The 142,095-nt window shown below is 28.0% G+C and overlaps 7 protein-coding genes and 3 non-coding genes across 12 annotated transcripts; 5 read left to right on the top strand and 5 right to left on the bottom strand.

Annotated features, from left to right (window-relative positions):
- Nucleotides 1-1,384: 1,384 nt before the first annotated feature.
- Nucleotides 1,385-24,805, bottom strand: LOC107444181 (dolichyl-diphosphooligosaccharide--protein glycosyltransferase subunit 1). Its single transcript, XM_087169091.1, has 10 exons — nt 24,486-24,805; nt 22,431-22,489; nt 20,592-20,910; nt 18,508-18,714; nt 16,640-16,832; nt 12,625-12,724; nt 9,215-9,353; nt 7,485-7,604; nt 5,770-6,015; nt 1,385-1,722 (listed from the first exon to the last, which is right to left on the bottom strand). Exons 1-10 carry the CDS (start codon nt 24,705-24,707, stop codon nt 1,540-1,542), a joined length of 1,788 nt encoding a protein of 595 aa, XP_087025217.1. The 5' UTR covers nt 24,708-24,805; the 3' UTR covers nt 1,385-1,539.
- A 195-nt stretch (nt 24,806-25,000) lies between these two features.
- Nucleotides 25,001-25,836, top strand: LOC147806277 (ADP-ribosylation factor-like protein 6). Its single transcript, XM_087169092.1, has one exon. The coding sequence runs from the start codon at nt 25,133-25,135 to the stop codon at nt 25,700-25,702; it is 570 nt and encodes a 189-aa protein (XP_087025218.1). The 5' UTR covers nt 25,001-25,132; the 3' UTR covers nt 25,703-25,836.
- Nucleotides 25,837-32,169: 6,333 nt separating this feature from the next.
- LOC147806276 (uncharacterized) lies at nt 32,170-32,919 on the top strand. Its single transcript, XM_087149615.1, has one exon. It carries the CDS (start codon nt 32,170-32,172, stop codon nt 32,917-32,919), a length of 750 nt encoding a protein of 249 aa, XP_087005741.1.
- An 8,062-nt stretch (nt 32,920-40,981) lies between these two features.
- LOC147806275 (U1 spliceosomal RNA) lies at nt 40,982-41,143 on the top strand. The gene has a single exon (XR_015428795.1). It is a non-coding gene; the product is annotated as a U1 spliceosomal RNA (small nuclear RNA).
- Nucleotides 41,144-44,613: 3,470 nt separating this feature from the next.
- LOC147806274 (THAP domain-containing protein 1-like) lies at nt 44,614-46,115 on the bottom strand. The gene is made up of 2 exons (XM_087169090.1): nt 46,013-46,115; nt 44,614-44,876 (listed from the first exon to the last, which is right to left on the bottom strand). Exons 1-2 carry the CDS (start codon nt 46,081-46,083, stop codon nt 44,705-44,707), a joined length of 243 nt encoding a protein of 80 aa, XP_087025216.1. The 5' UTR covers nt 46,084-46,115; the 3' UTR covers nt 44,614-44,704.
- A 2,733-nt stretch (nt 46,116-48,848) lies between these two features.
- LOC122269467 (U1 spliceosomal RNA) lies at nt 48,849-49,010 on the bottom strand. The gene has a single exon (XR_015428784.1). It is a non-coding gene; the product is annotated as a U1 spliceosomal RNA (small nuclear RNA).
- A 7,921-nt stretch (nt 49,011-56,931) lies between these two features.
- Nucleotides 56,932-57,094, bottom strand: LOC147806273 (U1 spliceosomal RNA). Its single transcript, XR_015428773.1, has one exon. It is a non-coding gene; the product is annotated as a U1 spliceosomal RNA (small nuclear RNA).
- Nucleotides 57,095-67,977: 10,883 nt separating this feature from the next.
- On the top strand, nt 67,978-77,215 carry LOC107444180 (uncharacterized). Its single transcript, XM_043042749.3, has 6 exons — nt 67,978-68,183; nt 72,674-72,726; nt 73,860-73,967; nt 75,757-75,795; nt 76,400-76,447; nt 76,818-77,215. Exons 1-6 carry the CDS (start codon nt 68,084-68,086, stop codon nt 76,857-76,859), a joined length of 390 nt encoding a protein of 129 aa, XP_042898683.2. The 5' UTR covers nt 67,978-68,083; the 3' UTR covers nt 76,860-77,215.
- Nucleotides 74,848-94,581, bottom strand: LOC107444173 (male-specific lethal 3). Of its 2 annotated transcripts, XM_087169086.1 has the most exons (12): nt 94,322-94,569; nt 91,450-91,532; nt 90,942-91,037; nt 89,757-89,895; nt 88,655-88,747; nt 86,623-86,765; nt 85,692-85,835; nt 84,755-85,035; nt 83,352-83,891; nt 80,614-80,698; nt 77,991-78,114; nt 74,848-75,113 (listed from the first exon to the last, which is right to left on the bottom strand). In XM_087169086.1, exons 1-11 carry the CDS (start codon nt 94,430-94,432, stop codon nt 78,030-78,032), a joined length of 1,800 nt encoding a protein of 599 aa, XP_087025212.1. In that variant the 5' UTR covers nt 94,433-94,569; the 3' UTR covers nt 74,848-75,113; nt 77,991-78,029. The 2 variants fall into 2 exon arrangements, with proteins under 2 accessions (XP_087025212.1, XP_087025211.1); XM_087169085.1 differs by lacking the exon at nt 74,848-75,113 and having other exon boundaries at nt 77,795-78,114; nt 94,322-94,581.
- A 39-nt stretch (nt 94,582-94,620) lies between these two features.
- Nucleotides 94,621-140,140, top strand: LOC107444172 (kinesin heavy chain). 2 transcript variants are annotated; one of them, XM_087169083.1, is made up of 26 exons: nt 94,621-95,185; nt 109,883-109,970; nt 111,668-111,741; nt 111,827-111,931; nt 113,926-113,974; nt 114,054-114,109; nt 115,097-115,184; nt 115,315-115,439; nt 115,588-115,692; nt 117,038-117,186; nt 118,405-118,553; nt 120,120-120,373; nt 121,903-122,109; nt 123,372-123,521; nt 125,413-125,508; nt 127,110-127,205; nt 128,069-128,186; nt 128,294-128,468; nt 128,675-128,776; nt 130,205-130,265; nt 131,778-131,957; nt 132,189-132,325; nt 133,693-133,772; nt 133,855-133,942; nt 134,870-134,917; nt 139,755-140,140. In XM_087169083.1, the coding sequence occupies exons 1-25, from the start codon at nt 95,042-95,044 to the stop codon at nt 134,910-134,912; spliced, it is 2,919 nt and encodes a 972-aa protein (XP_087025209.1). In that variant the 5' UTR covers nt 94,621-95,041; the 3' UTR covers nt 134,913-134,917; nt 139,755-140,140. The 2 variants fall into 2 exon arrangements, with proteins under 2 accessions (XP_087025209.1, XP_087025210.1); XM_087169084.1 differs by lacking the exons at nt 134,870-134,917; nt 139,755-140,140 and adding an exon at nt 134,702-134,735.
- Nucleotides 140,141-142,095: the final 1,955 nt, after the last annotated feature.

The following is a 142,095-nucleotide window of genomic DNA, read 5'->3' as shown; positions in this document are numbered from 1 at the left end:
AAATACAAAGCTAGCAGCCATTATTGGTGGATATCTATAAAAATATCTGGCATTAAATGCTTAAATTTATTAATTATTGCTCAGTACAAAAGGTGCTTGTTTTAAGGTATTTTACCTTTAAAAATAAAATTCTATTTATTAGATTTCCATTTGTAGAAAGTTAATTTAACAGAACAGTTACACAGTGTAATTCTATAGTTTAAAACCAAAGTACGATGGTTTAAAGATTATTTTTTGGGAAGAAAATTAACAAGTGGCACACTCCTAAAAATAATAAATCCTAATCTAATTGGTACACTTACCAAAAAGTATTTGCCATCTCTGCTCAATGTAAAGAAATATTTTTTTTAAAAAATCCATTAACATGCAGTTGAAGTGTGCCTAGAAATAAATTAAGTGGATGAAGGTTCTGAACAACATAGAGTTCTCACTCTGAGTGTTTTAAGTCATGGATTTCGGTATTGAATAAAATTTGTCATGATTTTAACTATTTTTTTAAAAAAAATCATGAAAAGTCATGGATTTAGGTTGCCGAAAAATCTAATTTTTAAAATGGAATTTATCCCCTCCCTCCTATTTCATGATGTTCCAAATATCTGAATTTGTAACAAAATCCCCACTCACAGTCATATTTGATTAAAATATAAAATGTTTTTATCATGTTCTTTAAAAATTATGGTGTTCTTTCAAAAAATGAAAGAAAAAACAATTTCTAGAGCAAATTACCTTTTAAACTTCTGTGATTTCTGTATTGTTTTTTTTATTATTATTATCAATTTAAAATTCTAGCTGAAGCAAGCCAGTCATTGGCAAATTTTTTTATTCTGAAACGAGAACAGACAAATATGGAGTATTTCTTTATTTCCTGATGAACAAGAAAAGTATCTTCAGAATGTAATTCTGCAGAAAAAATATTTGCTTTTGTATTTTTTTCAGCTATTTTATTGCTTAACTCTTCCTTGCTCTGTTTACATTTAAAAATCTATAATTATGAAGATGCAGAGTATAACAGTTATGGTTATACCTATCATTTCAACTAGTAAATGTTATTCTGTTTCTTTAAATTTATTGTTGTGTTTTTATCTGAGAAAATAGTAACTTCGTTAAGTCATGAATTCGAAAATCTAAATTGTAGCAGATACCTTGCAAATAACTTCTAGCACTCCAAAACTGTCAATTACCTTCATTAACTGAGATCTTCGAAATATAGTGACTTGGCTAAATAAATCACTGGCATATTTAATTACGACAAATAGTTAACATCTTTTGCCACAAATTTTTTTTACCTTCAAAAATATTATTTTGAATTGACTTTCACTAAGCTCTCAGATGATTTTTAGCAACTGTATGCATTTATGAACAATAGGAATTATAAGAATATGAATTACAAAGAAACAAAAAAACCTTTATTTATTTAGCTTTTGCACCCTTACAAAGATAATGACTCAAACACATTTCTTCTCATTTTGATCAACATGGAATGAATTTAAGTAAGGATAAAGAAGCAACCAAATGAAAATGTTCATGTGAGGCATTTGTTTACAATGTACACAAGATGGCATTCATCTTCTCAATAGTTTCTTCTTTCTTTTTAATGATAGCAGCATCAGAATCGAGGTACTGCTGTTTGCTGACTTTGTTAGCAACTAATTTTTCTACCAATACAGATTGTTGCTGAAGCTGGTCTTTGAAAGCTTTGTCACAGCGTTGGAGCTCACCAATCTAAAAATTATATAGTTATCATTATTTATATTCAATTATAACAGTCATAAGCAGGTACTTTTGTATTCTTAGAATTCTCATAAAACTCAATATAATTTTTAAAAAATATTTGTACAGAACCATATTTTTTTTACAGCAACAAATGTATAAATAAAAAAGTTGTTGCCCAGAGGTGGGATAAAGGTCATTCGTAAATTACATTTATTAAAGCTTAATCGTGAAAAGAGCTATACACGTATACACCCTTGAAATTTTATTCTGTCAAATTGAATTTGAAAAATTAATCAAAATTTGGAAAGCATCATTCAAGCACTAGACTTCTAAATTTGAAAGTACGAGGGTTGCTATTTATATTTCTGGCCTTGGCAACAGTAAGTGTTGCTAGGCGACCGCAGAAGATTTTAATCGAAAGTTTGATATTTTTAAACATAAATTCAGCAGTCGATTTACCATTATAGCTTCATTTGTGTTGTTGACAGTAAATTGAAAAGTTCTTCTCTTTCAAAAAATGGAATTAATCATGAACATTTTCGTGCCTTTATTTTTCATAACTTTCGACGTGGATTGTCAAGACAAGAGTGCTTCGATGAACTTAATTCTTTATTCAGCGATAAAGCGCCATCCTACAGCACTGTAAAAAATTGGTATAACGAATTTAATCGTGGTCGATGTTGGACCCAGGACGAATCCCGTGCAGGTCGTCCAGAATCCGTTGTTGTGCCAGAAAAGATTGATGCTCTGCGTGAACTGATAAAGCAAGATTGTCATGTGACATACCGTGAGATGGAGGCGTCTTTGGACATTAGTATGACTAGCATCAGTAAAATATTGCATGAACATTTGAGCATAAAAAAATTTGTTCGCGTTGGATCCCGCATAATCTGACAAACGCTCAAAAAAAGGCTCGTGTCGATTGGTGCAAGGAAATGTTGGAAAAATACGTTCAAGGTACATCAAAGGCTGTGTATAACATCTACACAGGTGACGAATCATGGATCTATGCATATGAGCCGGAAACAAAACAGCAATCAACTGTATGGGTCTTCCAAGACGAGGCAAAACCAACAAAAGTTGTTCGAGGAAGAAGCACGGCGAAACAAATGATTGCCTGTTTCTTCGGCATTAACGGTCATGTGGCAACAGTGGCGTTAGAGCAGCGCAGGACGGTCAATTCTGAATGGTACACGACCATTTGTTTGCCAGAAGGCATCGGAGAAATTCGAAAAAATCAGAAGAACAGGCGAATCATTTTTCATCATGACAATGCGAGCTCTCACACATCGACTCAAACAAAGGCATTTCTGACGGAGCGAAAGATCGAACTGATGGGTCATCCGCCATACAGCCCTGATTTGACACCCAATAACTTCTTTTTATTCCCACACATCAAAAATAAATTACGTGGACAACGATTTTCGACCCCCGAAGAAGCAGTTGATGCATTCAAAACGCATGTTTTGGAGTTACCTCAGTCGGACTGGAAAAAGTGCTTTGAAAATTGGTTCAAACGCATGCAAAAGAGTATTGATCATCATGGAGAATATTTTGAAAAACAATAAAACCAATTTCGATCCTACATGTTTGTTTTTTCATTATTAGGCCAGAAATATAAATAGCAACCCCCGTAACAGTTCTTTACATAAAAATTTACATTTTAGTTCATATCTCACTTTTTCTTAAAAGAGTGATACTTTTCTTTTCAAGTTAACAAATCAATTAAACAAGCTAGAATACTGAACACAGATGAAAATATACTATTGCATAAAATTACAGCATTCAACTTTCATGTTGAAAAATTCTTAGTATATTGAAGTCAAATGAATCGAGATTTCAAAAGGAAGTGTTATACAATTTTAAACGACGCATCAGAATGTTTAAACGAATTACATATAAAATATTTAAATCTTTTTTGTGGGAGGTAAATCTTGCAACGAAAATTTTAACTGCTTTCCAACTGACTAAAATGTTCAGATTTAAACTGAAGTTCTGTACCAAATGACAATATAAGTCACAATCACTTGCTGACTCCTACAAGAAAAATTTTACTTCATTTTAATACAGGGTTCCCATGGTCCTTAAAAACTGCTTAATTTTTATTTTGGAAAATAAGGGCCCTTAAAAGTACTTAATTTTGGTTCAAGGTTTTTAAAAGTCCTTAATTTTTTAGCATCACTACGGTTGATAGGAACATTTTTTAAAATAAAATGGAGTTCTCTTATCACTTAGAATTAGACCAAGCATGGAAGGTAAAGCATTTTAGAGACAAAAATTAATGTGTGTAAAGGGGGGGGGCAACAATCAAGGAGAAGAAAACATGCCCTTTCATTAATATATTCTGTCCTTTGCCTAGAATAATACTTTATGAGGAGAGTGAAGCATTCTAAAAGAGAAGAAAATAGTGTGAAACAAGGGGAATACTGCACATAAAAGACATAGTACTTTTTTTTTTTAAGGTACCTAAGCAGAAAACCCACACTAACCTTCAAAGTTGACAGAATTCAAGAAATTAAGCTCTACTGATAATGCATTTGCTTACAGGGCTGATTGTGCTCCGGATTTTTCCGGAGATCGAAGGTTAAGACGTTTAAAAAAATCATTGATCACAAAGGTTTCCGAAAGTCAAATTTTCAAAGGTGGAACTTAAAAACTCAGTTTATTTTATTTGTTTGTAAGGGAGAGCCAGATACTTTATAAGCTTATATTCAAGATTAATATTAATTTTTTTTATCTGTAAATAGTTATTATAATCATAAACTCAACAAAGAAAGACATATTTGTAAAGTTCAATTACTTTTCCAAGTCATTATTGGTATGTGTAAATGGTATAGGTATATGTAAAATTTTAAATATATTTTAAGTAAACTAAGAAGTATTGAGAAAAAGAAAAAAAACTTGTTTAAATTTTTTTTCAATTTAAATTTTTATTTTTTTTTATTTCTTGAGAAATTTTCCGGAATTTTGACTTGGGTTCACAATCACCCCTGGATTAAGTAAAACGCTAAGAAAAGAAGTATCAGAAGAAAAAAAATTTTGAACAAGAATCCATAACGAAAACTATTTCCTAAAATCTCAAATTAAATAAATTTGTATAATATTTCATTGTGTAATAAGTAAATTTATAGAAAGCATAACATTTTTTAAAATTCATGATTGTACTAAAAATTAAACAGATTTGTGAGAAACAGTGTTTGAAAAATCCCAGCCCACCTAGATTTTTCACTAAGAACCTGGGGTTTATTGGTAAAAATCAAGTGTTTTTTCAAAAATACTTAATTTTTTTTTCCTGGCTACTAAATAAGAAAGCATGATTTGCTTCTAACAAAAAAAGTTAAATATTAGGTAACTATTTATAATTTGTTTTCTTGCATTGTAAAGTTTTTTTTAAGTTCTAGATTGTTACACTATTATTTTTATTCTTAAGGATAAGCAAATTTGCCTGGTAATTCTTTGGCGACCCTGTTAATTAATGCAGTTATATCAGTGCTTACCATTATAATAAAATTGTTTTAGTTTTTTTTATTGATTGCTTTTTTTAGGAAGGTAAATAATTTGCACTGTCACTAGTGCCATATGTATATTCAATGATAAACAATCACACTATTTTTTAAAGTCCTTCATTTCTTCAAAAAAAAGTCCTTAAAAGTGCTTACTTTTTGCTCTGTTGAAAAAGTGGGAACCCTGTATAACTGAATTGCGAATTATCACTTATAGAATCCTCAACTACTTCTTAATATTAACCAACAGACAAAAAAAAAATTTCAAATCAAGAAAATAGTAGAATAAAAGTTTTAATAGTTATATTTTTTTAAGCAGACTAGAAAAGAGAAAGGGAATTAAATTTTTTGTTACATCAACAAATTTAAAAACCTGCAAGCACATCACCTTTGAAAAAATCTTCGATCACTGCCGAATCCATGCCCTTTGTTTTAGATGCAATGTCTCAAAAATTTAATTTGAGTCCACTTTGGAAAAACTGATTTTAAAAATATTTAACTTAAAATGCAACTAAGTGCTGACAGTTGTTGTATTTGAAGAAGAAAAAATTACCTTATCTGTGACATCAGATCCTTCCTGCTTAAGTCTTGTGTTAAGGTCATTAATGCCCTGAGTCTCTGTTTTATGGTCATTGTTCAACTTTTTAACAACATTCTGGTAGTTGTTAAGATCTTTACTGTGTTTGAATTTAGAGAGTGCCTCATCAAACTTGCTATAAATTTTCATTCTATTGTCACAGTGGTGATGAACAGCTTCAATAAAGCCAGACACTCGCAGTTTGCTTTCTTTTGATGGATCCTATTTTTTTTAAAAAATAATAAATGTGAAAGAAACGCAGTTCTGATAATAAAAAAACTATTTCAAATACACTGGCCAAGTAATAAATTTGGTAAAAAAATATGCTAATATATTAAAAAATTATTGCTTAAATTTATAAGTAAATAGTTACAGATAATAAACAAAGCCATAACAAACATAAAGTAAACAAAATTAAAAATCATTTAAGTGCTTAAAAGAGGAAAGAAATTTAATGTATACCTTGGTATAAAAGTCAACCCACTGTATAAGTTGAACTCTTATTTTTGATTACGAGAAACTAATCTCTGTTAAGTAGGAAATATAAACCGACTGCTGTTGGTTGGTTAATAATTATTTCTATATACATTATGCATCAAATAATACTAGACGCGTGGCAAAACTTGGATTCAAATGCTTTTGTAAAATATTTTAAATAAGGAATTTTGAATTTATTTGATAGGGGTAAAGCCTATCGAGCCGCACAACAACGTTGCAAATGTTAATGAATCCAAAACAAATGATATTCTAGAATCTTTAAATTTGTAATTTTATAGTATGATTTTAAAAGTTTTCATTGTGTTAGATTTTTTAAATGCTCTTGAATACATAATTTTTAACGTAACTTAAATATTGTTTTTTTAAAAAAAAACTTTATTTATAAAGAAAATAGTAATAATATGAGAAAAATACAAAATAAATTACGTATAACAAATTAAATATAGTTTCAGTTTAACTCTATCAATTCAAATTATAAACTATATATAACAAATTAAATATAGTTTATAATTTGAATTGATAGAGTTATTCATATCTCACTGTTTATAATACATTACTATTTATTATATTAAGGAAAGAAAAAACTTTATGGCTTAAAGGAAAAAAACTTAACTTTTGTTATGAATAAAAAGAAAAGAAAACTTTAATGAAATAAAAATGTACAGTAAAATTAAGTGTTTTACTGCTTGAAAAGAAAAACTTTAAAAAAAAACTTATCATTAAATTTAAACTTATCATGAATAAATTCAAAAGAAAAATATTGGAATGTATGCAGAAGATAAAAAATTAAAAAAACTTTATATACTAGAGCAAAATAATTCAGAATAAAATATACTAAAAAGAAAGTAGTACTTAAATAAACACAAAGGAGGAAACAAAAGCAAAACAATTTATAATATTCAAAAGTAGGATCTGCGTTCAGTTCAACAAATTAGAAAATAGATATCACAAGACACAATACCTGCATCTTTTAACTGATAATGGTAATTGCATATAGTACTGTAATAGATAACTGTCTTTCTAAATTGTTTATTTGGGCTTATTACAATATTTGTTTCAATATTTCTTAAATTTAATAAGCTGACAAAATAAAATGCTTGACAACTTTCAGAAAGAAAAAAATTTATATTAACTGTGAACTATTTGTAAAATAGTAAATCCAAAATAAAATAAAATTATAAACGACTTCTTACCCTTGTGATGCTGAAATCCAATCTGACATAGATAATGACGACAATAAACAGCAAATACAAAGCACTAACGACTAAAAATGGCTCTTGAAGCATCAAAATTTTCTGATATTCATAATGAACCTACATAAAAATAAGTTAGCATGATGATACATAATACTGATAGCAAAAAATACATACACAATTTTAAAAACTTCAACAAAATAATTTTTAAAAAATATTAAATCAAAAATGCACTTTTTTACATTGCTATTTTTCTGTCAGTAATTATAAAATGCTGCTAACACTAAGATATATAATCAATATATTTAAGTCTATTTTGACAGCTTCTTTAATAGAAAAGTGTTAATTCTTTAAAAACAAATCCATTTGTTTAGAAAAGAAAAATGGTAATTAGTCAGTAGTGGACAGAGAGACAGAATCACAAACTTCATTTAGTAAAATTTGCAGAAAAGTAGTAGGGAATAATGAAGATAGGCAGATTTTAAAAATATTGTCTTATCATAGTATTCCATAAAATGAATCTCATATTACCAATGAAACTCTTCAATAAAATTTAGAATAGGGAAAATATTCAGAAGTTCATAGTAGTTTCTTAAAAAATATTTTAGGAACAAGAGCTTAATTAAAAATTGACGCTTTAAAATAAATTGGGACCTTAAATAAAAAATTTTAGAATAATAAAACTTACTCTTAGTAAACCTGGAATATAATTCAAGAAAAGTGAAAAAATTGTTCCGATTTTTTTTGTATATTCCTTATATATAAAACATGTAAATGACTAAACATTTTAAATAAAATTTAAAATCATGACTGCAAGAGCCAATAAAAAAAATTTATTCTTGCTAACTTAGTGATAAATTATTTGAAGTGTGTCTGCAATGTTCAGTGAAATATTTGATATTTGTATAATATTTGATATTTGTATAATATTTGCAGTGAAATATTTGTCAAATGATATTGAGAACAATGAAATTTGCTCTTACATTAAAACCTAAGATCTTGGAAATTTGGAGACAAAAAAATTAAGAACAATATTTTTCTTTATGTATATATATTTCTTTTGAAACATAGAAAAATAATAAAGCATGAAGGGAAAAAATGGTATATTGACTATGCTTACGAACCAATTAAACCTTCATAAATAAAATATGAATTTTGTCAACATTTTAATCAAAATTTTTATATAATTGATGTAAAAACTTGCAGCATTATTTCTTGAATAACTATATATTCTACACCTTATTATATTCATTATTATATTTTTTGCTAATCGCAGAAGCAGTAATCAAGACGCATGGAAACATTTGATTCGGCTATGTCATAGACACAACAAAACAAAAAATTTTATTTTTTGAGGAAAAAAATAATTATTTAAAAAATTATTTTATTAATTATCAAATTAAATATTGAACATAGAAAATGAAAATAATAACGAAAAGTTAATGTTAAAAGGAAAATTAAAAACTAAAATTGAAGAATAAAATAAACTACTAATAGATTATTAATTTTTTTTTTTTTTTTTTTTTTTTTAAATAAAAGAAAAACATCAATATCTGACCAGATATCTAGTCATTTTAATACGAATTTTAAGTAAAGAATATTGTCCAAAATTTATGCATTTTAAAATTCAGTGGGAAAAACTGTTTAAAATCAAGACTTTAAATTTATTTCCTTTGTATCACTAGGGTTGATTGATTAATCATAAAATAAAAACTATATTCAGTTCTTACTTCAAAGTCTTGAATGTGATGTTCAACTAAATTATCTTTTTGCAACACAATCACTGGTCTCCCTACAGTGTCTAAATAGGTGAAATGTAATTCATCTGATAGACGTTTCACATTATAAGGCATCTTTAGCTGAATATTTCTACAAATAAAATAAATGCACTAAATTATTTTAAGACAGCAACAAACATCATTTCAAGTAAAATTCTAAAGTTAGGACATCAGAATCATTCATTTTTAAAAATACAGTTGTGAGATAATTCCATTAAGATACAAACTATGACTAATGTATAAAGAATTATGTTTTTCTAAGTAGTGTTAATTGCTTAAATTCTATCTCTAATTTAAAAAATAAAATATAATCTTAAGATGTTGCGTTTAAGAAAAAAGAACAATAAAAAAAAAAATCAAAAATTAGTTACTGTACAATTGTTGCATCGTGCTTCTGCTGCAAATTTTCTTCAAAAACTTGCATTAAAATTATCGGTCATCAGCCAAATAGATTGATTAAAAAAAATACTTTAAAAAAAAATTATTGGAATGATAATAAATTATAATGAAACTTTTCTGCAGTTATTTAGCAATTTTTCATACTTTCAGTAGTAATTTAATAAGTAATATGAAACAATTGATATTCTCCACAACTTCTCCAAGTTACAATTTCATTCCAAACTATAAATTTAGTTTTTAATTGTATTAAGATTACAAAACAAAATTTACAAAAATATCAGGAAGATTAATTTCAATTTATATGCCAGGTAAAAAAATGAAAACACTTGCACTTGAAAAAAATATGGGTTAAATATGGATTAAAAGATATTATAAATAAAGGGGAAATTTATAAAATATATATCAGCAAATAAGTGAACTAAAAAAACAAGAAATTGAGCTTTTATTTTAAGCTTTTTACAATTCCACACTCAAAACTAAAACCCTTAGTAGTTAGTTAATATTGGAATGTAACAATGATAAATTGCAATTATGATATTACTTTAGAAAGTTGTTCTTTTTTTCAAAATTCTTTTAGTTTGATGAATTATAATATATCTCAAAATTTTGATTTATCTAACAAAATATTTTAAAAAGATATTTAAATTGTGCATGTGAATATATATACTAGCAAAATAAATAAGTTCTACAAACAACTGTAGGTTCAAAAAAAATCCTTTGCCAAGAAGTTGGCCATGATCTCATTTACAAACAGCTTTGTTTCGGTTTCAAAAGTGCAAGATACCATGTGCAACAATTCTAGCATTGCTAATTACTGATGATAAAAACAATTTCTTTATAGGATTAAATATTATGATTTAAGTTAACAAAATAAGGGAAAAAATCACAATGGCATAACACGATCACAGTAAACATGTATTAACTAGCGAAAAATTAAAAGTATATTTTATAAGACATTAATACTTTTTTAAAAAATGTTCAATACGAGGCACAAAAATCATAATTTAAAAACTTACAATCAGGGTTTAATAATATGATTGATTTATATATATCAGGGGCCTAACCAGATTTTTCAACAAAAAATAAGTATCTTTTAAGTACTCTTTGAGCACTCTAAAAATATTTTTAATCACTTTCCAAAAAAAAAAAAAAAAAAAAAATTATAATTAGGATCTGTGCAGTAATGAAAATTATTTTTTTCTATCGTTTGAAGTTCTTAATTTATAAACATAAAATCAATAAAATTCAAAAACATTTACAAAAACTTTATATAATCATGATAAAATAAGTAGTTTCTGATAAATATTGCAAAAAAAATTGTGAAAAATCATGCAATTTTTGTAATTTAGAATGACAATCGACACGGCAAAGAAAAAATCTCTTTTTAAAAGATAGAAAATTAAGAAGATTTTACAAACCCGAATAAAAAAGCACCTTTAAGGGCTCTTAAAAAAGGTAAATCAAAAATAAGCACCTTTAAGCTTTTTTTAAAAATGCTATGCACCCTGTATATATATAAAGACTGCATTATTTGGAAAGAAAATACAAAATATAAATAAAATAGACAAAATCTTTCAATATCAAACAGAAAAACAAATCAGTTCTAATAAAAATAAAATCAAACATAACCTAAAAAAATCATTTATTAAATCATTTTCAGTGTTAAGTGTAGTAATTCAGTGTACGAGGCACATTAAACGCATTAAACATTAGGCACATTTTCTGCATTTTAAAATGAAACATAGATCGTCAAATTTTAGAAACAAAGGAAGCTCAATTAAAGACACTTAAGATAGGAAAGAAAACTATAATCCTAAATGAGTACTGGTTTTATTACCTTTAGTCACTTTATAAATATCATTTTTCATGGGATTTTGAGAATAGCATTTGGATGAATGAAACTAAAACTTACAGCTTAATATACTTAAGAAAGCTTTTCACTAACCTTAAATAGAATCAAGAGTTAGCCCTTAAATATTTTAACTCAAAACATTTTGGAGACTTTTCCATTACTTTTATTGTTATTAAATAAAAATTAGCTCTTTCATCAAAAAGAAGAATGTCACCTTATTGAGAAAACTATTGTTCTTTATCAAAAAATTTTACTCTAGTTAAATTAAATAAGTTTAACCTATTAGCTTTATTTACTTGTCAGAGTTATTATAAACTATATAATAATTCTAACAATTCTATTAGTTAATAACATTAACGTGATCATGAGTTAATGATCAAGTTAATTCAGAATTGCTCGAAATATGAAAAATAGTTTCTGAGACATATTTATTCTACTTTACTGGTACCAACTTTAAGAATGATAGATTCGGAGTCAAAGTAAGAAAAAAAAATATTTTTCTTTATTTCACAAGATGTGATGGAACTTTAATTTATCTTGCATTGGATATTACAAGATAATATCATCCTTCACTGTTCCAAAGCAAATATAAAAGTAAAATGTCAAAAGGTATTTCTAAACTACTATTGGTACAGAAATGATTTTCAGCGAATTTACAAGCACATTTTATGAAGCCTGGTAAAATTTATCAGAGAGCTAACTACAAAAATCTCGTAAGATTAGTTCATGGGAAAACATTTTTGAAACCTCCCAACATTAGTTCCAGCTTTATCTAAACTTCAAACTGATTGCTTCAATGCAATAAAAACCAGTTTCTTCTTACGTTAAGTACCAAGAAAGTTTCTGCTGTCATAACACTTTTCTTTTTTAGCACCTCTGAAAGCCAAATAACACTTTTATTTGAAAACAATCATGTTTTCAAAACATGATTGAAAACAATCATGTTTTAATTGAATTCTATATCCTTACCTCAAAATTATAATTATTAATTTTAAAAAAATGACTTATAAGCATTATGTCAAAGCTCATTCAATAAATAAATTTCAACTAGTCTTAAACTGTATTTTAAGAAAAGTTTTAAAAGAGACTTAAAATTTCTAAACCAACTTACTTGCTTCCTTCAGGTAAAATCACACGAACAGTAGATTTATCGACTATACTGTCATCAAACACATGATCAACAAAACGCAGCTTCAAAACATACTGATCACCTAAAGAAAAAATTATTAAGATCAAAATAGGAGTGATATATACTTAAATAGTCTTAATATAATCCTTTAATTATTCTAAGCTAAAACCTTTTATATTCAATCAACATCACTGAATAAAGAGTTGGTAAAATTACAATTCTAGTATATACTCTTATATAACTTTAAACATTTGTTTTAATTTAAATAGAAAATCTCAAGTAAGGTATAAGTAATATAATCAAAATAAATTATATTAATTAATAAAAATTTTAACAATAATTTCAGAATTAAATTAGGTGAAAGCAATTATATCTTTATACAATTTAATTCATTGTTGCTGAAAAATAAAAGTAGTTAGATTCCATGAGTAACAATGCAAAGATTCATACATTTGATTTTTAACCACCAATGTTAAATCGAAGTACAGTGTGGTAAAAAACAATGGACCACCCAGAATAACTTCTGATATAAACGTTGCATCTTTACATTCTAGGACTCAATGACTTGAGGAGGTTATCTCAAATATGCTAACTAATAAGTGCAGACTATATTTTAAGTTACAAAATCAGGCACAAAAATATACTTTCTCTGAATAAACATACCTTTTTTCAACGGATTCGAATTTCTGACTAACAAAATATAGGGGATAGCCGCAATCTGGGAAATATGATCCCAATAGTTTGGTCAGGAGAGTGCTCCAAAAATTGCACCCCTTAATGTTAATTTTACTTTTGCGTATTTCGCCATATTTCGAGAACTTTTTAAGCAAATTGAAACATTTTTGGACACAATTATAAAATTAGTTCAGCCAAAGATAATTTCATGCAAAAAATAACTTTCAGTAAATGCTTATTATTTTATTTAATAATGGTCAAATTTTAAGGTATACAAATTTTTATACCATTTAAAAGAATATAATTTTACAAGGCAAAATTCTATTCTTTAAAATGATGCAAAAAATTGTATACCTTACAATTCAAAAAAAAATTTTGTCCACTATTAAATAAAATAAATATTTACTAAAAGTTAATTTTTGCATTGGAATTATATTTTGATAAACAAATTTTATAATTAAGTGCAAAAAATGCTCAATTCGCTTAAAAAGTTCTCGAGATATAGCGAACCACGGAAAAAGTAAAATTAACATTAAGAAGTTTAATTTTTGGAGCGCTCTCCTAAGCAAACTATTGGGACCATATTTACCAGATCGCGGCTGTACCCTATATTTTGGAGGTCAGAATTCCAAATCCGTCAAAAATAAGGTTCACAAAAAGTATGTTTTTGTGCCTGATTTCGCAACTTAAAATAATATCTACACTTATTAATTAACATATTTGAGATCACGCCTTTAAGCCATTGAGTCCTAGAACATGAAGATCTGACCATTAGATAAAAAGTTATTCTGGGTGGTCCGTGTTTTTGACGCATTGTGCATGACAAAATTAAAATTTCTAAACTATATCTCAGAATGTTGAGAATAAATTTTGACATTAATTTTTTTAACTTCATAAATTTGATACTACAGACAAAAATCTAGTAATGCATGATTTTGCTTTTATTTCAAAAAGAAAGAAAGTCCTCCTGTAGTTTCACACAAATACTGATTGCCAATCAGAACCAAAAAAAAACGTCCCTTTCCAATTTAAAAGTTCTTATTACAAGAAATTCTTTATGAATTTGCTTCTAAAAAATAGTTATCCTGATGTTTAAGATAGAGGATTATTTTTATACCATAAAAGAGCAATGAGTGGGGGTAAGGAAGAGGATTAATCAATCACAGTAACCGAATTGAAGATTGCTGACAAAAGTGCAGATGTTTGTAAAGTCTAGAGCGAAGAGAGGGGTATAATTATAGTATAATTATACCCCTCTTACAGTCTGACTTTCGGTCTACATGTTGATTTAATAACAGTAGCTCTAACAGTTATTAATAGGACAAGAATGGCAGATATGAACTTGAACTTATTTATGCACATCAAAGCTTGATTTTGTAATTTTTAAAGTTATTTGTTTATATTCATATAACACCATTGCAATACTTCACTTTCAGAGTTAAAAAGCAGATTTTCTAGTTTATATTTTTGTCTTTGTCTCTCTAGCAAACAATTTTTAGGAGTATATTGCAAATTCTTAATAGTAATTTAATACATTCTTCATACTCTTAGAATTAACTGGTCTATTAGGCAATAAAATACCTAATAACCAGCAAGAATGACAAAGCACACATAAGCAATTTGATTGCCAAGTACTAAATAAAAATCACATAGAAATCTGTACTTAAATTTTTGACATGCTTGTAACTATGATCCCCATTCAAAAGTCTTGAAAATTTCTAGTAAAATTTTAATACCATAGTGCTGTGCTTTGTAAACACGTACAACATATTCTATTAATAAAAACACGTGCAGTCTGTTTTGTTTCTTTATCATTCAAAATTATTGACATTTCATCATAGACAATGTATAGCATAATTTAAAAACTCAGTGTCAATCATTTTAAGTAAAATTTAAAACAGAAAAATTAAAAAGTAAAAGAACACCTGAAACAAAATTTCCTTTCCATTCATAGATATATTTTCTGAAACGAAATATTTAGATTTTTAAACATACCTAGGAGAAAAATTGGAAAAACAAATAGGTCCTTTAACTCGATGATAACTACATTAGCACAGCAATTTTCAAATAAAAAGGTATAAGTAATATAAATCACATTGACTTAAGTATGGACATGTGAAAGTACATAGCTCTTCATTATAAAATTACTTAAGTTTAAAAAAAAAATTGCTTTAAGCCCAGTTGGGTTTTTCTAAAGAGTTTAATTAATAAAAAATAAGATATTTAACAATGCTCTATAACAAAATTACTGAACTTAATCAAAAAAAAAAAAAAAAAATAACTGGAAAACAGATTTTAAAAAAATTATGAAAAAAAATCAGCACTAATCTAAAATCAAAAGAAATTATTACAAGAAAGAAGCTTAAAAAAATATTTACAAATCTGGATACATGAACAATATTTACTATTGAGAAAGAGGAATGCATCAGCAAAACGTTTTTGAAATTTACACTTCTTTTAAAAACAAAAAATATATGATTTCTTTAACTTACAAATAGAACTGATAGTTAATATCCTAAGTTTTTTAACATACTATTTTATTTTTTAATGACAATTTACCATGTTCAAAAGCCCACAAAGCAGGGTAAAGTTTCTATTAGTTTTTATTGCTATTATTTAGTTTACTCTTTGCCCCCTTATTATAATCCCAACCATAGAGGACTCTTTGAACAATCACATTTACAACAGAAAAAATCTCTCAAAAATCAAATTTACAACAGAACCAAGTTCTTATGACAGTTATTATAAAACAATTATAAGTATTTAAACATTATAGAAGTAACAAAAACATTTATCTTTATTGAAATGTCGGGATAAGAGATTTTTGTCATTCAGTGTCTAGGTTTTGAAACCAAACTCATTTATTCATTCTTTCTTTTTATTCAAAATATTCAACAAAATTTTACAATAACTAAAAATATAAATATATACATATAGGTTTTTTCTTGTGTGTGTGTGTGTGTGCGCGCGCGCGTTTTCAAACTATGATACATTAATTTTTGTTAAAGAATTATAAAGAAACTTGTGTGATCATTAATAAAGTTTCAATATTAAATATGTTAGAATTAATGCTTCTATTAAATATTTTATTCTGTAAATAACATTCGTAATTTGTAAATAACATAAATGCTTTAAAACTCATGTTTCCAAAAATAAATCAAAACAGGGACAAAGATTTAGAAGAATTGAAAAATTTTCAAATGAACTGTAAACAGATTTTTTTATAAATAAATATATATATATATAAATTTAATCCAAAATTCATATGGTGTAAGACATTTACGAAATACTTTCTACGACAGTATTTTGTACAGACACTCACCACTATTAAATAAATATTCATAAGTAGGTACATAGTAGCCTAGAACATAATGAGTTTTCCAGCCACCAAACAATGGAAATCGTGGACGTAATTCCACTTCAGTTGAATCTTCTAAGACTTTAAGATGACTAGTAGAAATGTTTCCAATCTCATCACGATAATAAACATCACTAGCAGATGCTGGCAGAACAGTCTGTAAACAGAACAATGAAATTCACAAATCGTAAAATGAAAACAAATAAAGAACTGCAAAGACAGGGGTCGGGGGGAGGGAGATGCAAGCAAAATAGGCAAAAATTAAGAATTTTTTTATGAAAAAAAATTTAATTAGATTTTTTTTAAACTTAAATCAGAACCATTTATATAATTTAATTTTTTTTTTGATTTATCAATCAAAGCTTTGATAAAATTTATTAATTGTGCTTAATTAAAAAACAATATTACAACTAAAATATTTAGAAATTTTAACTAAAATTTTTATAATTTTCAGCATATTTATAATTATTATGAACTAGTTAATCGCTATATTAGATCCCAGGATTTTCATTGCTATATTAGAATACATGTCCTAGCCACCTTATTTGCAAAACCTTGATCATTTTTATTATGTAAGGTTCTTTGTATTCTGATTGTAATTGAGGGTTAGAAGAATTCTCCAGGTTCCGTTTTCTCTTACTGCACCAAAAAGTTTCCTTAATATTTTTCTCTTGAAAGTCCTCAGTTTCTCTTTGTTTGCTTTGTTGATTGTCCAGCATTCTCTGCCGTATAAAACTATTGGTCTCACTAGTGTCTTGTACAACTGTACATTCGTTTCACAACTTATGTATTTAGATTTGAACTAGTTTCTCAATCCATAATAACATTTGTTTGCCATGTTGATTTTATTCCTGATTTCAATTTTTATGTCATTATTATTTACTACTGAGCCTAAATATTTAAATTAAGCTACTTCCTCAAACTCATACTTTGGAATTTTCAGTGGTTGCAAATTTGTGATTCTGTTCATTATTGCCATGAATTAATTTTTTTCATTATTGACTGACAATCCTATGCTTTTAGCTGCAGCCTCCAGTACACAGAAAGCCTCTACTATAGCTGCTCTACTTCTTCCCATGATATCAATATCCTCTGCAAATGCTAGCAGTTGTACAGATTTAACAAAAATTATGCTCTGTGTTTGTATACCAGAGTCTCTAGAGCTATATTTATATTAAACAAATGACATGACAAGTACAGTTATAAGTTTTTTTTTAGATTAGTACACATATAATTTTGATAACCTAAGAGATTGTTTTTAATAACTGAGTGTTTTTAAATAATTAAAAAAATACCATAGCATATTTCTGTTTGTAATTAGTGCGCCAGAAAAAAATTTAGATAAAAGCAGGGCCCATGCTAAGCATTCGCCACCTCGACAAATGCAATAAAATCGTAAATTTATAAAATAAAATTTTGCTTTGGTGAATGATTTTTTTTGCTGTGGAAAGAAAAATATGTTCTATTCTCAAAATGAATTTTTCTAAGCAAATCAGTATTTTTTATTCGATTACAGTAATTTTCGGTAGATGTGCCTCACACCTAATTAGAATTGGATTAAAATAATATAATCCTGAAACAAAATTTGCATTTGGCGAGGACTTTTGAAAAATGGTGAATACTTTTGATATTTGGCTAATAATTTGAAATCCTTAGTGCAGGCGATGTAAGGGACACTGATGTACTAACTGTGTCAAAGGATTAACAGATGATCTTTAAAATCACAATTAGACCAATAAAATATCCATTAAAAATAATTTAAAAACAATAAAAATACAAATGCAAACAAGAAAAGAGAAAATGAGAGTTGAATTGAGTTTTGATATGTTTACCTTGAAGGACTTAACAGAGGCAATTCCACTTTGGTCACGTTGAAATTCATAACGAGAAAAGGGTCCTTTTAGAGTTGCTCCAGTGTGAGTAATATCAATTGTTTCTTCCACTGATATAACACCCCAATGTGAAACTTCGATAGCTCTATTTAAATTACTTACTGACAGGAAAGGACTGTTATTTTCACAATGAATAGTCAATTTGCTCTAAAAAATAATGAATGGTCTTTAAACTACATAAAGCTTTATACAATGAAATAAGCATTATGATAAATGTTATATTCACTTCAGACAGGTAATTTCATTATTTTTACTTCAAAAACACTACAACAAACACTTTTTTATTTTATGCATTTCCATTTAAAATATGTATCGCACATAAATTCATAAATAAAATAAAATAGATATGCTTTTAAAAATATAGTTAACAAGGCAGTCTTAAATATAAATAAAAAAAACTTAGATTTTAGCAGTGCTGTTTAAAAGAATGGTTTATAATAACTTTTTTTATATATATGTTTTTAAAGTAAAAATCTGATTTTTTCTTCTTTTATTGGATTATGAAAAAGTTTTTGTAAAATTTGATCATACAAACATTCATTTAAAGCATTTCTTTTAGAAGAATTACATGAAATCTGACAATGGCAACATTTTTATCTGACATATAACTGCATACACACTTTTCAATAAGGAAATAATAAATTTTAAAAAAAAAAGAAGAAATATACTAAAATAATGGTTTAAAAATTTTTAGAAATTTTAATACAAAATAACATTTTATAAGTTGAATTTTTAAAATATTACTTTACTTTTAACTGTTGTTCAACATAGTAAAGAGTTATAACAGGAGTTAATCCAGGCTTTTTGTAAAAGGTCCATTTTTGGGAAATTGCAAAAAATCTACTCATTGTTATGTGAATATGAGAAAATAAGGTCTTCCGCAGGAAGAAAAAAAAAACTATGTCTTAAGTTTAAGATGTAAAATTATGAATGAAAAATCATTGACTTTATTCTCATAAAAGAAAAGTCTTGTGAAATGCCTAGTTTTTGGAATAAACATTTTGTGAAGGGTCTGGCATTTGCAATAAAATATTACATGAAGGATATGAAACTGAAAGAATGAGAAATTTAACTAATTTAAGAAGAATCAAGCAAGGTAAGACCCAGAAACCTAAAAATTTGCCAAAATTCCCAGCAACAAAAATTAAGTAGCTTGGGAGCAAGCATTGCAAATAGTGCCAAGCTGAATTTTTTTTTTCTTTTTTATTTTTTTTTTTTTGAGTCACAGTATTACATATAAGAGAGTAAGGCTAAATTGACAATTCTCTACATTATAACCAACTATAACTTATTCATGTGGATTTCTACTAGTATATAGCTTTTTACGCAATACATAAAATTCATATTACAATAAAAGAAATTTTTTCTCTGTATATTTTCGTATTCATTTGCTTTTTGCAAACACATATTTTTATTCCATCAAGCTTAATTTTATAAAAAAATTAGTGCAGCTTTACACCTTAGATCTTAGGTTCATAGATATATTTTAAATCGTGATGACAATGATGATGCCGCAGCTCAACACAGAAAATGCTGCTACTATCATAATAACTAAGTATTTTGTCTTTTTTTAAAACTTTCAACTATTTTGCTACATTTTGCTTTCAGAAAAAAATGGTCCCGACTTAACTTTGTTTACTGAAGTATTATTCAAGCATACCTTAAAATATAAAATACAGAAAGTTTATATTTAGTTTTAAGAAAATATAATTTCGAACATTTTGATACAATACATGACATACCTAAAAATGATATTAAAGTCACTTATATACAAAACTCACTAATCGGTAAATTCTCAAGATAGATCTTACCTGACTTAAAAAAAAATCCTTAAGTTTTACAGCGCATTAAAGTATTTGTTAAAAATTAATAAACAATTACAAGAAACGCTAATAATAAGAACGAGTTTGAAGCTTGACATAAACAAAATATATCAACATGTAATACATTAGTAAGGAAAGACGTTAAAAAAAATTCTCTTTTAATAAGAAAAATTATCAAAAGTATAAGGCACAAACACTTACTACACTAAATGGAGCAATATTATCATAAGAACCAAAAGTGATGAGATTATCACTGTGAGCTAAAGGCTTCAATTTTGTGAAAGATTCAACAGAACTTGATGGAAGAGTCACAACAGTTGTTTGAGTTTTAGTGAGGTAAGGACTGTAATAATAATGGCTACCATGATACATAATCAGTTGCTTATCAGACTGGGAAATGCTAGAAGGGTAAGGGACTAAGTAATGGGTGAGAACTTTCTCAAGGCGAACTACAGTAGACTTTCCTGGCTGCAGAGGGTTCTTGAAATGAATCTTGATGAGATCTTTGTCCTTATGAGGGCTAAAAGAATAACAAATTTAATTTTAAAAAAAAAGTAACTTTGAAAAACAATAATTTGGAAGACATTTTAACAGGATATACAAATAAAATGATAGTTGTCGACAAAAAAACATTATCTAAGAATGAAATTGTACTAGTATTTAAAATCATTAACAGCAAAATAACAGATAACTAAAGTTAAAGAAACAATATGTTACAAAAGCTCTAAGCCAAAAAGCAGAGCTTATTCTAGGCAGAAAAAAGGGCAGGGAGCAGAGCAAAAGTTTAAAAAAAGGGCATTATTATTCTAAAAAGGCAATAATTTCACGTTCTATTAAAAAGCATTGTCAATCAGTAAAAGAATTTTTTTTTTTAACTTAACTGAGAGTAGCAAAGCAATCATTAATTACTTATTTTCATTTATAAATTAACATATATATCAAGTTAATGAGCTAATTAGCTTAGTAATTTATTTAAAATGCATGCATATATTAATAAAATAATAAATGTATGTTCTTAAGTGTCTGTAGTTATGATTAAATAATTAAAATGATTAATAATAATTATGATTTAATGATAGTGGAAGTAACTGCAAATTTTCAAAGACAAGTGCAACAATGGGTTGTGATGGTTATTTTTCCTTTCCCATATAAATCTATGTATTGACAGCAATGACAAGCTAAATAAAGAGTTAAAAATAACAGTTCATGAAATCCATTGTAGAGTTTGGGGGAAAAGTAAAGAAGGGTCGGGGGAAAAAGTAAAGAAGGGTTCAGGAAAGAAAGGGCAAAAAGGGTATGGAGTCTATTACATTAGGGCACTAATTTACTTCAGGGGCAACAGGGTGAATTCTTTTGACTAAAAGGGCAGCAGGGTGCTGCGCCCTGTTTACCCTGCCTAGAATGAGCTCTGCAAAAAGCTACAGAAACATTAAATACAGATAAAATTTGATTATTAAATAAAATTTTCTTTTAATGAAATTCCTGGTAGCAGAAACTCTGCAGTTTCGCAGCATGAGCTGCAGATTATGGAAAGATTTTATTTCAATAGTCATCTGCAAGTTAAGCCTTTTTATAATTTTTTTTTTACCATCTGATTTCTTTAATATGCTTAATTTTCAAAACTGTGCCTTTTCTTTTTCGTTTTGACAATTGTCAAAAATCATGAAATTTTGAATCATGTAAAACGAATGACGTTTCCATACGTTTTATAGACTGACAATACGCCGAAATAGATTGGGGTTGAATTAATTGTGAAAACGTTGAATAGAACAATGTGAACCATGTCTTTTTGCATAATTCGTAGCGAAAATCAACATTGTAAAGGAAAAATCTCATTTCGAAAAGGGGGAAATTAAGCACTTTTTAAAAACACCCAATGAAAAAAAGCATCTTAAAGGGCTTTTAAAAAACGAAAATAAGAACCTTTAAGCACTTTTTAAAAACGCTATGCATCCTGGAGGAGCTGCAATGACACTTAATTTTTCTTTACAAAATAAAGAAGTTTTTAATGAATTTTAAGGACTGTACAATTTAATTTACCTCTGTTGACGTGATACTTCTTCCGTCTTCAGTAGAACTTTACCTTCTTCGTGGATTTGCTAAAATAAGCAACAAGAAATATTATATAAAGGAACTGAAATTTTATGTAAAAAGTTGTACTTAGTTATTAATGACTATTGAACAGCAAAACAGAAAAATAAGAAATTCTAGTAAAAATGAATAAGTTCTTGTAATTGCTAAATAATTGTTACAAATTACCTAAAAATGTTATTTGAATATCATGATTCAATTTTTCATATTTCTTTATTATACATAAAACTGGGTTTTTCAATTTATTAAAAGAAAATATTTTGAAAAAAAGATTAAAAAATTAAGAAGAGTCTGTTATATTAACTGAAAGCAAGAGACAAGACTATAAAAAAATATCTGTAATGTTTACACAAAGAAAATAATGAAAATGGAATAAAATAACTTGGAAAATTCCTTAAGAATATAAGACTAAAAAAGCAACCTTAAACTTCTAAGAAATCAAAACAAAACAAAAATTATAAATTATTTTGGGGAATCAAGATTCAACGAAGAAAAAAAATCTCAATTTCTTATATTAAAGTGTAGGAAATTTAAATTTTTTCGTGATATTATAATTATTTGTTTGATATAAATAAAACCTAAATTTCTAAGGAAAAAAAAGCAGAGGTGAAAAATCCAACATCTAATTATTTTCAATCCTAACAATTAAAAAAAGCAAAGCAAACCAAAGTGCACTCACAAGCTCAATGTCCCAGAACTTTCAGAATTATTATTTATTTGATAACCTTTATAATGCAAAGCTCGAAACTTAAGACTTAAGAGTTATTTTAAATTTGCGTTTTAATCATTTTACTTACCTGCCTGTAGACCAGCATTTAAATGTTTTAAATTGCTTTTATAAAAAAATTATTTTGAAATATGAAAACATACAATTAAGTATATTTTATTTGCAGAAGAAAAGAAATAATCATATCTTAAATTATAAAAACCATTAGAATCAATAAAAAAATTTATGAATTTTGATTTTCTTAAGAAATAGTAACCTCTTATAGAATTAATTTTTTGCAGCCTGTGATAATGGTTCTTGCTCAGTTCATTGCTTACATGTGCAAATTTTACGTCATTTATGGAGTATTGTAGTATATATAAATGTGTTATATAGATCTTGCACTGTATATAGACATATTTTCTAAAAATTCAGACTATCACAGCACTTAAATTTAACAGAGCAAACTTACTGAACGGAAAATAACACTTAGCATAGCAGACTGAAAAACTTCTTAAATAATGCATCACTAATTTTAGAGTTTTAATTCTTCTTAAATTATCAGAAAACTAAAAGCATACATTTCCTACAGTAAAAAATCTTTAAGATTTAATCCTTATTTATTTTTAAAAAAATATTTAGTTTAGAAAAATAAGCAATAAAGTTAGCTGATTACAGAAGTTCTAAGCAAAAAATTTACTTTTTCTGAGTAAATAAACAAAAACAAAAAAGGTTGGAATTTTAAAAAAAAAAATTTCAAAAGTTTATTAGAAAATTATAATAGTTAACAAAAAATAAATAATACAATTCAAAATTATTTAACAAGAGAAGCATATTTCTAACAAACTCTGTAGTATAAGATTAATATGAATTTACAGAATAAACAGTTAAAACTTAATTATTCGGGATACGGAAATATCCCTCTGAATTTAAACCAAAGAAGCAATAAACTAGTGCATTGATTGTATGGTTTAAATTCTTATCTTATACAAAAAAAAATATTTGAATCATTTTTCTTTCTGCAACAGATTCACGTTTTTGCATTAATTTACTACAATAATCTATAGTTAAAGAAACTTATTGATAACAGATTATAAATCAAAACCTTATTTTATTTTAATTATTCTAGGGCAATACGTAGACATCACAAAGTAAATAAAACTGATAAAAGATAAACTTAGCGTTTACACGTAAACAAAGTTATTCCACTGTTCACATATATGCATTATTTTTAAAAAAACTGATCAAGACAATAAATTCTATTATATGATATAAATTAAAGAAATCTAATGACTTACAGATGCTCCAAAAAATGCTAAATGGGGTTTTGTATCTGGTTCTAGAGCATATAAAAATGTAGATACCGGCGACTTTCCGGTGTTTTCAATCGTTAATTTCATCAGCACCTTCACTAATTGAGATGCAATATCTATATTACGATCTAATTTTGCATTGACTAGTTCTCCATATCCACTACTAACAAAGCTCAAACAAACAACTAAAATAAGTGAAAAATACATGATTTCGAAAATTAAAAGGGTTTTACAACCACGCGTCGTCTTGACATCAGACAAGAACCGAACTCCCAAAGTTGTGATGACGACAAATAAAAATTGTTGCCAACTACCTAAATGTAATTTAAAACTAATAAAATTTTATCTATAGTTAAATCAATAGACTTAATATCTTGGGTTAGAATACTATTATTAGATTATTTGAGTAGAATACTATTATTTAACGCGTCTTTTACAAAAAGCAAACGAAATTAGGACAAATTAAAATTTTAAAAATATGCCTCTAAACTCTGCAAAGCTGTCTGGTTTGTTTATATTTACTTTGCTAACAAGTTTTGGTTCGTGTCAGTTATTAAGATTCTCATAATTTAACATCAGTACTAAGTAAAGTAAGGGAAACACGTTTATTATACATTTGAATAATTATTGAAATGGGATTATTTGATAAGTTGGCATACTTTTTGGGCATCAAACGTCGAGAAGCCAACGTACTTATTGTTGGATTGGACAACAGCGGCAAAACGACGATTATAAATCATTTTAAACCCGAAGAGCAGAAATCAATGGAAATCGTTCCGACTGTTGGATTTAACGTTGATCGTTTTCGAATGAAAAACTTAAGTTTCACAGCTTTTGATATGTCTGGGCAAGGCCGATACAGAAACCTTTGGGAACACTATTATCCAGACGCACAAGGTATAATCTTCGTTATTGATAGCAGTGATGCTCTTAGAATGGTTGTAGCCAAAGATGAACTAGAAATGATGCTGGAACACAAGGATATTAAAAATAAAACCACACCGATTTTATTTTTTGCAAACAAAATGGATCTTCGTGAGGCATTGTCAAGTGTTAAAGTCAGCCAAGCATTGGGACTAGATCGCTTGAAAAATAAACCTTGGCACATATGTGCTAGCAATGCACTTACTGGTGAAGGATTGTCAGAAGGAGTAGAATGGCTTAGTGATCAACTTCGCACCTTAGTTCAAAATAAAAACTGATTGCATCAGTGTTATAATATGTTAACTATTCACCACACTAATGTTAATCAGCTTTGTTGTAAAAAAACTAAATGATAATGTTTCCATCCAACTTGCCTATATTTTTTAAAAACACTCACAATCAGTGCTACTTAGCATCAATTTTAAGAAATATACTATTTTAAATAGTTTATTTCAGCAATGATGATTATTTATCTTATTTTGATGTGATAAAAATAATCATTATAATGAATTTGCGAGATAAAAATAACCGATTACATTTATAGTTAGAGCATGCTTTTTATAATTGTAGCTTAAAATATGTACTTATGTTTGCATAACTATTAAATGGCCTTATTTTCTAAGAAAGTCAAGACTATTTTATACCTTAAGAGATAGGCTGTACTTTGTGCTATGTAGAATAAAGTAAATTAAAAAAAAAAAGCATCATGAATGAAACACAAATGAATTCCCAGGAATGGACATATTATAGTTTCATTTCCATACACAAAAACCTTTCTCAGTGCCTAAATACCAAATGAAATTATTTTGCTTTATTTAATACATATCACAATAAAAAAAAATATTTTAAAAATTCCTTGTATTCTGAATAAATTAGTTTTTGGTGACATTGTAATTATTTTCGTGATGATATGAATACTAAACTATTTGAAATTTATTTTATAATTTTGATTAAAAATAATTATAATTGTGAAATAGTAGGATTTTTTTTCCCAACTCTATCTGCTACTTGGTCTAAGGCAAAAAATAATTTATAACATTTTTTGCCAAATAATCATCAGCTTTAAAATATATTTTAATTGACAAAATAATAAATTATTTTTGTTTTATATTTTACCAATTAATGAACTTATAACAAGAATTCTTTATGGTGATATATTTTTTGTGACTTATTTATTAAGTGCTGAAATCTTATCTTAAAATTAGTGTGATTGTCCAGTTCAGGATTTTGAGAAATTTTTTTGATATGAATAACCAATTATATATTTATAAGTCAATTCATTTTAATTAACTTATATTTAGAATTCTTTGTTCTAAATAAATTTGAGCATTAAACTGATTTTTATGAGGATGAAAAATACTTAATTTTATGATTTAGAATTCATATTATAAATTTAAATGGAGTTGCTAATAATTGTTATGTATTTTCAGTGATACTTATTTCTTAAAAACCAAAGTATTATTTTCAAATTTATGTGATTGTCTAGTCATAAGAAAGTGCAATTTTCATGTTGTAATCAGTTACTGTTCGGAGTAATTAGATTTAGTCATTGTAGATTTATAGTAAAATACTTTGTAAAAAATATTACTTTTTTTTTCTATTTTCTGAGCATTATTTTTCTTTTAATTGGTCAGTAAGCTTAAGTAGAATTAAATATTAGATCAGTAAAATGTTTTTGTAAAAATTAAGTAGCATTTAAATTTATTTTAAATTTTACCATTTGAGTGTTGTGATCTATATTTGTATTTATCTATTTTCATTTTATATTTATTTTACATAATATTATTTATTTAATGTACTAAAAGCAATTTATATAAATCCTGTTTTGTAAAAACCCAATTTAAACTATATCAAAAGCATTGTCTTTTGTTTCTGAGATACTTAAATATAAATTTAACTAACTACTTAAAAAACTTATCACTAAGTAAAAATGTTATGTTCTCATTGTTGATGTAATATAGTTATGCATAAATTGTTTTATTTATATGTATTAATTTTTTCTTTTGTGGAAAAATCTTGATTAGAAACATTTATTTTTCTTATTTTAGCATAATTCATCACAAAAATGACAAATCAATCCTGATAAATAATATTTTTATTAAACTCCAAAGAATAGTTTTTTAGTTGAAGAGAGCAGCTAAAAAAGGATCATTGTTGACCTGCCGACTCCCATGCTGTTTTGAATTATCTTATAGTTCATATTCCCATATTCAAGTTAATACGTACAAATAACATTTCATACTTCATATGATAAAATGAAGAATTTTATTTTATCTTAAAAATTAAGGCATAGTTTTATTTACTAAATTAATTTTGCGTTTTTTTATATGTATTGAAGAACATTAAATTTTCAAATATCTATTTGCTATATTTTAATTTGTTCTTCATTATGTATTTAATAATAAAAGATCAGTGGTTGTTTCTAAGTTTAGCTTGAATTATCTGTTACTTTATTTAAATCAATTTGAGTTTCTGATGTCTTGAGATAAAATAATGAAACTTTAATTATCTTAATTTATAAAACAATAGAAATACTCTAAAAAATGGTGCTAAGGGTGTGTATAATTTTTTTTAAACTTTTAAGCATAATTTATTTACTGTGATCTGTTATACTTTTTTAACTTTTTACCAATTTATCTTCTGGTGCAAACAGATGGCACTGCTTTTGAAGAACACATTTTTTTCCAATTTACTCTTAAACATGACATGGTAATTAAAAATAACTATAAATATGTCACAATATCACGACAGTGTGTTTTCTGTTATGCAGAGTTTAGATGTTTAAAGATTCTTCAATTCAAAATTGTGGGATATTTTTTATTTCTTGTACTAGTATTAATTTCCAGTTGAATTTCACGGTAAGATCTCAATTATTTTCCACGAGTATTCTATTAGGCTAAAATTCAAGAAAATTGGGATAAATGTACGAAGAATTATAATTATTTAATGATTATTATTCCCTTTAAGTTGTTCTGAAGCCAGAGTCTACCTCCCTTCTAACAGAGAATTATGTAATTCTTAATACCTTAGTCGATTCCTTCTTAAGCACTAATTAATATTTTAAAATAGTTTTTGTTTCATTTCATTAATTACAATGTATTTAGTGAATAAATTGCTAATATTTATTTATGTATTTAATGAATAAAATTAACTTTTAAATACTAATATGTAGAAACTTAGTTATTATGTATTAATTTGTTTAAGTTTTAACTTTATTAAATTTTATGAAAGTTTGCTATTGAATTGAATTTACCTTAAAATTTGGCAACTAAGTTCCAAAAAAGGCATATCAATGATTGTTGTAGAACAAAAGCCATTTCAAAATACTCTTAGTGACTTACAGGAAATTATTTTTCATGTAGCTCTCCATTAACTAATATGAGAGACAGGGGAAGTATAATCTGACTCCAGGACACTCTCAAACAGATATTGTTGTTTTAAATAAAGTCTTAATATTTAAAACTACATGTTTTTATTAATGCAAGAAATAATAATTGAATTGAATTTATCAAACACATATCAGATTATTTAATTTTCTTTGCCACAATACTTAGTTTAAAGTTTCAGTGTTCCAGATATGCAGGATATATACAAACCTTGTATGTAGAAAATTTCCCTTTATCCTGCAAAGTTTTTTATTATTACTCATTATAAAAATATAAAAAAAAAAACAGACAAAATTTCCATTTTCTACTCCACTGTCAATTTTAAAAAATTTGGATACAACAACGGAAAATTATGTCAACAACTAATTTTATACCCTTAAAACTCTTATATTTAAAGAAATATATGCTGATATATATAATAATCGCTGTAAAATTTAATAATAATTAAAACACTTTTTAAAAAATGGTAATTTTTAAACAAATCTTATCAAAATTAGGTGCAAACAGAAAGGTTGAAACTACTTACTAAACACAATAAATTGCTTGCAGAATGTTTTTTAATTCAGATTATGTGTTAACTGCAAGTTTTTAATTTTATTAAGTCTGGAGTGTTCATTTTAAAAATATTTTTCATATTAGTGCTTTATTTAAATATTATATGTTATGTGTGTTTATATGCATCCACATACTAGTCATAATGTATATGTAACATTGTTATTTTATATTTTGGTATATTTTTATATAACAAGGTATTGCACACTTGCTAAATCTTTAACTCTAGTATTTTATACACCTTGTTAGCTTTGAGTGGAATTCTTTTTTCGCTTCGTGTGCACACACAATATGCAGATCTAGTATATTCATATTGAATGCAAAATATCCAAATAAAATTAATTAAAAAATTGTATTATTTACCTAAATGTAATTTTGAAAAGTTCAATTTCTTAAAAGTGTGACACTTAAAAAGATTTTAGTTACAGGATTTATCATACATTTGTATAATGTATAATAATTGAACTGTTTTATATATTTATTTACTTAAAACTTTAAAAGCATCAATTTTACATTATTGACAAAAAAATGTATTTAATCATGGAAATAAATTCTGTGCTGTTTTTAGTTTAACAAATCAAAAATGACACATACGTACGTCTGAAACTGTCTTCATGTAAACTTAATAATTTTTTTACATTTTGAGATATATTTTGTAAAATGTATAGCATCAATCCGTCCATTGTTCTGAAATTTCTCTGCAAAAATTAAATATTTTGCATTGATGTTAAATAATATATTTCATAAAAACATAAATTGCTTTTATGGCAGATGGTTTAACACTATACTTATGTGATTATGTAAAAGAAAAGATGGCCAATAGACTATCCCACGAATATAAAACTTGTTGGTTTAACTAGAATTTTATTTTCCTTAACCTTTTCATAAAATGTGATATGAAAATCAAAGCTTTACTCGTACATAAAATTTGTATGAAAAATTATTGATCACTCTTTGTTTGCATTATGTTTATTTTCTGTTTTCTCATAGAATTATACTATTTGTTTTATTTAAATGCATACATCTATTATATTTTAGATACTTTTGTTGATCATAAACTTGTTGGCAAGGAACATAGATTTCTTTACACTTATATTACAAATTTTATTTCTCATAACTTTTATTAAGATAAGTACTAATCTTTTAATTATTAATTTTGGCTTGCTTTCATTATGTATTACTTAAAAAAAAGGTTTTATAGCTAAAACTTATTTTATATATAAAAAAAAAAGAGAGACTAATGTAATTCATAGTGCAGAAATGTTTTCGTACTTACTAAAAGTCATTAATTACTGATCTATTGTATTTTACTTTCTTATAGAATTAAATTTTTAAAAGTGAAGTTTGCCATAATTATTTCTTTTTAAAGTGCACTTTCTGTTTTATTTACATAAAAATTAAGATGAAGTTAAGAGAATTTTGAATTATTTCATACCATTTGAGTCTTATTTACTTGTGTTCTTTATGAAGTTTAATGAAGATGTGTTTAAAGAAGTGTTATTTTTTTCTTCTCCACGACCTGAAGATAATTTTGATATCAGCATTTCTAATAGTGTACAGGGAAAGGAGTGCTAGTGTAGACAAATGTGATATTTCTGTAATCTTCATTCAAAGTTCCTTTTTAAATTTTGCCAAATTGAAAAAGTGTGTTACACTTTTATACGTAGTTGCATGGCAAAACACTTGATTGTTAATTAATACATTAAAAAACAAGGTTTTCGTGGTGAGAAAGTATATTATTAACTTTTTTCTGTCATTTTAAATTATTTTTGTTCGTTTTTAATAATAAAAATTATTATGAATGACAATGCTTAACACATATTTCAATAGTTAAGTTTGGTTTACCTTTAATTAACCAATAATAATCATAATTAAATAAATGACTTCACCGGGTTAAATTTGACAAGAGATGGATAAATACCAAATTTTTGGGGATCAGTTTACAAAACTGATACTGAAACAACTAATCAATTAGAAGAGTTTTTTACTTTAAGAATCAGATAATTATCTTAATTTAGATCTTAAATAAAAGAGAAGGTGAAAAATTAATCAATAAAACTTTATTGCTTTTATTCCAGCTAAACGTTTAGATTAAATTTATAATACTACTGCAGGTAGGTGAAACAATCTTGCTTTTAATGATAGATGAATACAACTTGATATACATCACACAACATGTATAAAGCTGCAGTATCCTCACTACCGAGTCAAACTCCCAAACAACAACTGCCCCCTGACGCAGTTGTGAGATTAGACTATGCTACTTCAACTTCCACTTCCGAACTTTGAACTGAAGTGAACTGTAGTTTTGCTAAAATATAAACATTCACGCACAAGTTCGTTCACGAGATGTTGTTCATCTGATTTTTTTCTCACTCGCGATCGTCAGCGAGATATGTTTTTTTATTTCATGTAACCTTTAATTATTTTATTTTAATTACATTAAAATGTAATATTTTGGAATAACTATTATTTCATTTCTGCTGCATTAAAGACAGGATTGGACTTCGTGTTCGGGTCTGAACCTGTAGTGGTGACCCTTGAAAAAAAATTTTTAAGCATGCAGTAGCGACAGAAGATCTCGTTACATCCTTTATTTAATTGAAATCTTTCACGTGTAGAAACTTTCAATGAACTGACACGGTTCTTAAACTACCAAATAAATCTTCATTTCGTGCACGAATGGATAATTTAGCATGCCTGATATTCTCCGCCTGATGATTGGTTGATCCATCGCCAAAAGCCTCTCCAATACAAGGTAAGACCTTATATTTGTCCATTTTCTTATCAGTTATTTGAGCTTTACCATGCCGAACAACGATACTCAGCAAACGCAGGTTAGCAGAGTAGGGTTAAAATTACCTCCCTTTTGGGACAAACACGCCGTACTTTGGTTCGCTAATATAGAAGCACAGTTTATGGTATCCGGCATAACTCAACATGATACGAAGTTTTATTGCGTGGTATCGGCCCTAGCCTCCGACATCTTGAGTTATGTTAGCGATATCGTGCTCTCACCGCCAGCCACGGAGAAGTATTCAGCCCTCAAATCGCGGTTGATTAATGAATTTTCGGACTCCGAACAAAGACGAATAAAAGCGGTACTTTCGGAATTGACCTTAGGAGAGGACAAACCTTCACATTTATTGCGGAAAATGAAACAACTAGCAGACAAAATTCTTAGCGAGGATGTGCTAAAAACGCTCTGGCTTCAGCGTTTGCCCAATCAAGTGCAGGCGATACTTTCAGTCTCTGACGATAATACAGAAAAGCTCGCAGTAATGGCGGACAAAATTCATGAAACCACAGGCGGTAATGTCGACGCAGTACGTTGCTCAAATCCATCTTCTGAGATGAGTGAATTGCGAACACAAATAGCGGAACTTACTAAACAAGTTGAACGCCTTTCCCGAAATCGCGAACGCAACAATTCTTTTCGCCAGCGTAATCGCTCACAAACACCCAAAAAGTATGATCAGTGTTGGTATCATTTTAAATTCGGAGATGCAGCGAAACGCTGTAAGTCCCCTTGCAAGTTTAAAAAACAGGAAAACTAGAGAAGAAATCACATACTCTGGCGCAATGTGATTTCAAACCCGATAATAAAAGTCGCCTTTTTGTATCTGACCCTGTTTCAAAATTAACATATCTAGTGGATAGCGGTAGCGATGTTTGTGTTTTACCGTACAAGCGACACGCTTTTAAAATTAGCAGCGAAAATAACATAACATTATATTCCGCGAATGGTACAACAATCAAAACATATGGCGTTAAAATGGTAACACTAAGTTTAAATTTACGTCGTAAATTTCAGTGGACATTTATTCTTGCTGACATAAGTAAGCCTATTATCGGGGCAGATTTTTTGCGACATTACGGTTTGTTGATAGACCTTAAACATGGCTGTCTTAAAGATCCGCTGACCAATCTTGTCAGCACGGGCACTAAGTCCGCGGATGACACACCTCAAGTAACTTTAATTGCAAATGACGCTACTTATCGGGATATTTTGAACAAATACAGTGACGTGATACGCCCCTATCCTAAAATCAGAGAGGTAAAACATAATACCGTTCACAGGATCTTAACTCGCGGACAACCAGTTTTTGCGCGACCGCGTAGATTACATCCAGCGAAATTAGCGGCAGCCAAACGCGAATTCGAATATATGTTAGAACATGGTATATGCCGCCCTAGCACATCAAATTGGTCTAGTCCTTTACACCTAGTGCCTAAAGACAACGGAAATGATTTCCGACCGACTGGAGATTACAGAGCATTAAACCGGATCACAATTCCGGATAGATATCCTTTGCCCCATTTACAAGACTTTTCCAGTCAATTACACGGTAAAGTTATTTTTTCGAAAGTAGATTTAGTTCGCGCATATCACCAGATACCAGTACACCCAGACGATATTTCCAAAACTGCAATAACGACCCCATTCGGTTTATACGAGTTTTTATTCACGCCGTTTGGATTGTCCAATGCGGCGCAAACATTTCAAAGATTCATTAATGAAGTTTTGCAAGGTTTTGATTTTGTTTTTGTTTATTTGGATGATATCCTTATAGCAAGCAGTACAGAGAAAGAACATAAAAATCACATCGAAATGGTTTTGAAAAGACTCGCGGATTACGGTATTCGCATAAATTTAAACAAATGTGTCTTGGGTGTCCCGGAATTATCCTTTTTAGGTTATTTAGTAAATAAAGATGGAATTAGGCCACAACCGGAACGCGTTGAACCAATTTTAAAATGTGCATTGCCTCAAACCACAAAGGAATTACAACGTTTCCTTGGTTTATTAAATTATTATCGTAGAAACATTAAAAGTGCTGCCCATATTCAAGCCCCTCTTAACGACATGCTTAAAGGCAAGAAAAGTAAGGGAAAAAATTATCTCGAGTGGAACGAATCTCAAACTTTAGCATTTGAGTCATGTAAAAAACAGATTGCAGAGGCCACCATTTTAACTCATCCTGACCCGGAAGCTCATTTAACCCTTTTCACGGACGCTAGCGACTCAGCTGTAGGAGCTTCACTTAATCAAATTACGAATGCTAACAATGAACAAAATATCAAACCTTTGGCATTTTTCTCGTCAAAATTATCACCGGCACAGCAAAAATGGTCTACTTTTGATCGCGAACTTTATGCGATTTACGCAGCCATTCGTCATTTTAAACATATGCTTGAAGGCCGTCAGTTCACGATTTTCACGGATCATAGGCCACTCACATACGCTTTTCTCCAAAAATCGGATAAGTGTTCCCCACGACAATTACGACATTTGGACTATATCGGTCAATTCAGTACTGATATTCGGTTCGTTAAAGGTTCTGAAAATATACCAGCCGATATGCTATCGAGGTTAGATGCTTTAGAACTTTCAGATATTTTAGATTATGCAGCCGTTGCACAGGCCCAAAGTACAGATTCCGAATTACAGGACCTCAGAAAATCAAACACGGGTTTGAAATTTCAAAAAATGATAGTACCAGGTACTAATGTCCAACTCTTCTGCGATACTTCTACCCAAAACGTTCGTCCATATCTTCCGCTTGAATTTAGAAAAAGCATTTTTGACGCATTACATAATCTCGCTCACCCAGGCATAAAAGCCACTGTGAAACTTCTCACGTCGCGATTCGTATGGCTAGACATAAAGAAAGATATCACAAAGTGGACACGAACGTGTATACCATGTCAGAAAGCTAAGATAAACCGTCATACAAACAGCCCAGTTCAGACTATAAAGGTCCCTGACAAAAGATTCGAACATATACATATAGATATTGTAGGACCCCTCCCACCTTCTCGCGGTTATTCGTATTGTTTGACAATGATTGACCGTTTCACTCGTTGGGTTGAGGCTCGTCCAATTTCAGACATTTCGGCCGAAACAGTAGCTAGTGCGTTATACGAAAGTTGGATCGCACGATTTGGCATTCCTAAAATAGTGACAACAGATCAGGGTAAACAATTTGAATGTCAACTATTTAAATCATTAATGACATTATTAGGCATTAAACACATCCATACGACGGCATATCACCCCATTTCTAATGGCTTGATTGAAAATTGGCACCGTACGTTGAAAGCCTCATTAAAAGCTCATCTAACTGATCGTTGGACAGAGGTCTTACCCACAGTATTATTGGGAATGCGTACTGCATTCCGGGAATCCATAAAGGCTACAACAGCTGAACTGGTTTACGGAACTGCCTTGAAGTTGCCGGGAGAATTTCTAATTCCAACACCAAAGGATTTCAATGCCAGTGAATTTGTGCAACGCCTGAAAGAAAACATGGCAAAATTGTCCCCTTCTCCAACCAAGAATCATGACACCAAGAGCCGAACATTCATCTCGACCGACCTCAAATCGTGCAAGCAAGTTTTCATCCGGCACGATGCTGTTCAACCGCCACTTAAGCCAGCTTACGATGGACCCTTCGAGGTACTGGAAAGAACAGACAAGGTATATAAAGTTCAAGTCGGCAACAAATCCAAGTTTGTGACCATAGACAGACTAAAGCCAGCCTACATCTTGAACATTCCAGAGTCAGAACCAGAGCCTGTGACCTACCATCCTAGCCCACCTCCGGAAGTTACTGAGCCAACAACAACAAATGTTGAACAAGCAGAGGACAAGGCTAAGCATACACGATCAGGACGTAAAGTACGTTTCCCTGCACGATTCAAGTAACGTTACACTAGGAGGGGGGTACTGCAGTATCCTCACTACCGAGTCAAACTCCCAAACAACAACTGCCCCCTGACGCAGTTGTGAGATTAGACTATGCTACTTCAACTTCCACTTCCGAACTTTGAACTGAAGTGAACTGTAGTTTTGCTAAAATATAAACATTCACGCACAAGTTCGTTCACGAGATGTTGTTCATCTGATTTTTTTCTCACTCGCGATCGTCAGCGAGATATGTTTTTTTATTTCATGTAACCTTTAATTATTTTATTTTAATTACATTAAAATGTAATATTTTGGAATAACTATTATTTCATTTCTGCTGCATTAAAGACAGGATTGGACTTCGTGTTCGGGTCTGAACCTGTAAAGCTTTCATTTTGAAATGAGGCTATCTGAGATTTAGACAATAAAATAATGGTAGACTAACAAAACAAGGGTCTCTGAAAATTTTTGACACACTCTTTTTCAATTTCTTGTGTTGATTTTGAATCATATCATATAAAGCAATGACGAGAATTTGTTATATTGTGCATGCAGTTTTCTATTTTAATCTACATATATCCTGCCCTTCGCTCACCAACTACCATCACAATTCTTCTAGTTAGGTTTCATTGAATTTCAATCTGCACGATTCGTGACACCGAGCTCCAGGCGTATGCCATAGTTTAATCAATTGATGAACGGCAGTTTATGCTTTTTTTCGTCCGCGCAGTGAACAGTAATTTGAATCCTTGATTTCGAAAGTTCTGAAATTATCTCATTAACTGATCTGATAAATAGTTTGTTTATTTCTTTTTTTAACCATACTGAATCCGTTAAGTCGAATTAGGGTCATAATTTATTAATTCTCCACCTCAAAAATATATGAATGGCGATTTTTTTTTAGTTGATATTCTGTAATTAAGTAGAATATTAAACTTTCATTCCTTAATTTTAAATTACTAAAGTTAATGAACTAAAAGAAACCACTACCTTTTCAAAAAATAAAATTGTTCCCCGGATTACAAACGATTGACAATATAAGTTTAACTAGAGAATTTCATGTGTCGTCTTGAAATAGGCATTTTCAATAAGGATTACTATCCGATATCACATTCACAGTGGTCGTAGTGTTCGATAAAAAATTTTAATGTAGCTAATTAACTTTAAAATCACAAAAAAGCAAAAAAAAAATTTTCAAGAAAACTAAACATTTAGAGTTAAAATTTCTTTTTAATTTTAAAACATTGTTAATGAAATTTTGTCATTTTCATCTAAAAATTAAGTGTAAAATAAGATAATTTTCCTTACAAATAAGTTTTCAAACAACTTTCCTAACACAATTTTAATTTCTATAGAACGAAATGACCACTGCATGCATTCATATTTATTCCAAAATTACCAGACTGATTACAATATTTAAATATTGGACAGATAGGATGAAATTTTGAAAACTTAGTTTGAGAAAAATATCGCGTACTCTTACTTATGCTAATAAAATAACGCCTACTTTCACACTTGTTAAGAAAAATAACGTCTACTTTTTACTTTCATTTAATGTAACTTTGGAATATCATAACATTAACAAATAAATGCTTTGTTTTTATTATTGCAATTATTAGTGCAATATTCCAATGTTAACATGTCTACTTTACAGTGTATGTAAGTATCATAAGTATCAACAAATAAATGCTTTGCTTTTATTTGCTTATGTTAAAATATTCCAATGTTAACATGTCCACGTTACAGTGTATGTAAGAATTAATCCGAAGAAATATAATATTTCATTTTCCTGAAGTCAGCAAAATCTTCAAGATAAAAGATTTTAAATGCTTACATTTTATTTATTACTGATCAATTTATTTTACACTGCAAAACAGCAAAAGTAAAAACAGGAAAAATTTCAGCAAGTACCATTTCGCCTCGGGTAAAATAGCTGGTAATTCACATTTTGCCTCAGTAAAACAACAGCTCAGTAACGCTCAATAACGCTATTGAATAGCGTTATTGTAACGAAAATTTCTAGTTACGGGTTGATTTGATTCAGTTACACATGTCTTTATATTTAGTTGATAAATTTAACTACATGAGATTGAATGATAGCCATTGATGAATTTTCATACGTACATACAGTACGGTACATAGTGCAAAAAAAAAAAAAAAAAAATGTGACTAAAAAATGCTTTAGGAAGAAAAGAAAAATAATAATAATACTCAGAAATTGAAATGCACTTTATACATTATACAGATAAATCAGTGACAAAATCTTTCTCCTTTAGCTAAATAAGTTATCGAACGCCCTTCCAAAACTAAAAAACTGGCAGCAAAATTTCTAATCAGATTTTTGAAAACTCACTGTTTTACCCTTCCAATTATTTAAAAAAAAAAAAAATCTGTTAGATAATCTATGTGAGGAATTTCTGTTCTCAGAGAACTTAATTGGAAGAGTAAAACAGTGAGTTTGCAAATATCCGTATAGAAATTTTACGACCACTTTTTCAGTTTTAAGAGTCAACGAATTAATAAGTTTATGAAGCCTTCTTGGCACAGAATCTACGAGAGACTTGCAAGGGTCTAAAGTTGAAATATTTTTTAACTTTGTTTTTCAGTATTCCTGACAAACTTTCTATGGGACTGAAATCAGTTGATGGAGTGCAGACTCCTTTAAAATTTTTGTTCCATGGTCATCCAGCCATTTTGTGATTTGTCGTGAAACAGCCGTCAGGGTAAAGTGTTTCAAGCGTGGGAAAGAAATCTTGTTAACTTTTCACACCTATCACCATTTTTCTAAGCATGATAATCTATGCTTATTATTTACTGAAAAAATGACACATCGTTCTGATTCGGGTTTAAGTCCTTTTTAAACATTTTTCCACATGAAAATTGTAACTCTGTTCATTCCATACATTTCCACCAGTTTTCGATCGCCATGATTAATACCCACGATTATCTATCTCTTTCCTCACAGGACATAATTCTTCACTTAAATCTAGTTTTTAAAATGAAATACATTTTTAAAGAAAAAAAAGTTATACAATAGCTTAGTTCCATTATAATATACACTCCTCAAAAGTGAAATTGCAACACCAAGAAATAATGCACGTAGCGTCATGCAAATTTCAGGAGCGATAGTAGTGAGATGGATATGCAAATGATTAAAAAAACAGACTAATAAAATCATTATAAAGCAATTTATTCAATATCTAATGTGTCCACCTCGGGCAGCTATACAGGCCTCAATCCGGCGAGGCATGCTATCAATGACTCCATTGATGGTTGCCTGAGGTAACCTTTGCCAAGCCACATCCACTGCTGTGCGCAGATCATCGATGGTTTGCGCCATTGGTCCTTTGTTCATACCACGTCCAATGAGATCCCATAGGTGTTCTATGGGATTCAGATCTGGAGAGGCTGCCGGCCAGGGAAGGATGTCAGATCCAGTCAGGCTGTTAAGACTTCGCCGTGCGACATGCGGCCTGGCATCGCTTGCTGGAATACCGTGTTGGGTGCGCCATGCAACAAGGGCAGAACAACGGGATACACAACTTGTGTGACGTAGCGGTCCACTGTCAAACTGCCGTGAATGTGTACCAGGGGCGTTCTGCGATCAAACATTATGCCACCTCAAACCATGATGCCCGGTGTAGGACCGTTGTGACTCTCGGCGTAATGGGCTGGTTCGTAGCGTTCTCCGGGTCGCCGCCGTACCCGTCGACGGCCGTCATTTCTCCACAGACAGAAACGAGATTCATCCGTGAACTATACCCGATGCCATTGGATGGTCCAGGTACGATGACACCACGACAGGCGTCTAGCCCTGTGTAAAGCGGTCAACGGTACCCCTGTTGCTGGTACCCGTGTACGTAACTGTACTTCATGCAATCTGTTGCGTATGGTTTGGGTGGACACAGATCCACCTGCTCCTGAAGGCAACCGGCTTCGGATGGCACGTGCCGTGGAGAAAGGGTCTCAAATAGTCAACTGGCGAATACGCCGGTCTGTGCACTCTGACGTGCACCTGTGCGCACCATTTCCTCTTCGGCGTGCACGTACACCTTCCTGAATTCATCGTGTGACGCAACGTTGGGTGGTACTCACGTTGTGCCCAACACGAGTTGCTATTGCGCGCAGCGACAAACCAAGTTCATGGAGTTCGATAATACGGTCACGTTCCCCGGTCGTTAACTGATGGTATTGAGCCAGGGCCGCCTCGAAAGAAGGAGGAAGATTGAGCTCGCCGACGTCTCAGAGGCATTTTCTACGCTTTTTCGAAGGTCGCAAATGCTACGCAAAACCTCAGATGACGTTTATGAGAAGGGAAAGTTGCTGGCCTTTATAGCCCGAATATGCGTACCACGTGATCAGATGCGTGCGCAAATTTAATCATTCGCATATCCATCTCACTACTATCGCTCCTGAAATTTGCATGACGCTACGTGCATTATTTTTTGATCATTCACTTTTGAGGAGTGTATTTTATAAGCAAAATAAAAAAGTGATAAAAATAATAAAAATACGAAACTTTGAAAGTGTTTTCTTTTTTTGCTTTGTACTGTATATACAAGACAGAATATAAATCGTAATTTTTTTTTCCAATGCCCAACTTCAAGATGAATAAATTTTTAATTGTTCCCCGCCCTCAGGTAACAGGAGACCAAATTATTATGAATTCTGTTAGCCTGGTCCTTTTCGCCTTGGAAAAACTTTACTGAAACTGTTATCTCATCAGTAAAGAGTAGTTATACAGGTTATATTTTTAGCCTCTTATATTTAATTTTCTTTGTTTTAAATATTACAACACTTTTAATAAATTTAAAGTAGTTTGCCAACGTAATAGTTCCCAATATTTATAATAAATATATAAATTTGTTCATCTACCAGTCATATATTAAGTTAATTGTTATCTAGTTTTCATGAATTTCGAAACAATCATACTTACCTGGCACTGGGGATGCCTTGATCAACAAGGAGGCTCCCCCGAGCAGAGACCTCTCATTGCACTGCGAGGGGTTGACGCTCGCCACATTCACAAATTGTGATTGCTTGGGGTGCATAATTTTTGGTAGTTGGGACTGCGTTCGCGCCGTCCCTATATTGTAGAAAGAGGAGAACGTCACATTATCGAAGATTGAATAATCAATTTACTCAACGTTTACTCTGATTATTCTTTGACACAGTTTTTATGCTGTTGAAAACTTTAAGATATTAAATTTTTGGAAACTTAAGATAGAATTTTCGGTAGATCACATCACATTGAGTAAGGTTTATCATTATTATACGTTACGGAAAGTAGGCGTTACTTTTGAACCTGTAAAACCGTTCAGGCCTTTATAAATTAAATAAACAAGTGAAGTATGAAGTTGGCTACTAGGTTGCCAGACACATGCAGAAGCTGTGTTGATTGATAGTTCTGCTATTGGTATAATTAACGGAGGTCCTATGAAATTAATTTTTTTATACTAACTATAAGTCACCAAACATCTCGAATATTTGCTTATACCATAGCCTACATCACGAAATCTTTTCATGAAGATTAATTGAGCAGGTTAACATGGGGAAGCAGGGACATGAAGAAATTAATCTGTCTCTAAGACTGCCAAAGCTTTATAAAATTAATATAGTCGTTATCCTTCCCCTTGACTCTTAAACATGAGTACCATTCTTCCAAAAACTGTTCGATATAATTAAAAAAAATAGTGCGTGGAGTCCCTCCGCGTGGAAGAAGTTAAACTTCGCAACCTGCAACGTTAATTGTAGAAGAATCAGCAGTCGTTGAAGGATCACTAGTTCTATTCAACGACTCTTTTTTCTGTTCCGCTTGCTTCCGTGCTCTGTAATCACGGTAATATTGTGCATTTTTCCCTCATCAACCACTTGAACCTGTGGAAGTGCTTGTGGTTGCCTCATCGTCTCGCCCTGGAAAATGTATTTATATTAATAATGTATGTGAATGCGTCATAATGTAATTTCAGAAGTGAAACAATCAATTGATATTCACAAGAGACGTACCTTGACATAACCTTAAATCCGTCGCATTGTCCGTGGGATTGTTTCCACTCATTTTTGACAATTGTTATCCACTAAATTTGAAAATAAAAAAATAGTGCGTGGAGTACCTCCGCGCAGAAGAAGTTAAACTTCGCAACCTGCGACGTTAATTGTAGAAGAATCAGCAGTCGTAGAAGGATCACTAGTTCTATTCAACGACTCTTTTTCCTGCTCCACTCGTTCCCCGTTCTCTGTAATCACGGTAATATTGTGCATTTTTCCCTCTTGAACCAGTGGAAGTGCTTGTGGTTGCCTCATCGTCTCGCCCTGGAAAATGTATTTGTATTAATAATATATGTGAATGCGTCATAATCTAATTTCAGAAGAGAAAACCTAACAATCAATTGATATTCACAAGAGACGTACCTCTACATAACCTTAAATCCGTCGCATTGTCCGTGGGATTGTTTTCACTCATTTTTTACAATTGTTATCCACTAAATTTGAAAATAAAAAATACTACCCTATTAAATTATATGTGTATCAAAACAAACTAAAAAAAATATTTATAGAAAAACAATACTTTTATGACTTTTATAATTTTTATGCTAGTGAGAACCAAAACAATATGGAAATGAATGAGGGAAAACTGGATCCTACCACGTGATTTCCCGGCCAATAAAGATGCAGCGTTAAACGGTTAACGCAACCATGTTGGAAGTCGCATAAGTATAACTTCAAAAATACTACCATATTAAATTATATGTGTATCAAAACTAACTAAAAAAATATTTATAGAAAAACAATACTTTTATGACTTTTATTATTTTTGTGTTAGTGAGAACCAAAACAATATGGAAATGAATGAGGGAAAACTGGATCCTACCACGTGATTTCCTGGCCAATAAAAATGTAGCGTTAAACGTTTAACGCAACCTTGTTGGAAGTCGCATAAGAAGTAAAACTTCAAAAATTTGCCTTAAATTACATTACCATGTTAAAATGCTATTATTTGAAGGCATCCATAAGGTATTGTGATGCCATAATAGGTATTACATATTACCTATCCTTTAAAATAATTTTAATCTCAGTTAATTCTTTTTAATCATTATTAATCTAATTTAAATAAATTTAACCAATTATTTAATTTTTATTGCATTTTGTAAAAAGTAAATATAAATATTGTATTATAATCTTAACAATCAATAACGGTTAACTTTTAATTCAATACAAATGTTATAACTCTTTAATTCACTGTCACGACTAAAAGGAAAATCAAACTCTATTTAACTCTTTATTTTGTCTACGATAGGTACTCTGACCGCCACAAAGTCTGCGACAGTCTGGTCCTCCTATGGAAACAAGAAGAGGGCATTTTAGGGAGGGTAGTTTCGATGATAGCTTGTATGGGAAGTATACCAGATTGGCTGACTCTTAGAGTAGGAATAGGGGTAGAGAGCGCAAGCCCATTCAACTGCCACTTGCAAAGCCGCTCCAAAGTAAATCAGCTGACTTTACCCAATCTCGCCAAACGAGTTTTCATAAGTGGAAAGCAATCGCTACTTTGGCGCAAGATAATCGATCACCTCAGGTGGTTTCCAATTTGGATTTGTTCCTTTGGAATCTGAAGATGATGAAATTTTCGGGAGAGCTTAACCGGCGATTGATTGTCTGAGTTTATTTGCCGTATGATTGTTAATTCATAAAGTTGCTCAAAATATTTATTATAGAAAAATTGTACTTTTTAAAAAATTATAATGAAATAATGCATTGATACACATACACACTTTAACAATTCTTTAGGCTCTAAGAAGAAAGAATTCAATTTAATCTTAAAAAGTAATTGTAAATTTCCTCAAAATATCAATTGTCAACCGAATATTTTTATTATCTTATCATCGTAATGTTTAAAAAAGTATGCGATGTACGATTGTCAACTTAATGAAGTTGCCCAATATAAATGAATTCAATAAATTATATTTTTTAAAAATCGATTATCATAAAAATAATGCATAAAATTTTTTTTAATCAATTTTTTAGACGTCACATGAAAAATTATTTTCAACTAGTTTTACTGAATAGAATGTGAATTGTAGTAAATATGCACATTTTTACAAAAGAGATCTTCCTCAAATGAAGAGATACTTTATGCTATCAGAAGAAAGAATACTTTTATGCTATCCATAATTGAGTGATTCTAATTTTCTATCCAAATTTTCTTAAAATATCAATTATATATCTACTTAAATCTTTTTTAATGCAATATTTAAAAGAAGAAAGAAAACTATGTAAGGAAAGTTTGCAGTCATTTGGGTCATTGAGATTTATTCATTTATAAAATGTATTCCAAAGTTTGAAAAGATTATATTGGTTTACGAAAAGAAACTTTGATAATTATGTTAATATAAATGTGCATCTTTCAGAAATATATACCAATAATTTTGAGTATCAAACACTAGAGTTGGTTAATTCTAGTGCACCAGTGAGGTTATTAGTATGGAGTAGCAAATTTCATTTGATTTAGAGTATAAATTTAGCCATTTTGGGTATGTTTGGAGCAATAATTTCACACCACTTAGAACTGTAATGAAACATGTTTTTTTAATGCAACATAAAACAGTTAAAAGATAACTATCAAAGCCAATTTTTCAATACAAATTATTTTTTTATAATGTAGGAACTGCATCTTTTGTCAACCAAGTGCCTCCAAATTTTTGACGGTCGAAACAATCCTCAGTAAAATGTTTTGAGCAAACTTTTGAGTATTTAGAAGGAGTAAAATCATCTCTTCGAATTTTAGTCAACCACAGTTTTTTTCTTTCAGCATCCGTTGGAAAACTGGAAACCAAACAATTAAGTTTCAGCGGATAAATATTTTTTTATCAAAAAAATAAGTAAAAAAATAAAATAAAACTAACTATGTATATAAAAATATGAGCAAAGAAAAAAATAATAAAATATAAAAGAAAACTTGAATAAAAAATTACATAGCATAAAGAGAGTTCATCTTGAAATAGTTTACATTAGAAAAAGTAACTATGAAAATAACAATTCACTATGACATTTTTGTACTATAAATGCATTTGCTAAAATGTAAGATTATATGTAACTGTAATAATTAACTTGTAGATTTACATACGCAGAAAAAAATTAATTTAACATTAATTTTATCATTATTTAAAAATGAACATAAAATTGTTTGATGCATGACATAGTTTTATATTTCACGTATAGACATTAAAAAAGATTTTTAAATTATTTTGTAATAATTCAATGATGTTATTTTGGACACAGAAATTAGCTTTTAATGGCATAATATCATAGATTTTAAAAATGTATGCCTAATAATTAAAAATCTTTGCAATAGAATAAATACTATTCCAGTTAAAGATTAGAAAAATACCAAGCAAGAATTACCAGTGTTTATAATACATAATGGGACTAAATGAGATGTAAATTAATTATCAATGTGAAAATATCATATCGTATATAATACTGCGAAAATTCAATCAATTTGTATAAAACGAATTCCATTAATAACGTAATTTATTCATTTCACTAACATGCAAAACAAAACAGCTTGAAATTTCCTTTCAAAAATAAAATCAAAAATAAAATCATAAACTTATCAAAATTTAAAACAAAGAATAAATAAATTTATACCACCATAAAATAATAAAGAATTAATTATCTCTGTACATAATTATGAACAAAATAAGTCTACGCATTCTATTTAAAAAGTTTGTTTACATGTCATTTGGCAAGAAAAAAAATTCGCCAAGTGAAAAAAGAAGAAAAAAAAAATTGAGCCAGATAGTATTAGCATATTATAATAATGCATTCTAGATTTTTAAATAGTGTTTAAATGCTTAAAAAATTAACATTTCTAAGTAAAATAAGTGAACAACGCGTGTACGATGGACAGTTATTAAAACATCATCGTAAAAGTAATGAATAATAATGCGAAATCATACCTGTGAAATGTTATAGGACCTCCGGTGACTTGCCTCTCATTACATCCATAAGCACAACAAGATAAAACCATCTTTAATTCAAATCATTCAACGAGATAGCTGACGTCCATTTAAATAACATTAGAATGCGACCGCGAAGAAAACTCGCTTGCCGTAAGTCACGTGATTTTACTTTGGTGCGGGTTGAATAGGGTTGCTCGCTCTCTACCCCAATTACTCCTCTAAGGGCTGACTAAGCCACCAGTAGGAGACTTATTTAATCTGATTCAATAACTTTTTCAAGATTCGCATGGATATTTCTTTCTTACTTCAAAATGATTCTCTCTACTCAATCGGTTGTTATTTTTTAAATACAAAGGAAAAAAAGTGTACAAATTCTGACATTAAGGGTAGTACAGGTTTTCTTAATTTTACGATATTTACTATGAATGCTCATTGATTGTTAGATGGTTTAATTTCTAAACTTGCACATTTTTTAAAGCAGTTAATTTCTTTTATTATTTGAGTTTTCTGGAAAAAGTGAAGTGTTTAAACTTATTAACTCTGATTTTAAAAGGAGATAAAACTTTTGATGAAAATAGAAATAGTTCACGTTATCTGTGCCGTAAAATTACAAAATATCTTTCTTTTTATTACTTATTTTTTACCTTCTTTTTAAACTGAAAGCAAGTTACCGCATATAGGATGAAATCGAAAACTATCAACGATGATTTTTATCTGCACCTATCAAACCATCTGAAATTATTAAGTTTTTTTTGTTGCGTAAATTACGTTTTCTTACTTGTATTTTAATGTAGCATGTATAGTTTTTCTCACTAATTATTAAAAAAAATAATTCTAACAGTTTTTTATTAGCAAATTTATTTTTTTAATTTTTTTTCTTAATAACCAATTTATTATGTATGATAAATTTATAGAGTTATTTTATAGAGTTATTTATTAATAAAACATTGAGCTTGCTTTAAACAATTTTATACAGTTTCCATGCATATCCTATTTATCAATCATTACATAGAAATAACAATTTTAATTAGTCATTGAGTCAAAATTTTAATCGCGGTTACCCCAAAATTTGATATCATAATTTTTACATTTTTTGTTGTTTTTTGAAAAGTATATATTACACAAAACAACAGCCCAAAACGATTTTTTTTATTTAATTTATTTTACAAGATGTTTACAATTAAATTTTAAAGCTCTTTTTAATTGAAAAATAAATATCTAAGGGTAGAGTAAATGGATTTTAAAAAATTGTATCTCATTTTACGCGGAAGTTCTTGAAGTTTTTGATAAAATAGTTGTAAATAAAATATATTCTTCTAGTTCCAAGTTTGAACTCAAAACATTTTATTAATAAATTATAAATAATTAATTATTCATAATATTATTCACCTAAAATTATAAATTTATTATTTAATATAATGTTTGTTATTTTGTGAAACTTTAGTTGAGGTTCTTAAATTCCCTCCAAATCAACTGATACAGCGCGATTGAGCGATCAGCGGAGTGGAGTAGCAGAGCACGCCTCGGTGCAGCGTTTCGCGAAAAAAACTATAACCTTTTATGGAATTGCGATCCATTTTTTTTAAAGCCATTTTGTTCAGAATCAAATTGACTTTAAAATGGGCTTTGTTTGAACTTTGTACGACATTAACAACATATTTGTTTTTCATTTTACAACTTAATTTTGCAATAAAAATTAAGCTTTTTAAACATTTGTTTTAATATAATTATTTTATCAAAAACTTCAATTATTTCCGCGTAAAATGAGATACATTTTTTTAAAATCCATTCATTCTATCCTTAGATATTTATTTTTTAATTAGAAAAAGTTTTGAAATTTAATTGTTAATATCTTGTAAAATAAATTAAATAAAAAAAAAATCGTTTTGGACTATTGTTTTGTATAATATATGCTTTTTAAAAAACGACAAAAAATGTAAAAATTATGATATCAAATTTTGGGTGCTACCGCTATTAAAATTTTGACTCTTTTAAGAAAGAGAAAATCGAACGATCTTTCAGGATTGCGAATACTTATTTCTCTTCACTCTAGAGCTTACTCAATAGACCGAAGAAAGAGGTCTCATTTTCTCGCGCCAAAACCAGTCTTAAAGAGGGACCCGCACCCCTACTAGAAATAATCATACCTAGTTACCATAGTCCCCGCCACCCCTCCAGACGAATGTCTGTCAGAGTACCTAACGTAGACAAACAGTACCAAAGTCTTCCAAATACTTAACTCTTTATTCCAGTTTCTTTACTACCTGACCACAACAATGCTTCAGTTACAGTGTTATATTAATTATCACGGTCTTTTTTTCAATTAAGCTATAGCCAAATTATTTCGAATTCAATATTAATTACTCGGGGGTGGCTTTATTTTTTACTATTTCACTTTTCGATAAACCGCCAATTATGGATCTCTTCCTATGATCCTAACTGCACATTAGGAAAAATTCAATCACTTTTGATTTTAAATTCTCAGTTTACATCCCCAGTTCGACCGTATTCGAAATTTATTAGAAAAATATTTCATCATGTTCGAGAATGCTTAATCTCTTTCTAAGTTCTTTTGTTTATTTATTAAAATGACAAAAATTTGTACCTCTTGTAGAAAAAAGAAATTCTGATCGTTTCAAGCACAATATTAATCGAATCGAAATTATGCTGCTCACGATTAAAAAAAAATTTGTAGGTGTTACTTTTCATTAGTATATTCAATATTCGGGGTAACTATAACAGATTTAGAGTTAAGAAATTTTTCACGGAGCGGTGAGTGAATTGAATAAATATTCAACATTGGATAATGTGAAGTTCTCCTTTTTTCTACAATATAGGGACAGCGCGAACGCAGTCCCAACTACCAAAAATTATGCACCCCAAGCAATCACAATTTGTGAATGTGGCGAGCGTCAACCCCTCGCAGTGCAATGAGAGGTCTCTGCTCGGGGGAGCCTCCTTGTTGATCAAGGCATCCCCAGTGCCAGGTAAGTATGATTGTTTCGAAATTCATGAAAACTAGATAACAATTAACTTAATATATGACTGGTAGATAAACAAATTTATATATTTATTATAAATATTGAGAACTATTACGTTGGCAAACTACTTTAAATTTATTAAAAGTGCTGTAATATTTAAAACAAAGAAAATTAAATATAAGAGGCTAAAAATATAACCTGTATAACTACTCTTTACTGATGAGATAACAGTTTCAGTAAAGTTTTTCCAAGTCGAAAAAGACCAGGATTACAGAATTCGTATTAATTGATATCTTGAGGCCGGGAAGTAATTGGTAGACGTGACTAATTGGTAGACGGATCATAAGTAAGAGTTCCCTAAGCGTCAGGCTAACCATGGGAGGGTTCCTCTTCATGCAAAGGAAATGCGGGTTAGTTCTATCAAAAAGTAATCCACGAAAGTAAATTTCTCCCAATTCTCTTTACATTTTCAACAGTAACAAACTAAGGACTTCATATCTTCACATAGTGTTCATTTTAAATGACTTACCCAAGTAGCACCTAATGTTAGCTAACATCAGAAAGTCGGTAAAATGTAACGTTATATTGCACAACTTCTAATATTAGAAAGATACAAGAGGTCGCTGTTTGCTCTGCATTATATAATATTCGATTCCATGCAAACTAATATTATCGAGCGTACGCCGTAATATTACTTTGCATTAGTTTTAACGCTATATAATATTAGATTTTGTATTTTCTGATATTATATTTCGTTGCTCTTTATTTTTGGAATAAACGAGAGGAGGATTCAATAGTTTCATAATGTCATTCCATGCATTATTTACTTAGCAATACAGAAATACTAAACAAAATTATTTTAGAGATTTCTGCTACCATCCATTTTCCTCCCTCTTACTCCAAAGTATATCTTATGTTCAGCTGATTTTTTTTAATATTTCAAATTTATTTAAGAAATAATACTATATCGCAACTTTTATTGGTATTTTTTTCTTTTCTTCACACAATGGGTTTTCTGACGAATTTTATATCATTAATAATTTTCAAGTCTTTAATTTAAAAAAAATTTTTTTTTTTTTAAATGAGCATATTTTTCAAAATTTCAATTGAATTTGTTAGTTTGTAATACATATATATTTAAAATGTGTAACTTAAGCCATTTGTAATTTCATAACTATCATTCATTATTTATATTCTGAAATTGCAATTTAAGAAAACCACACTACATATTTGCTAAGTTAAATTTTACATTTGAATTGAGTTGAAAATTTACATAAACTTTTTTTCTACTATATAACTAAGTCATTCATTTCCAAAAATATTAAAATAAAATTATATCTCGAATTTTTTAATTGTTATTTTTTGTAATAACTGAGACAATAAAGAAAATTAAAAATATTCAAATTACTTACTTGCATAAATTATTTCACTTCTATCACTGAAATTAAATTGAGAAATACTTACGTAACTTTATCCTTTTAGAATCTGAAATTTTACTTACAAAACACTAGAAACAAAACCTAAAGGCACCTGTAGAAATATTTTCAGGGAGGGGAAACAAAAAATTGCAATTATTTTTGGCAATGTAAAAATAATTTTACATTGGGATATAAGAAATTTTTAACGATTCAATAATTAGTTAAAGGTACTATGTACTTTTATTTACTTAAAATTTAGATAACATTTAAATGTCAAAACCAAAAAAAAGTAGTAAATATTGAATTTTATCAGAATTAAATTTGCACAAACATTTAATTGTATACAAGAATAAGACGAAAAAACTTAGCATACTTTTTTTCTATAAGTTGCCTTTTGTATTGATCCAAATTTGATTACCATCAGTTACTTTTTAAAAACCTTGTTATCACAAAATGTTTACTTAAAATCAATCATCGTTTGTATTTCGCTGATAAGAGTTTATGCATTATGAATATAGTAAAAACAAACATAACATTATAGGTAAACGTCTTGAATGGGACTGATGCAATTGTGCATGTTTTCACAAAGAATATACAGGACCTTTAAGATGAAAGTTTAAGCAATATTCTTTTCTAAATTGATTAGGTATTTTTATCATAAATGTTATTCAGTCAAAAGAACTTTTTACGATTATATTTATTTTACAATTATGTTATTTTAAACATGATAAAAAAAAAAGCATAAACTTTTTGTCTCAAATTTCAAATGAATAATCATGTGAAAATTTCCAAAATTAAAATAAGCACAATATTGATAATGAAAATCATCACGAGTTTGAGTTATACATTAAAATCAGCGTTAAAAAAAAATTGCTTCCGATATCATACCGAAAGATTAAAAATAACCAAATTTTAAATATATTCAACTGTTTTCATGATACTTAAGCACTATCGACTGAAAATATTTTTTAACGTCATACTTTATAAAATTTTATCAATGTAAAGATTATACCTGACAAATCAAATTTTTTAAAATGCTGAAGTTTGTTGTTGTTGACAAAGTTGTAAAAGAAATTACAGGCTACAGAAATTAAGAAAAAAATTCATAATAAACATAACTATTTCGCAGCATAATAATTCTATTTAAAAACAAAACACACTGATTTCATCCAATTGTAAATGCCATACATTACCTTCATTCTTTAAAAGTAACGTCGATAACCTTTTGGTAAAACAAAAGTTAAAAATACTTAATTATTAAATAAAATAATTTTTCTTCATGACTTTAAACTGTTTGATACAGTTTGAGTTCACTCTTCCGATTGTTAGTCTTTATTTACTTGAAAATATACTTCCAAGTTATCATTAAATGCTTTTATGAAAAATTCAGCAACAGATAATAATGTATGCACCACAAAAAACAGGGATGAACTTCACAAGTTTCCCTCTTTCTTCAAACTTCAACATGACAACATCTTTCTTCAACATGAGGACTCTCCGCCACAGCAGATTTAAAGTGGTCCTTGCTGAATATCACACTCGTTAAATCATTCGCAGTAAGGATCGAGCTTAGAATTCCATCAGAGTGTGCAATTTCCATTTGTAGTGTCCAACAGTTTCTTGATAGTAGATTTCCTTGAAGATGAAAAGCTATATTGAAATTTAAAAGGAAAATAAATTAGATTTTACAATGAAAAAAATTAGAACTATTAAATAATGAATATTTATTTGAAACTTTAATTATCTAATTTGAAAATGTTTTTTAGAAATTGTATATTCCTTCACAACGAAATTCAATGGGTAAATTCTGGTATCGATACCAGCGTCAAAAAAATTTCTTTAGTGTCACACAAAAAATAACACAGTCGGAAGGAGATTAACTAAAAGAATTTAGCTCATAAGCTCTCCCAAGCAAGCTATCACATATTTAAAAAAAAATTTAAATTGCAAATTTAAATAACTACTTGAAATAACTAACCTGAAAATAACTACTTGCTATGAGGCAAGTCAATAAAAAGAGTGCCGAAAAGTATTAAATAAACAATTGCTTATTTTCAAAATCTTTAATGTATATAAGTACATCAATGTAAAAAAATACTATGAGAATTCAAAATCATCAATTTATAGTTGAAAAAAACCATGCAGAAGGAGAGTTCTTTAACAATTCACATATTTCTAAGTTGTAATATATATATTATATATATTTTGCCCCTCCCCCAAAATATTTTTACATAACGTTCTTTAAAAGTCAGTATGCATAACTAAATTTTGTCACATTTATTTTTTTATTGTTTAATTAAATTAGATTATTAGTCTCAGATTATTTCTAATAGAAATTTATTTAAAAACTTCATTAAACAATAATTACTTATTAGACTAATTATTATTATTATAATAATTATTTAATAAAGATTTATTAAACTAAAAGAAACATCACAGAAAGGGACAAACTCGAAAGGTATAACTCCGGGCAGCACTCACGGAAATGCTCACGGTTTCGGCACCGCTTGGCATTCTTGGCGGAAATTTTAAGTCAAACCTGCTCTGTCGCCAAATTGCTTTTGCGTAGCGTTTGTAAACAAGGGATAGAATTTTTTTCACTATTTTATTACAATTTTTTTCATTGTTTTTGTGTTTTCATAAGATCATGTAACTCACATATTAAAACACAAAATTCTATTTGCAATATTTAGTAATAATTTTAATTAAATCTTTCAAATTTAGTTTTAATCTGAACTTCTAAGCTGGAATTTAATTTTAAAATTTTATGACTGTGAAGGGCATTGACCTGATGACGTATTCTGATACATTGATTGTATTGACTTGTTTGGAGTTTTCTCAGAAGTGTTTTTTATTTTCAATTTCTTAGTTAAAAAAAATTAATAATTAAATAGATAAATGAAATATTATTTTTACTGATTTGACTTAAATTTTAATAAAATCATTTTATCGCGTTTAAAGTTATAGTTTTTTTTTTTTTTTTAATTAAACTCCAAATTTATAATTGAAATGCGTGCAATGGAAACTAGTGTTATACTTGCGAACAATTTTTTTTCGAGTTTAAGTGTTGTTAATTATGATAAAAGTTGACAATGTAATTTTCTCTATAAATCAACTATAGATATTTTTTAAGATGCAAGCAATCACGGTGGATAAAACAAATCAATTAGGTTAAAAATAGCATAAATGCTAAAGAACAAATAAAAGCAAAAGTTCTCTTAGAGCCCTGAAATATAAATTATATTTTACTTTTATGTATACTTAAGTTCAGATTGGTCTAATCAAACTGAAGAAACAGAGAAACTCTTATGTCAAGGAATTGTAACTAATTTTATTATACATGTTTATTTAAGTTTTTAAAACTATTTACAAAAACATCTGAAATATATTTCATATTAACAAAATAGTTCACTATTGCATTCTAAGGATAAATTATTTTTAATTGTATAATTTGCTTTTGTAGATCTATTTCCTAAGATATTCCCCAATTAATTATTATTTGTGTAGAAATATCGATTTTTCTGTGAAGTATTTCTTATTATTTATTTTGAATCTACCATTCATTTTTTTTCTTATACTATTATATAATATCTTATTTAGTAATGTTATAAGAAATGGCAAAATTTTTAGTCGTATAATTGTAAAATAAAACTTGGTTCTTGTACTTCATCACTTTTGAAATTGCATTTGAGTAAAATAATGTTAAAGTAAATTTGATCGGATTAAAATTAAATAAAACTTTTTTTCTGAATTTTTATAATTTTTGAAACTTTCAAAATATTGAAGTAGTGTCATTAAAATCTTCATCTTATTGAAAATGAATAAAGTAATAAGATTAAAGTAAAGTGCTGCGTATGAGAATGAAATAAACATTTTTTTTGAAACTTTTATTGCTTTTGAAACTGCAAACGAATGACTAAAATGATAAGGTTAAATTAAAGCACTTTAAATGTATTAATTGCTTTCTCAGGTCTATTTTTTCAGATCTATCTTAATTTATTATTTGCGTAAAAATATCGATTCCTTTGTGAAAAATTTCTTATATATATTTCCTATTGAAAATTATCACCTTTTTCTGATTAAATGTTTTATTTGAGAAAAAACGATTTAATAAAATCTCCTCCATCTGATAAAGCAAACAAGTGAGGCAATTTTTTTTAACTGTATAAAGTTCTTCTTTAACTCATTTCTCAAATCTATTATAGTTCATTATTAGCGTAACAATATGTATTTCATTGTGAAGAATTTTCATTATGTATTTGGAATAAAAGAATTAATTTTTTTTCCTAATTGCGTATCTGAAATGCTGAATTTAGCGATAAAAGTAATTTTTGCAATGTACTGCAATAAAAATACCTTATATAAAATTTTCTTACATTTGAATTGGAAACTGAACGCAATATGCCTTAGTATATAGTGAGCACACAAGCCTTTATATATATAGCATAGTAAAGAATGGTAAACTGTCTTAGCAAGTAAAATAAAATAAATTTAAAAAAAAAAACAATAGATTTTACACTTTCAAGAACAATAATAAAAAATAAAAAAAGAAGTTGAAAAGTAAAATATTTACAAGAATCTATTTTTAAATAAAATTCTGAGACATAAACATTAAATTAAGTATGAATTTTTCATTCAAAACGAAAACCGCTTATAAAAAATACAAGAGCGGTGTGAAGATAGAAGTGAATAAGAAAGAAATTTTTAACTAGAATAGAACCATCATTTTCCTACTCAATCAACGTAATAGGGTTGCACGCTGTAGCAAGATGTGACGCATAGATCGGTTGGGTTACCATATTCTTAATTTTGCGGTTTTCAAAGAGCTTATTCTCGACCGCGCCAAGCGGTGCCGAAACCGTGAGCATTTCCGTGAGTGCCTCCGGCACTACATCTACATATTTTTTTTTTTTTTTTAAAAATTGCAAGTTTAAAATCTATTTGGCACTCTGGCAATTGTAGTTGGCGTGACAGATTACGATACTGAAATATCCCCAAGAAATTTAAATAAAAATGTTTAATGTAATGTTTTACAATATTTTAGACATGCAATTTTAATACGGTAACAATATTGTTTGTATTGAACGTTTAACATTCAAGAATGTAATGGTTTTAACTGAGCTAAGAGTAGCAGATCATTAATTTGCTAATTGTTTTAACTTGGCTAATTTGTTTACAGACAATTATTTTTATATCCTTTCATTGTGGCAGAAAAACTTCGTCACAGTCGAATTACTTAGCAAACGTTGTTTTACAGGCATATTCTGAGCTGCTAGACAATAAGTTAACAGAGAAGTCAACTACTACGTGAGAACAAGAATGTCAAATATGATCTTAATTCATAATATTTACTGATTTTATTCGGTACACGATTTTTAACAAAAGCAAAAACATTACTTACAATACTTCTTTAACGTTTCATGTAACTATCATTGAAATTTATAAAGTTTACAAATAATTACTAAATTATAAATACCTTAAGTAGTTGAAAAGAAAGCTGCCAAGCTCGAACAATATGGGGTCGTATATAAGCGTGACGAAGTTACTACTCAGCAGTTGAAAAAGATTTTCGTGTTCTATCATTCACGAACAGAATTTACTTCTACAAATATTTTATTGCGTTTTCTTGCATAAAATTGCATTGGCTAATAATGATATTTTGAATAATATTTAATTTATTGCTTTCTTTTTTAATAAATGTTTATTTATTAATAATATACTCTTACATAAAAAAAGTGGTGCTGGGCATAAAGTAATGAAATAGGTGATAATTTTAAAAGTTCGAATGTTAGATTGAACACTATTTAATGTTATATAATATTAGCTCTAATAATAGAAGATAGGATTCAGGAGTCTAGCACGGCAGTATTATATTGTAGTTTTATAACGTTAGATAATATCATTTTGCTACCTGAGTAAGTTTAATTGTTTCTCCATGTAATGAATCAAGCAACTTTGCTATTTTTTACACTATTTATCGTTAAATATTTTACTTACATAGTAATAAGATATCGTGTATAATAGAACAAGATTTTTCTACTTATATTATCTACTAGTGAACATTGAGAGGAAAATTTTTGCAATTTTACCCCACTTAGGAAGGATATTCTTGAATTCCAAGTATGATTCAAGAGCTGTTACAAATTTTTCTTTGTTCTGAAACAGTAAAAACAATGACGAAAAAGCCATCACCATCTCAGCAATTAATTTCAACGAAATAAGGACAGTAGCTGCATACTTCTGCAGCCACGCAACATACTCTAAACATCAGTAACATATAGATAGCTTTCATCTTCATCATGCAATTCAAGAAGAATTTTAATTTTGTATTATTTATTACCTTATGCGTAATTTCACAATCATACTTTTTTTTAAATTGCTTACAAGTATAAAACAGCCCTTTTCTTCTTATACCTCGCTTATTAAAGTAAAGTTACGATCGAATTTAAAAGAACCTAAAATAGCGACTACTTAGAACCGTTATTCTTGTATCAGAATTATTCTTATCTTAGTTTACCAGGGATCAGCGCGAACGCAGTCCCCGACTACCAAAAATTGTGCGCCCCAACCAACCGCAATTTGCGGAAGTGGCAGTCGTCAGCCTACCGTAGTGCAATGGTAGGCCTCCAACCAGGAGAGCTCCCTCCTTGATCAGAGCTACTCCGACGCCAAGTAAGTATGCATTTCCAAGATTTTGAATAATAATGATAAAATATTATCAAAAGATTTGCTGGTAACTAATGTTATTTTAAAATTAATTAATCTAAATAAGTTGAAATAAAATTTTATTTCAGCTAATATCATTTAATAATGGATATTTTTTGTTACTAATTATCACTTTTTGGTGGAAATAAATTTTATAGGAGGTGATTTCAATCAATTTTTCAAGTATTTGTTTGTTTTAATATTTTCAATATTGTTTTAGAGAGCCTCATTCCCTACTCGCTGCGCTCACTCATTGGATACTTATTTACTTTAGATTTGTATGTTTGATGAAACTTACTAAACTACTTACTACTTAGTTGTTTTCTTGTTGTCACAGTCAGTCGTTTTTAAGGGCCCCGAAAAGTCAAAAGTCTCAATAAGAAATTTAAATTTTTTTTTATCTAACTAATTTGTTAAAAAAGAAAAAAAAAAAAAAAAAGAGAGAGAGATGAAATATTAGAAGAAAAAACTAGTTCAACCATACGTCTCATCGATTATAACATTATGCAGATGATGGAATAATACGTTCATTCTGTAAAACAAGAACAGAAGAGGTGATATGAAGAAACAGAAAGAACTCAACGCGCTATACAGTTTTGGGAAATGGGAGTTTTGAATGCAATTTAATAATCGTAATTTTAGTAGAAGCAATTTAGCTACTAACGTTAAGCTGTTATGCTTCATAAATTTTGGTGATAGCTTTCGTTACAAAATCAAAGCATAAGTAAAAACCTCAACGTTCTGTACAAAGTTGCACATTCAGACAAAAAATAAACTAAATTAAAAAATTCTGTAGTTTCACAAACGCAACTAATTTTAGACTTAAAATCCATGCATCCGAATTAGTTAAATGCAAATATTTGTATAAATGCAACAAAAAATAATTGCCCAGTGCTATCGACTGACAAATTTGCTTCGAGCTTAGGTAACACTCCCATATATACAGTTTTTAAAAATTTTAGAAACGAAACACTGGAGAAACGTGCACAGCTTCATGAGTCTGTTTACCGAGCAGCAGGAGTCATGGGGCACTGAATTACCGATTCGTATATCACCGATTGACGAACAAGAACACGGTATTTATCGTCAAGGCTGTCGGACCCGAACCCTCTAGAAAATCATATTTCATTATATCCTTTTCTTAAAGAAGTCACAAAGGGACGTTTTTCTTAAATTAATCCAATTTTCAGAATTTTAGCAACCTAGAATTTGTTAAATTTCAGGAAAAGGAAATTTTATACACTTCGTAAGCCCTATTCCATTCCGAATAACGCTCCTCAAGGAAAGTCCACAGTAGGCGTTACTTTTCAAAGTACAACAATAATATAGTTATAGTTTATGATAGAATACAGTTTTTTTGCCTCTTTGGCAACGCAAGTTGGTAGCTTTGCAGATATGTATCATGTTTTGTATCATGGATCAGCTCAGTTAAGTTAATTTCTGTATGTTTATATAAATATTTTATTAAATAGTTTTATTTTCAAATTTTTTGCTCACCCTACCAAAATTTTGCTTTAAGACAATTTTCAATTGCACTTCTCACACTTCTTATATTATGCAAAGCTTAATATATCAGTTGGAAAAAAGATTCGTTATTTGCAAAAAATAAAACAATATCTTATAGCATTTTAAATAACTATCAATGTTAAATGCAAACTTAGCTTAAAACACTAAATAGTATTGGAATAAAACATATTTAACGCCTTTATATCCTACTTAATAAAGGGTAAAAACATAGAGTAACGCCTATATATTCTAAAGAATTTTATATGTATAAAAACAAAACAAAATCCATCTATCAATTGGATAATACTTACTACGCAGGTTCTGTACTCACTCATTTAGTGCTTCGTAAAGCATTTAACTTTTATTAAATAAATATTTTTGAATCTTTGACAAATGAACATATCTACCACTTTATAAATGTTATTTAAATAAGTGAGTATATAAATTAAAACAACTTATAATAAGTTTGTTGGTCCGCTGTCATGCAGGCGCTCAAACAGACCCATTTTCAATAGTATGATTGCTTTCTGCTTGTGTGGCGAATTTGACTAACATTTTAATATGAGGATTTTTAATATTGAAACTTGTCACGTATTTTCTGTGACCAAAACGATACATAATTAACTGTCCTTCAGATGGTTTAATATCGATCTCAGGTAGCTGTACAGTTTCTTTTTCGAATCATATTTATTACTTTCAGATTCATTACTTGAAATATTCTTGATAATAAGTTTATTAATACACTCATTTACTCTTTACTTTATTGTAGTAAATTAATCGGTATTGGATTTAACTTCATTATTAATATCTATTTCCTTTGCATTAGTATCTATTCAACTAGTTTTATATCTTGGGCCAAACTCTCAAGCTTAATTATAGTTAAGCTAATATTAAATATAAGCTATAGCTTATATTTAATTTTTCCTAATCAGTTTAAATAATTTCACCACTAACACCTTTATCTAAAACCTCCTTAATCTGATTAAATATTTTCATAAATGACGTTCGGCAAACTGTACGCTAAGCTTTTAATATATCCATATAACAAGAAAACAAAAATAAAATAATTATAATATAAATATATCACACTAGACTATCAATAAAAGTTTCCTGGAAAGTTTGCCACTTGTTAAAAAAACAACTATAATTAGAAAACGAAAGTATCAACTAATCGTTGAAACGGTTTTTTCCCAAATTCTTAAAAAAATGATAATCTATACTTAAAGACAATAATAAATTGGTTAGAGAAAGATTTTCTTACCTGCAGTCCGGTGCAGTCAGCAAAATGTACTAATATACCATCATTTCTCATGAAAAAAACCTACATTATCCCAGAAAAAATTCTCGTGCCGGAATGGCCGGAATACTGCAACAATGCATGAATGGAAACAGTCAATAAAAAATAAAAACGTAACCGCTTTTTAAAAACAAAAGTGAAACTTATTCTTCGAGCGTCTCAACAGCGAGTTAGCGCCATCTGTTGATATACAGACATAATTACAGATTATATTTTTGTCCATTATTTATGACTGTAATATCGACAACATTTTTTAATTTATCTATTGAGGTTTTTCATCTTAGTTTTAAATTCGGGATCCCAGGTTCTATGATATATCTTCCTGCACCAATTTCACTGTTTAATTAATTCCTTTATTTTTGGTGGAAATTTAAGGTATTTCGTTAGGTGAGTTTTTGTGCTAGTGGATTCTGAATGAGCTTTGTTGACGTCTTCTTGCATCTTTAAAATTTCTTGATGATTCGGAAGGTAGTATTCAGTATTCTCTTCTGAATTTTTTAATGGCTTAGATGTTTTCATAAAGCACCCAATTAGTTTTATTGATTTCGTCATAGATCCTCTCTACGTTGATTCCAACGATATTGTATACAGGATGATGGTCTAAAGATAGGTCATGAATTTCGCTTGCTGCAATCGGTATCTTGAGATTGGTTATTGTTAGGTCTAGAATGTCTGGTATACAGTTATCATGTGTGGGAAAGTAAATTGGTTCGAGAGGGTGCTATTAATTCACAAGACCAAGGACAAATTTATTCATAAGATTTTTAAGATGTTTACCATTATGAGCAGGGCCGTCTTAATAGCAAGCAGGGCCCCCGGGCACAGAAATGTTTTGGGCCCCTATTACATTTCATACTGCTTAAAATAGAACTAAAAAACTTCACATGCATAAAATTAAGCATTTTTAAGATATGCAATAATTTTAAACACATTTTTATAGCCCCAAATACTCAATGCACATAAAATAAAGCATTTTTAAACTAGGCATAATTTTTCTTAAAAAAATGAGATGCTAACAAGTCCTCAAATAGTAAGTAATTTTCAAAACGAAGAAGCTAATTAAAATAAGTAAATTAAAAAGCATTTCGTAACCGTTGCTGAACAGCCGACCCAATTTTTGGGTTTACGACTACCAATGTTCAATTCCGCAGCCTTGTAATTTTGAACCAATCCAGAAGACAAGGAAACTCCTGGATCCTAGAGGTATGACTTGTTATGGGAACATGGAGGACTTTGTGACTCGACAGACTTAACGTGCATCAGTCACCATTTACTACACGGGGAGTTTTCGGTCGGTGGAGATCGAACCCACGATCATGGGCTACATAGGCCCAGTGCCCTACCAACCAGGCTATCCCGGTCAAGGGTTAAACAATTTTTTCATTTTTCAATACAACCGTCATTGAACAGCTTACCCAATTTTTGGGTTTACGACTTCTAATATTCAACTCTGTAGCCTTTTACTTTTGAACTCAATAAAGAAAACAAAGGAGCTCTTTTATCAAGTATCAGGAGAAATTTTGCATTCGTGGAGTACTTTTTCAGTGGAACTAACCCGAATTTACATTACACGGAGATGAAGACCACGAGAGCCTCCCACGTTTAGTTTGAAGGCAAAGGGACTCTAACCCATGATCCGTCTGCCACTGAGGATATTTCACGTCAGCATTGTGGTTTGTGCAAGCCGGATGCAGATTCGTATCAACCAGCCATCATTGAATTCGAACCCGGTTCATCTCATTGGAAGGCGAACGCTCTTTCCCCTGAGCCATCACGGCTAGGGTATAGCAATTAAAAAAATTCAAAAGGTATGAATTTTTTCGTCAAACTATTAAAAAGTCAGTTATTATAACATTAATATTTAAACATCTTTCAATGCATAGCAGACATAACCAGTTTAAAAGTTGCTGTCGTATGATTCGAAACACTTTCAATTACTACTTTAATTAACTATAAATACTAAACAGAGTTGGTTGTCAAGCATATTTAGTTGTTGTTGTAGTTCATTTACGTCACACTGGCGCTGCACTGTAGGCTCATGGCGACGGTCTGGGAAACATCCCTGAGGATGATCCGAAGACATGCCATCACAATTTTGATCCTCTGATGAGGAGATGGCACCCCCGCTTCGGTAGCCCAATGACCTGCACGCGAAGTCGAGCACTTTACGGTAGAACAGTTTAACGAGGACCCATACCGCACATCCTCGGCCCCTACGCAGACTGATCCAAGTAGTTACCCACCCTCACACTGACCGTAGCCAGTGATGCTTGACTTCAGTGATCTCAAGCATATTCAGAGACATTATCACTTAGGGAGTTGAGCACCTAAAAACTTCATTTTAACGAAGAAAAAGAGATTTCGGCTGACTTTTTATTTTTCCTAATGATAAACTATTCAAACTATTGGTGTTTGCATGGTAATCAATCACTATTCTTAGAAAAAAAATGCGCACTTTTTACACTAGTATATATCTCAGAAAGCATGCAACCTTACGGCTACCTTCTGTCAGAATTTTCTTCTTATTGTCGAACGAAAGTGTTTGCACTAAAAAACTTTTTTTAATAAGACAAAAATATTGCAGTTTTTAAACCTTTCATCCTAAAAGGATTACAAATTATTTTTTAGGACTTTTTTTTTAAATAAGTGTTGTCACTTAAGTAAAATGGTCACTTAGGTCCATAATGACGGTTTAGCTGACGTCACACTAACGATAGGATCAAACTGCATTGCTCATTAAAATTTCATGGCAAGGTGGATTTTAGCTGAGCACTTTGTGAAAAGAAACCTTATAATTACCTAGGTTTAAGAGTAGTTTCACCTTCAGACTAGCTTTAGTAAAGGATTTTTTTCACGCTTGAAAACTCTAAGTCAACCTCGATTTAAGGTTTTTATATAGAAGGTTGTTTTCAAAGGTTTTGGATTAGAGTAATGTGCGTAGAATAGAGCAGATTGTCACAGATCTCGTTTTAAGGTTAGAAGATTTACACGTTAGCCGCATAACCAACCTTTTTAGGTTTACATTAAAAGGTTTTTACTGAGTGAAAATAAACCATATTTTGCTATTTGGGATTTATTTAAAAAAATTATATAATGCAAAGTTGTTTATTCTTAGTTGTTTTTTTTTATAAAAAAGTAAGATTCTCAGGGGCCCCCTGAGTGCCTGGGGCCCCTGGGCACTGCCCGGGTGTGCCCATGCGTAAAGACGGTACTGATTATGAGTACTCCTATTACACCCCATATACTGTCCAGTATATACTGTACACGTGCTTTGCCTTGAAGTCTCCTATTACTATTGAATCATAACTGGCAGGGAAGAGTAGCTTAATTCCTGTTAGTGGATATGACTTGCGATATTCTATAGGCCCGTTATTTTGATGGTTTTACTGTCATAAATTAAGAGAATGGAAATTTGTTCGTATCCGTCTGTTGTTATGCTGCTTTATTCGTTAGTGATGAGCTGCTGAGCAGTGCTGGATTACCCATTAAGCCAAACTAAGACATGACCGTGGGCCCCCTTAAAATGGATTTTTTGAAAATAAATTTTAAAAATTTAAGAAAAACCATGCAAAGAAGCATCATGTTTCAAAAACGATTAGACATGCTAAGTTTGATGTTTATCGAATCAGATGTTCTCCGTGAAATTAATTTTGATAACCTTATAGATGAGTTTATTGATCGCAGGAGCAGAAAAAATTATTTTTGAATACCAATTTTATAGAAGCGTTGATTTTGTTAAATGTTAATAAGTTTCACATTTTTCCAGAATGTTATACTTATTTTTTTGTTCTAATTTAACAAAATAAAGTGAAATTTAATTTATTATTATTTATTTTTATTTTAAATATGATTTCTTAAGTGAAAAGATATACAAATACTTTTATATTTGAATAAATGAAAAATATACGAGAAAAAAAAATTTTAATCTAAGGGCCCCAAAAATTTCAATGGCCTAGGGCCCCGCGTATGCTTAATCCGGCACTGCTGCTGAGATTATTTTTGAATAATTACTATAGTAGAGCCACCCCACCTACTCATGAAGGAGCTAGAACAGAGTGGCATTGCATATGAACTTTTAAATCATTTGTAAGCAGTGGTGTGGGAAATAAGTTTAAATTAATAAAAAATAATACATTAAAACATAAACAGCTACTACTAGAATAAATTTTTACAAAAAGCGTGGAAAGTTGGCTGCCCTGATAAACATGTCAATCTAAAATCTTATATCAGTGGTTTAGTAATACTAAATTGATAGCTGCGATTATGTCCTCATAGATCTCTGCTTTTTAAATATTTAATTAATCAAATATTATAAAAATAATTTAATGCCTGCAAGTGACATCATTGTGGGTAAATCATGGCTTTCGTGGATTTAGAAGCCAATGATGTTCGCTTACAGGTATCCAATGAAATTTGGTTTGAAGCACATGGTAGGGCGCTTGGAGCTAATTACGTATTCGTCTTTTCGAATTGAATTCTTTTTACTCGTTTCTTGAAAAATTGAGTTTTCTTTTCTCATTTTAAAGCACAAGTATTAATTTTTATGAAGAAAAGGAAAGAAGGGTATACCTATAGCATATCTGACGATTTTTCGATTTCTGATTAAGTATCTTTGTTGTGGTATCGCAATAACGTTAGAATCTACAGTTGTAAGCAAGAATTATTTTAGCCTCACAAATATTTAATATGTTTTTTTTTCTTTTAAGATTACCTTCTAGGTTCAGATTCGGACTGGCCAATATGCAGACCGGGCAAATGCCCGGTGGGCCAGTCTGCCCCGAGGGCCGGTTGAGCCGAACCAGCAGGGCAAAAAAAATTTTCGTACATTGCATGAATTTCAAATAATATTGCGCAAATAATAATAATATTAAATAACATAGATATGATATATGTAGTAATAATATTGTTTTAATATACAGGGTGATTCAGACCATGCGTGCCACCCATTTTTTTAGAAAATGGAGCAAATAATCGATTTGAAATAAAAAATCTAATAACTAAATCGACCCCAAGGAATTCAATAGTGATATTGTTAATTCCCGGAAGTACCGGAATTTGAACAAATTTTGATTTTTTAAATGGAAACCTATATCTTATTTGGCATCATTGGAGAGGGTTTTCGAAAAACAGCAACTTTTACTTGAAATTATTTTCTATATCTCTTACTTCTCTCAAGATAATAGATACGAAAAAATTCTGATTATTTACTTCAATTTATAATTTTTACCAAAAATAATTAACTTAAATTATCAAAATCGCTTCAATTTTTATAAAACATAGAAAGAAAAGCACATATGTGTTTTAATGAAGGTATTATGACGAAAAAAAATTTTTTTTTTAATGAATATGTCAAAATCTATTTAATATGTATTTTTTCTTTTCTATTATTGAAAATAGTAGGAGATATTAAAAAATATTTTAGGTAAAAGTTATTTCTTTTCAAAAACTCTCTCCAATGATGCCAAATTAGATATAGGTTTCTATTTAAAACATCAAAGTTGTGTTCAAATTCCGGTACTTCCGGCTACTTGCGTGAATTAACAATATCCCTATTGAATTCCTTGGGGTCGATTTAGTTAATAGATTTTTTTTTTTTTTTTAAATCGATTTTTATTCGCTCCATTCTCGAAAAAAAATGGGTGGCACGCTTGGTCTGAATCACCCTGTATTTTATAACTTAATATTAAATTAGTTCCTGGAAATACTGTTAGATGTCGTTGTTGACACATGATAAAATCAAATAATCTCTGTCCGACTGTGAGTCTTTAGTGCTGTGTAAGATTCTCTTTCTTTATTATTTCCAGTATTGCACAAACGTGAACTTTTACTTTATCCAGTAGAATTTTCTACAGTGTATGTCTCTTCACTAGACTTTTAATATAATGTATTATTTGTTTTTGTGTGCTTTTTAAATTCCATTTGTCCTTTTCCAATAGATTCCATTTTTTAGCCTTTTGGATTTCTATTACTATATAAGAAAAGAAGGCGTCAAATTTGATTAACACTCTGAGCAGCTTTTAAATCAAAGTTAAAGTTCCCATTGGTCTTGAGTTTGGTGGCTGAGTAATGGATAAAAACAAGTCAAAATTTAACGAACTCAATTTTAATGCCAATATAGTCAATAATAACCCAAATACTCAATAATAACGTCAAATTTTAACAAACTCTTGCTAAACTTTGACGAAACAGCTATAGGTGAAAATTTGCGGATTGAACTAAGAAATTTAGCTTTACATTGGGAAAAACTGAAAAATTCAGACTTAGAAGATTATAAAATAATCAGAGAAGATCATTCATATGAAGATAATAACGACTTTACTTTGGAAACAGAAGAAGAAGTAAGTCTAAAAAGTGAGACACGCAATGCGTACAAAAATTGTGTTATTTGTTGCTACAAATTATTACAGAGATTCAATTTGTTGACCACCTCTTACAATTTAATTGATCTAGCATTAAAATATTTACTAACATTGTCAATAAGTCAGGCGGCTTGTGAAAGATCATTCTCCACATTAAAAGCAATAAAAAATCGAATGAGGTGTACTTTATCTTCGGATAATTTGAATGCTCTCATGGTAATGGCAATAGAAAAAGATCTATTAATGAAATTAGATAGCGGCGACACAATCGATAAAGTGGCAGAAAATAGTGAGCTTCTTCAAAAGTCATTAAATTAAATTTTAATTTAATGACTTTTGAAGAAGCATTAAGTCTATTTTTAAAAAAAAATGTTTAGATAAATCATTCATGTATGTGTAGTATAATAAATATTTTTACTCTCTCTTCATCTTTCTCCTTCTTTTTGATTTAATTTTAATTTAATGACTTTTGAAGAAGCATTAAATCTATTTTTAAAAAAATGTTTATGTAAATCATTCATGTATGTGTAGTATAATAAATATTTTTACTAACTCTACATCTTTCACCTTCTTTTTGATTTTATCAACCTATGTTTCCTCATAAGAGCCATGTATTTCAAACTGAAATATATTCTATAAAGGATTATTAAGCAATTTTTATCTACTTTCTTACCTCAATAAATTAACTTACGTTCATGAGAATTTATAAGTAAAAAATGCCTAAAAATAAAAATGATACATTAGGAAACGCGTACGCTTCGCGCACGCGGTGTTTATGTGAAGTAGAGGGCCGATTTTAGTTCCCAGTCCGGGCCTGCCTAGGTCTATGTAAAAGTGAGATCAGAGTTCCTTCCTGACGGGGCATGTACTTCGCAGTACAGTGCAACTGCTTCTACAATACGAAGAACAAATCTTATTTTAAATGACTTAATCATATAAAAGCAAACTAAAGCAGAAAGAACTCATCGAGGTTTTTTTTCCTTCTGAATTGATGTCATGACTTCTTTTTAAAATTATGTATACTATACAACAGTAGTGGTAAAATGATTTTAAAAAACTTCTTTAAACCAAATAAGAAAATATTTTCTAAAGTGTGTAATTTAACTTTAACACTTTAAATATAAAAAGAAAATGAAGTTAAAGTGTCCATTAGTTTAACAAATTAGAAATCGTAACAAAAAGGTTCAATAACGCTTTTCTAAATTAACACTTTGGGAAAAGTGAGAATATTTTTTTCAACTACTGCTGCTGAATAACCAAATAAAATTTTAAAAGATTATTCCGTTTTGATCATAGATATGAGAATTAAAGAATTTTTTGAAAAAAACTAATTTGCAATTTGAGTGGCAAAGTAGCTATATGAACCAGTAAATTAAAAAAGTTCGCATCGAAAATTCCAATTTTCAGGTCTTATGGATAATGGTAGAATACTTTATTTTTTTATTCATTTCACAGGTTAACCGAAATTTTTCAGGTTCATCGGACTTACTTTTTAAACTTTCCAAAATATTAATTAACGGCACTTTGGAAAGGACCGTCAGTGTCGGAAACTTTTTGTTCTCCGAACATAATGAAATAGAAAAGCATTGTTGAAAATTCTATGGTGAAATGGTTCGGTGACATAGATTTGTTTTACGACAGTCCAAATGTAATAAAAAGTGTCGTTCTAAATAAAATTACCATCCCAATGGTCGAGTGCTTATAAGAGCAAATGCGAAATAGATTTGTGAGCCCATTTAAATCTTTTCTATTTCGAACACACATCGTTAATCTTGTGTCCGCGATTGTTACTGGTTACAGTTATGAATAACTTCATGTTTCTTATAATTTGTTTGTGGTTTATGAAGGGGAAAGCGTACGAAGATGAAGTTGAAGAAGATGAGCTTATAACAGCTTTATGTGGTGATATTTTTTTATTCTTATTTTTAAAATTTTATTAATAATAGCTATATGCATCAATTGTTATTTAGAGAAGAAATTGAAAGTCTTCCATTCAGTTTCAGAATAATTTTTAATAATAAAAGTTTTTTTTTTCTTCTTTTTTTTTGAGAAAATTTATAATGTTTTCCTTTTTTTGAAAACTTACATCTATCAAATAATTTTTCCTCGCAAAAATGTAAAATATCTTCCCATTTGCTGTATGTAGCAAAGTCAGAGTTGAGCAATGTGCAGCGCATAGGAATCTTCGAACTTCTTGGGGTTTCCCTTCTTCGAACTATCATGGCGTTTTCTAAGAAATCATGCTTTTCACATTTTCTCTTCAAAAACAATAAACGCGATTTACAGTTTGTTATATTATATAATTTTGAATCGAATTCTTAAAGGTGAAATATAAGTTTTTTTTATATATATATAAATCTATTTTTGAATTTCTTTTTATAAACATAAAAAATATTTTTTTAACGTAAATTAGAAGTTTTGAAGCTTGTAAAAAATAAAATAAAAATACCAAGAAATATTAAGTTATGTTAGAAATTATGTTACTGAATTAGTTCATCTTTGACCTCAAATAAAAAATTTCTAACTCATGAATATTTAAGATTTTGAATGGATAAGAATGAATTTTAGGTACAGTAACGGTAAATAGATAGTAATAGAAGATCCGCTATCTTTAATTTTGTGGCACTTCAGGAAGGGGCTAGGTAACTCCTTGCGCCTGCAAAATAACAGCGTTATTCCGGCCTTATATCTGCATTACTGCTATGGGGCCGGATTGTAATGTCAATAAGGAACTGCATGGTTTCAATGATTTCCTTATTCATGAATAAATATAAAATTTATGAAGAAATGAGATCTAATTTATATTTAAATATTAAAATTTGAAAATTGATATGAGAAGAATAGCATCCATATAATATTAAACATACATATATAAATATATATATTTTAAAATAAAATTTTTTTTTTTGAAAATTGTAGACATTTTAAGATGAATTTAAAAATATATATACAGTGAAACCCCGATTTTACGTTTTCGGTCGGACTAGCGATAAAAAACGCTCGAAGCGGAATAACGTAAAATCGGGATTACGAAAAATCTATGCATATTTTTAAAAATTGACACCTACCAGTTAAATTAATGGAAAAGAATAGTAATCTTCACTTCCTCTTTGTTTTTAGCTACAATTTCATCTACAACTCGTTCAATACTAAAAATTTTTTGCAAATTTACTTCTTGATTTACATTTGCAAGTAAAAATTGTGTTAGAATTTTTATGCTTTGTAGTTTTTATTGTTGTTCCCCACCCCCCTATTGACAAATGGAACAGAAAGAATGCAAGAATTGCTCCATGCAGCTGAAAAGCAAGTTTTTCTTGCTCAAAAAACTAGAAAAAAGTTTGTGTGAGAGTTGTAGAATAAAAAAAAATTAATTTGATCTGTTGGTAGAAAAACGTATCAAACGGGATTTTCATAAAAGGGGTAACGCAAAATCCGGGATTTTTTAACATTATCGGGATAGGCAATTTTCACGGATCAGCAGAAAATGACGCAAGAAGCGGGATAACGTACGAAACGGACAACGTACAATCAGGGTTCCACTGTATATATAGTTATCCTCTGTAATCCTGCTTTATGATCGTAAAATTTTAGCTTTCAAGGATATCTTAACAGTTAAAAAAAAAAAAAAAAAAAGAAGTTAAATTGTAATTTAATTAAATCGTTATTAATTATCGTTATTTTTAAACAATAATATTCTTACATTTTTTCTGTTATCCTTTTCTGGAGAATCATTTCCCGAAATATAATCCTATAAAATGTAGCATTTACTTCCTTAAAAATAAATAAATATTTAATAAATAGATGTATATTTCATTCATTCCTCATCCTAATGTTTCAATACAAATCATTTAGAAATTCGTAATTCAAACTACAAATAAATTAAAACTAATCAAAAAATTGAATAGTAGCTTAATTGTAATTCTGAAATAATTTGACTTTTAAGTACGTAGAGAAATTCTTGCATTTTTGATTGAATGAAAATGTTGAATTCAAATTTAAAGAACATCAGTTTCGCACAATTGTGTGTGCTCACTTATTAAATATTTTTAACACTATGAATGATGTGCAGTGAATATTTTATTTAACTCTTTAATGGGCCCTTTATTTCTATTATAGGCAAATTTAAGTAATTTTGGAATTGAAATTGTTTTAAGAACAGTAATTGATATTAAAAAAAAACTCATTTAGTTTATAAAAATGCCATTTTTTTGGTGGTAAATATATTTAACATGACCTATTAGGAACTTACTGACTTTTATTTTTCTTTATTTATAAAATAAATTCCTTAAATGCTACAAACTTCAAAAGGAATTATGTATTTTATAACTTTTATACCTTTTTTAAAAGTGACAAATGGTTACCAATTTTATTCAAACTCACTTCAAGAATGTTGAAGTTATTGAAAAATGGAAGCCTAAATTAAAAGTGGTAAAACGTGGTGGTAAGTATACTTACCACGGCCTTCAAAAGGGTTAATTGCATCATCACCACTTTTAATGCTTCGATCAAATCAGTCGATCGACTCAATTTCCCGATTCATATTTCATATGAATTTTATTTTCAATAGAAAAGTCACATTGCTGTAATATATTTCTTATTGCAGTTTTGAGAAGTTTGTCATGTAACAGTTAGTATTAATTATTTTATCAATACTTTAAATCAGTGCCGTAGCGAGCTTAACTCGCGCCCGGGGCACAATACCTTTTTAGCGCCCCCCTACCCCCCATTCGAAAACCATCTAATATTATAAGTAAAATATACTCGCAAAGTAATAAATAAATAAAGTAAAATAAATAAAGTCATAGGCTCAAGCTAGGCATTAAATTTGAGACAAAAAATGTAGTTGAGAAAGCAAGACTAGATTTTGAAATGTATATGATCATCTAGAATTAGTTCAAAAGATACCTATTATTTATTTTACATATTTATAAAGAAATATTTTAAAAACACGCAGTTTTAAAACAGTAAAAAGTAAATATTTATTATCTCTAAGAAGATACATATATTTAATAATATGATTATAATACATTAATAAAACTAATTCTCAGGTACACAACAAATACGGCGTTTGTGTCCCTTCCTAGAAACAGCAAAACGCTGTATTTGTTGTGTGTCTGAGAAGTATCTATATTAAAAAATAGACAATCTTTTAGTTGTTATTTTCGGGATACTTTTTTCCGTGACTGTACATATAAGTACATTAGAGTGCTATTGTTATCGTTTTAAAATAACAAGCGTAAGCTACATTGCGTTCATTATAGAAAGTTAGACAGTGTGCAAAGTGTTTGTACACTGTACAAACACTTTGCGCACTGATAATTTTACTTTGTACACTGCAAATATTTGGAGATAATATATGTAACCACACAGCGTAGATGCCATAAGGAAGTGCTGACAGACACAGGTCGAGTCAGCCCAGTGGAAAAGACGTGTCATTTCTATTATGAATATATTATTACAGTTTGATTAGTGTTCCTTTTTATTTACGAATTAACATTTATTATATTTCACCGGCACTAAATTTAAAATATATTTTCCAGTAATAAATTATAATAAAAATAAAAATTATCCAAAATTTTTTTTTTGTTTTGCTGACCATTTGGCGCCCCTTTGTGTGTAGCGCCCGGGGCATGATGCCCCCCTTGCTCCCCCCTCGCTACGCCACTGCTTTAAATATTCCTTTCAGAAAATTGAAACTACAATAAAATTCTTAAAGAATAATACATTTTACTTAGGGAACACTCCAACTGAATGATCGTTCAACTTAAATTACACCAGTCAAATTCTTAAAATGTATTTAATATGAATTTCTATTTTTATGAAAAAGTGACAAAATATTGTCGATGTAGCGTTTGAAAGTATTTTGTATTAAAATGAGTTTATTTTAAAAACATCACAAGTTTATTGTCATCATTAATTCTACACTAAATCGTTTAATTATAACAAAAAGAGAAGGAAAGAATATCTCCTCTTAAGATGAAAATCAATTAAACTTTTCAGTTTGTTCTCGAATAATGATAGAACAGTTTGGAGCTGGCTCCAGGAGCCCCGTGTCGGAGATAAACCCATTTTATAAAGTTCTTAGAAGAAATAAGGGTATAAGAAATTCAACTTTTTCAACTCGGTGCGTACGCCAACTACGAACCAAAGCAAGCTCCACTAGCTCCGCATTACAGAAATTGCACAAAGAAAGAAAAATAAATGAAAATGGTTGAAAAAAATAGGAGGAGGGGGATCATTTTAATGCACTGAAAATCACTTTGTCAGTAACAACATTATCATTAAGGTTGTAGTTACTGACACATTTAAAAGATTGCATTTGATATTTTGATTTACCATTGTAGATTTTGGAAAACCTTTTAAAATTGTCTAATTATATTCTATCATTTTAGCAGAGAACACCATAAGTGATGTTTCACAGTGTGGAAGCCTTCTACCGGTAGCAGTAAGTATAATGAGAGTATAACATGGTTCCATGTCTTAAAAAAGCTTTTTAAACCTTACATAATTTTTACATCAGAAACAAATGCATTGCAATATCGATTTGATTTTACATTTTTTAGAAATAATAGCAAATATGAATTTAAAAGAAGACATTTTTTGAAAAAATAAATATTAAAATTGTATCTCATGTTTTTTATTTATTTATTTATTAAATCCAGCATTACGGCGATTTTTGTGAAATACTATAGACATATGCTACCATACTCTGAAATCCAGGTTCTAAAATTTAGCGATTGTGTGTGCGTTTACAAATCTAGCCCATTACAATTATTTTAAGTAATTGGCGAATCAGCGAATTCTTAAACGAAACCTATCGAATGGAAAGAATTTCCTAGAACACTTTTTCTCAGCAAAAACTAAAAAGTACTCCTTCGCAGTTAAAGTTCATTCCAGGCCGTGAAAAACATCAGCAATAAAGCAAATCAAAATCTCTTGAACAATTTAAAAATAATTAAATCTCTTACAGTTAAAAAAGAAAAAGTTGTTTCAGAGTTGTTATTGACGCTAATTCTTCTATCTAGCCGGCTTGAAAAATGTAGTTTTTAAAATTTCATTTTATTATTTTCTTCTTTTTAATTTTATGGCAGTTAGTTAGATTAAGTCAGAAGTTGAGAAGAAATTTTAATTCCAATATTTAGGAAAAATTTGTGATTTGTCCTTTCATGTGGCAAAAAGTTTCAGTTGAAATTTCAGCCCTTTAGTTAGTTTAGTTACTATTTGGACATAAATTCTGCCAGTTAATGTCAAGGAATGATTGAATCTTGTTGTGACTCCAGACACAAAACTTCGATTGAAATTTGAGTACTCTAGCTAGTCGGGTAATGATTAAAATTTCGATTGATGATAAATCATGCTAGTAGCAGTTAGAAAACGATTGAAACTTGTATATTGTCATCAGACACATAGTAGCTGCAGACGAGATTAGAGTACTATGGATAGTTGCAAAAATTTCGGAATTTCAATTGCATCCTCTCTCACACACACACGAATGTAGAAATAATCATTATCATGAATAATTGCAATGACGCTTTGTTTTTTCTTTTTAAATACAAAACACAAAATTTTTACCTCCAGGGACAAGAAATCGTCTATGGCTGTTGCAGAAATGCAACAGACAACTTTAGAGAAAACATGATGGGAGCAGCTGAAATGTTCTGTGACAGAGACGATATTAGAGATTCAGTAAGTGGATTTATTAAGATTAAAAATTTATACCTATTTACAGTTAAAAAAAATTATAATAAACTCAATAATTTTTTGTATATTTAAAAGTACATCGCATCTCAAAAATTCGCCGATTTTCAAACAATTAAGGCCAAAGAAAGTTATTTTGTTTAAAAAAGTGCCCAGTCGTAATTCACGCATATATGAATTTGCTTAGAAATATAGAAATGCCTTAAAGCGCTTAACATCAGTAATCACGATAACATAATAAATTCTAAACTTATGTTTTTAAAATTATATTGCAATTCAATGTGTATCACTTTTAAAATTTTTTAAAGTACAGGGTTATTCATAATTCTCTCCGGGGTTACGAAGCGTTATAGTAAAAAAAAGAAGACGAATATGGCAACAAAAAAAAAAATTTAATTATTCCAAAAGTATTTTTTATTCCAAATTTTAATTTAAGCAGTTGCCGGTAGATGGCAGTAACATGTACCACTGAAGCCAGTTGTAGTAAAATGGCGTTTACAGGAGGAGGGAATTATGGATAACCCTGCAATTCGTAACTCCGAAAATTTAACTCGGATAATAGCAATATAGCATAGGTAAGAGTAATAAGCTATTAGCTCCAACAAATTTTTATTGTTGTAAAGTTATTTTTGAGTTTTAAAGTATGCTATTACATATATAATAATATAAAAGAAGTAAAAGATGCTTAATTATCTATTTTAAGGCTGAGACTTGACCTTTAAATACAATAGAGGAATTGAGATTCCCTTCTGGAAGTTCGAGCTTTAAGATTGCATTTTAAACCAGAATGCCGCAGAAATTATTAGTACGAAATTAATTACTTCTTTCTGATTTATTTGAGTTTGCACAAATGTAGTAAAAAATTAGGTGGGCACAAATAATATGAAACTTTAATGTTTATTAAAATATCACAACCAGAGTTTCAAATGAATGTGGAAACATTACTAATTCTAACCTATTTACAAATTTTCAAAATGACCACTTTTGGCTTTGATGCAAAGCTTGAGTTTGTAATTTTCTGTCATATAGCTTGCCAGTAACCTACTGATATTTTGTCCTATTTCTTGTATAAACATTTCTTTAATGCTGTTGAAGTCAGTAAGAGGTTTGGCACAACCTTGTCTCCAAGATAGACTAAATAGAAAAATAAATCTGTTTAAGTCTAAGGTAAGTCTTCTGTTAAGAATAAGGTAGCTATAAAACCGACAGAAAAATGACTCTTGAAACGTTGTTGAGTGTCTTACACCACTCTGGAGCCGAATCCAGTTCAAAAATTGTATTTTTTGTTTTGTTTCGAAAGAACTATGACAACTTCAAAATAACTTCCAAAATAAACTTCGATAAAAATATTTGGTTTTAATTTTTTATTTTGAACAAATATTTTTTCGAAAAGTCAGGTTTTAACATTTGATTAATCAAGAACTATAAACAAGACTAAATAACTTTTATGTCCAAGAGAAACTATATTAGAGTAACGACATTTGCACATACTGTCAAATGTTTAGGTAAATCAGATGCAAATTGTAGGAATTATTAAATATTCTAGTTGGAAATATACTGTTTTAAGTTTGCAAAGTATAAGTTTATTCAATTCATAATAAATACCTTTAGGATAATTTTTTCTGATATTCCTATTTTTCAGTTGTGTAGAATTTAAAAATAAGTTTGGTGAAAACTTTACAGCAATATTCCTCCTTAATTAAAGGAATATATACATATATTTTAATTTAAACTCAATTTATGTATTTAGAAGTAATTTAGAATTCATGTCTTTCAGTTGTTTTTATGCTGGGAGAAAGACTTAGCTCATCTTTATGTAAGTATTACATAATACCCATATCCTTTTAATTATGTACTTTTCTCAAAATACAATAAATATCACTAAAGTTTCTTTAAAAATAAAACGATTTTTATAAATATGAAATGATCTTAATCATTTATTTAATTTAAAAACTATGTTTACCTTTTAATGTGTTTGTTTATTTTTTCAGTTTTTAATTAAACAGCAATAAATTATATTATTTTGACTCTCAATTACAAAACTGAATATGATATACAGAATAACATTCTGAAATTAATATTTAAATTAATTTCAGAATATCCAGTTATGTATTGATAGATTACACTGAATACATTTGTCTTTAAGAGTCATTTGATTATAATATCATTCAGAACTAAAATAATTTCAAGCATTATATAAAATTTTTGGACACTTTAAAATTCATTTAATTTAAATATCATTTAGCACTGAAACATTAATTTCAGTAGCAGTTAAATAATGATAACATTTTATTCAACTGAAAATTTTGTTCATTCAATTTAAGTATTATTCAGTACTGAAATAATTATTTCCAACAATATATGAATATTAAAACATTTCGTAAACTTGAAGATTATGTTCATTTATTTATTTTTTACAGGATACTTCGCAAAATGAAATTGAATTAGAAAAGCTGAATAGTTTTCAGGTAAAATATATTTGTTGATATTACATCTGATCATAAACCATTGCTGGTACTAAGATCACGTTATATTTTCAACAACTGGGTTAAGTAAAAACTAAGTAATAAGAATAATTTTTTTTTATATTGTATTGACTGAAAAAAAATCAAAAACAAGTTATTTCATATAATGAATCTATCACTGAAAATTAAATTTTAAATCTGTAACATCTGTTTCTGTGACATAATTTTTTTTAAGCAAACAGGCAGCATTTCAATAACCTCCCAAATGTAAATTTCAATTACATATGCAAACTTTGCAGATGCAACTACAATTTCTTAAATATATTTTATAATTTTTTTAAATGTAATTTTTTAATTTCTTTTTCTCTTTCAGATTTGCCTACAAAAGATCTTTGATAAACTTTTTGATGTATGAGAATCTAACATATTTGCAATTATAATTTTTTTAATAATTGATCAAATCATACAAGTCTGTGAAGATGTACTACATTTCTAAGAAATCATGTTTTAATGATTAATAAGTTACGCAACTGAGTGCTTGCAACGGCTGATGTTTTTCCTGATGAAAAGAAAAGTTTATTTTTCTCTTGTTATTCAGTTGAAAAGTGGTGTATAGAAGAGAAAATTGTATGCAAACTTGAGTAAAAGCAATTTATGTTAATATTAAATAAAATGTGATATAGAAATTTTATATTAAAATGCATGAAAATGTTTATCATAAAAGTATTTGCCAAAATGTAATGAATTATTTTTAATAAAAAAATAAATAAATAAAGAGTTACAAATATTATGTTCATTAAAGATTTTTAGATAGGAATTTATAATTACAGGTTGGAGGTAGACTTTAAGAATGAATCTTTTTAGAATGAATTTTAAAAAATGGATATTAATCAGAAACACGTTTAACTTAATGCTTACATTAAACAAAATAAATTGTATCACAAATGCGTTATGTTAATGTATACATCAAGCAGCTTGTTCCCATCAGAAAGACCAGTTGAAGCTTTGCCTTATATTTCTTGTGCCTGTGATATTTCTGAGCTGAAGTGTTCAAAGGTGAGGAGCCAAAAAAGATTAAAACAATCTGTTTCTTACTCCTGGAGTCATGTTTATTTCCTAATCTATATACCACATGGCAGTAAAAGACTATTTGTAATGTATTTAGATATGAAAGTTAGTTTATTTTAAGCAATCATCAAACTTGGAAGTTTAAAATTAACCCAAAAATTAAAAATGAATACATAAATTGTACACACACTTAGTACAATTTTCTTGAATAAAAAAATAGTTATTATTTACGTCCGTTTTTTCAAAATTATGAGAAAATTAACGGTTTAATAACATGGAAGCTTTTATATGATTGTATATCTATTTATTCAACATTTTTATTTATTTATTTTTTTTTTTACAATTTATTAGCTTAATATTAATTTACAAAATTTAAGACAGAATTTAAACATGGATTTATGGTGGATGTTTTTAAGATGAGTTAAAAGTGAAAATTGAATAGAAACAAAATATATCACATAACTGATTAATTACATACATGACATATAAACAAATGTTTTTGATGCCATAGTTTAGACTAAGCACTTTTATCAAGATCTTCATCACAGGAATCAATATACGCAGATGGCAAAAACAGTTCATTCTTTTTTTCTACCAGAAACCTGAAATAAAATTAAAATGTTTTAAAAAAATAATGAACAAATACTACCAAAAATATAAAGTAGAATTATTTAATGAAGCATAAAAAATATTATCATTAAATTCTAAATGGAATTGACATTTTCTTTAACCTGTAACATGCTTGATAAAAAAACAGTGAAAGTAAAATTAAAAATATCTAAAAACAGACAAATTTATTAAATTCCAAGTGAAGCTCTTCTTTCCTACCTAAGGTACTGTTTACATAACATAAGAAACATAACCATTATATAACATAAAAAAATATTAAAGCACTGATGCATATCACCATTTTCCACGTTGTTTTCGTCTAATTTTAAAAACATGTTAGAAATAATTTGAATAAATAGGGTATAGTAGAACCTCAATTGACTGTTTCTCATGGGATCATTCATTGTGTAAAATAGATAAGGGAAAACGGTCTATGCGGGTCAATGCAAAATATTAAGTAATGACATGAAAATTTATTAGTATACAATCAGTGCAAAAATTTTTAACTGAAAACATTATTTACAGAATGCAAAATTACTTACGAAGCAAAAGAAATAAGATTAAACAAATTTATTTAAAATATTTGAAAATTTTGATGTGAATACTTTTTTTCTCACTGCAAACAGTAAGTTTTTGGCATTACTAATAAATTGTTGTTTATTTTCTGTAAGTTCGAGTGATTACAGAATATTGCTCGTTGTTTCAAAGCCTTTAGAAAATGGCACTGATTGTGGTCACGTTTCACCATCGTTATCATTATTACTTTACATTCCAGCTTTTGCAATCATTTCTTGAACTAACAACACCACAAGTTTCAACATTTTCATCAACTGATACATAAAGATCAAACGTGTTGCTTGAGGCATTTACCTTAAACTGTTGTAAACTGTAATAAATCCTCATTGTCTTCTTCACTGGGAATTGTGGTTTTTTCTCCTCAAATGAAATTTTGATATTTTTAAATGATAGTTGAAATTCTAAACAGTAGATGCAAGAATGAGCTGGCTTAAAAAAGTGATCTAAAAGGTATTATTAACATTTCAGGAATAGCATTTGTGATGGGACCATTAACACAAAATGAAACAGGAAAATGATGGATTGCGGCACAACTGTATATATTCAAAGTTTTGGAAAAGTTGAATGAGTTTTTAACAATATTAAAAATGGGGAATGGGTCAAAATTAGTAGGGAATCAATGAGTTTATTAACTAAAGCTAACTATTAATTAAGTTACAAAATCAGACACAAAAAATGAAATTTCACTTCACTTTACCCTCTTTTAAAATACAGCTCCTAACGTTAATTTTTTAGAGATTTTTTTAAGTAAACAGAAAAATTTTAGTATTCAAAAATAAAACTAATATAACTTTAAAAAATTATTATTTTATTTAATAACGATAGCAAAAAAATTGACTTTTTAGACATAGTCATTTTTACATTTTCAATTACACAATTTTAAATCACAAAATCCAAAATTTGAATAAATTGGTAGTTTGAGAGTTACAAAATTTTAAAAAAGCTAGAATTAAATTAAAATTTCTATTTCTCCAGAACTACACCACTGACTTTCTTCAAATTTTCTTATTCGGTTGCTAAAATTTATCATCAGTATAATTTCAACATAAAGTTTAAAATAACGTAATAAAAATTTATATACAGTACAATTCATAAGCTTTTAACAAATATTACAGAAATAATAAGGAATATTTATGAAAAGTATTTTTTCCATCGTTGGATAAATAAGCTTTAGAATTATATGCAAAAAGCTTTTGATTGACATAAAATGTTCATGAGAGAGGGCAAAATATGCAAAAAGTCCAATTGACATTACGGGTCAAACTTTTGATTGCTTAAATGCCTAAACAGATCTGACTATATTTTTCATATTGCTATGTCTCATTTTGATAATTAAAAATTCCAATAGGTTTAGAAAAAATAGGTTTATTCAAATATGGTACCTTTTTTGTGACCTATATTTAATGTCAATTAGTTAGCATTTTTAAAACCTTTCAAACCATTAAAATTAAATCAAAAGGAAAAAATCTCATATTTAGAAAAAACGTAATAAAAGATTTTTCAGCTCACTATACATCTATTATTTAAACTCCAAAAATCACCAGGATTAATAAGATTTAAAAAAAATAGATTCAAATTATAAAATAAAATAGATAAGTATTAATATTTAATTTTTTGCTAGAAATGAATGGTTTTATTTAGAGGTGAAGCTTTTTTTGGCTTATTATTTGAAATCGAACCAACAGTTGAAAACAAACATTGTCTTAGAACATATGCATTAAACTATTTTGATATATTACTATTCACTCAGAAATCAAAGTTTATAACTAAAACAAATTTAGCACACAAATAATTATAACCCATTAATTTAAACTTACTAATCTATATACTAATATTATTCTTTAATCAAGACAATTTAATGAAAGAAAATAGCTAAAATATTTCACAAAGCAAAGTATGAAAATGGGAATGCTTACAACAGAAAACTTTCAAGGATGTCTAATAATATAATCATCTTCTTTTTAGACACATTCATCTTAGACAGTAATTCAGGCAGTTTAACTAAAAAAAAAAAAGTTAGCATAAATTTTTTTTTAAATTGAGATTCAATAAAATGCAATGCGTTAGACAGAAAATAAATAAATAATAATAATAAAAAAAAACAATTCTCAAATAGATTTGTTAAAACTATTTTTCAAGCATCAAAAATTTCAATCAGCAAATACAAATATTTTTAATTGCAAAAAAAAAAAAAAAAAAAAAAAAATTAAAAATTACAGGCAGCGAAAAAAGATTTAAAAAAAAATAGGTTCAGATAATTTTAAACATTAAAAAAAATGGTAAAAAACAGGAGATAGCTTGTTTTCAATGAGTACAAAAAAAAAAAAAAATTCCTAATGAAAAAAATTATACATTTTGGGCAATGGAGTAAAAATATATAGTATTTTAAGTTGTAAAATTTCTTTTAATACTTTTAACACACATTTTTAAAATTTTTTAACATATATAACTAATAAAAAAAAGTACATTATTTTGCATTTGGTGAAGAAATTTTTAGTTTATTACAAAAATTACTACTTGATTGCAAATTTTTTCTCTCTCCATAAATACTAAATGAAATTTTATGCAATAACTGTGAAATTTAATTAATGTAATATTATAGTGCAAAAGATAAACAATTTATTTTCCTTTAATTATTATAGCACCACCTATCGTTCACCACTTTACTATAGTTCAATGTTGCTGATACAAACAGGGCTATTTTGCAGAACAACAGTTTCACTATAGAGCCTTCCTCTCACAAGGGCAAATATGCACAATTTACTCAGAATTTTTTATTTTCAAAATAATACAATTCAGTTCATAAAGCAAATATGTTTGGAAATATTAATTAAAAAATATAATTTAAATTTAATAATTACAGGCAGAGTTAGAAGTGTGTTGTGGCATGAATTTTTATACAGATATCATTGATGTTTTTTATTATTTTATTTTAATAACATCAGCAAATTTCTCAAAATACTACAAAATGCACGAATATTATGTAAAATGTCAGATTTTTTTCAATTTTTTAATTTACATTTCAACAGAAATTTAAATTTTAACAGAAACTTCAAAATTAATAATGTATAACTGATAAAATATAAAAGACAATCAAATGACATGAAAATAGTTCAATGAAGCCCCAAAGCCTGCTAAGTCAGAAGACCTCTCTATCCAAATGATTATAAATTAATAAGAATAGCATGCTTTTATCCCTAAATACAAAAGTTAAATTCAGTTAGCCACTAAAAACATGTGGAAATGCTAGCAAATAAATATTTGATGAATGAGGAAACATTAACAAGAATTGTTTAACCCCTTAACTGCCGAGTGAAATTAACGTGATTCACTCCCCAGTGCCACCGTTTTTTGCTCAAGTGCACTTTCTTACACGGTGTTTGGAGTGGGGAAAATTATGCACGCTTTGCAATTTAAAAACAGTTTAATTTTACAAGAAAAAGGAAAGAAAGAAAATACAAAATTTAAATTAAATAATAAAAATACAATATAAAAGATGTTAAAACTTAGCTGTTGTATGATAAATTCTGAAACATGGTTGGACACATAAACTAACATCACATTCATCGCACTGATAGCGGGATTCACGACGAATTTTTTTTTCTTGAACAAACAGCACATTTTCGTGATGCATTTTTCTTTGAAGACGTTGATGGAAAGAATAAAAAGCACCAAATACATACGGGAGACGAAAGCGAAAAAAGAATAAACCCGACCTTACTGAAATAAATGCACACAAGTGATTAATACGATATCACTTTTCCATAACGTCCTTTTCCCCCTCCTCCTAAATTAGCAATACATTCGCAAAGCGAACACTTTCAAGGCCATTTTACTGCATTCTGAAGAAGGGGGTGTAGTTCTATTTATAGCAGCGCAATGCAAAGCATCGTACTTCGGGAAATCGTATATATATGCCTGCGGCAGTTAACGCATCGTCTGGCCGAGACATATATATACGCCCGCGGGAGTTAAGGGGTTAACTGAATAAAATATTTTGCGCTGAAATTTTGTTTATTTGAATAAAATTATACGTTGTTTAAATTAAAATAAACAAACCTTTCAACTTTTAAATACACATTAATTTTATTATATGTATTATGCCCATGTCTTTCAAAATATACATTCATATGCAGGAAAAATTTTGCAATTTCTTGCAAGGCTTTTTTTTTTTTGTAACAAACATGCAATTCTAATTATAGATAATAAAAATTTTAACATACGAAATATTACTCTTAAGATGGTAATAATGGTTTTCGGTAACTTTTGGAAAATAGTGTAGGTAAAAACATTTAATATATCCACATATAATAACAGACAAGAAATTTGTCATTACCAAACAGTCTGAGCAGATGTTGGGGAGCATAAATGAGAGAAGGTGCAGCTTATTACTCTTAAGATGGTAATAATGGTTTTTGGTAACTTTTGGAAAATAGTGTAGGTAAAAACATTTAATATATCCACATATAATAACAGACAAGAAATTTGTCATTACCAAACAGTCTGAGCAGATGTTGGGGAGCATAAATGAGAGAAGGTGCAGCTTATTACTCTTAAGATGGTAATAATGGTTTTTGGTAACTTTTGGAAAATAGTGTAGGTAAAAACATTTAATATATCCACATATAATAACAGACAAGAAATTTGTCATTACCAAACAGTCTGAGCAGATGTTGGGGACCATAAATGAGAGAAGGTGCAGCGGGAATGCTTTCATACAAATGCTGAGGTACTAATCGCCATGTGAGAGTCTCTTGTAAGAGTGCTTCATTCTTTTTAAGATGAAACTGATGAGACATGTTTCGGTCTGAAAATGCGGAATGACTCGATGAATTGGATGAACTGATGCAATTAGGTACAAGAGGAAAAGTCTGTAACACTTTGCTAGATTGTATATTTGAAGTAGAAGCTGTAGGCACTGGTTTTTCTTCTACAGTATGGGATGAATGGGCATGGTGACTTGGGCTAGGCAAGGGTGGTGGAGACATACTTTGTTGCCTACACTTCCGTGTTATTCGAGGTTGGGTTGGTGTTTCGACTGTAGTAGTAGGATTGGGGCTTGCAGATCTGAGGCGCTTGATGTCGGGTGGAGGTGTGCCGACAGGGCTCTTTGGTGGAGGTTCTTCTTTGGGCGGTTGAAGTTTTTGTTTTTCTGTTGACCTTAAGATTCTTGTAGGAGTAATATTTGCTTTTTCTATACATAAATAAAAATATACATAAATGAGTGCTTTCACAGACAATAGAAATATAGGATGTTTCTTAATAACTGCCCTTTATATATTTATAAAATATTTGTCAAAAAATATGCACTGCAAATTAGAAGTCTCGAATTAGCAATTAAGCGAGGAAGCAATAAAAATTGATGAATCGCTAAAGAGAAAGTCAGTTTTAAAAACACCAAAACCAGTTTAATTACCTGTTAAATCATTTTTCAACGTTTTCTCAAGTAAACAAACAAGTTTTGACGTTATTAGTCTAGCCTATCTCAATAGTATGTAATATTTGTTTAATATTGCTATGTTATGTTGCAAAAACTATACAAATTTTTTTTTGTGCTGAAATATTAATTTACAGCCACTCATTTGAGAGGCTTATTTTGTACAAGAGAATTTTTTTCACTATTTTGTGAAAAAAATTCTCCTAAACACACCTAAAAAACTAGGAAATTAAAATTAAATTCTGAAAAAAAAATGTTTTTACTTAAAAAAAGTATGTTTTTGTCTAATGTTATAACTTACAATATTGTGTTTAAAAATTTTGCATTTTTAAGGTCAGCTTAAAAAAAAATTTCTGTTCATTAAAAGATGCTAAAATATGAACAAATAACTTTTTAGAATACTTGTGACGAATACATAACAGTATAATAAAAAATTTAGAATAAAAATATTTAATTTATATTTCAACTTACTACGTATATAGCATTTTTTTTTTTTAACAAAAAAAGAAATTAATGCAAATTATTTAAAAATTTTTTAAACAAATATAAATTGTAAAACATCTTATTAATATTTACAGATTTGTATCAAATTGGCAAAATTAATTAAATAAAAAACTTACTCTGTTTTCTTTTAGGTGTTTTCTTAGCTTTATGAGATTTTTCTAAACTTTCAGATTTCTTGTTCATGTCACCATTTGTGGAACTCTCCTTTTTACTCGGAGATTCAGTCTTAGTGGACTGACTTCGAAGGCTTTTTCTGCTTCTAGAGCTTGCTAAAACATGTTCAAGTTCTGCTTTGATAACAGGGGTGTTACTAATATTTTTAAAATTGTCTTTATTTACTTCATTTTCTAACTTTTCAACCTTTACAACAACATTTTCCATATTTTCACGAGGCTCCCTGTAAAATAATAAAAAAAAATTTATAAGAGCATACATACAGAAAAAAAAGAGAAAATAGTTTTAGAAGTTAAAATATCAGAAAGAGCAAACTAAATGACAAAGAAATTATTCTGAACACTTAACATGCTTGGATTTAAGAAAAAGAAATTAACAAGTATAATAATTTTAGAAGTACAACATACTTGTAAAAATAGACTTACTAACACCATTTTTTTTAAACAATTGTTTTTGATTTTATTTACAAATTTTGTTTTTACTTTATAACTTTGTTACAGTCAGTGAAGTGCAATGCACTTAATTTAATGCACCTATTAAAAAAGTATTTTCTTTAATAAAAGTATTTTCTTTTCTAATTTAATGCACCTATTAAAAAAGTATATAAATTTAAAAAAATCATGAATCAAGAATATGAATCAGAAATCAATATCTGATTTAAGAGATAATTAAAAACACATTATATTTTATCCGTAGTTTGCATAACATGTTCTTGATACAATAATTTGTTTGAATTACAATAATATTAAGAAAAAAAATCTTTGCCTAACTATTTTTTAAAAATAGGTTTTTGTTTAATATATTTAGCAAGGTTGATAAAAATTTTATATTAAGTAGATAAATGCATTCACGATATTAAAAAAATATAAAACACTTAACCATTTGAACATTGATGTCATTGGGGAACAGGTTGTTGCTGTTGTATAGTGTTGCTTCTTTTCTTGTCTGTACAAAAGAATATGAGGCAAAGTAAAGTCAAAGTAAATGCGGATACCATCCATGGCTTCTTTACAAAGACTTAATCTAAAAAATAAATAAATATTTTTCAAAGATTACCATTTAACAAAATTAAATATTTTCAAGAATGCATGAATAGCATTATCAATCGATAATATAGTTGCAACATTTTATTAAATTGTAGCACCTTTAACAAAATACTTCCTTCTAAAGTTGCTATAATTTTGCAAACAAAATATCAGAGGAAAATTTTTTTTATGAATAAATAACAACATACAATATTAAAACCATAACTGCCAACACTTCAAGGTAAAAAAGACAAAATTTTTTTACATTAATGACATTAACATGTTAGGAAGAAAAAGAATTATGTAAACAAGTTTTTTCAGAACACATTTTCAATAATTATATATTATTTTACTATAGCAATCATGTGTGTGCATATATAGATATATATAATATCATACAAATATAAAAAATATGTGTAGCATGGTAAGTTTCTTTTCTTGCAAATCTCAGTGAAAAATTTCTCTCAACAGAATATTTTGAAATGAAAAAAACAATTTTTTCTAAGGAACTTCAAAATTTTTAATGAAAATTGGTTCAGGCAAAAAGGTATTTTAGAAAACAAATCTTACTTTCAGTAACACTTATATATAATACAACTTTACAACTTATTAAAACATGTTTAGAGAATTCAACTGTTATTTATATACAAATGTTTTAGGCGTCATTTTGAATAAAAATTTTTTCCCTTAATAAAAATTACATATTTTTACTAATTGACATCAAGTGGTGCCTAACAGAAGATATATAGAAAGAAAAGTTCATTATAATAATAATAGGTACTTACTTATTATTTACATCTAATGGCATTGCTTTTGTGCCATTCTTTGAGTTTTTAGGTGGTGAGGCACAGATTAATTTGGCTGCTAAATGCTTAACATATGCTTCTAAAATAGCAATAATATTTGGTCTACAGGGTAATTTCACCAACTAAAAAAAAACGAAATAATATTGAAATACATACTTCAAGTCTTGTAAAATATATGTGTTTTTAATTTGAGAAAGTAATGAGTTTTCATTTTTCGATTTACATAAACATAAATAAATTTAGTTAGACTTAAGAATTGTAATTTATAACCAAATTGTATTATCATATTTTCCAGAGAACAAAAATTTCATTTATGTATTTAAATGCTAGAAAAAATGAAAAGTTATTTCAAATTCCAAAAATATACATTATATTTTTCAAAAATAAAAATGACAAAAAGTAATTATCCTTATATTTCAACACCTGCAAAAAGCAATGTTATTAGCGTCAACTTTCAATGCACATAAGGGAGTGTTCCAAAGAAATATCGAACCCTTGTTTAGATTTTATGGTATGTAGAGATTTTTTGCAACTTTAGAGGTTACATGAGTTTTGAAGAGTAAAAATTAATCTTTAATCTAATTTGTTTCATCGTTAATCCATTATCTTTAATCTGTTTTGAATTTAATAAGATAATTATTTTATGGTTATAACCTTAAGCCTTAGAAAGAACAACTTTGAAGAGTATTTAAAAACATTTTGAAAATTTAGCTCTTTTTTTGGAGACTTATAAAATTGTCGAAAACTTATGCTCTGAGAGTTTTTAAATTCTTCCTGCTTCTTCTAGACAGAATTAGATATAGGATGAAGTATTGAACAATGAAATTTGATAGTATTAAAGAATTAATAGGTAAAAAATAAAATTTTTGGAAAAATTTAGACCATATATGCCTTTAATAAATAAATGTGCTAAATTTAAAATAATATCTTCAACTCAATGTCAAATAATCAATTTGATCTGAAGAAGTGAAAAATTTTTTATAAGTTAAGCATATTAGTTTTTAAGAAATTACATCATTAAATTTAGAAAAAAAAATAAAAGGAAAGAAGAAGAAGGAATAGTGTTTCAAGAAAATTCTATTTTCGCTTGAAGCCATCAAACCTAATAGAAAGAACTTCCAAAGCTTATTGAAAAACTTTTTCTGAGTGCTTTTGTTGTTTTGTGAGAAATGAATAATATAAGATATCACTACATTATTAGAATAGAAGATGTAATAAAACTTAAATATAATAGTTAATCTCAGGATTGAGGAAATTGTTATATATTAAATAGATTTTTTATAAAACACAGATGAAAAAGATCAAAAATTTGCTTAATTTTCTGTAATGATCATTTTGATAATCGCAAATGTTTTGCGGATATAAGCCAAAGATAAAAAAACAACCCCCACATGTTAATTAATAACTTTTCTTTTTAATAATGAATAATTTTGTTTTTAACATTTAATTTGAAAAAAAAAACTTAATTATTTACAGTATAGATTTTTTCTTCTTCAAGATTTGACATAAATTGTTGGGGGATGTAAACAGTTCTGCATTATACATAACTTGTTCAAAGAATATTAATTGATACAATTAATGTGTAACAATATTAAACTAATTTAAGAAAAACAATTTAAAATTATCACATCATCCCATCCAAACCATATCTACAAATGAATTTTTTAGTTTTTAAACATGATAAGCTATGCAGCAAAATTATTACTAACATCAGGTCACATCATCCTATCCAAACCATCTACAAGTGAATTTTTTAGTTTTTAAACATGATAAGCTATGCAGCAATAGATTTATTATTATTATTATAATTTTTTTTTTGGTTTTGAATAAAAAAAGGAAAAAAATTCTAACATTAAAAAGGAAGAAAGAAAAGGTTATACAAATGTTTAAGATTATTCACAAAGGTTATACAAACGTTGGATAACGTTGTATAAAAGGTTATACAAACGTTTAAGATTATTCACAAAGGATAAATTGATACAATCAGGTATTGAACTAAACTGCCTTTTACCTTATCTTTTTGAGTTATATATACAAAATCTTCATCTAGCAGTCGTTTCAATACATCTGGAATGTTAATTATGACTTCTTTTTCATATTCTTCCTGCAAAGAATTAAGAAAATTTTTAACATCAAAGGAAAAGGAAGCGATTAAAAAAAATATACAAGGAATAAACAGTTAAAAAAAAAGAACTTTAAATCAACTTTATATGATAAGTAGATTTTTTAGTTAATAGAACAATATAAAGACTATTAATCTCAATCTACATTCAGGTTTGAGGATAAAATAACATTAAAATCATAAAATAATATTAACACCAGTGCACAACAGCCCAGGGTGAGCCAAGGACTTTGTCCTGCATTCCTCTCAGTCCAGTTCTTAACCTTTAGTCAAGGCCTGATTATTTATTGCATGTGCAGCTAGAGTACCTGCAAAGAGCTCTAAAATGTATTCACATAAAATTTTAAACTTTACTAAATTATTTATTAATTCTCAGTACTTTAGCTAGTTTAATGGAATTAAACATAAAAAATAATGAAACCTGGCACTTAATAAATAATAATTTATTAAAATTAAATTATAAGTGCTTAATGCTTTTCTTTTATAAAAATATTAAATTTTTTTTTTGTAGTATGAATAGACTTTAAGCTTATTCGATATTGTCATAAGTAATTTTTTTTTTAATCAAAAGAGAAATAATACGAATTTTACTAATTGAATTACAATTAGTTTTTAATCATTAATTGAACTACTTATTTTATGATTTTTTTACTCTTTGTAATTGTAAAGCACAAACTTTAAATTGAATTGTATTTAATTTTAAACTCAATATTTTTATTTTTATTTAATATATATATATAAACAAGGAGCTACATGTTCAGGCTGCATTTGCTACATTAAATTTAGCTTAAAATAGTTGTTTCTTTTAAAATAGTAAATGTCTGCTTGGTTCATACTAAGTCTTGACTACCTAATGGTCAATTCAATTTTATGTTTTTTAGATCTAATGCATCAAAAAAGAAATAATTATCAAGAATACTTATTTATTATCATGAACTGCATACACATTAATATTAACCAAAGATAATTTATTTAAAATTTTACAACATACATCTGAAGAATTTGTTTCAGAACTTGAATCTGCAGAATTCTCATGTTTTTCAGGTTTTTGTTTTTCTTCTTCTGCACATTGCTTTTTGGCAAGAGTTTCTTTGATAAGAGGAGGTAATTTTATTTTGCGTTTTCCTTTACTGAAAAAAAAAATAGCTAAATTATTACAAAATTACCTTCTTTATATAAGGAAACATACTATTGGCACCACCCACAAATCACTCTCCCAAGAATATCCAATCACAAAAAAATTTCGTTCAGAAAACAAAATGCGTTTTTATCAAATTTACCTCTTAAAGTTCCATTAAAATGCAACTAACATAAAAATTGAGTATTTAAATCAAGATTTTAAAAGTGAACATGAATAATTACATTCAATCCTTCAATTTGAACAGCTGTTTTAAAATATTTTACATAATTTCTTACGTAAAAGTAAAATTACCAGCAATTACCAAACAACTGCCACCAGTTGCTAACATGAATTTTCTTTTAAATAGTCAGTTTTTAACATACTTCTTCTTTTGCTTGGAACAATTTAAATTGATCTTTAATAAACATACTTTCCCTCAATAGTCATCCCATTCAAGTCATTGTAAAATATAATTTTAGCATTCATACAGTCAATAATATATATGATTTGACAATTTAACTCTGCTTTTTACAGATATCCTGCATCTTTCATGGGCGGTCTTCCTGATTTACATGAATCTTGTTTCAGCATTCACAATATATGTCAATTTTCGATGCATCTTTATTATTAATTTTTATGTTATGCAATTCAGAGAAATTATGCATGCATGAATGAAGTAATTTGCGCATACATTTGACCAATATTTGTTAACCCATTTCATTTTCTGTTGCTTTAAAGACAATGGTAAAGATGCAGGAATGAGAACTTTTGTAAATGAATAATTGAAATGTGAGAGATCGTTTTGAGTGAAAATTCTTTTAACTGAAGTATAAAATCAAAGGTATTGAGAATAGCAATAGGAGATTTTACTGAACATACAAAATAATTAAGCTACAATGCTAAAACATTAAAAAAAAACAGTGGATTATGTTATCTAAGAAAAAGTACATTTTTTCAACTCTAATACTAATACTTACTTATAAGCTTTACAGCATGTAAGGAAACAAAAGGTTTTAAATTTTTTGAGCCATTTCTAATTTGATATTTTGTACTCACATAGTAAGAGCAGCTTCAGTAGCTAAATTAGCTTGAAGTTCAATGTTTTCTTCTGTGAATGGCAAGATAAATTCTTCTCTTACACATCGATCCCAACTAAAGGGGGAAAAATTATTTTATTACATATCTGACAGATAAAACAATGTCAAGTACACATTATCCTAAAAGAAAAACACATAATTAATAAATAAAACTAAAATAACAGAAAATGTAGAAGATTTTTCTTAATTTTTTCTTTCAAATTAAACACATTTAATGTTAAAATTGAAAACGTAAACATATCAAAACTTTGGAAATTTTATATAGATTTCGATACACGAAAAGTTATATTATGATTTTAAGGTTAACCTTTAATTTAGTTTTATTATAAAATAAAATAGTGACTTCGTAGATGTAAAGGTTCCAATTTTTAATTAATCACTGTACTCTTGATTACGAATTTATTTAAAATAATCGATATAATCATTAAAAGAGGTTCTGCTCGACTTTTAACAAAAAGAATTCTCACCTGCTATTCCAACCAAGGAAGTGGATAAGATATTCTGGAACTTTCCTTCCTCTTTCATCCCTGCTAACAACAAGTTCAAGTACCTTAAAAATAAAAAGCAGAATAAGTGGATCAGTGAAAAGAAAATGAAGTAGGCTTATTAAAGGGACTAGTCTTGGGACTGAATTTTAAATATAACATTTTCATAAATTACTTTTTGTTATTTTTGCTTTTTGTACAGTGGCTATCTTTCTCAAGAGAGTAAAAATTTTGACTATGATAAATTTACAAAATAAAAAAAATAAAATAAAAATCATGTTAATACACAAATAACATAAATTAATTGTCATCATGAAAATCATAATTTGCTTCTTTGTCAAACTACTAAATTTTTTTTAATGACAGGTACTAAATTTCTCGTTCTTTGCTTTGGAAGATGCCGAAAGTTTTATTCATTGAACACACAAGGAACAACACACAGAGAGTAACATCCATGCTCTGAAAGAGGTTCGAACCTGCAACCATTGACTATGCAATCAGGCATGCTGATGGCTCGGTTACCTGGGGGCTGATGCAAGTTTTCAAAGAGACTCAAATCTTGGTTTATAATGATTTCTTTTTCTTTTAATTCTCTCTCTAGGACAGGGTTTAATTTTTTTCTCTTATGGTAAAAAAGAAAAAAAAATTAAAAGCTCTAGTATTTTCATCATTTTTAAAAATAAAAAAAATTCATTAATATTTAGTCAGAATTTTATTATTATTATTTTTTTTTATGAATTTAGATTAAAGCTTACATGAGCTGTTTAAAGACATCAATTTACTAAATTTCAGGTCAAAACATCCCATTGAAATATTGAAAACATATGTTTAACATAAATTTAACATAACATATGTTTAAGATAATCAGGAATAAATAGATGATATTATTGTTTTACACTAGAGAAATCAATTAATATGTTTGTGAAAAATATATTTTGTAAAGATGTATCTTTGCCAACAATATCTTAGTATCAAATATAAATGCATACAAATAACTTGCTGGGAATAGTTCTGTTTCAATACCTACCATCAACAAGACGACAAAGGGTTTTTGTAAATGCACAGACACTAAAAAAAAAAAATTTAAAAAAGAGAGAGAGAGAGAGAGAGAGAGAAAATGCAGTAATTTGTCCAGTGGTGGCTACCTTTCGAGTTGAGAATGGAAGACTTCCATATTTGCCTTGTGCTGAAATAATAATTTGCAAATTTCGTGCAGAGGTGCATGAAAAACAAATACAGTAGGGAAGCGATTATCCAAAACGATCAGGACCATTGCTATTCCTGATAACTGATTTTTCCGGTTTTCTGAATCGCTACAAAAAGCCGTTTTTTTTATTGTTAAATCCAACTAAAAAAAAATTTTTTTTTTGAAATAATCTTAAAAAGAAGAAAAAACGATGAAGGAATATACCAATGATTATTTCCAAACGATGGTAAGGTAAACATCTTTCAAAATAGAAAGAAAAATCCAAAAATCTTTAAAAAAAAATTTTTTTTTTTAAATGGTAGGAAAATTTATCGAATTTTGTTTCGGTTTTTTGGTTTTCTGATTTCCGGATAACGGGTTCTGTACTGTATATCACAGAAAAGGATTAAAAAAGTAGTTGAGGAAAGAGACTTAAATATAGCCCCTAGACATCCTCAGGCAAACTTTTTTTATTTTTAAAATTTCTGAAGTTCAAAAATCCTTTGAGGCTTTTACGAAAGTAGTTAGAGTGAACAGGCTCTAATATGGAAATATCTCTTCGGGGGCCGATCTATGATCTCTTTGGGGGCTGGTCCGGATATTTTTTTTTTTTTTTTTCAGTTACTCAAAATTTCATACTCAAAGTTTCTTTTCAATTACTTAGGCACAGGCTCTGATACCAAAATTTTCCCAATAATTTTATCACGAAAAAGAAGCATGCATAAAATCATAATTTTTAATTTTGTTCCCCTAATTAATTTAGCATTTAGACGCCCGGTGGCTGAGTGGTAGCGCTTCGCGCTGCCGTGCTACAGGTCCTTGGTTCGATCCTTGGGCCGGGCAAGGCCGACTCAGCCTTTCATCCCTTCAGTGGGTCGATAAAATGAGTACCAAGCATGCTTGGGAACTAACACTGGGGGTTCCGCGTTCGGCTGACCACCTGACCGGAACATATGCTCCTGCACCCCAGAGCCCAAGGTCAAGAAAACTGAGATGGGCACAGTCGGCCTTGGCCCTCTTAATGGGCTGTCGCGCCACTGAGTTAGTAGTTTTAATTAATTTAGCATAAATTGTCAACAAACAGCGAGGCACAAAAATAAGAATATCTTGCCTTTCAATAAGCAGTAATTAAAAAATTTTATTTATAAAAAATAGGAAATTCAATATAAAAGTTAAATTTAAATAATCTTGGTTGGTTAATATATGTAAAAAATACTGCCCATTTTTAAGAATTTTACTTTTAAAAAAAGTTGGTAGAGAACACTAATATAAATGCTGATTTTGTTAACCTGCATTTACGATCTAGTTTCTATCATTAAGCACGTTTTATTAAGATTAATAAAACACGCATTATACTAGTACTGTCATGTTTTATTTCTTTAATAAAATTTGAAATATGTTAGAAACTAAAATAAGGTTAATCTTATAATTTTTTTTTCACCTTTAAGGTGTTAGCATGCATGGTAGAAAATCTTGTTTAAAAAATTTGATTATTTGACAGCTTGATGTTAAGAGTGTCAGAAAATCTTTATTACTACGATTAACATCAACCAAACCAAAATACCAGTTACAAAAATAACAAGTTAAAATTAAATACAAAAATTTAGGAGTAATTTTATTTAAAAAAAATTAAACATTTTAATGTAGGTATAAAACAATATCATTTACTTTTGATTCATATAAAACTCTTGCTTTTGTCGGATCAGGTTCAAAACACAAAACACGCTCTCCTTCACTAAATTTAAATTTTATGCCTCTAGTAGACACTGTCGAAACCATTTTACAAAACTTGTTGAATTTTTTCTAATTTTTAAAAGTAAATCTTAAAGATAATTTAAATTCCGTCGTAAATCTCTTAACAGCCATTTAAAATGTTTTGTAAACAAAACAGAAAACAAACAGTTTGTCAAAAGTGATGCCATTTCATTAAAAGATATTACGTCATGAAAAAAAAAGTTAAAAAAAAAGAAAAAGAAAAAAAAAACGTTTTTAGCCTCAGTGATCTCGTGACTGCGACCGTCCACTTTTCGGGGCCAGGAAAATGGCTGACATCAGGTGTTAAATAGTATTGTTGATTAAATGTACAAATTGTTACTTTTAACCTTATGAAACATCTACATCTTACATAGTGACTTTTAATTTAACTTTGAAAATAACTAATACTGATTGAAACTTCAATTTTCTAAAATAGATCTCTATGACTCATAAATTTTTGTAACTGGGATACTCTGCCGATAAAAGAAAGGTTTTTAAATCGACAAAAGTTAACTCGTTTTTGTTGTTTTTCATGTTTACATATGATCGACTAAAGTGTTAATGAATTTGCCTTTTTGACAACTACCTACTGTGCATATTGTCCAGAAAAAGTAGCACTTTTCAAAGTAAAGAATGAACTCGCCCCACGAACCTCCTGCTGAAGACAGCATCAAAGTTGTCTGCCGATTTCGACCTTTAAATGATGCCGAAGAAAAAGCTGGTAGTAAATTTATTGCAAAATTCCCCCCAGGAACTGAAGAATGTCTTTCACTTCCAGTGAGTAATTTAAATAAGCTTTTAATTACTGTTTTGAAAATGTTGTGAATTATTCATTCGCCCATAGGTTATGTCATTGACGTTAATACCATTCCATTTCAGTTGATCAAACTCACAGGCTTTTGTCGTGTGGCATTTTTTGATGGTTTTAAACATTGATAAGACCATCATGTAAAGTATCTACAGCCTTAGAACTCAGATATAACATTTTATTAATTATGTAAACATCTTAAAAGTAGTATAGCTCCTAGTGTTTTTGTAGTAGTAATTGTATCAACTGTTGTTATTAATTTTCTTTCTCTTGCATAGTTAAAGTTAAACATTTACATTTCTGATATTTTTCAAGAAGTTAAAAATTCTACTTTCATTATTATATAGTAAATTTGCTTTTTTTAAAAAAAAATACAAAAATATAATACAAAAAAAAATTGGACCGTTCTTATTTTTAGCTGTACATATTTGTTTAGCTTAAACCAGCTTTATTTCATTCTATGAATCGTTTTATTTTTTAAACAATATCCGGATAGAAATTCGTAAGTTAACAATGAATCATTTTTATTTGTTAGCCCTTCAGTTCACCCAACTTTTATTTTATACCTAGTGTTTATGAAGAATCTAAGATTTATTTTCATTTTGAAATATTATTTTATATTATTTGGAATTGTAATTAACTTTAAACTATTAATATAATAATATTAATTAATAAACTCAAGTGAAGTTGAAAAAATAGTAGGTAAATATAAGAAAAATTTTGGGCCAACTGCAATGACAAAAATGTTGCTTTTCCTTTATTACATTTAATATACAACAGAGTCTCAATAATTTGAGGGGGACAGGACTAAACCTTATTCGAACTTCCAACTTCCAAAAATTTAAATAAATGGAAAGAAGGCAATTTTTAAAGTTTTGAACTTCTGAAAATTTAAATCTTTGGAAACAAGGCAATTTTTAAATTTCTTTATTTAATTGACAAATATATTATATTTAAAGAAAATTTACTTTCACTAGATCAGGGTGCATTTACTGAATTACACCAAGTGTTAAAATATTCATTATATTACTGCATCAGGTTAATTGTACTTTAAAATAGTTGTCTAATGATTTTTGTTTAAATGCACTGTTCGCATGTTTCATTGTTCAATATACAAATTTGATTTTCAAAATTCAGTCATAGTAATTGTAGTAAAACCGATCGTTGTAATCTATCCACGTATTCTGTGCTCATTGTTTGGGACCAAGATTGAACAATTGAGACTACTGTAAATCTAAAATATGTATATATAGTTGGGGGAGATTTCTGTGCCCAGGGATATTTTTAACTCTTTTACAAGCGTACTTTAGCTTTGAAAATTAGATATGCTCCTAAGCAAAGTAGTCAGGCATTTTTTTACTTTTGAAATTAATATGAATTTTTTTCTAAATAGGATAAAAACTAAGAGAAATAGATAGAAAAACTGTTAGAAACATTAACTTAAATATTAGAATAGACTTGAATTTAAAGAATGAATTGTAAGTGTTAATAAATTTGAAATTTGATATTGTTGTAAAATTATGGAAAGTGAACAAAGAATAAGATGCTATATAGTAATTTTAATGAAAATGTTTTATTTAATAGTTTTATTCTTCTTTATACAAAATGTGTCAAATATGCTAAATGTGTAAAAATTACAATTGTGCAAAATTCTTTTTGCAATCTTATATTTCATCCATAAAGGTTTATTATTATCTTTTTTTTTTTTTACATAAAATTGGTTTCTGTAATTTATGTTTTCAGTATTATTGTATTTCATACTTCCAAAATAAATTTCACTTCATCAAAAAAATGTCAAAGAGTACTTTTACTTGATGAAAAAAAATCTCAGTTATATCTCTGTCCGTGGCTTATCTGTTTGCACCAATCATCACAGCCCGAGCACCAAAGGATTTTTATGCATGCAAAGTTTTTATAAAAAATCTGTAGTGGTTTCTCTGAAGGTGGCCACAGGTTGGTCCCTTCCTGTAAATCTGACTAGATGTTGCCATGATTTGGTGGATTTTTGGAGATGATACCTATACAGAATACTTACATATAGTTGTTTGCACTAAAGTTGCTTTGAATTGCACTTAATGTATTTGACCCCATAAAGATTTTTTTTTTTTTTAAATTTCTCATGTCTCCATGTTTGACACTGAAATCTTTTCCGAAACTAGTATTTGATACTTGTCATTTAAAAAAAAATGTTTTTTTTTTTTTTTTTTGCATCAAACTAAACTATTACCGGTACTAACATTCAACTTATCTAATGAGAAATATTTAAAATTTATGTTGTACAAGCCATATTCTTTTTTCTACAATTTTATAAAGTAGATTGTGGCTCATTATCCACCTTAATGTATTTTAATACTATGCTCTAGTTTAAAGTTTTACAATATTTTATGTCACCCAATTATAAAAAGTAGGTATGAAATTTAAAAAAAAAAAAAAAAAAAACCCTGTTCTCTTGCTATATGTTTGAATTTCCTTTTATCCCTTTTGTGATATACTGTAGGGTAGGGCTGCACTACCTGGAGCTTGTGGACTGTTGATCTGTTGCACATAATTAGAAAAAAAAATTGCAAAAATTTTGAACCGCACATTTGAGTCCTTGCGTATTGATGAGCTAGCTAATTTAGATAGTTTCTATTGTAAATCTGTGTTTCTTGATTGCTTTTTCTGCCATTATTGCTTCAGAATTTTGCATGTTTTTTTTTTAGAAAAAACTAATACTTTTATTACAATATAAATATAAAACAATGAATGAGACAATCGATGAATGGTGAAAAAAACATAAAAAACATTCCAAAAATAAATAAACACTATTAAAAATGGGTTGTGAAACTTTAAAAAGTTTATGACATTGATTTCCAGAAATATTGCAAGTGTCTAATAAAGTTTCCAGGAAGAAAAAGATATTTCCCTCCAAATAAATTAGGTACTTTTTAAAAGTAAATTTTAGAAACTAGATTTTGCGTTTTGCATTGAAAGAGCATTTTTAATTGGAACCTTTCTTTACCCATTTTTCTAATTAACCAAACATCTCTACTCATTTTTGCAAAAGAAAAGGGAGGCGTTTGTGTAAAGCAATGATTTACTTCATTGACTCAGAAGTCAATGAAGATTTGTTCCTGAGGAGAGAGCATGCACCAGCTGCTAATAATAAGTAATAATAATTCAGTAAAGGATATTAAATAAAAGCTCATATTAAAACCAAGCTAATTGCTTTAACAACAATTGTTAAATTTTCTAAAGGTATTTTTTAAGAAAAAAAAAACTTTATTTTTATGTAACTCAACAAAAAACTCCTTCAGTTGCATTTCATTATTTTTCAAGTATAAATTGATTTACGTTTACATTGAAACAAAGCATAATTGGATATTATTGTCATCGGTAACTTAAATCTTAATGTTTACTGGAAAGTAACTTCACTTTAAACTAAATTTTTACTTTATTAAAAAAATTCAATTCCAACCAATCTGGTTCAGATTCCTTAGGATCGTGCTAAACATGAGCGGTTTTCTTGATTTTATTCTTCATGTAATGCACTTACACGTTAACTTTACAGAATAAGGGTTTCATGATAGCATATTTGCCCTTTGTTTGTTGCTTTATCTAGGAATTATTTTATCTTTTAGAGATTCAAAGTGAATAGGATACGGAGATAACAATAGACATTATTAAAAAATTCATAACATTAAGAACGTCAAAACCGCTTTTTGTTTTAACCTTCTCTTCTATATTGGTAATATAGTAGGGAACCGATTATCCGGAACGATCGGGACCATCGCTATTCCGGATAACTGATTTTTTCGGTTTTCTGAATCGCTACAAAAACCTTTTTTTTAATTGTAAATCCCAACTAAAAAAAAAATTTTTTTTGGAAATAATCTTAAAAAGAAGAAAACACGATGGAGTAATACACTAATGATTATTTCCCAAATGATTGTAAGGTAAACATCTTTCAAAAAAGAAAGAAAAATCCTAAAATCTTCTGAGGAAAAAATTTTTTTTTTTAAAAAATGGCGGAAAAATTTATTGAATTTCGTTCCGGTTTTTTGGTTTTCTGATTTCCGGATAACGGGTTCTGTACTGTACAATAAAAAATTACCATCCAGTATCGTAAAGTTGTAGCGATTATGCTAAGGTAGTTATTAGCTCATTAAGTTATATTTATAGTTATAGGATGATTAAAAATTAAACCCTAATAGTTAAAAGATTTTTCATTTAATATACTGTTGTTTTATTAACTATTTTTAAAGTATCACACGTTTATCAAAAGGTACAATAACAAATGCTATTGAAAATGTAAGTAAAATATATTAATTATAAAGTTCACTATTAGCAAAGTCTTTACTTCATAGCATAGTTTTACACCATCATTCTACATCTGAATAGTCATCCAAAATTTCTTTTAAAAATTTCTTTTTTAAATTTAGTTTAAAAAAGTCTAAAAATAAGTACTCTAATTTATAGTATAGTAGCACTATAATTTTCGTGAGAAATATTTATATATTATAAAATATTTGTTACATAGAAAATTATTAAATTCTTATATTTTTTTTGCTTTAATGTTATAATTCTTGGCTAGGTACTTATAAACGGCTGGTTGGTAAAACTAAATTTTTCTGGGTATCTGGAACTGGCCGGGTAACAAGTAAATTTTTGCGTGGAACCCAGATCAGGCAAACTGTTAGGATTAGGTACACCGCTTGTTAACGATAAAAAGGGCATTATATTGTACACCACAGAACTACCTAATGCCTAGTACAAAAGAAATCAAATAAAAAATGATCCTACTTTCAAGCAAAATTTCTAATAATTAGTTTGGCATTTATTTAGATTTTATTCATTGTATTTCAAGTTTAGTTTTAAATAACAGCAATATGTTTATTCCTAATTTTATTATTATTAATAACAAAATTCATATTATTGATAAAATTAGGATTTGTTGATTTAAATCATAATTTAAATCAATTTTTTTTGTGTTTATATTATTTATAAATATTGATTTTAAAATTTAAAAGACAGTGTTTTAAATTATTGATATTTTATTATTTTCTTTTCTTAGTTTTAAAATTTATTTTAAATAAATTGCTGCATTAATTAATTTTAGTTAACGAAATTATTTTCTTTCTGGATGTGTGTTAAATTCTAACTCATTTGAAATTGCATATTTAAGAATTTTTGGTTCTTGAGATTGTAAGTACAGATTAACATAAATATTTAGTGCTGTCTTAATACAGGCTTGCATAGCTGTAGAAAGTAATAAATAAACATGAATGTTTTTCCAAAAAAAAAAAAAAAATGCAAATGTTAATTAAAATTCTACCTTTTGATTGAAAGAGCATGAATTAGAATCTAAGTTGTATATTATTGGTGAAAAATGTATATTTCTAAAGCTTGAGGTTATAATATAAGGAAATTACCCTAATATGCCAAAAATAGAAAAAAAAGTGCTGATGAATTCAGATATTTTTTTCCTTATATAGTGTCATTCTTCCCTTTCACCCTTTCAAACTCTTTTTGAAGCAGTAGGGTTATTAACTGGTATTTCATAGGTCCCAACTGTTCGGAATTTTTCGGATTTGTCCCTAATTTTTAAATCAAATCTGAAAATCTGATACTTTTATAAAAAATCCGAATTTTCGTAAAATTGCAGTATTTTTGCTTTTAAATCAATCCCTTCTTCTGTTCGCTGCAAGCACGCTTCCTGTGAATATTGTGCAAAAGTAATTTTTAGTAACTTTTTATTGGAAAATACTATTCCAATATCTGTTGCTGATTATTTCTCTAAATTAAATCTTAAACAACTATTATTTTTTTAAAAATTTATTGTAGTATTTAAGCACTTGTTTAAATACTACATTAACTGAAATATTTGTTTTAGGATTTTTTTTTCCTCATAATTTGTTTACAGTATCTTTGACATCATCCGATTTTCTATAATGAAATTTTGTGAGAAAAAATTCCAATGAGTACATAGATTTTTTAAAAATTTTCATTAACTTTTTTTTAGCTTAAAATGAATATTTTAATATCAAACTATATAAATTAAATATTTATTTTTTTTGATGAATGACTACATTTATAAACACAATCTGTTACATTTATTTTGTCATTTTCAAAATCAAGAGCAAAAAAAAAAAAAAGAATACAATTTTAAATAAAAATTATGGTTTACTAATTGAAACTTTGTTTTAATAGTTAAAGATTGTTTAATTTCATCATGCATTTGTTTCAAAATGGTTGCTTGTATTCAAAGCTATGTATTGTAATGAAAAATTATGTTAGTAAGTTAGAGCTTCTAAAATATTGTTGTAATATAGTTTTAATATTAATTTAATTTTAATTAAACATTTATAAAGTTTTTTTAATTATAAATTAAAGTTCTTACAATGCATTTGAATAAAAATGAAAAAAAAAATCTGATTTAAATAGAAAAGTGTGTTTTTTTTTTATTTAAAAAAAATCAATAAAATCAGGAGCCCTGGATAGAATTAATAATAATGATGGGAATAATAATAATTATAAAATTACTCATAACTATAAATAAATTTAATGCTTTTATTTCAGTTTTTTTTTCTTTTCCCCTGAATATATTTTCAAAAAGATAACTTATTGAAAATTTTAAGGCACTGATTATCAAGAAATTTTAAAAATAGTTTTTTTCATGCTAGTTAAATAATGGCTTTAATATTCAATTTATTTAAGCTCTCACTAAAAGTAGTTAATCATTACTCAGGTCTTAAGGACATTCTTAAATTGTGAAAGAAAGTAAGATCTTATTCAGTTCGTACAGTAAATGATGCTTGATGACTTCCTATGTGTGATCTCTTCTTTGGGGATTACTGAAACCCAACATTAACAAAAGGAATCATTTGTTTATTTATGTTAAGCATAGAACATCATTGTGCTCCCCTATTCATGGTTCAGTTATTTCTACGTAGTGCTACCTATGGTCAAAGCAAGGAATTTAAGAACAATTTCAAGGCAAAAAAATTTTTCTTATCTCTGGAAAAAAAAACATTTTTTAACAATATTTTCTTTTATATATTTCCATATTGATGCAAAAAGAAAAAAAATTATGTAAATTAAAAGAAGAAAAAAAGTTTTTGAATGTAGCTTAAGAAGTAACTTCATAAAGATGTAAAAATTACCCTAAAACGCATTCACAATTTGTTTTAAAAATTATTCATAGAATTAAAAAAATAACTTGTTGAGTCAGGTAGATCAGTTCGAATGCGATCTGTTCAGTTATATAAAACAAAAAGCTGTTGGGCTGTAAATAATTGAAAAAAGTAATATAACTTCTATGGAATAATATTGAGACATAGATTGAAGCTGGCAACGGTGCTAACGGCGTTAAAATGCTACACCAAGAAATAATGCAAAGAGCAGAATGGTATTTATTTGACACATAATGGAAAGAGTAAGTGATTAAATTTACAAGAAATTAAGCGTCTAGATCCTGAGAAAATAAGCATAAAAAATTTCCTTCCCTGTCAGAAATAACCTGGACCAAGAGTTAAAAAGAAATAGTCTGGCATTTTGGGGGGCCTTTGTCAAAACAACTTTAAGACTCTGCCATAGTTAATAGTAGTTTTTGGTGAGTGGTAACAAATCTGTCTCTCAGCAACCATTAACTAAACATTTTAAATTGTTTGATGATCAGAAGAATGATCATGCTAAGATGACTTTTAGAAATTTTGTGTGTATATATATATAAAATTTATTTATATTTCTAAAGAAAATAGTTATATTTATAATTTTTTATTATTATTATTATTTATTTATTTAATTTTGAAGAAGAACATGAATTTAATAAAACTTCTGCAAATTCCAAGCTTTAAAACACAATATTCAAAAACAAAATCCATTTTATTTTAAGATTTCAAATATTTTTCTTAACATTAAGGTAGTTCAATATTAAAATGAAATTTTTGGAAAGGTAACAGATAATACAATTTATTTTGTCATTTCCAAGGTTTTTATTTTATTTATTTAAAAAAAAAACTAAAATTATGCTTTATTATTTTTTAGCCAGTTTTCCAGTTGTTAATGATGATGCATCTTTCTTCCATTTTCAGAAAATTTGAATCATCCGTATACATTATTACTATAATTTTTTTTTTTTTTTTTTAAGATAGTAGTATAAGGAGAAATGTGTTTTAATTAATTATTTTTAATAATATTTTCCTAACAATTATATTTATAAAATTTGTGTAGTTGTAAATTAAATTTTTTTACAGTACTTATTAAAAAAAAAAAAAAAATCACGAACTCTACTTTAAATACTTAAGACAGTTAAAAAAACTGTTAATAGTTTTTTTAAAATTATTTTAAAAAATTTGAAAATAATTTAATTTAAAAATTTTAAAATATTTCAGAAAAAAAATAATTGTTTTAAAGTTTTACGCATACAAATGATGCTAGTATTGTGTCAAATGATATTCGAAAATTGTCCTGAAAATTTCAAGCAAATGTATTAAGATTAACAAACCTCTCCAAAACTTCATTATTTTTTTTAAAAAAAATTAAACAGTGTTTTAATGTAAATTTAAGTTATTATTGATTACGTTTTTAAAAATACAGGTCTGTTTTAACGATAAAAAATTTATGAAGGTTTCGCTAATAGACCCAGATTTCTTCTTATATAACTCCTATTATGTTATAAAATATAGACTCTCTTAAAAATATACTTAATTCAAGAACTTAGTTTTACTTTTCTGAGAATGACCCTACTATTTAATTTTAAACGCTTTCGACCAAATTTTTAAGTTTTTTTATATTTTTATTTATAAACATTAAGATTTTTTTTATTCCTTGATGTACAATTTTAGAACATATTTTTTCTTTCTCCCTTTTTTTATTTTTATTTTCGTTAGAATTTCTTTGTGGCTTGAAAGAATGGAAACTGGAGAACAAATTATATTTCCCGCAGACGATTACCTATCCTTAAATGTTTTATATTCTTAGAACTACGGCAAAAGTTTCTTAGATATTTATACCCGGAGCACATTCTTGATGTATAATCTTTTTCGGCGTTTTAGGGTGGTGTCCTAATCTAAAATGATGATAACGCTTAGCGGACGTGGTTTATTGTTGAATAGACGCGCTTCAGTTCTTCTTTCACGCGTCTTTTGCTTCCTACTCAAATAATCTCTTTTTCTTAAGTTTGTTCTATTTTGACTTTTTCCACGGATCGGCAGCCACAATTCACTTCGCGGACATTCCTTTTAAATTTTTTTTTTTTAAAAACTTAAATAAGAATGAAGGAAATCAATTCAGTCTTCGTGCTTTTCACAAACTGTATAATTCTGAATTGTTATTCACTATTGAATACGATCCTTTTAAACGTGTTAATCTTTGTGTAAACTTTTAGTGAATTTTTTTTATTTGATAATTTACATTTAATATAGTTGAACGAGATTACGCATTTATGAGTTTAAAAATAAACGATATTCAGAAGAAGATTGTGGTTTAAAAACTTATTTCTGTTGTTAAATATAACAAGTTGTGTTAAAAAATATTATTGCTTTAGTATGAAATTTAAGTTTGTTTTTAAAGGTGCATTTAAGGGTGTATTAGTTAAATCTTTAGTTTCATTCAAGTAGTAGATGTAAACCAACTATTTCTAAATTTTTAACAAACTTAAGACTTATTTTAAATTGAAATCGTTTTATATTTGACGAAATTGATGCTGTTTCGCAGATTCGCTTTTAAATTTAAATTCTTCACTTTTAAATTTCGAATTATGATTTTGATTGATTTAATTTTTGAGGCTGTGTCTCTACCTCAAATTCTCACCACTTGTAATAGTGGTCCATGCAATATTACAATTTAACTCTATTCAATTTCTGAATTGCGTTATGTATTTTACATTTGAACGATCTCCATTTTTGAAATTGCGGTAGCTTCACATCCTATGTTTTTAGTCATGCTATTATTAGCCAAATAATTGTAACCAAGTTATTTCGATAACTTCGGTAGCAGAAACCTTCCAGCACTGCAACAGGGGCTGCAGATTGTCACACCATCTGCAGATTATATAATTATATATATATTTTTTTTTATCTCAGATTTCAATGATGATAATAATAATTTGCCATGGCAAGACAATGTCCTTTTTCTTTTTTTTAAACTTTTGAATCAAATAAGATTAAGTGAAAAAAATTAAGTAATTTTATTTGAATTTATAATTTTTTTGTGCTTTTAAATGCATTTTTCAAGGCAAACAGTTTATTTCTTTTAATTATTATTTTCTACGAATATAATTAACACCTGATTATTTTCTAAAAAATATGTTTAAAATTTACAATACAATTTATTTTTTTTTTTGTTATGTTTTTTAAAAAAACTTTTCAATAGAAAAGCATATTCATCCGAAATTGAATCAAAATAAGAATGGGTATAGATTAATTATTGAAAACTTTTCCAAGCCATTGAAATAGACTGGACGATAAGACGTCTGAAATACTTTTATATTGTATTTAGGTTTAAAGCCCTAATTTAAATAAATAAATGAATGAAAAAAATTTTAGTTGAATGACATAAAAGATAAAAATTTTGAGTCTTAAAGATTATGGCAATTATTATGAAATAGAAGTTTTACATGTTTTAATTTCATTCGAAATGTTACCAGCATCAGTTTCAAACAGTCTTATAATAGAATTCTATAAGATAAGAAAATTAGTCTGACAACAAAACTAAGCTTCTTTGACTAATGTAGGCGGACACGTCACTTTTTTTTACATGAGCCTTTCTACTCATTGAGCACTGACCTGTTTCATTATCAGACTTAGTGTTTATTTTACGTACAGACAACTATTTTTATAACCTTTGTCGCCAACTTCTCTTTTTCTATTTTAAGAAGAAAAAAAAAAGAGGTAAAAGGCTTTTTTAGTTTATATGAACTGCCCAATGACTCCCAAATTACAGCAAAGTAGTGCGATTTTTTTCTTTATCAATGAGAAATATGTTTTTTAATAGCATAATTTATGTAGTACGAAATTTAATTTTAAAAGAGGAATTTTTTTTTTGTTGATCTTTTTATCATGTAATAAAGTACTTTAAAAAAAAATATCAATGATTTCTGGGCGTGTTCCCGTAACACCTGCCTCTTTGGGTAATGCCAAGTACAATAAAAACTAGTAACATTTAACTTGGCTTTATTTTACGAAATTAAAATTTATTTGACATAAAAGGAGACTGCTTTTTACTCGCATTCCCGATTAATCGCCACGTAGGGTTAGTTTGTTCACTCTTGAGGAACTATTGTATTTTACTATTAAAATCTAATTTTCAATTGAATAAATCACTTTAACTATTACTATACTATTTTATACTATTACTATCACTTATACTATTTTTTCCCCCATTTTAATTTTCTTATAAAACGCGTTAGATCGATAGGAGAGTTTAGTTTCGGTCATAACTTTAGTTTCCGACTTGCAAGGGTGCCACGGCAGACTCAAAATGTAAAAAGTGGAGACAACTAAATAACAAAAATCTATTAAAATATTTTAAAATTCGCATTTATTTTTGCAATCTTATTGAAAGTGAATGCAAAGAATGTTTTCGCTTTAAATATGAATAATTTTAAATGTAAGTCATGGTGGCAGCTTTGATCTATGTTTTGATTCAATAATTAAATTGATGAATTAAACAAAAATTAATTGTGTCTCTACCACTGCTTAAATTTTTAATCGCCCCTGGCATCCCTGGACTTGTAAGTAAAGTTGAATAAATCATTTTGTGAATTTATATAATTTTTTGATACCATCGTGACACAAAATTTTTAATTCTTTAAAACTTGTTAGAATAGACTTGTATAAAACTTGTTGTAGGGTAGTCTCACAAAGAATAGTTCTAAGTAAAATTTCGATTTTGAATAAAACTTTTTTATTGACTTTTTAGCCGATATGTTTATTTTGAGAACACTTCGTTGGTTCCTGAGTTATTTTCAAAAAAGCGTTCGATGCTGAATAAGAGAAAGTAAAAAATTGCAACAACCGTGATGTGCAACCGAAAAACGCGTGTAGCTTTTATTTGAAAGGTGTTTGATTCTAATTCACGTTGGCCAAAATTTTATTTTTGTTGTCTCTCCCCCCCCCCCCTTTGCGCAATATCCGCCAATTTGGGGAGGTGGAAATGCAGTAAGGATTCCTAGTTATTTAATTATTACTTTTTGAGTTTTTATATGTCAAAAATAAAGATTATTTTTTGTTAAACAAAAACTAGTGTGAGTAGACGGCAGAAGGACGGTGACTTTTTGCAGCCTCGTCCTCTTTACTTTAAAAATAAACAAACTTCTCATGTTTTGGCGTAATTAAATAGTTTATTGGCGAGTTTTCGATGTAAAGGAAGTACCATTCTCGGTGAAATACTAATTTGTTGTGGCTACGTACTCTTAGGAGAAAGATAAATGGCCTTTTTTTTTAAACATAAATTTTTGTTTTTGTAATTTGTGTACAATCCTGGAATATTGGGTTCTTACAATTTGAATAAATGATTATGCCTAACCATGTGATTTAAATCAGATTTAATTGGATACCTGCATGCGATGTCAAGCGTGTGTGTCGAATCTGATTGGCGTTTGAATCGACGAATGCAACGATTTATATACGATGACGTCACTTGCAGGTGTATAAAAAAAACAATTCTTTTAATTTTTAATTAAAAAAAAACATTCTTTTTTCCTTCTACGGTTTTTTAACACTCTGCCTTCATTTAAATAAGGGGAAAAAATTAGAAAATTTATCAATTAATTCTTAATGGTTTGTAATTGTTTCAAGTTAACTCTTCACCAGATATTATTTTTTTTTATAAACATAATCAAAATCTGCCCTTATAACAATTATTTTTCATTTGACTTATAAATATTAATACATAATGCACAAATATACATAACCCCACTTTCAAAACTTAATGTATTAACTTGGAATTAATATAATGATTTTTCTTGATTCAACATGAAGAAAAATCACCTTTTTTAAACAATAATTTGAGCCTTAATGTTTATTTGTTTAAGAACAGGTGCAGAGAACAGGCTGGAATAACTTTGTCTTTCTTTTAATTTCTTAATAAATAAGTTTTCAAATACAAATAAAATAAGCATATATTAAGTATTATAACAAAATATTAAAAATATTTTTTTTTTTATTCTTTTAGAAAGAATATTTTTGTTTTATAAAATATACAAATGGATGGATTAAAATTTTTTGTTAGTACGTAGTTATAATTTAATACATACTACAAAATAATGATTTAAATGTAAAAATTCATTACATTTCAAACCATGATAAAATACTGAATAATATGAAATTAACATTAAATTATTTTGCATTATATATTTTTACTTAATAAAAGTTAAATTTTATTTAATACAAGTTTTATTTAATAAATCAATTTATGTATTCACATTATTAATTATTGAATTCACAGCAAAACTAATTTTAAATACTTAACTAATAGCTTAAGTATTTAAAAACAAATAATTAAAACAGAAAACAGCATATTTTTTTTTTGCTCTCAATATTATGCTTTTATTTCTAGCCAAAGAAGGAATTAACTTGAGAGCCTTTTATTAATAACAGCATGAAAAGATGATACAACATTAAAATTAAGCTATTTTCTATTTCAATTCATTACTTAGTTATTTTCCCATGAAAGTTTTCTCATTAGCTAGAATTATTCTCTTTTGAATTAAAATTTAAACTTAAAAAGTATTAAACGAGATAATATCTTAACTCCCCCCCCCCCAAAAAAAAAATAAAAAAACCCCGACTGGGTTGATTATTATTATTTTTTAAAAAATCTGGTTTTTTCAAACCCCCTGGGTCCCACTGAGTTACAGTAAAGCAGCAGTACCCAAATGTTGTTCCGTGAAACCATAACCTATAGTTCCTGGAATAGTTAGTAGAGTTCTGCGAATTAGCAATTTTTATGACTATTGATAAGTTTTGAAACCTCTAATTATATTTAGGTCAAACCTATAATTCATAATTTATTCAATGAAATAGAAATGGTATTTTTAAAAGAAAATATAAAATTTCTGCTAATAATATATTGAACAAATTATGAAAAAACAAGAAAAGAAAAAAAGCATTTAATATTCCATTTATATTTCTTATTATGCTTTTCAAATCAAAATAACTAAACTCTTTAATAAAGAATTATGTTTTCATAATAACCATTTACAACATTTATAGCTGTATTTTTAATTTTGAAGTAAACCATAATTCGTCATAGTTTAATCCTTTTAAACTTATATCTATACACCAGAAACTAATTGATTACTAAACTAGATATAGCACAAGGACTGCAAATTTAACTTTACGACATAAAACCTAGAAATTTAAGATTATTAATGATAAAACGATCAAAAATTTTCATTCCTCTAATTAAATATTTTAAATATAGTCTTTTAAATGTTATAGCACTCACAATTAATTACCTTAAACTTAATTTATAAAGTTGTGGTTCTGCTGAAAGAAGGTTTATTATTTAAGTGTTGCACAGCTGGAAAAATTTAAAACCACAGAATTGGAGTATTCATTGTCAATTTTTTACTTTTTTTTTTCAGTCATAAATGCAACTATTTATTTTCTCTTAAATGCACAATACCTAATTGATATAACTGTACTGATGATGATAGTTTATTTCTCTTTGTTTTATTTTAGGGCAAACTTTATATGTTTGATAAAATTTTCAAACCTAATGCTACACAAGAAAAAGTATATAATGAAGCAGCTAAAGCTATTGTCAAAGGTGAGCCTCATTTATTTCTCTTATTGATGACTAATATCCCTTATTCTTCTTGACCACTTGACTGAGTTCACTTCTATTGTCAATAATCAAATTTATTCCATTTAATGAAAGGTAGTAAAGCCTTTCCAACTTGACAATATATCTAACTAGCAAAACAAATCAAATTTGTCTATTTGTTATAGAATGCTATTCTAAATCGTAAGTTGACAAAAAAAAAACTTTTTAGAAATATTTATATGCTATTAGGTTAAAGTATTAGAATTTCTCTGATTTAGTAAAATAATTAAAAATTTATCTAAACCTTTAGAAACTCCTTTGTGAGTTGACCACATAGGGAAAATATAAAGAACTTGTATGTGTTTTGAAAATGACAACAAATTACTCTGGTTTGTATGACAAAATGAATTTAAAATTAGGCTTCATATTTGTATTTTGTTCCTGTGCACTGGCATGCTAAAAAATTAGATATGTATGTGTATTTTTTTTAACAAATCAATTTAATATTATGTTTGCATAACAAATTTTTATTCTGGTATTTAATTTAATTTTAATGCTGTATTAAATTTTGTCTTCTTAAAAACATTTAATTACATTCATCGATATTTTTAATGGTCACATGAATACATTTCAATGATATAGGAATGATTTTAAAAAAATGACTTATCCATCTATATAAGTTGACGACAACAATGCACCATAACTGGTCAACTTCACTGTATACATAAACTTCACTGTAAATTTTTATTTTTATTAAAAGTAGTTAAAAGAAGTAAATGAAAATAATTTTGTGTTGAATTGATGTAGAGAAATTTTGATTTTAATTCTTTGTAGATAATGCTGCATCATTTAATAATCACAATTTTTTTCCTAATCATAAAGTATTTATTTTGTATATATATTTTTATTGTAAAGATTTGAATTATTTTAAATAAGGACTAAGAAACTTTTAAGAAAGGTCTCAGAAATTCAGAATTCTTGGGTCCTAAGGACTCATTCCAAGGTCTAGCAGTAGCACTAGACTTAGCTTAAATGATAAAATTTCTGAAAAAAAAAAAAAAATAGGTACCAGTTTATAAAACTTTCTCAAAGCCAATTTATTGAATCTCATAAGTAACAGTAAAATCATTTTTGTATCATAAAACTGTCCTGATATTCTTCCTCATATCTGCAATCTTCTTTTATTTCTTCTTTTTTTTTTTCAAATCCTTTTTTAGATGATTATTTTATAATATTTCTAAGACTGTTACTGAAAAAAAGATGCTTATACACTTTCAAAATTACATAAAAGTAGGCATATAAAACTTTAAATACTTGGGTTAATAAAGATTGAGGTCAAATATTAGTCATTTGAATCTTTAAATGTGTCTGGTTATCACCGATTAGTTTTAGTAAGGTTATAAACATTACATTATTCCAAGATATAAATTTTTTTTTTGTTGACTTGTTGGTCTATCAGCAATGTCATATGTCAATCCTATTGTTTAAGAAAGTTGTATTAAATTATATAATAATAAAATTGCTGCTTTTCGCTCTGCAAATTAGCATTTAAACAAAAATATTTTTACTTTCTGAAATTTGCTGCACCCAAAATAGTTTTCATTAAAAATCCTTTCTTTTAATTTTTTTATTTTACTTTTATTATAGTTTCTGGTTGCAAAAAAAGTTTTATATCTTTTATTATCTGTTTTTATCTTTAGATGTACTCATGGGATACAATGGTACTATTTTTGCCTATGGTCAGACATCCAGTGGTAAAACTCATACTATGGAAGTAAGTAGTTTTAGAAATTTTTTTCAATTAGACATTAACTCTTTTCATTGTTTTAAACTATTTTAAATAATGTGTATATTTTTAGGGGGATCTTACCGATTCTGTAAATCAAGGTATTATTCCAAGGATTGTTAATGACATTTTCAATCATATATATTCTATGGATGAAAATATAGAATTCCATATAAAAGTAAGTCAATAAAAATTTTTTTTGATTGCAATGTATGCTGTAATTATTAATTATATATTTGTTATTTTATTATATATTTATAATTTAATTAAAATTGATAAGGAAATTAAATCTGTATATTATTTATATGTCTTAGTTAAAGTTACTATCAACCTTTTCAAAAATATTTATTTGTCCTACAGTTTTGTTATTTAACTTGGCTGCTTGTATAACTGACCAGTTTCTCTTAAGTTTTTCACTCAAAGTGCAGTTTTAAAAAGAAATAAGTGGCTTTAATTAAACTTACTTGATCATATTTTGTTGTCTACTCAATTGAAATTTGTGGTTGAGAGCTACCATATGACTGCAAAGAATTTATGTCTTAGAAGTGGCAAAAGTTGAACATTTTTTCATAATTTGTATTAGGTTCAACAATTAAATATATAACAAATATCTATAAAGTTAAAAATGTATTTCCAATGGCACATCAATAGACAATAAAAAATGGAGAAGATAACAATAAATTTATAGATGAAAGCGAGCAGTCCTGTAGTGTTCCCAGATTGATGTCCGAGGACTAAATAGATGAGTTGATGCGACTTGGATGTTTATTCAGGCAATTGTGTCGAGATATCAGATGAAACATGATGTCAGATTTCATCCCAGGCCACTGAGGGACATAGAGAATCTGTTCAAGCCATGGTTTATTGGAATTGCGATTTTCGAAAGAGTCCCTGAAGATGTTCTTTATTAGACATTATTAAAAGGAATTCTGGATTTAGATCTCTGGAGGACAGAGATCCCTTTTTTACCAGGAAATCGGCCGCCTCATTTCTTTGGATTCCACAGCGGGCCGGAATCCATTGGAAAACTGCAGTCTTATTTTTGCTGGCAAACCAGTGGAGAAGATTTAAGCAATTATCACTGGTTAAAGTTCTAGAGCTGCTGGGTGTATGAATTGCTTGAAGTGCAGCCGCGTGCACGTTGAATCAGATAATAAATGTAAATTGAAATAAAAAAAATTGAAATTTTTAAAAATATAAAAAATTATAGTTATATTCTACTAAGTTCAAAATATTAATGATAATTAATAGCTATTATTATTACCTATTTTGTTGATTATCTTAAAACATCCTCTCAGCTGGACCGCTTTGCATCCAATTAAAAATCTATAACAATTTTAAACAATCTTCTGTGTCACATTTCTTCCTGTGTAATCCCTCATTTTAATGACACATTTATCTTGGGGAGAGTCATCTTTCTTTCATCGACAGCATCTGCAAGCTTGGGTGGGCCTTATGTTATTTGCTCTCAATTTAATATCTTATAATATCTCTTAACTTATTGTAGCTTATCTTATCAACTTAATATCTTATAATATCTCTTAACTTATAATATCTTATCTTATCAATTTAATATCTTACATATCAACTTAATGTTCTTTAATCCATTGATTGCAATTTTGAGGTGGTGTTTGCAGGCAAGAATTTAATTTAGATATTTTTCAGACCCTGCTAGTTGTTATGTATGCACTACTATCTATAAAATGATAATATTCTTTTTCTTTCAAATAAATTTGTCCAAGGCATTGATTTCTGTAGTATACACTGTTTTTCAAAATTTCACGGTTTATTGGAAATTTGTTTTTTGAAATAAATATGGAATGTGATTTGTTAATGCAGAAAATTTCAGAAATTATGAGATAAACTGGTTCCGATGTATTATATTCTTGCTGAGGAAAAGAATGTAACATCCTCACAAAGTTTTTTTAATTTTATTTTGCCTCCTTGAGTCTGAAGTAAAAAATACTCTATTTAAATAATGATGAAAATATTAAAAATAAAAATAGAATAACTGACTTAAGTATTGAAAAAGAAAATTTTTTGTTAGACATATTAGAAATTTGTGATACCAATATTGCAAAAGTTGATGAGGTTAGATTGTATGTGTATTTAATTAAATTTAAATTGTTCTTTTTTTAAATGCTTTAATACCTTTGGAATTATTTATTACAGGTATCATATTTTGAAATTTACCTGGACAAAATCAGAGATCTCTTAGATGGTAAGATATTTATAAAATTATTGTGGACATATTTTATATACTTATTTCAATGTTTTAATTAATTGTTTTTTTTCTCTAGTTTCAAAAACTAATTTGTCTGTACATGAAGACAAAAACAGAGTACCTTATGTTAAGGTGAGTTTTTAATTTTTAATTGTATTAGATATATTTTTCCCTTATCTGTAATATTTTTTTATTAATTATCAAATTTTAACATGTCTTAATAAAATAGTCAGTATCATCTGAGTTTCTTTCTAATTAGTTATTATTATTATAATTATTTTTTAAGTAATTGATTCATTATTGAAAACATCAGAACCTTACCTCACTTAGCCTTAACCATTAACTATTTAATCATTTTTTTAATTAATTTTTTGTTGCTTATCTTAAGATTTAAAGTCTTTATTTACAAATATACTGAAATTTTTTTTCTACATTGAGTACTTTGTAGATTTGTAATGTCTTCAAACTTTCGTATTTGGTGATAATTTTCATTTTTCGCAAGAATAAAAGTGATTAGTTTGAAATGTTTCGATATTTTGTTTATATATTCTTTTCTGCATTGATTCTAACTCATTAAAAATACTAAAAATAATTTTATTTTTAGCAATCAGAAATATTTCTGCAGAATTTCACTTTTGACGAAAGAAATTTGGGATTATGCAGTTTAATTTTTATGCTAATGAGTTATTTTTCAAACTATGAGCTGCTTCACCTTTCGAATACCAGGCAATCCAGATAACTTAAAAAATAGTTATTAAATTATTGGGTGTGGTAAAGAAAAAGAAAAATAACTTTTGGGCAGTTTTAATGTACTTGTTTTGATAAAATGTAAGCTTTACAGGGAGGAAGAAAGGATAAAATCTTTATTTAATTGATAAGCATGGAGAGGATTAATGATTAAAAAATATTGCTGAAAAATGATTCTGTACTTATAGGCAAAAATGAGAAATACTGGACATTTTTTTATCCCTATCAATTTGTGCCTCTTTTTAAACTCAAACTTTGTATTTTAAATTTCTTTAATATTTTCAATTGCTTAATGAATTTGGGTAAATTTTAGCCCAAATTGTTTCGTAAAAAATATTCCTTCAAGTTCTTATAAACTCTTCATTCCTTTAGGGAGCAACAGAAAGATTCGTCACTAGCCCTGAAGAAGTAATGGAAGTAATTGATGAAGGAAAATCAAACAGGCATATTGCTGTAACAAGTAAGTTAATCAATATTATATAAATTGATAATTTTGTTTAATATTGTTAGTATAAGTTCTTGGTCCTATGAAAACATTTACTTTTAAAAAAACTATAAGCTTTTAATATTATAAATGTATTTCTTTCTAGACATGAATGAGCACAGTTCTCGTAGCCACAGTGTCTTCCTCATTAATGTAAAACAAGAAAATCTTGAAAATCAAAAGAAACTCAGTGGCAAATTGTACTTAGTAGATTTAGCTGGTAGTGAAAAGGTGACTCATCTTTCTCTTTATAAAAGTCCCAGATTTCATTCTCTACATGTGTATTTATTCTATGAGCGATATGTATTTTTTTATTATTTTTTTTATTGAAAGAGTGAAATGTTTGTTATTCTATTTATTAAATAATTACTTTTTTTAGGTCAGCAAAACTGGAGCTGAAGGCATGGTGCTTGATGAAGCAAAAAACATAAACAAATCATTGTCGGCTCTGGGAAATGTGATATCAGCACTTGCAGATGGCAATGTTAGTTTATTTGAATGTTTTTTATTAATAAAAATTAAAGATGTAATTTTGACAACTACTCAGCCCAAGTCAATGTATCCAAAAAATTTTAATTTTTCAATTTTAACTTAATCAATATTGGGCAATTATTTGTGTTTTCATTATCAAGTCTATATATTTTTTTATTTGGATCTTTAAATTTAAGTTCTATAGTTTTTTTAAAGTGTTTGAGAAATTGTGATTTTTACAAATTTTATCCTGTATTACCATTAAATCTGTATAATGTAACAATGCAGTTATTAAGATTCTACTTATAAAATTATTTAAAATTTGTATTACTTTCATTTATCTTAAAATACTTTCTTCATACAACATTTCCTAAGCCAGCATAGCAAAGAAAATTTTTTTAAAAATTAAAGGTGAAGTTGTAGGCATTCCTTTGAATTAAATTTTTCTTAAAATTATGCTTAAATGTGTACGAAAGTGAAACCTGTAATGTTTATTGTTAAGGTGTATATAGCATGTAACAACTATTCAGATTTTATTCATTTTAAAATAAAAATTTTATAATGTATTCAGAAACTAAATGAAATAGAAGGCTTAAGTATTATTATGATAGTTCATACCTTAAGATTTACTTCATGTGGAATTTATGACTTTAAAAAACTTAAAATTATATTTCAAGGTAATTTTTTTGGAAATATAGCAATTTAATTACAAACTATGTATTAAGTGTATATTGTATTTTGCCTTGGGACTAAATTTGGCGACAAAAAATCTACACCTTTGGAATTTGTCCATCAGCAATACAATTCATTGTATTCCTAGTACCATGTTTGAGATATTCTAGGGATTTTTTTTCTTCCTGTTACATGCATCAGGCTAAATTTTTAACATCATTTTTTTTTATAATGTTTGTGTTTAGTGCAGTGCAATCACTTCCCTCATATATGCAATTCAACCAATTAATGAAATAGTTACACTTATAAATATTTTATTCTTACATTGAAACAAGTTTAAAAATGTATGTAGAAAATACTTTGAGTAATTGCAAACTCTGTGAACCTTCCTTTTCCCCCCCTTCAGATTTCATTTCTTTTCCTTCTTTTAAAATATATTTAATTTATATCTAAACAAAATTATCTGAAGGAAACTTAATGTTTATTTTATGTTTTAGTATTAGGTAACATATTTCTTTTATAAATGCTTCACAGAAATCATTAATAAGATGGTTGTTGTGTATTACCATAGGCAGTAAAAAACTAGTAAAATATTTAAATTATAAAGATTTGGCAAATGCAATATATCTATGAAGTAACATTTTCTTTAACTATACATATTCTAAACATACTTTTTTGCTTTGTAGAAATCTCATATACCATATCGAGATAGTAAACTTACCCGAATATTACAAGAGAGTTTGGGTGGTAACTCTAGAACTACCATTATCATTTGCTGTTCTCCAGCCTCCTATAATGAATCTGAAACTAAATCTACATTGGAATTTGGTCGCAGGTAAGAATTTATTTTGAACTTTGTTAAAAAAATATTTGCATTTTTTTTATTTTTAAACTTTCAAAAAATTTAATGAACTATATAAAACATTTTTAATACTCTTTATTTAAATTATATATATTTTTTTCAACATTCTTGTAATTGTTGTAGATTGTTGACTATAATTTTTTAATTTTATGATTATTAACACTAATTTATTTTAGTAAGGAATGGTTTGACTTTGTGCTATATATATGAGTGTGAAAACAGCACAACTAAGGTAACATAGATAGACATGCTATAGTTTCTGTTCTCAAATAAAGAACCTTCTTTGGTGTAGAAAGACAGAGGGTTTTATTTCCTATTTTTTCTTTCATTCTGTGTTTCAATACTGAAGGAGCACTCATCATTAAAGAAATGAAACTATACTATGCCTGTTAATGTAGCATTATATGTTCTCTTTTTATATTGTTCAGCTTCATTCACACTTTTTCATATTCAATATTGTCGTGAATGCTTATTAGATTATTACATGATTTGACATGAATTAGTATTCTTTTGACTGTTTTAAATTGGCACATTTGCTTGTCAGTACTATTTGCAACTGATAATTTGCAATATTTATGCCATGATTTTGTATATATACCTGTTTTGAACAAAAGGTAACTAGAACTTAATAAAATGCTATAAACTTATAATATTTGAACTGGTATTTCTGCCATTCAGCTAAACTTATGTAGTGACCCCAACTCCACACAAGAAATAGCTTTTCTATATTTTACTTCCTTGTAGATTAAAGGCTGTATTAAAATTTCAAATAATATATTACTGTTTCAAATAACAAATTACTGTATAATAAAATTTCAAATAATATATGTATATTAAGTCTTTAATTTATAAAAGATTCATTGGAAAATAAATTATTTAGTGATGCATAATCAGGAAAGGCTTATAAAAAAAAATTTCACCAGTGCTCTGAAACTTTTGTATTTTGATACTTTATTATTTATTTATACCTTATGTTGTTGGGAAATTCAGCTACCACTTTTTACTATGCAATCAAATCTTCCTCTTCCAAATCGGTGAAATAGTATCATTAAAATAATTTTTGAATTAAATTATTTTTATGATAAGGCAAACTCTAAACTAGATACGAGGTAGTTAACTGATAAGGCTGATTGTTTAAATAAAATTTTTCAAAAATCTGAATCTGTTTTTGAATTATTGTGTTTTTTGTAGAGCGAAAACTATAAAGAACACTGTCATAGTCAACGAAGAATTAACTGCAGAAGAGTGGAAAAGAAGGTGGGAGAAAGAAAAGGAAAAAGTTACTAAACTCAAAGCTCAGTTGTCCCAAGCTGAAGCAGAACTTAACAGGTGGCGAAATGGTATGTTATTTAATTTTTTATTTAATTAAAAATATCTTTGATCGTTGTATATTTACATTTTCTTTTTTAAAAAAAAAAGTTAATTGTAATCAGTAGTAAGCATTATACTTAGGTTTATTAAGCCTATTTTTAATTGTGGCTCAAAATAGGTGATAGGGGTGGCTCAAAATAGGTGACTAACTTTATAAACCAAGTATCTTTTATAAAATTTAATCTTCAATAAGTAACTGTTATTGTGAAAATTAGCAAAATTATTAGGTTTTTAAATTAGTAACTCCAGAGTGTCAGTTTTTTAATTTCAGAACTGGTGCTTATTGCATAATTTTTTTCTTCTCAAAAATCTTAGTTTAATGTTATGTATATAGAGTTTTTAAGCACAGAAACAAGGTTGGGGAGAACAGGCCAAAACTGCTAGATGGCTATAAAAACTGTTGGCGTTTGTAAATCTGCTAATAAAGTGGTCAATATGCAGGTGGTCTAATGGCGTGTTGCCAAGGTGAAGTTGCCATTTTCCATGATTTCGGACGTTTTGGAATGCATATCAATGCCATTGAATGAATACTCTAACAACAATTTGAGTTCAAGAGTTCAGTCACTGGCAGGGACTGACAAAATATGTAATATTTTAAGAGCCCGAAAAATTTTTAGGAGCCATCATTTCGAATTATTATAAGGTTATTATTTTACTGCAAAGTAAAGAAATATCTTCTTATGGACATACTTGACCCTTTTTTAGTTTTACAAGTCATATCTGTGTCTTTTTGATGTAAAAAAGTTAAATATTAAATTAAACAAATTTAATAAAGCTAATTATGAAAAAAAGCACTAACGCTGTATATAAATTAATGTTTCTTTTAATGTATACATTAACATTGCCTTTGAGTTTTATCATTAAAATACTATTTTTATCAATTGATATAATTTTGTGGCAAAGAAATGATCAGTTTAGACTTTTTTTCCTAATGAATTCTATTTAAATAGTTCAAACATAAGTAGCAGAATAATGTTAAAAAAGTTAGTCGCCAAGGAGATTTTTCTAGCCCCTTAGACGACCAGACTAGCATCCAGGATTTGTCAATCCATGGTCACAGAAGTCACAATCTCATCAGTGATGTCTGTTCATCGCCTTCTCTCTTCCTGTACTTGACCTTTTTAAAAATTAATCCAGTAAACAATAACCATAGGCTGTTTATCATAAGAATAGTTTCTATTCTGTAGTTGCCAGAGTTTCACTCAAAACATCCATTTTGTTTTATGGAACAATGTTTTGTATCTGTGACAAAAATGAGTATCCAGGAAATGCCTTTCCTTACTCTTCAGATGTTCGGATACATCTGAAGCACAACAATTCCAACGGGTCTGAACATGCTGTGAAGTGCATTTTCTTCACAATAAAACCACTTATTATCGCAACAAACTCTGTTAATAAATTTTTTAAATTTCTCATTACACCCAGGATCTTGTTAAATGAGTTCTCACGACCTACAAGTCTTACTGTGTATATATTGTATTTAGAAACTTATTAAAAGTAAAAAAAAATGCTGAAATGTCTTTATTTCTTTTTAGGTGAATCTGTGCCACAAGATGAGCAGCTGCTTTCTAAAGATCTTGATGTTAGTACCTTATCATTGAGTGATACGTCATCGGTGACTAACATCCCTCAACAAGTGTCTGCTGAGCCAGTTGGCAATGCTGAAAGGGCTAAGTTTGAAGAGGAACGTATACGTCTTTACAGTCAAATGGATGAAAAAGATGATGAAATAGCTAGGCAGAGTCAAGAAGTAGAAAAACTAAAGGAGCAATTAGCTGAACAAGAAGAGGTAGCATTTCTTTTAAAATGTTGCAATATTGAATCCCAAATTTAGACGCCTTGAAATTTAATTGCTAGCTGTAGATATATTTAATAATAATTTTATTATTGAACTAAAAAACAATAGTAGGAATAATTCTGCTTTTGATGTTATTGAATAAAGTTGAGTTCATACACAAAATCCAGAAAATAGTTACATTCAATTATTCTGTTATTGATGTGATTGAATGAATTTGAGTCTTGACTCTGAAGTCCAGAAATTTAAGAAATCAGAAATATTAGCAGTTCTGAGCATTCTGGATTTAGAAGTCCTATACTGTGCTTGTATTAACTGGAGTTTAATTTAGAATACATTTATATATTGTTGAAAGATTATGTCGCTAACTTTAATTACATTTCAAATTTAAATAAGTTTGCTCTTAAGCTATTCTGCACCAGTAGTAGTTTTTTTTAATTGGCTTACAGATAGATAATTTTTGAAATATCTATATTTTTAAAGAATTAAATTTTGAATATGTTCATGCAAATTCAGTTTCAAAAAATGTCAAACTATTAGCAAATTTTTAATTCTGAGAATTTTTTTAACTCTTTGAGATTTTTGCTAGCTTGTAGCTTCTAAAATAATCAAATATATATTCGAGTATGTCATTTTTGTCAGATAAAAAATTATGCTGTTTGATTATAACCAAATTTTATTAAAAATATGTTTGAAAATAAAATTATTTCTCAAAACCACAAATATGCAGTAATTGTCTATCATATAATGACTTAAACTTTACTTATCCTAACAATATTTTCATTTAATTTTTCATATACAAGTCTTATAAACCTAGTTTATAATTGTGATCACATGGGGGAGGGAAGTCAAGTTTATATACAAAATTAGATTATATAGTGCCTGCTATTTAATATGATTGTATCAGTTGTAGGTTTTCATTCTATAAAGCTGATTCCGTTAACCAAAATTCTACTCTGCACTGAAAAAAAGAAAGTGTTTCCTCAGTTTTTCACATTATTACACAATCACGAAATACACAATAGAATTCATTAAAACAAATTTACATGTAGTTTATTTTTAAACTAGAAATCTAAATTATTGTCAGTAAAAGTATTTATATTCAATTTTAATGTTAATGAGGTTAGATTTATTCAACCTTAAGTCACTTTTCTTTATCCATTTCTTGTTACTTGTGAAAGTGATACAGAAAACTATACTTCATAATGGGAAAACTTGATTAGTTTGAAAAATTATAAAGGTGGGAAAATTCTGAATGCTTCGAACACTCAACAGACATCCATTCTTAAGAATCGTAAAACACAAATGAGGAAAATAAAACACAAAGTTGCCTATGTAAATGTTTCCTTATAAAATTAGAGTGATAAACAAAGCAAGAAAAACCACGGTAGCCAAGATAAACAATGATGGCTGAAAATGCAAATCAAGAAAATGTTTGATTGAATGATTTTCTTGTCCAACAGAACTCAATAAATGTCTTTTTTATTTAATGAACTCTTTAATTTAATTGTATTTTTTTACAGTTGATTACTGCAAATCGCAAAGATTATGAGCTTTTACAACACGAGATGAATAGACTTCAGCAAGAAAATGAGTCTGCTAAAGAAGAAGTCAAAGAGGTTCTTCAAGCATTGGAAGAACTTGCTGTCAATTATGATCAGAAGTGTCAAGAAGTAGACAGCAAGAGTCGCGAGTTTGAGCAGCTTAGCGAAGACCATAGCCAGAAATTGGTAAGTCACTTAAGCATTTTATTTTTTAATATTGGTGCAATTTTTATTTCTGGAATTTCTTTAAAATTTTATCAAAATTGCTTGTGAGCAAATTTTCTTTTTCTTACTATTTTCTCTCTTTTTCTAAGTTTTTTTCCTTTTTCTCAAGTAAAGTAATTTTTTGTTGAAAAATAACCACATTACCAAAAATTTTCTATCTGACACTTTTTTCAAAATGCATAAAAACTAAAAACATCAGAAAATACAGAGATTGATAAAGATCGAGGTAATGTGCTGGCAATTTAAAATTTTGGTTGTATCTTTTTTTAGGGATTTTTCGAAGTAATATTTGTAATCATAAGTTTTGATTATTAAACTGAGTTTTCTATGGTGGTCAGTTTTGTTTTCCAAGTCTCTCAAATTTATTTTAGTATATTAGGTTGTCACAGGTGGGGAATTAGGAGAATTATCAGAGAAAATCAAATTATTGATAAAATGACACAATAATTCAGAGGTTCATCATCATAGAAAATATTATTACATGGCATATTACTATTTTGAGAATTCAGTCATTTTATGAAAAATAAACTAAATTAACAATTTTTCGTTATGAAATTTTTATGATAGATCAGTATTTTAAAATCTACATATCATTAAGACTCAGTAAAATCATTTGATTATAAAAAATTATATGATTTTTAGTAGAGTGTATGTTTTATATGGGATTTGTTAATTTAATTGTAGTAAAAACCTTTTTTTATATTTTAACAGTTCTATAAATAATTATAAAAAGAGATTTTTCTATATTCCTTTGTAAAGTATTGAACCAAATTGTTTAATTTCATAAGAATGTATCACATTTTTTTTTCTACTTTGCTTTTTATTTTAATTTCTGCCTTTGAAATGGTGTATTAAATAGCTTAAAAATTATTACTATCATTTAAACAAGATTACAATTAAAAACTGTTTAAAAAATTATGCTAATATTCTTTTTTTTTTCCCTTAAAAGTTTGGCTTGAAAGAAACCTATTTCCCACTGTTTTAGAAATTTTTCATCCTTGGCTTGTAATAACAAAGCTTATTTAAGTGATTTTTAACACCAAATAAACAAGCAACTATAATTAAAAATGTCCTCATTTATTCTCAACAAATCAGTGCTTGTAATAAACAAGTTAGTTTTATTTGACCATAATTATCGTTTAAGAGTAAATCTGATGCATAATTTATAGTGTATAAATATTATTTAAGATTTATTAATGAAGTCATTGAATTTTGTCTTTTAGTCAAATCTTAACAATACCATGAATGAATTGCAACAACTGAAGGATAACACTATGCATCAAAAGAAAAGAATGACGGAGATGCTGACGAATTTGTTGAAAGATTTGGGTGAAATAGGTGTTGTTTTAGGTGGGAATGTGTCTGATACAAGGGTAAGTTCTGTTGTGAAAGTAATTTTACTTTTTAAATATGATTTAAGTAATTTCTTACTTGATCTCTACAAAGATCTAGTTATAATTTATATTTTTATAGCATTTTTATTTCTTTTATATTATACATTTTTGTTTTATTTTATTGTTAATGTTGTACTAATGGTTTGGAAGCATCTTTAGATTAGATCCTAAAATAAAATAGGCATGTGTGCACTACATTAGTGCAAGATGTTTCAAGCAACTAAACAAGAGTGCATACAAAATACAAGTGTGCACAGTTAAATAAAGTCATGTTAAAGCTTAGAGAACAGATTGTGGTTGGTAGTTTTCAAAAATGATTTCAGAAAGAATTTTTTTCCTTCTTATCATTCAAGAAAAAAAAGCTGTGTACTGAGAAAATTCTGATGTTAAACACTAAGTGTGTTAATTTGACTTAGATTTATCACAATATATATAATCTAGATAATTAAAATGTTGAAGAAGAGTCAGCCATTGTAATGCTTGCTATACAGTGAACTCTTTTATTCCAAGTGTGGATAATTTGAAATTTAGATAATTCGGATAATGTTGGATGATATTTCATGCTTAAGTCGTTTAAAATTGAATTCGTTTTGAAACATTCCATATAATTAAAACAAATTATCCACTCTAATCCTTGATATGTAGTCTTTACATCCAGTTAACTCTCTTTAATTCTTTTGTGGATCATTTGAAGGGATTTATTTCCCTAGAGTTTCCCATTTATGATGTTAAAATTTGATCTTAAAGTCAAAATGTTTCCCACAATTTTGGTAAATCTGAAGTTTGATTCTAAGAAAATTACCAAATTAAAAAAAAAAAATTTTAAATTATTATTTATAGCGACATAGTGATAAGCCACATTCTAAAGGTTGTCATTTTTACATCTAACTAATCCTTTGTATTCCCTAGCAGCAAAATAGCATCATCAATGTGCATGAATCTTGACCCAATAAGGGTATAAAGAGCCATTATTTTTCCGATATTGGCCCTATGTCGAATTGTCTGATTCACCCGATATTTTATATCCATTATTTAGCTAATATAGGTTCTATATTGGCCAATGTAGGCCCTATATAGGTCATTCTGGGCCAATATTGAAAAATCTAGACATCCCAATATTGGTACCACGTTGCATGTTCTTATAGGACTAATACTGAGCCAATTTTGAACCCTAGCCCAGATAAAATTTTTGCTAGGGTTGTTTCTTGATGAGACTTTGCAAATTTTTGGAATTTCCACTTGATATTTTAAATAGACATAAGCCTTCTTATTTTTATCACAAGATTTTTTTTAATAAACACTTTAAAAATATGGTATGTTATTATATTGTCTCAAGCCCATCATACATGCAGTCTGCTTTTGACTTTCTAGTTTATCATAATATTTTCCAACTTATTAATCAATTTAATAATTTTACCATAAGTTTATTTCTTATGTTAAAGTAAATAAAATTCACTTTTATAGCATACTTTATTTTTAATGTTGTTAAGATGAACTTTGCATAACTCAAGCATTTTTATATGCCTCTGTATTTATATGCATATGTTTGGTAAATAAATTTATCTCTAACTATCTAATGGCTAATATTTTTAGTTAAAATAGACTGATTGCTTACTTTACAAAAGTGCCTATCTGTGTTTATCTGGCATGCACAAGTTATTAGCGATATTTATTAAACTGTTATGTAAGTTATTTGCCTGTTGGCAGGCATGGACATTGCAATAAAACTAGTGAACAAAAATCTGTATTAATTTTTTTATATTTTCTTCAAATTCAAAGGTTTAACCTTACTTATCTGCTAATTTTAATAATTTAGCTAAGTTACAGTTATGTTAACATGTTTATTCTCAAGCACATTTATATTTTCTAGGCGGCTGGAGAATTGTCAGGAAAAGTTGATGAAGAATTTACGGTTGTTCGCCTTTATATCAGCAAAATGAAATCAGAAGTGAAAGCTCTTTCATCTGTAAGCTATTTATTTTTTGTTTCTAATACTTCAATTTTAAGCAAAGATCCAATGAATTTTTTTTTTTTTTTTGCAATTTAAAAAAAACAAACTTACATATAAATCTTTTCCTAAATTTATACCAAACTTAGTAACATTTTTAATTGTAGAAATAGAGTAGTAATTTTTTTTATTCTTCATATAAAATTTATTCATATGAATTAATTTCTTTTTTGAAGGACAATGAGTTAATTAGTTTCTCTTAGTGCAAAGTGAATGATGCCTGTTTACAGGAGAATTCCCATGGAACCTTACTTACACAGAAATTTAAAAATTTTAACCAATAGTTATTGGTTCACAGCTGCCAACTCTACTGAATTTTTGGGTAAACTACTTAATTATGCCAGCTTCTCCTGGTCTATTGGTTTAATGAAAATTCTCCTAGTTTTTGTACACTTTAGAAAATTCTCAAAAATTTAGTAGTTTTTTTTTAACAAAATCCACATTAAAATAAAAATTTTGCACAGATTATTGCTTGCTTGAATATGTAAGTATTACCAATACATAATGCAGCTAGCCTCATTTACAGTAATCAGTTTAAAACTGATTTGTTCAAAAATATTCATTTAATTTTTATTCAGTCCTTTTTTAAATTAATTAAAAAATCTTTTAATGAATTAAATGCCTTTTACTATTTAAAATTATAAGTAAACATAATACATGACATTTCAAGTTCATTTGATATCAATCATAACTGGAAAATATTACGGTTTTACCATTTTGATAATGACTATAAAAAATTCCTGAAATTCCCTGTGTGTGTAATATTTAATGCATTAGACAGCATTTCTCATGCAATTTATGTTATTTCGCAAAATCTGCTGAATTTTTTCCTATCCATGTTGGCAACTATGCTGGTTATTTATTATGTGTTTGACTCCATAAGGAGTGAAAATGTTCCATTTGTATTTTCTATCAATTTAAAAAATTGAAATTTTTTGATGAACTTGAAAGTGTTTAATAGCCAGGACCAATTTTTTGGAATCAGTATGTTATTAAATGGGAAGAAGCATAAATGTAAATTTTTGTTATTGAATTATACTAAAATATTGAACATTAGCTAAGGTGCTGTGGTGTTAGAGGTTAAATATGTGGTACAGAAAATTTTCCCCAGCTCCTGCAATGGTTTCCTTAATTTTCATAATCTTTAGAAATCTGCACTTTTTTTTTTAAAGCTCTCAAGTACTTTGATCCATTGGTTGAATTGAACTTGTGATGTCCAATAATAAAAACATTGCACAGATCCCATAACAATTTAGTTCCTCTAAGTTTTTAAGGCAAACTTGGTCTTGGGAATGTGCTGGTTATTGTTTTTTGGCTTGAATGAAGTTTTCTCTACTGATTTATAGAAAACTCTAATAACCAAGCCTCAAATAATCGAGACTCAACTTTAGTTGGATTTGGTTGTTTTGTCAAACTTATTTCATTTTTTTTTAGTTTAGTTGCTATTTTTTTTTCAGTATTGAATTAGATAATTTCTTTACTAATATTTATAATTATTATTTGTTTTAAGACCATTGAATATCTTGTCATCTATTTATAAATTGCTTTATCTAATTTAGAGATGCAGTCAATTGGAAAGTTCTCAGGTTGACAGCAATAAAAAAGTTGAAACGTATGAGAAGGATCTTGCAGAATGTAGACTTCTTATAAATCAGGTAAAAATGTTTCAAAATGTTGTGAGTATTGTTTAAGAAGTTGTCTTAATATGAGAAACTATATATTTCTTTATTTGGTTTTTTTCTTTATTTATTTACTAATTTTTGCGCAATAGCTTGTCTTTGTCTATTTTTCCCTACTAAACAGTAAGGGTTTGATTTTATCAGAAAAGCATGTTAATGTTGTACTTAACTATTTTCAGGAAATCGTTATCAATCGTTATTCTTTTAACTTCAAGTAATATGTTAGAAATTATGAATATTTAAATAAGGGCTGGGAATTTACAATGCTTTTTTGGGTAGGAAATCTGCATCTAAATATTATTTAATTTTCAATTATGTGAGATATAGCTAGGAAAGAAAGAAAAAAAAACGAAATCAATATTTTTTTATTATTTATAAAATTTAACCAGAAAAATAAAGCTCCTTTCTTATCTAAAATAATATTTAAAATCCTGTTTTAGTAAGAAGTCAGATAGTAGTTTCCATACTCTAAGAATAAATTATTTTGAAACTGTGTTTAAAATTTTTTGAAGTAAAAATGTTGTATCTGTTGAAATTTTTAAACTAATGTATTTTCTTAAGAAATTTATGTGAGAATGTTAGATAGATTTTAAAAATGTTTATTAGTATTATTACGCAGAGCTAAATAATTGTTAAAAATATAATTATGTACAGCAGCATTGGTAGAAAAATTATAATTTATAGAGAAGCCATATAAAATATTGTAATGAATAAACGTCATATAGATATCATTTATCTTATATGAAATTTTCTACTTAATATCTAAATGTGTATTACATTACAAATAATAAGTAGTTATTTCATTAATGCTTACTTAGATTTTATTTTTATGTTGACAGTATGAAGCGAAAATGAAATCATTGCAAGAAACCATTCGTGATAACGAAAATAAAAAAAGAAGTTTAGAAGAAGAAGTAGATGCCCTTAATGAAGAGTGTGCTAAACTGAAATCAGCAAGTAAGAGGGAGAATTATTATTTATTCATATTAATATTTACTTTATTCAAACTTTACTGAACATAATGCTCTTAAAAATTTGTGCTTAAAATTTTATAAATGTTGCAGAGGAGATGCATATTATGGCATCAAAAGAAAAGCAGAAGGAAAAAGACAGTGCTGAAAAGATGAAAGAGGCTTTGGAACAGCAGATAGAAAAACACAGGGAAGCTCATCAAAAACAACTAGCCCAACTAAGAGATGAAATTGCAGAGAAAAATTCTCAGATTGATCAGCTAAAAGAGTATGTTTCATTCTGAATTGTAAAGCTAGAAATCATATTTAGTATTGAATATTATCTTATCTATTCCAGAATGTTTTCTTTATAGCATATTTGAATTTTTTTTAAAAAAATTGTCAATTTTATAATTTACTTATAGTATTATTCACTTATTTTTTTTAAATCCTATTTATTGTATTTAATGTTTAATAACAACTTGACCTTTTCAGTGTCAATCAGAAGCTTTCTCTGGCCCAAGAACAACTACAACTTGATTATAACAAGCTGAAGCAGGATGAATCGGATAAAACTCAGAAACTTCAAGAGTTTATGTAAGTAGAAATATTTTAATGCAAGGTGTGTCTAAAAATTTGGTGAATGCATGATTATTTCAAAAGTAATGTGAATCAGAAATGCAGTTATCCAGGGTGAATACTATCAGGAATTGGCATGGTGCAAAGATGCGGATTAGCTTGCTATAAGCTTGCAAATGATGTCCATCCAAAACTCGTGTCGAATTGAAATAGCGGTACAGATAAATAGGGTTTACGGCCAGTAAAGCGATAATTCTACAAATCTCGCTAAAATCATATGCATGGACGACAAATTTGTCGCCTTGAAATATGTTTTTAATTTTTAAGATGATACCATACCAAAGAATAGGTATTTACGTTGAATTCCGTACATTAAAAAAATTTCTGTACTAATTTTTTGTTCAATTTAATTGATATTTAATTGATATAAATTCTAACGCATTTCATTCAATATCTTGAAACGTCAAATTTACATGTTGCACTAGGCTTTGCATTCATGTAGTTTTTCATCAAATTTATAATTTTAGATAATTTACTTTTAATGCAATATTTTGTTAGTTCTTACTTTCTCTGTTTTTGTCATTTATTTATTGGTCTCAGCAGTTTAAAATCTATGGTGAGTCTATTTCTGAATATTAGTTTAGCCCTTTTTTACTTAATTTCATTAAATATTATCATAATGGAATAAATAACTTAATTGGTTTTTAAGTGTTATAGTTGGCAATGAATAATTTTTGATGTGTTGCATAACATGGACTTAGTAATTGCAAAATTCGAATTTTTTTTTTCCTCAATTTTGTCTGCCACATTAAGTTTTTTAACAACTAAATAACTGTCTAGGAGTTCCTATTGGACCACTAAATTTTTATTACTGGTGTGATCCCTATAGATAAGCATTAAGTTTTGTTACAAATTTACTAAATGTTCTGTGAAATGTGTTTGTTTGATGTTGGTCTTGGCATACAGAACAAATGATGTGAGTACAAAAGTGTTTACAACTGGTTTAACGCTTTTGAAAAGGAGAAAAAAAAAACAAGATGAACCATGCTCAAATTAAGATATCTGACAATTTCAAGCATTTTAGACCAGTGTTGTTAGAGGATTCCATTAGATATAGAGGAAATAAAAAAATTATCTATGATAATTATTTGCATTGATTTGGGTTAGTTCAAAACCTATTCTCATTTTGTTCTACATTTTTTGATGGCATGTGACATCTGTTTTTCAATCAACCAAGAACTATTCTTTCACTGACTCCTTCCTATAGCTCCCTTCCAATGCAAACATTTTACCCAAAAATTTTGCCTAGCTTTCTGGTAATACTTAAATGAGAATATTGGTATCTTGTTTTCATCATTTATTTTATGTATCCGTTCACTAATATTTTTATGCATGCCTTATATTAACAACCAACTATGTAAATTAAATCTTCTACACCTATTTCAGATTAATGAGTGAGAGAAGAGAGCAAGCTCGTCAGGATCTCAAAGGCTTGGAAGAGACTGTGGTATGTTGCATTTCACAAATAATAAATTTTTTTCTTGTTTACTACTTATTTTCTTTTTATCATTATTACAAAATGTTATAATTTTATTTTAATGTGATATGAAAATAGAAATAATCTACACAAAAATGTAATGAAATTATTTATCAAAGTATATCTTGAGGACCATATTTTCTATGATTGGCTAAGATGGTATTTCTGCCATTGATATCACTCAGTACTATCAGAAATCTATACCTTTGCAGTTGACTCTTAGTGTTTGACTTTGTTGTAAAGACACTAATATTTTGTTGAGCATATGAAGCTTAAAAATTGGTGGGATTTAAGATGGCTAAAATATCCGATTTTCTAAGCCGTACCCATATAGACTTAATAGTAGCAAGAATAATTGAGTTATCTTGAATTAATTGGTATAGTTTAAAAGGACTCATTTTCTTACCATACCAAGTTATAGGTTTTGGAAATGCATTAACAAATTATATCCTGCAACTAAGAAAACATTTTTCACACCCATTAGTACCATAGTATTATACTTATATTGGACCAGTCAGTGTTTTAGGACTGTTACATTCAAATCATTTGTATTTCGATTACTCTTTTAATTGCACTATGTATTTCTAATTGTTATTTTTAAAATTTAAAATTTTTTTTTTGCAATAGAGGTAGTAGTGCGCCTATAGAAAACCATAATTGGCAGTGCATAACAGAATTAGAGCAATTCTGAATATAAAATTATATGAATATTCATACAATTTTATATTCAGAATTGCCAATTGAAACAATGATTTGAATATGTTTCATATTCATTGAGGTATTCCAGTGATCTATTTTTGCTTCAGACATAATTTACAGTGCTGAATGATTTGCTGTTTTGATAGGTAATACCCATAAATTAGTAGGCAGCATAAACTATTACAGATTTTGTGTTTTTAAACTCCACATTGAATCCTATTGATTTGAACAAATATCTTAGATGTAAGCAATTAAACACTTATGAGTATCAAACACTTTTTATTTGAAAAAAAATTTCATTAAAAAATTATAATTTTTTACATTTTTTAAAAATGTTTGGAAACAATTTTTTAATTGTTTCAGAATTATGTCTTAATAGAAGGTGGGTCATAAATTCTTTATACTGAACAAAGGGATGAAAACAATGCCTTTTTCATGAAAAAAAAGTTAAAAATAAAATATTCATGAATTCCAAATTATTTTTGTTGGTGAGCACATCTATTGTGAAGTGAGCTTAACTTTTTAATGTTAGAAATACTGTTACTGTAAAGTCATATTCAAGTTTACTTGCAAAGTACAGTGTGTGTAAGAAAAACATCCTTAATAAACAAGAATCAATAGGGTAACAGAAAATAGTGATACTTATATGAAGACCCATTTGAGTACTATAAAAGTATTTTGAATTGGTATATGTTTCCTTAAATGAGCTCTCACTATATTCTTAAAGTAGTAATTGAATTATACTTAAAAAAATTTTCATATTACTTTCATCTACTTTTTTAGGCTAAAGAACTTCAGACTTTACATAATCTAAGAAAACTTTTTGTACAAGACCTTCAGAGTAGGGTAAAGAAATCGTCTGTTGGAGATGACAGTGATGATAATGGCGGTAGTTTAGCCCAGAAGCAAAAGATCTCATTCCTCGAAAACAATCTAGATCAACTAACCAAAGTCCATAAACAGGTATGTCCTTCTGAAAGTTTTAATTTAAAAATCTATATTTGTTTCTTTTTTATTATTCAAGTTTCATCATAATTTATTAATTTTTTTTTTTACTATTTTAATTATGTGAATGTGTTAATAATAATTAAAATCCACTCATGCACTTTATTTTAAGTAAATATTAAATAAAATTTATGCATTTATTATTATAAATTCATTTTTACTAATTGGCCGAATTCGGAATGATTGTAGCTGGTTAGAGATAATGCTGATTTGCGCTGTGAACTTCCTAAACTAGAGAAAAGGCTGCGTGCAACAATGGAAAGAGTAAAAGCTTTGGAGCAGGCTCTGAAAGATGCTAAAGAAAGTGCTATGCGTGATAGAAAAAGGTGATTTTTTCTCTACATAACTTTTTTTTTAATGTATCTTAAAATTGTTTTAATTATGTCTTTTCTGGAAATCTGATTTCTTTCAAAAGTTTGAGGTTTATTTATAAAGTAGTATTTCAATTATGGTGTTGACATTGTGTTTTTTTTTATTTTCAACAATAATTTTTGCTTAACAGTATACAAATTTAATTTTATTATGATACCAGCTACATGATAATGAGTATAAAGATATTTTAAATACACTTACACTATTGTTTTAGATAGCCATGTTTCTTCACCCCCCATTTTTATAACCTATTTTTAAAAGCAGCATCTAATTTTGAATCATTAGCTATATTTATTGTTTTATTAAATTGATTACATTGATTTATATTCCTTAACTAGCAGCATTTAACATGTTCTCAATGCTGCTGATACAAATATATTTTTTTCTTGCTCAGACTAATATGACCTGTTCCTTCTAGCGAAAGGGAAGCCATGATGATATAACTAAACTTAGCTTCTAATAGTTAATGTTAAGATGATTGTTGCAAATCAAATAATTGCAAAATATGATATAGCAAGTAATTAAATGTGGCTTTGAATATGAGTAATTAAACGGGCTTTGAAAACTATTCGTCAGATCTGTCACTTGAAAGCAACAACATAGAGACCTGAAAGGTCTCATGTTAAGTTTAAATATGACAGCATTATTGAAAATGAAAAAGTAAAAGAAAGAAAATAGGCAAAAAAATATTATCAAATTCAGTTAGCAGAAATATTTAGGTATAAAAGGTTTGATAATCAGAGTTCTATTGTATCTTCATCTTTTTGATCTCATTACTACTCTTTGAATTGTTAAATGATATCTGAACCGTTAGTTTAAACACTGAGTTAATGATATTATTTTAAGTAATGCAGTATTTAGTTTTAATATATTGATGTTGCCAGTTTAAGTCTAACACAAAAGATATTAACTTGGATTTGTATTGCCATGAAATCCTCTCATTAGTTACTCTCACTTAAGTAGGTGTTGTAATTAATATGAGTATACTGTGGCAAAATCAACTTCAATAGTAGAATTAAGTATTTTTCTTTTCTTTTTTTTAATTTAAACAAGTTTACATGTTCAAGTATCAACTGTAACTATGTTGAATAATAAATCTTTTAATTGAATTTTATCTTTCACTTTAAAGAGATTTATACATTTTTATTTAGCAGATTTTATTTAAGAAAACAATCAGTTTTTGTTATTTATAAATCATCTGGAATAAAGTTGTTTCTCAAATACAACTTCTTAGTGTTCTTCATAATTATTCAATCGATAAAATAAAATGTTTATTTTTCAAATGTGGAAATTAAAGAATTTTTTTAATTTGTAAATTTAGATATCAACATGAGGTTGATAGAATAAAAGAAGCTGTGAGACAAAAGCAAATTGCTAGGCGTGGAAATATGGCTCATATTGGTAAGTGCTAATTAATTTGCTTGAATAAATTTGCGAGTGTAGTTTTATACTGTTTATTTTAAATGCTAAATTTTATTTCTAGCTAAACCCATCAGGGCAGGACAGCCTCACTCTGGCAGTGCAAATCAGGGAATCAGGCCTAATCAATTCCAGGGTTCAGGATCTAACATGTAATTATCATTATTTTTTTTCCATATATAAATATCATGATGTTAAACTTTAACTCTCAAATAATGCTAAAATCAATCTTTTTATTATTGAACAGTTTAATTTTTTTATAGAAAAACGGAACAATTGACATTTAAAAGTAATTTTAAACTCTCTGAGCATTATTTGAATTTTTAGGATTTTGAACAATGTGGATGGATACTAATTGACATTGAAGTAGTTAGAGACAAAATAAATCCTTTGTTTCTTAGTTATATAAAATGGTAACTCACTAAATAATTTTAACACTTTTGGATTTTTTGGAACTCTTACCCAATCTGCAAGCTTTCTTGTATAAATAACATACCAACTTCCATCTTGTTATTATTTCCTCAACCCTTTTTTATTCACCGTTTTAGTTTTTTGCTTTGTTTGAATGCAAATTAATGAATTGGTCTGTTTTTTATGACTATACAACAACAATGCTTAGACTTATCAACAAGTCCACTTTAAACTCTTTTAATTGAGATAGTACATAAGTTAAGCTTCTTTGTCTTGAAATTGATTTGACACAAAAGTTTCTTTATTTCCAAGGAAGCTACAGAAATTTAAAATGTGCAAATTTATTTAGCATATAGTCGTTTTTAGTATATGGTCGCTGGATATATTTTCATTAACTTAGTGAATGTCTTTATCGCATTTTTTTTATTGATAATATGAATTATTTTGTTTGAGTTTTAATAAAAGTGATTAATATGTTTTTTTTTTCTTCCTTTTTTTAGGAATAGTGGAGGTGAGTGACTTTGGTGAGATAAAATGTATTTCATCTTCATTCTGTTGATATAAATTGTGCATATTTAATTGACTATTGTATAAACTATTAGAATGTCAGTTATAATTCCTATGTATCGTTGCAAATATTTGTTATACTTATGATCCATCTATTTTAGATTCCACAGCTATCAAAGGCGGTCGAAAAGTGATGTCTCCTAAAAAAGGTTTGCATTAATTTTACTAGTCATATTAAATGCCTGCTAAATCTAGTATCTTTACAAATTTTTTAGAATTTTTTTTTTTTCTGCATATAAAGGTAGGAAAAGCAATGTGTGGCGGCTTTAGAGCCAAGAAAGTAGGGAATTTCATCAATCTAAAAAAAAGCAAGGAATTTTATTCTAACTAAAAAAGTAAATAAAAGAACCACCAAAGAGACTTTGATTTGTTTTCTAAATTAAGGCCTATTTCAATTTCTGAAAGAGATTTTTGTTATTCTTGATTTTGGTTTTTTATATCACTTAAAAATTTTAATGCCTTCATATTTTTATTTAATAAATTTATAATTATTGAAATATTTAATCAATTTTTAATAATATTTTTAATCATAATAATGATTTTACATTTATTATGTACAAAATATATTGAATATTTATCATGTACAAAATAATGCTCCACCAAAAATCTTTATCCTCAATAGTAAACAGTATTTCAATATTATCTCTATATCTTGAATGTTTACCACAGTGAGCTACCAGTTTTGCTTACAATAAGTTACCTTTAATGTGTCATAAATAGTAGAAAAAGAAGAAAAAGTGTGTGTTGCTCATTATATCTCTTGATTACTACCTACCTGAATTCTTTCACATAATATGTTTAAGTTTATTCTAATAATATAATTTATGTGCATAGGTAAGACAGAACTAAAAAAATAAATATAGACTGATAAGACGAAAGCATTTGTTTTCGAGACCCCTTACTATTTTGCTATTAACCAATACTGATGATTGCATGGAAGATAAAAATGTCTACATACCCGTATAATAACCTGAATGCTTTCCCTTAAATTTATTCCATTAAATAGTTTTTAATAATTTTTTTTATTTACTAAGAGAAAAAATCACGGAAATTTGGAAAACTTGAAAGAATATTTTTCTCAGTTAAAGTTTACATAATAAATCTAAATATAAAGCTCTTATAGATTTGATAATAGTAATCCTTTTGGTGACTTTTTATTAATTTTCTGCCCCTCAGAAATCATTGGCCTAGGCCTTGATAAAATTAGCATGGCAAGAGCACAGAAAAATCGGAATTGTTTTTTTTTTTATAAAAATTATTAGCTGTGGAAAAATTAGATTAAAATACCCCCAAAAAACGCAGGAATTGAATTTAAGTTTGAGGTACCTTAAAATAAGGAATAAATTTTCCAAAACATTTGCATAAATTCTGAAAGATTTTCTGATGCAATAAATAAATATGAACTGAACGCTTTTTATCCACGCATTTACAGTAAAAAGTGCTGTAGTTTTGCAACATGTTTAATAGCATATTTAATTCGGTGTCATGAAATTTCACAGGTGTCCATCATAAGAAATGATAAGCGTTCCATCTTGTGCTGTAAATAAGTAAAAAAAAGAGAGATTACCCTAAATATAGCTTTCTTTGTTTTTAATGACTGTATTTTCACAATCTAAGTGTAAATCTTAATGGTTCGATGTATCTCATATATACTAAGTAATTAGTGTTAACTAACAAAGTAATTTTTTCCAACAAGTTCGAAGCTTTGACCATTAAAATATGAGGGCAACCACAATCTGAAAAATATGGCTCTAATAGTTTAGGCAGGAGAATGATCAAAGTTTTGGACCACTTAATCTTAATTTCACTTTCTATATATCTTGTCAGTATGTGGTGACTTTTTAAACAAATGTGAAATTTTTGTTGGTAGTTATAAAATTCGCTTATCCATACAAGATTTAAATTTTGAAAATGATTCATTATTATTAACAAGTTTTTGTGTAATAAATACTATTTGTCACATGTTTCGATCTTTGACTTTATGACATTGTAGTGCTTCTACATTGCGCCTGCGATCATATATACAGGGTATCTGTGCAGCTGGAAAGTCATGAATTTCAGTACTGAACAAAATTTGTCATGATTCTAACTATTTTTAAAAATAAAATCATGGATTTAGGTCACCTAAAAATCTAATTTTAAAAATGGAATTTAACCCCCCCCCCAATTACACGGTGTTCCAAATATCTGAATTTGTAACAAAATCCTCCCCCACAGTCATATTTTATTAAAATGTATAATATTTTTATCGTGTTCTTTAAAAAAATGAAGGAAAAAACCTCTTTTCTGGAGCGAATTATCTTTTAAACTTCTCTGATTTCAGAGTTTTTGTTATTTATTATTTTTATTTTATCAATTTAAAATTCCAACTGTAACAAGCCAGTCATTGGCGAATTTTTTTTATTCCGAAATGAGAACAGAAAAATCTGGAGTATTTCTTTCCTTTCCGATGGACAAGGAAAGTATCTTTAGAATATAATTCTGCCGAAAAAAAGAAAAAAAAATTATTTGCTTTTGTATTTTTTTCAATTAATTACTTCCACTATTTCTTTACTCTGTTTTTTTTAAATTTAAAATCTCTAGGTATGAACATGCAGAGTATAACAATTTTGGTTATACCTATCATTTCGATTAATGTTATTATAAGGCTTTTTTAAATTTATTGTGTTTTTGTGGAGGAAATAGTACTTTGTGAAGTCATGAAAAATTCTTGGAATTAGTCATGGATTAGAAAATCTAAAATGTAGCGGATACCCTGTATATACCAATATGATCTTGCTTCAAATCAGGGTTGCCACTCCACAGGAAAAACCTGCAAAATCACCTGAAATAACAGGGAATTTAGAGTTTTTCTTACAAACTGGGAAAATACAGGGAATTTTATTCAGGGTTCCTGTATGGTCAGGAAAACCTGCAAAAGTCAGGATATTCTAATATTAAGCTAAAAAGTCAGGATTTTTCTTACATATTCATAAAGTTAGGAAAATAAAAAAAAAACTATAGTTCATTCAAAGACTGACAGGCAAAAATAAAGTTTCAAAGAAAAATTCTGTAATTCAAAATATGTAATTTCCTCATAATAACATTCCTCTTTCCCTGGTAGAACCTGTCCTGTTAGCAAATTTCCTCCTGTTTATCCAATGATAAGGAATTTTTGATAGGGTTGCTAGGTTTATTGCTCTTTGTGTGAATAACTGGTTTACAGACAACAGTAGCTGAAACAAAAGCAGAAAAAGCAAAAAAGGAATTTTTACTGTTTTGTGAAAAAAAAAGAAGAACAAAGGAGTTTCTTAGAGTTTAATTCACAGCAAAAGAGATTAGATAAATTGTTTTCGAAATATTTGCACAGAGAAAAAAAATGTGAAGATTTGTGGGAGGTTATAAAAATTGTTCTTATCCTCTCTCATGGTAATGCAGCAGTCGAAGGGGGATTTTCAATCAATAAAAGCTTATTGGTTGAAAACCTCAATGAAGACTCAATTATTTCACAAAGGCGTGTGTATGATTATGTTTAATTTATAAATGGAATAAAAAACATAGACATTAATGAAAAAAATGCTAGATGCTGAAAAAGGATCTAGAACAAGATGGAGACATGCATTAGAAGCCAAAAAAAAAGAAAGAAAGAAAAACGAAGAGAGTAAAAAAGCTGAAACTTCTGGAAAACAAATAAAAGAAAAGATAGATGATTTGAAATTAAGAAAATCTAAATTGACGAAAGCTGCTGCCACAGAACTGGATGTTCTTGATTCAGAAATTGTCAAACAAAATATGTTGAGAAATATTATATAACATAGGAGCCCCTGAGTTTCTCCGGAAGCTTACAGTATTACAGAAATAAATTTAAAAATACTGAAAAAAAAAAGAAGATATTTTTGATTTTATTTTTCTCACAAGTGCATAATTTTTCTATCTGATTTTTTTTTTTTTTTTTTTTTTTTGTATATAATTAACTTTTCTTGACTTTTTTCCCTTTTATATTTCAATATTATCTTTTAAAAGAAAAGTCAGTTTGAAGTGAATTGGTGATTTTTAAAAACTATTAACTTAATGTAGCAAATGTTCTAGTATGTTTTAAGCGTAAATATTATTATTTGAGGATACTGATACATATCTCGCAGATTTGATTAACCCTTTATATCCTGACGACACTCATGCATTTGGTTCCACTTAACATGAAATAAAATAATATTTCTATAATCCAACAGATTTTCTTGATCTTTTTATTTAAATAGTTTTCGTATCTAACTACAAAAACACACTAAAAGTTTAATCTAATCATGATAATTAAAAATATGTTTCACAAGTTTTCTGAAAATATAATTTGGGATGAAGTGCTATTACGCAATTCCACTTTAATATATAAGTGTTTATCCTATTCAATATATGATAATGACTAAGTAGCATATTATTACTAATTGAAACTGCAATGTTAAGAGTTTTGTTGGAGTAGGTGGGAAACGGCGGGTCAGGAATTTTATTGTAAAAGGTCAGGAAAAACCTGCAAAAGTCAGGATATTGTTTTCTCAAAATAGTGTAGGAACCCTGTTATTTCTTATTTTCGTCTTTTAAAAAGTGCTGACCTCTCAAAGCGCATTCTATAGGATCTGTAAGGACGATATTTCTGCTAAACTAAACTATTTAATTTATTATAGCGTTATTTGTTTTAAGTAGGTTAAGCTGTTCCTTATTTCTTTAAGTTTTTCCAGCAATTAGTATAATTAGCCCAATCTAAAGCCCAATAAAACTAGTATAGTTAGCCCACTATAGCTCAGACAAGAGCTCAATGATTGTGTGTTTCCTCTTAATATATTGTGTATAATATGTACAGGGAAAACGCATGGAATTTTTTTACAGATTTGAGTGACAATCGTGCTTATGTTCTTAACCTGTATGAAGATTTTTGAACAATAATTCTGAATCAACCTGAACATATATTTAGTTCTAAATTTGCATCAAATATCTGATATTTGTTTATTTTTGCAGAAGAAAGTTAATGTATATACTCCAGTTTGGGCTTTGCCGAAGTTCTCCTTTCATGAACTTTTTAAAATCTTTTGGACACTGAGGACTTCTCCAGAGATGATTCGCAACAAAGCTTATAATTTATACTTGCAATTGTGTTTGCTAAATAGTCATGTCCTGACATTCAGGGCTGTGATGTCTTTCAACCCCCCCCCCTTCTCTGTGTGCTCAAAAATTGGGACAAGGGCAGACATTTGTTGAAAAGAAGAAAAAAAAATTAACATGCTTTTAAGCGTTATTTATTTTATTATTATTATTTTTTAATCAAAGGGTTATCTGACGAAGATGAATTTTAATATTGGATATTTATTTCAATCATGTTATCGAAGAATTTAATTAAAAAAAAACTTGTTTAAACCAGCAAATAATTTTTGTTTATTATTTACCAGCTAAGTGGTGAAATGTTAAGGACTTTGTTTAGGCTGGAAATTTGATATAATCATTGTTGATCAGTACTGTTTTTTCAAAATGTCGCATCAAGTATCCGTTTATAAGATTTAAATTTTTACTTATTTTAATGTATTTCTCTTTTTTAATGCTAAACTTTTTTTTTAGTGTTGGATTTGCCTATTAATGCTTATCGTTAATATGATTATTGGTTTATGTACAGTAAATTATTTATATAACATTTGCTTTTATGATAAATTATTATTAATAAAAATGGTTGTAATGCTTTAAATATGATTAATTGTTATCATTGCTCATTAGTTATCCCTCATCAAAGATTCTAACAGTATATTATAAGGCGATATAATTGTGACATTTTCGTCGATTATTGGTTAAATTTTATTTATGTGATTCTTGAATTTATCTTAAGTAAAACGTGTTACCTAATAATATGTGTTATGCGAAATTAAACTGGCTATGGTGCTTACTTCTTTCATGTTGAAATGTATGGTTTTCCATACGAACATGATTGTGAAGTGTGCCTTCATTGTTGTGCTCTTGTACTATTCAAATAATATTTACTATAATATTTAGACAGTTTTAAAAACTGAACACACCTCTATTTTTCTACATAATAGTGAAATCGGTTGGTGGAATTTTGTGGACACTAACTTTTATACCTGTGGTGAACTAGCTACCTGCATGTCCTTGAGAAAGAGTTAAACCTCACATTTACCTTTGCCAAATCTATGAATTACCTCATGATGTAATGTTTTTTTTTTTTTTAAATTAAGGTGAAAGTGATAGTTATTGGGTGCCAAGTCCAGTCTATAGTGTGCAATGTTCCTTTGAAACTATTGCAAGAGAGAAACAATTTATAACTGACATGTGGATGTTGCATGTATGTTCAACATTCCACTTCTTCAGTTCTGAAATGCTCGTTTAAGTTTTATTGGTATTTATTATGGTTCCAGCTGGCATTTACTCCCACTTCAAACAAATTGACTTTGACAACGAAGTAAAAAATGAAATTTGGTTAATTTTCAAGGGCATGGCTGAGAGCTAGTATGACTCGGACATGCAAAGGTTGTCACACTGTCTGCAAAAATACATTGTCTAATTTTCGGACTATGTAGAAAAGTAGCCGGATGTTCAATTTTTATAATGAAGTAAATATTATAAGGAAGAAAAAATAATTTTTTTTTCTATAAAAATTGTAAATTTTTGAGGTTGCCTTAGTAAGTTAAAATTAAGGTTTTATTTTGATTTTTGAGTATATTTAAAGCCAACTATGTAATCTGTTTCTAACTACTAGATAAATTTAAATAAACGATGTTAAAGTTACAATTAGAAACATATTTTCACTTAGTATATTATAATATTAATATTTGTTAATATTAGTTCATTCAAATTGTTATTTGACAATTTTTTTGTTATTTAAAAGCTATAAAAATTTTGACTAATATCAGCTTGTAGTTTATAAAAACTGTTGTATTTTTATTTATATATATATGTTAATAGTGCAATATGATTTGGTTTAATAGATTGTCGAGCCAAGAGTGTTAACGAATAACTTGTGTCTAATTTAAATTTTTCATTATGTATCCAATCTAGACATAATCTATTTAAAATTTGAATTGAAATTATTTAATGTATTTTTAGTGAAAGGGAGAAACGGGTCATTAGTTGGAAAATTATGTAAAGTTCTTTTTTGTTATTTATTTCTTTGTGATGCATTCAATGTTTTTCCCCCTCACACTTTAGTGTCCAATTGATAACACTTTAACATTCTTAGATTTTTTTTTTCTTCATAATTTGTGTTAAAGTGGTCAGTTGACCCATTGTAGTTTTAAGAATTTTTTTTTTATAGCTAATGAGTTATGTCTGTATACACCGCTGTAAATGCTGTTAAAGA

Source organism: Parasteatoda tepidariorum, chromosome 8, assembly GCF_982258835.1.
Source record: "Parasteatoda tepidariorum strain Cologne lab strain chromosome 8, Ptep-v5.0, whole genome shotgun sequence".
NCBI lineage: Eukaryota > Metazoa > Arthropoda > Arachnida > Araneae > Theridiidae > Parasteatoda > Parasteatoda tepidariorum.
The sequence above is the reverse complement of the archived record's forward strand: the minus strand, read 5'-3'. Positions and strand labels throughout refer to the sequence as shown.

Excerpts from the sequence above, each read along its gene's own strand:
- LOC107444181 (XM_087169091.1), bottom strand. The coding sequence starts at position 24,707 with ATGTATTTTTCACTTATTTTAGTTGTTTGTTTGAGCTTTGTTAGTAGT. Across the intron at positions 22,490-24,485 it reads TAGCATTTTTTGGAGCATCT|CAAATCCACGAAGAAGGTAA; the intron begins GTAAGTCATTAG and ends TGCTTATTTTAG. Across the intron at positions 9,354-12,624 it reads ATTTTACCTGAAGGAAGCAA|AAATATTCAGCTAAAGATGC; the intron begins GTAAGTTGGTTT and ends TTTTATTTGTAG.
- LOC147806277 (XM_087169092.1), top strand. The coding sequence starts at position 25,133 with ATGGGATTATTTGATAAGTTGGCATACTTTTTGGGCATCAAACGTCGA.
- LOC107444173 (XM_087169085.1), bottom strand. The coding sequence starts at position 94,432 with ATGGTTTCGACAGTGTCTACTAGAGGCATAAAATTTAAATTTAGTGAA. Across the intron at positions 91,533-94,321 it reads GAGTTTTATATGAATCAAAA|GTACTTGAACTTGTTGTTAG; the intron begins GTAAATGATATT and ends TTTATTTTTAAG. Across the intron at positions 85,036-85,691 it reads ATGACATCAATGTTCAAATG|GGAGCCTCGTGAAAATATGG; the intron begins GTTAAGTGTTTT and ends ATTATTTTACAG.
- LOC107444180 (XM_043042749.3), top strand. The coding sequence starts at position 68,084 with ATGAATAACTTCATGTTTCTTATAATTTGTTTGTGGTTTATGAAGGGG. Across the intron at positions 73,968-75,756 it reads GAGACGATATTAGAGATTCA|TTGTTTTTATGCTGGGAGAA; the intron begins GTAAGTGGATTT and ends CATGTCTTTCAG. Across the intron at positions 75,796-76,399 it reads AAGACTTAGCTCATCTTTAT|GATACTTCGCAAAATGAAAT; the intron begins GTAAGTATTACA and ends TATTTTTTACAG.
- LOC147806274 (XM_087169090.1), bottom strand. The coding sequence starts at position 46,083 with ATGGTTTTATCTTGTTGTGCTTATGGATGTAATGAGAGGCAAGTCACC. Across the intron at positions 44,877-46,012 it reads GGTCCTATAACATTTCACAG|TTTTCCAACGGATGCTGAAA; the intron begins GTATGATTTCGC and ends TTTGGTTTCCAG.
- LOC147806276 (XM_087149615.1), top strand. The coding sequence starts at position 32,170 with ATGCCGAACAACGATACTCAGCAAACGCAGGTTAGCAGAGTAGGGTTA.
- LOC107444172 (XM_087169083.1), top strand. The coding sequence starts at position 95,042 with ATGAACTCGCCCCACGAACCTCCTGCTGAAGACAGCATCAAAGTTGTC. Across the intron at positions 111,932-113,925 it reads ATATAGAATTCCATATAAAA|GTATCATATTTTGAAATTTA; the intron begins GTAAGTCAATAA and ends TATTTATTACAG. Across the intron at positions 114,110-115,096 it reads ACAGAGTACCTTATGTTAAG|GGAGCAACAGAAAGATTCGT; the intron begins GTGAGTTTTTAA and ends TCATTCCTTTAG.